The following is a 144,179-nucleotide window of genomic DNA, read 5'->3' as shown; positions in this document are numbered from 1 at the left end:
TGCCACTCCCATGTGCTTGACAGTGTCAACAAACACTGAATTTTGTGGCATGTAGCTGGGGTAAACTAGTGTCCGCACCTGCCACCCCATTATGCTCTTTCCCCCGAAGAAAATCTCTGGGATTTAAATATAAAACATTCATAACATTAGTTTTTGTTTTGGCAGCAGTACCGTTGCTCCCAGTTCATTGTGAAAAAGCAGGATTTACAAGGCTACATCTATGATCCCTCGCTTTCCTAAACCCATGTGTGTTTGCTCGCTTGTTGCTGGACACTTTGAGCTGGTTTTCTATATTGCTGTGGTCTCATTCCAGATCTGATTTAACATCAGCTTGATGTTCTGGCCCTTGTGTGCCATGATGGGATTGGACATATCAGAAATGTCCAGGCACTTTCACAAGCCGGGTAGAGTAGCTGTTACTGTTTTCCCTTTGTCGTTGTGTTTATTTAATCATGGGAAAATGTGGCTCTGACACACCCTCAGCTCTGAGCACAGTCAGAAAGGTAGTTTTAAGTACCTGGCTGGTGTTTATATGTCAGTCTGTGGAGGTTTTGGTTACAGAACACATGTTTTGAGACTTCATTTTGCACACATGTAAAGTTTTAAGAAAACTTTATAAATGTATTGTTGAAATCAAAATAATGGCCAAGACAATAGCAGGGTGGGGGTTCTACCTATGAGTAATGCAGTAATAAGTCATCAATACTCATTGGTAGTAACATGTTGATGGAAGTTGTGGCTAGTTCTACAATATCTTCTGCTTCTTGAACAACAAAAACAACAGCATTGTGGCAAAAATATCCAAACAAAAAATACCTGTGTCAAATCCATGTGAAACACATACAGAGTAACATTACAACAAATTAAACACCTGGGATATAAGTTACAAGCTTTAAGCCACTTTAAGAGAATTGAAACTGAGGGGACACGACTCAATATGCACAATTGGAGACACTGATCAATTGTATTTCATTGAGGTATGCGTTTGGGTGTGCAAGCAGCTTATCTGGTTTAGTGACACTCCCGAATGGCACACCGCCAACATTATGCTTATTTTCACTTCTTAGTGATCTCTCAACTCTTACTCAAGCACCAACATGAGGAGATTTTTTTTCTCTTCGCAACAACTCTAGATTGTAATAAAATCCAGCGCAGAATTTTGTGATATCCGGAGGAAGATTTCAAGTGAATTGCTTATCCCATCATTTTTCTGCTTTAAACAGGGTCAAATGTTTTCTCACTGAAAGGAATACCAGATGAACGTGCACAACAATATATATATATAGATTGTTTCCAATACAATCCTAAAGTAAGGTATACAACAAGTAAAGTTGACAACAGAATGATTTGCCACTAGCTTACTGTGGGAACAGATATTTATTAATTTGGTGATCCCTTGATGTCAAAGTCTATCTAGTCTCATCATCAGGTCAAAATATCAGTATTCAACACTACAAACCTGCAAAAAAAGACACTCACATTAGCTCAGAATAGCAAATGTCACAATGTTTATGCACTCAGACAGTGAACAAGCAACACATCATATCTGATAAGACCGCACCATGGAAGCATTGATCATGTTAGCAGCTGACTTCCTATTTCATCATGCTAAACAAAGGGCCTCTTTGCTTATGCATAATGTGGTATCTGAGTATAACAATGCCCTGTCAATATCTTGTCACATACATGCACAATTACATTCACAGTAAACAGCGCAAGTGGTCATAATTAGCATTAAAACACTCTCCAGAATAAGAGGATAATGTGTTCTGGCAGAGGTAATGATATAACCTACTGAGGAGAGACACTCAAACTGACATCTACACGAATATGTTACATCTCTCCCAGACAGTAAATGTCTTCTTGGCATCTCAGAGGCGCTGCTCCTCTCACCTCAGCTCAATGAATTTCTTCGCTTTCACCCACAAGTCCCCTCAACTCCCTTATGGCTCTGTTTTGCCTTTGATAGTCTTTTTTTTTCAGAAAGACTGGACACAGCCTGACGGTACCGTCTTCTGTTCCTTGTCTGAATGAAAAGCTAGCCTGCATGGTGTCTATTCTCTCAGTCTTGTCAATTATTAGCACAAGGGGGAGCTGTTGTAACCCAAAAAAATGACAGACCTGTCAACATTGTTACCAAAGAGAAGTAAGTGCGTCTCAGATTGACATGGCTGCGTCCATCTCGATCTCTTTCCAGATCCTTCTCGCAAAACAACTGTTCAGGTACTCTTGGTACTGGGAGCTTGGGGAGCAATTGTTTGTCTGGGGGTGTATTCTAACTGCCCAAAAAATCTCTGTGAAGTGGGTTGTAGAGGGAAGATTAACATTACGAACACACAAAGATTACAAAGCGTATCCTAAGATTACAAACCAGAGATGACAGAAAAGTTCAATTGAAAGGGAACTGGGAATAGTGTATGTTGAACATTTTCCTATGTTGTGCTGCACATGCCAAATTGAGCAATGCGCGTTCTCACAATAGACAAGTCTGACGCAAACTGTCTGTAATGTTTTAACAAGTTCCTGAATACAGTTGCAATAAGGAAATCCTGAGTCAAGCATAACACTTATGTCTCAACAGTATACAGAAGAACTGAACAATGGTTAATCATTTCACATTCAGATATACAGCAAGATTACCACCTGAGTTAGCAAATGCTAACAAGTGTCAAGCCCCATGGCAGAAAGATTTCGTAAACATGAATAATACTAATATTTAATATTTAATGGAAACGTTGCTGTAAAATGCTGTGTATTTGAGCAGGAATACAATCTATCCATCGCAGCTGCACACTCTGACAGAGATGCTTGAACTCGAGCGTTCATACTCCGTTCTGAAGCCATCGAGATGGTACATGCTTTCGTGTATACACCTGCATATGTATATTTATGTAGGGGAGGGTGAAAACAGACAACTAGTGAGTGGAGCTGAATCGAGAGAAGATCCTGAGTGTCTCAAACAAAATTTTGCCAGCTGTTCAACCCTCAAAGAAACATAACAATGGAAACAAATTCAATACACAAAACCGACGACTTAATGAAGCGATAGAGGCTTATGTGATTGACCTAAAAAAGAGAGCAAAAAACTGTAGATTTGGTGGGCTCAGAGACGAGCTAATCAGAGACAGAGTGGCGTATGGCATAATCAGTGACAAAATGGGAAAGCAGCTCCTGCGTGACAATGAATTAACATTAACCAAAGCCACTAAAATGTGTCATGTACATGAACATACTGAGCAAGACACAAACGCTCTTGCAGCTCCAAAGCAAACACTTGCAAAAGTGAACAGTTTACAACACAAAGTAAGAAAGAGACAGTCACAGAAATCAAAGACCAAGACAGACGCAGACCAACTTACGACACGTTCAATAACTAAAAGCAATATTTGTGGTCAACAATGTCACAAGTGAAAAAAGTGGAATCATTTTCAGAAACGCTGCAAATTATCACAAATACGTCACAAAAAGACATTAGAGTTCCAAACTACTGGTCGTGAGCACTTCGGTGCAATCGAAGAAGTCTGCAAGGAACCAAAGGTTGTACATGTTTATGCATTATGCAGATGCTTTTATCCAAAGTGACTTACACTCATATCCCAGGGAGGCAGGTAGTGTAAAGTAGTCTTGCCTAAGGACCCCTCCTGGAGCTGGTACCTTTCATGAAGGAGGGGGGGTCAGGATTCAAACCCACATAAAAGATGGCAATCTTACACCTACACTATCCACTACAGTACATTATCCAAACAGAAGGAAGAGAGTACAGATGGAACCGCAGGAATATTCTCACAGTCTTTGGACCACCACACAACAAAGAGATCCTCATGACTTCACTCCCGCAGTCCAGTCACCAGCCTCCATTACTGAACATGCTCATTGAAGAACAGACACTCAGCCATGCACAAAACATGAGCCGGGGCATTGTTCCATCTTCTCATGGCCCAGGGAACAGTACTTACACTACACACCCTGGAAGAGCATGCAACCCAAACCCTCAGTACATCCAGTAAGCATTAAGCTTATGGGATTGTTGCTTACAAATTTTTTTTTTTTTTTTAAGTTTTCTGAGATTTACCAAAACTAGGAGTGACATGCCAACACTACATTTACCTAACCTGTGACACAGTTTGAGTTTTGAATTAACAAATAAGTTTTAGACGTTAATTCAATTCAATTTTATTCATAAGGCACCATATGACAACAAATGTAATCTCAGGGCACTTCAAAGATACAATCCAATTAATTGTAATACAGTTATAATCCAATCAAATCCAATTGATTACATTTCTCATTAGCCCAATTCATACATACAAAGTCAAGTTTTTAAAAAAGTAGCCTCGCTAACGAAACAAACACATTGAAACTGAAACCTCTGACAGAACGAGACTCAAAAAGGGTGGCCATCCACTTTGACCTTGAGCTGAGGTTTGAAAGGACAGGAGAGAGGGGCAACAAACGCCATAACAACATACCAGAGATACCGGCTGAGAAAGAGAAACCCATATTGATGACAACAATAATGTCATATGTATACATCGAAAAAAAAGAACAGAGTGAGAAAAGGTATCATGGGAGATCCCCCAGCAATCTAGGCATATAGCTCTTGTTGCCTTTGGACCTGAGCTCTTCAGGGAGAAACTGTCTAATTATATACTTACTCTTGATGGCATTTCTCTGGCTTCTAGTACTACAATGAGGAACCCTGGATTATTTTTTAACAAGAATTTATCATTTGACGCACATGGTTTAATTACAGCAACCTTAAAGTCGGTGGAACATAGTCTGTATACAAAGACAGATTGATCAAATCCACTATGGAAGTATTGACTAAGAGGAAAATCACCTTGAACAGTCCTTGTTGGGATTGGGTCTAAAATACAATTTGATGGTTTAGAAGAGATTCTCAGAGAGTTCGACTGTACAAAAAATGTCAAAATACAAATCAGTTTCTAAGGATACTTCTTAAGCTGCTGCACTTGATGATGCATGATAATGGTGGGAAATATTCCATGAATCCTCTCTCTAATAGAAACAATTTTATTGGTGAAGAAGCTCATGAAACCATCACTACTGAGAGTTGAAGGAATACGTGCCTCAACAGAGCTCAGACTCTTTGTCAGCCTGGCGAACAGTGCTGAAAAGAAACCTGGGATTGTTCTTATTCTCTTCTATCAATGATGGATAACAAGCAGTTCTGGCTTTACGAAGGGCTTTCTCATATGTTATTGGACTATCTTTCCAGACAAATTGAGACTCTTCTAAATTAGAGGAACGCCATTTTCTTTGCAACTTTCTTACAGTCTGCTTTAAAGCACGCAGCTCTGAATTAAACCAAGGAGCCAGCTTCTTCCCACTGATGTCAGTGCTGTCAACAAGACAATCAAGTTCTGAGGGAGTAAAGTTTAGCTGTCCTCTGTTGTTGTACATGGCAGTGAAGAAAATGATAATGGAATTACTTCTTTAAATTTGGTCACAACGTGTTCTGATAGACACTAACTATAAAAAATTTCTTCTCAGATGCTGTCACGTAATGTAAACTCAAAAGTTATCAAAAAATGGTCAGATAAGACAGGGTTATGGGGAAATACTGATAATGGTTCACTCTCAGTGTCATAAGTCAGCACAAGGTCAAGGGTATTAACAGAGTGTCTGTGAACACTTTGAAAAAATCTAATTGAATCTAATATAGAAAGTAGAATATAGTCATTATAGTCATTTTTAAAATCTACATGAATATCAAAGTCACCCATTACAATGACTTTATCTCTACTAACAGCACTAACTGAGATAAAAACTTTGACAAACATTTAGACAGAAAATCAGAATTGGGGCCAGGTGGACAATACTAATATTAGTAGATGTTAAAGACAATGTAATCCTTTTGTAATGCATATGCATAGAAAATGTTAGCTTATTATTTCCACAGCTGTAAACTAATAAAGGGGGATGAAGGATATTTGTGTGTGTTGTACTGCACATGTGCAAGTCAGATGCAAGCTGTCTGTAATACTTTTACAAGTTCCCGAGTAAAGTTTCAATAAGCAATCCTGAGTCAAACACATCACTCAAGTCTCAACAGTGTAGAAAAGAACTGAACAATGGTTCATCATTTCACATTAAGTTGAATAGCAAGATTACCCATTCGCGATTGCTGTACACCAGAGTTCTAATTCAAAAAGGAAAAAAAGAGAGCTTGCTATTAAGTTTTACATGTGTATTCTTATAGAAATAATCACCATTATTAAATCAAAATAAAATACAAATTAAATTAGATGAAAACAGATATTATTTCAGAGGTTATTTCAAAACAACAATATCCATCCATATCCTATACCCGCTTATTCATATTTAGATTCTTGAGCCTATCCCAGCGGTCATTGGGTGAGAGGCAGGGTACACCCTGGACAGGTCGCCAGTCCATCACAGGGCAACATAGATACAAACGAGACTTAAAACCATGCACGTTCACTACTAAGGAAAATTTAGAGACAACAATTAACCTAACACGCATGTTTTTGGACGGTGGGAGGAAGAGAAGAGAGAACCCACGCATACACAGGGAGAACATGCAAACTCCCCAACAACAATATTCAAAGCAATAAAAATTCTAATGCTAATGCTGAAATTGGGTCAGACAGCTAGTCGAGCTGTGGAACTAAATATTATTGCTAGCTTTTAAGTGCTGTAATGCTACAGCCCACAGCAGCAGTAACACATATCCCTGGTGATTGGGTGACCGGAGTAATGCACAGCAAGAATGCTGTCTCTGATGATGAAGGGTGTTTCGAATGAAGAAAATTTGTTGTGGGAAGTTCCCTGAAATTTCCTGAGCAGGGGTGTAGAGGATTCCGTTAATGTACCCTGTGGATTGGAATACAGCTATTGATTTGAATAGCAACATTACCCATCAGTCATTGCTTGAGTTCCAAACTTAAGGGGGGGTAGTGCTTGCTATATAGTTAACTCATCTTGAGATTAAATTTACTCAGAATAACAAAGTTCAAAAGCTATAATAATCTCTTCTTAACATTAATACAAGCTTAAACTAAGTTAAAGTTGTTTTGGCTACCTTAGTTACTACTTCGGAACTATGAACTCTTTGTTGTTGAAATTACTCCATCAGCCGTAACAGACTTCTCAGGCGATTGGAAGACTAGCATAATGAGTTTGCTGTCTACACTTTTCACAGTGCAGGATGTTCTAAACAGAGAATGCCAAGTTGATGTCACATATTTGTTGGTTATACCATACTGTTCTTGCTCTGAAAGTGTATTTTGCATGCACAAACCCTGAATTTTAGCTTCGGGGTAATGTTTTATATGCTCAAACTGTAGGATCAGCCTCGAATATAATATCGCATCCCATGCTGCAAGTTAAGAAACACATTATCAATGTGTTTCAAAATTGAAGCACATTTTAATTATCTAGTGGTTTAGAAATCCTATTGCATATGAATACAGAAAATAAACACACCACTGAATGTATTTTGAAGTCTGAGAATGCATTTGATGAATTGGCTGAAAAAAGAGGGTTGGATTTGGCTGGAGGTCAGATTTTGACACAATACTGATTTGTTAATTAGCAGAATTGGCAATAGTGCAGTTCGGATTCTCCTGGTAAGGTCCATGTTCTCTCTCCTTTTTCTTTCTTCACCTCTTTCCATCAGCTTTTTCGTATTTTTAGCCAAAAAAAACCCCAGAAACTAACCAGGGAACAATGATATTTAGCATCCCATCCCTGCATGTGACATAATGTAACTGTAATGTACTTTCACAATACTCTACAGAGGAATTTTGTTCCCCAAGCTGAAATTCCCTCTGCCAGAAGCAAAAGTTGGGGGATGTTGTTTCTGTACACTGTGGAATGGATCTCGTCTGTGGAAAGTTAGATAGAGACATATAGATAGAAAGGTTTGAGGTCAGCATGCATTGTGAAGAGATCACTTTTAAGGCCATTTTTCTCCCTTTTGTTTTGGGCTATCCATGGCTACAGTCACATAACCCGCAGATTGACTGGGTGGCGGGTCATCTTATCAGTTCTTTTTGGGTTTTTTTAATGACCTGTTTGCTTTCCATTTGTCCCACTCGGGTTGCTGTTAGCAATAGATAACAACTGAGTTCCCTGATTTGTCATCCATGCTAGAGGATTATCATTATTTTGCAGAAGTGTTGAGTAAAGGCAAAGCCCTTTCATTATCACCTCAACAGCTCTACAACTGCACAACAGACTTGCGACTAGGGTCCCATCTCCCTGTTAGAAAGCTCTATAACCTTACACGTCCCGAGTGCACTTCCTGTGTCACTTCATCCAACCGGTCATCCGAGAGTGAACAGAGTGGATTGAATATACACACAACTACAAAACGCCCCTTTTTCCTTAAATGACTGCTGCAGGAAAATGTGGAGACAGACTTGGGTCTCTTTGCCCGTACAGTTGGACCTTAGTCAAAGAAGAACTAACCTTTACCTTTGCAGAGCCCCTAAATACCAGCCAGGTCAGAGGCTGACCTCCCAGAACCCAACTCTCACAACTCATCTAACTATCTCCTCACTACATTGGGTTGTTGTAGTAACATTTGTTGCTGTTTTAAAGGTTGATAAATGAGCAATGAAAGTGGTATTATTCAGTGCATCTCTGTTTCTGAAAATGTCTTTTAAAACAGCCGCATTTGGGAGAGCAGAGTGAGCGTGACTGACAGGTCTGTTCATGCAAACACACACACAGAATCACTTCATTTTTCCAACTTCACCACGGCGCACAAATTCACGGCCTCAAAAGTAACATACTCGTTAAACTGTTGAGAGTTGTCTGCCTTTTCTTGTCGAGGCCTGATTGTTATCCCCAGAGATTGCACCGCCTAGTAGAAGGAGCTGAAGAGTCCGAAATAAGAAACAGCTTAAATGGTGCAATATGAAGTAATAGCTTGTTCTTCTCCCTGTCAAGGGAGCTCTCAACAAACTTATGTTTTTTTTTTCCCAACTGTACCCTCACACACTGGAAGTGCATGAATGAATAAACCAAAGGTGCTTTATCTGTGTGCCTTCTGATGTGATAATGTAACTTGCACGAGTATGAGCATGTGTCTTTCACATTTGTGTGCCTATACCTGTCAATGTGCGAACCTGCATGTGCTGTCACTGGAACCTTTAATCATGTTTGCATTTCGCTATGCCTTCCCTGACAGAAAATACCAAAGCACAGATGATGACAAGATTTTAATAAAAGCACAGCATGAAGCATAAACAGATTCATGTGTGAAAATAAAATCAGACTTTCCTCTTTTTTGGATTATTTTCTTCTATTTCTTTGTTTGTTGTTGTTTAATTTTGTCAGTGGGTGGATGCATAAAGCAACAATTCCTAACTGATTCTTGATTGAGCATATTTCTTTTTTTTTCCACCCCATCTCGCCTTTTTCTCCAGAGGCCACTCTGCTTAACAAGACAGCAAAGAAATTTCTCATCCCGCCGACAAACAAGAAATAGATTTGTCATTTTTGGCATTAATGCGACATTATCTCCAGAGACGATGAGATAATAACACTAACCATCTCTGTGCTTCTTTCAGGGACTTTTACTATTAAATTGTTGCCATCCTGTGGTGCAAAGCCGTGCAGATACTATCTGTTGTCATTTACACATCCGAATCTCGCAGAAGTTATAAATTATCTGTAAAAAAGACCACTGACAACATTACAGTAGGAGTTACTTTGCAGTCTGAATCAAGCGTCACTAAAGAGACCAAAGTGACACGAAGCCTGAGATGTCAACCACGGCAGAACTTTTCAAATTAACTGTGACTTTTGACTGAGGCTGCTGATGTTAACTCTCCTGGGTAGAAAAATGGGAAAACAGCCTTTAAGCTGCTTCAACACTGTTTGTGCTCAGTTAGATATTATCTTATTTTGATACTGACAGAGCTGCTGTGGACAAGAGCCCTCTTAGCAGAGCGATGGAGCAGAGGAGAAAATGTCGGCTGCTTCCAAAACATTCGCTCACATCTCGGAGCAGGTCAACAAATACAGCTATCGGGGAACTGGATCAGCAGAGGCCATCCAAGCTGCTGATCGGCCAGTCCAGCTTTACTCATAACCACTTGCTATCAGGGTCTCATCTCATCATGTTTTCTTGATAGGTAACCAGAGGAGAAATGTCATTTTGGCTTAAACTACACCTTCATGTTACACATAGTGTCAGAGGGAAGAGTTTTCAGCTGCTTCTTGACATTTCTGTTGTCTAATTATCCTCTGTGCAGCTTCATATGATTGTATTTTAGACAGCCAGGGCAACTGTTTTCCTCAGCCCTTTATATTCATCATGTTCCATAAAGTACACCTTAACCACTGTGGAGAAGTGTGTTCTGTTTCCCAACTATACCTCTGCAATGGTGTTGATAATACAAGTAATACAAACACAATGAGAGAAACCTGAAATGAAGAATTAAGAATAAAAACTTTCAGCTGCCTTTGCTGCTTTAATCCACTCTATTCCAGTCTCTGTGGATAACGTTATTTGCCTGCGTAGCCGAATTATACAGGAAAGACTAAGATACATAAATCATCTCAAAGCTGAAATAGACAGATCCATCAATCAAGCACAGCCAATCTGGTAGTATTTGCTTGTTGCTTTTGAGTCAGCTTTGGATTTTTGACAAACTGTGCAGTGCCATAAGGACTCTGCCATCCCTACTGGAGTGAGACTGTGCATTCACAAGCACAAAAGGTTTTGTTCTCCTCACTGGTATGTGTGCGTCTGTTGATTCTGCTGTGTGCTCTGAGCAATTAATTCACGCCGCCAGGCCAGTTTTTGACGGACATCTTGCCTGTGACTAAGATGGCTGATGTCTTCATTAGCAGTGGTTTAAATGCTGCACCCCTCCTCCTCCTCCTCCTCCTCCTCCTCCTCCTCCTCCTCCTCCTCCTCCTCCTCCTCCTCCCAAGCCACCAGCAATGACGCTCTGCTGTGCCCATCAGCCTCTCTCTGCGTGTGATGCGCCATCCCAACTGCTGTATCACTAACTCATCTTGCTAATTAGCTGACAAACAGTCCTCAGTTCCACTAAGGAGCAGCCCATTTTACAGAGTTAATATTTGTATACCTGCTCAGCCACAAACAAATATGTCAAAATATGCACTTCTATATGATGCATATGCTCAGATGCATTCATAATCACGAAAAGTAGCATGAAATTTATATGTTTTTAAGTCAGATGAACAGTAACAGATAACAGATGAACTACAGTGATATTTGATGTATCGAAAACAAGCTGAGCTGGAAAATCTGCTTAAAAGCCACCTCCTTTATATGACCCTGTGGCTACCATGGCAACCAACTCCTTAAGAGTATTAGGACTACATGAGAAAAAAAAAAAGAGTTATCTCTATAATGTTGAACTCATGGTGCTTGTTAGTACATTGTCTGTGACATTTGTACTTTTTTCACCATGGCCGACTGGTTGACTCACATAAAAACAGTGTTTGTGGAAATGTGTCTCTGTCATTCTCCCTCATGCTGTTTCCCTGTTTTTTGAGCAGCTGGTTTGTGTGACACAGTGGTAGGCGGGCCTGTCACATATTTTGAGGACCATGCAGAGAGACTCAGTAGGCCCTGTGGTCAGAACCATGGTCTGGTCCAAGTCAACATGCAGGTATATCATCAATTCTGGTTTGAAGTACTGCCAAGCTCAAAGTCATAATGAAGCTAGTTAGAGGTGCCAAAATACAGAAGCCTTTTTTTTTTCTTAATTATTATTCATAATCAGCATGTATCTGCTAAATTTGTGAAAAAGAAATGTGGCCATAACAGTCATTGCACCTTTAGTCTAAATGTAGTCTGTTATCCCCAATTAGACTTGGAATAAGGCTGTTTAGTAGTTTTGATGCAACTAATTTAGTTCAACCAATATGGAATAAAGTATAATTATTTGCAATTACCAATAAAGTGCAATAGTTTGCCGTAAAGAACAATATAAATCAACCCTTTCGCTTTTATCTTGCTTTTTTATCAAAATTAAAATCACACAGATTTACACATAGTGGAAAACAGCTGAGACTGTGAAATTTTCAAAAAATTTCCAAATGAGACGTCCTCTGCTTAAATAACTCTGCAAGGGGCGTTTGTTTACGCCGTTGAAAAAGCCTATGATTATATATGTCGAAAATGCGACCCCTGGTGGTTGTGAGATAAACTGCATGTGAAAGAGTGTCCATGAGGGCAACCCTAACCCTGTATTTTTGAGTTGAAAACCATGGTCATTTTGCAACCCTACACAAGTAGTTCTGATTTCTAACCCTAACCAAGTGAAGTTATTGGCTAAACCTAACCAGGAAGTGGCAAAGTTTCATTGTAACATGTCATGTTACATGTAACCAGGGCAACCAGTAAAATGGCATCCAAGAGTGTGTCAGTCACATTGTAATAACAATGTATTTCAGCACTAACTAACTTTTGAGCATAGCGTGCCGTCCAGCTCCTACTCTTACCTCCTTATGAGGACACTGTGGTATTTTGAAAGAAAGAATGAAGTCTGCTCTGAAGGACGCTACTTTACAGGAAACCATTATGGGTTATATTGAAGGACACGACCAAACGATCTTGCTGATATGTAAATGGTTTCCCTTTTAGCTTAAAAAGGTTGCATTTACCACAACCATCCTTCTCTTCACTTGTAAGATCACACTATGCCATGGTCCACGCTTAATGTTTTTCTCTGAAATAATTCCCAACTTCTACCAAACAGTAAAAGCATCTCACAACTTTTGTGTTGCTGTGTATACCCACTGCATTTTAAACACTTGGTATAAACAGCAAAACACAATGTATTGTTTCCATTTAGAGATTTACTAATGTATCATTCGATTCAATTCAATTCAATTCAAGTCAATTAAACTTTTGCCCTTCAAAAGTATTTAGCTTTTAAAATTCTTAGTTTGTCTGCGTATGGAGTATACAGTATGTATTTATATCAGTGAACATGTCAGGGATATTCAAATGAGAACTACAGGTGCCCCTGCTTCATAATAAGAATGTCAAAATTATTTCTGTACAACTGTGTTTTCTCATGGGCTCTCTCTCTGTCTCTGTTTTAACTGCACACATTACTCTGTCTCAGAGAATAGTTGCAAGATATTGGACCAGACTCACATTTACACTTCATCGTTCTACCATAATTTGTGATCTGGCCGTATCTAAATAACCAAGAAAACGCTTGTTCTCCCACTTTTTGGGAATGTTCACTTCAAGCAGTGTCTCCCACAGCAAGAGATTGAAAAAAAGGGCCCACAATATCTGTGGCCCTCCAAAGTATTTTCTTGACCTCTTCCACTTCCTCCTTCCTACTTGTTTTGCTTCCCAATATACCTCCACCACAAAGCCTTCCTCCTCCTCTACTTCCTGAATGCTGATCTCATTTATTTCCTTGTTCCTCTTTCGCTTGAGTGTCCGGCCTGCATATGCTCAGAAGAACTCAGAAAGACTCAGAGAGAAGCACACGAATAAAGAACACATTCAAATGATATTCTAACAATAACAGTATCTCTACCAGATTATGACAACTGGTTAAGCTATTTTACATGTAATGATTACAGTTTTCCTCGATTGGTTTGGCTCATTTCTTGAAACTGAGATGACATTCTCAAAATGACATGGACAAATCCCCAAACTAACAGACGGTGTCCCAGAACAGAATGGCATTTCTCATTGCTTTCATCACATTTCAAATGCTTTGTACATGTCTCAAGCACTTAGTACATCTTTGCAAATGGTTATGTACAAGTGGCCTACATTTAACACAATCAGCCTACATTTAGAACATTTCCCAAAAAAGTGCATCTTGTTGACCTATCCCAATTGGTTGGTTCTCAGTGTAATGGTTGTTCTCTCCAAAACATGTCAGCACAATTTCATTGTATAAGTCATCATCTGCAGAATAGTCTGCTCAATTGTCAAAATTCTTTAAGAAATTGGAATACAATACAGTACACATATTTTGGAACGTTTCCTTGACCGTTTATATTTAGATTTAGTTCCAGAGAACGAGAGGGGTCTCGAAGGGCTCCACCTACCCCAGTTTGTTGTTGTGTGGGACAACGTCAGTTTTCACCGTGGCCAATGCATCAGGGCATGGTTCGAGACGCATTCAAGGATGCATAATGTCTCACTTCCTCCCTACTCTCCATTCCTTAACCCTATTGAGGAATTTTTCTCTGCTTGGAGATGGAGAGTGTATGAGCATCATGCTCAGAACCAGAGGTCCCTCCTCAATGCGATGGATGCTGCCTGTGAGGATATCACAGGCGATCAGTGTAGAGGATGACTAAGGCATTCAAGGCGCTTCTTCCCACATTGCATTGCTAGAGAAGACATCAGATGCGATGTTGACGAGAATTTATGGCCAAACAGACTGCAGCGGATGGATGGCCCGGAAGATGAGGAGGGTGACCAGGAGCAAGAGGGAAGTGACACAGAGTAGTCAGAATATTACTGTATTTCATTTGTGATGCTTGACTGGTTTTTTTTTTTTTTACTGTAACATAGGCTGCTGTAATGTATTTTGTTTTTGGTTTTGGTTCTTGCAGGTTTTTGTATTTTGTATACATAGGCCTATATTGTATACCTTTTCCTTTGTAGTTTTTTTCTTTCCTACCTACAGTAATGTGTAAAATTGTACTTGTGAATAAAAATAGTTACAATTTCCTCGGCAGAATGAGTGCAGTGTGTGTGGTGTGAAAATTGTATTCCTTTAGCTAGACCTTTTCCATAAAGACAAAACATCTAATCATTTTGACTTGCAGTGCTTACACAATGCCAAAGGGACAATGTATTTTGGAAGCACTGATGATTTGTGTGAGAAAGGAATTTAGTTTTGACATATGGGTAAACTATTTTTGGAGCGATATGAGCATGTGATGAGGATCCATGTAGTTGTGCTGCACTGTGCTGGTTATCTCAAGTGTTGCGAAGAACTGCAAGTCTGTTTGGCCAAGTGACCCTATAGTTATAGGAATGTCATCTCAGTTTCAAGAAATGAGCCAAACCAATCGAGAAAAACTGTAATAGGATAAAGTAGGTAAAACTAATCAGTACAGAACCGTTACTGTATACTTTGATCATTAGTAGTAATTTACAATGCTAAACAGAACATAACTTTTTGCTCAAGTATTTCCTTGAGCAAAAAGTTATGTTCTGTTTAGCATTGTAAATTGAGTTCAGGGTTAAAAAATTTTCATGGTTAGGGCTGAAATAGATGCTTTTTTACAATGACACCATCACCCTAATGGATGCCACAGGCACATGCAAACACAACATGCTACATTGAAATTCTGTCACGTCATGATTGGCTTTATCCAATATTTTCAGTTGGTTAAGATTAGAAACCAAAACTGCTTGGCCAGGGTTGCAAAATGACAATGGATAGAGGTAAAATACTTTTTTTTTTGCGACGTTACCATGTAGTCATGGTAATCTTTTTCACAATTCCCACGGTGCTCTCATGACCACCAGCAGTTACAAAACTGTAACATAACTTTTGCATTTAAAGCTGACTTCACAAGCACCCATACTGATTTTGAGACTTGAACGGATCATTTAGTGTATGATGGCTCAAACCGTGAGTGAATATCTAAAAGCTGTGAAGGCTGTGGCAATTTCATAGAGAATAAACTCATCATTTCTTATAAACAATCCATGTGAGCAGAGTTAAATTGCAAATCATTAGATATGTACTTATTCATTTGCACACATGTACCAAAACAAATGCAGTTTGCTTGAGTGTAAAATGAACTAATTGTTTGCAGATTTGAAATGGATTGACCAAAGTGAAGGAGAAAACTATTAAATGCTTGGACAACATGACTATTTTCTCATCTTTGAATAATCCGTTTACAGCAGAGACAGCCAAATCTGCCTCGAACACAACAAACATGAAAGGCTTACGGACAGCAAATCTCAAGCAGGAGATGTAGCCCCATAGCCCTCTCGTTACACTTTGCCTCACTATTCTGGGTAAAAGCTCACCGGCAATAAAGCTTATGTGAATGTAAATCCTTATTTACAGTCATTTAAGAGCAGATGTTGTCCTTTCGGGTTATATTTGAGCTTGAACAAAAGGTCATACAGTGATAAAGATTTATGATGACTTAGTCACCGTTACATCCTGAAAAACCGCAGTGCTCTTCAAACAAGCTGCAGAGGGCTGGATGCAGGTTTTACTGTAAGAGAACTTACAAGCCTTTCATCCTGTGCATCTCTCTGCCACAGCAGGCCCATTAGGCTTCATGATACTGTGTGCAGTAATTGGTATTTCTGTTGGTAAGCAGCCTCCTCCCAGAGCTGAGCCCCATGCTGTGCAGGAGACTGATACCAGAGCTGCAAAGAACTCATGGCTGAGCTTTTACAGTGAGAGACTTATCGCTCAGATAAACACCTCCCAGGATGAGAAAAAAAGGGAAAATCTCCAACAGAATTCAATACCACAGCTTTGTTGTGGGAGATTCTTTCTGAACGATGACGACCAGACAACTTTCCCTCCCTCCAAGGATAATAGCTGTTGCATTCTCGGGGGCATTTTCAATAAAATGACCCAAACACAGCTAAAGGGAGGTTCATAAATTAACAGTATTTTATGTGCTGTGTCTCATCAAAATTGGTTGCTTGGTTTACAGAAATGGCAAGAGGGTGGTTTGCCCCTTTGATGTGGTAATAGGCTGTTTTGGTTTCTGTGTGCCAAGCATGTTTTAACGGTGAGAGGCATTCCCAACAGCTACTACTTCAAAATCAATTAAAACTCTTTTGCTAACAGCCCTGCGTGGTTCAAAAGGAGGAAAACTAATTCTCTCTCTGAGACATGCACTCAGTCATTTGAAGAATGTGGACCAAGAAGAGAAGAGATATGGAGTCCTGAGGGAGGGAGAGAAAGTCCTGGATTCACACACTAATGCTGCAAAATTATCTTCGCTTCAAGTTTGCTGCACCCACTATGATTATAGTACGCTCTCTGTAATGCCGATCAATTGGACCAGTAAGGGCGTTTGGTTTTTATTTAGTTTTATTCTTATTGTCGCAGATGTACAGTGGTGCTTATAAGCTTTCAAACCCATTATAATGTACCCATTTTACTTAAGACTTCATTAGTACTCAGTTACACATTTAGACAAAGGTACTATAGTTATTCCTTTATATTTTAAGGAAAATGACCCAGGATTTCCTGATCGTGGCAAAAATATGTTTATATTATGATTAGCGCTTTATTTGAGGGTGAAATTAGTCATATGTTTTCAATAGATGGGATGACAGCTGGATGTGAGTGGACACTATGTTGTTTGAAAGAGTTTGTGGAAGTATATATATATATATATATATATATATATATATATATATAGATACATGGCATGCATGAAAGAGCTTGGGCACACAGACAAGCCAGAATGTTTCTTAAACCAAAATATAACTTTGTTCTTTATATAGGATCTGTCATATTTAGAGGAAGGAAAACACTTCATTCATGCCACTCGGTAGCATCAAAGTTTGCTGCATCTGGCCCAGGACGGTTCACCTTTACTGACATTGCTGGGGCAGTTGCAGGCACCTCTTTCTGCTTTTTGCTTTATTTGAATCACACTGAAGTTAAGTTTCATCGTTTCTCAATGACAATCAGATCAATTGCTTGAACATCTTGTAGTATTTGAACTAATCTTAAATGTTTTAGCGCTGTTGTGTTCAAATTCCCTGTCGGTTTAAATTCATGATGATAAAAGTAAAAAAGGAAAATGAACTGCATTGGCTTTATGTGAAATATTGAATTAACAAATCTATAAGGACCAACAAGACTCACATCTGGGTGCAGGCTGAAAGATGAGAAAGTCCAAACTTGCTAAATGTTGTATGTTATGATTCACTGGATGAAGGACATTTTGTTGCGCAAGAGCTGACATAACAGAGGCCCTGTAATCTGAGTTGTGTCAAAGTTTGTCTGGGCAAGATCACATTGAGTGCACAGTCAACATATTCTGGTACGCACTTCTGTGTGTGCAAGCGAGACTGTATGCAAGTCTACATGAGATGGTCACATGTAGAATTTTTCACCCCCCCCCTTTTCTGAACAGCACTTATCAAGAGAGACAGCCTGTCACCAGGCACAAAGGAATAATACTGTGTGCATGTTTCTCGTTGTTGAGGAACATGAAAGAAGGATAGGAGACTAAAGGGCAAGGCAGGGGAAAGTGTTTTGCATGGTAGTGATGGCAGGACGCAGTGTTTGCATCAGAGCCTGAGCTCTGCTCCTCATCGCAGATGCACAGTACGTGCACCCAAAATGGTGTGTGCGCACGTGTCTCTTTTGTGTGTCCACGCAGATGAATATGCAAGTGTGTTTGTGTGAGAGAGTGAAGTGCATGACTCAGCCCGAGGTAGGCAGGCGGCTCATGTTTCTTCTGTTTGGCAGGGAGCACAGATAAGATCGAAGTGACCTGGCCGTTTCAGGAGCCCCGAGCTTTACCTCTGCCGAACAACAAGCAGCTCAGAAATATTTATCTGCGAACTCGCAACTCATCCGACTTGTTTGATGAAGTATCAGAACACATTTCGCTTTGATGAATGAGTCATACAGTGGTCACAGCAACCTCCTCCAAGTTTGAACCTGTTGGCACAATGGATGGATGCAGTTGACTTGTGACTCAGTTTTGCCTAAGGTGGTTGTCTGTCTCCAGATATCAGCTCTTGGAGTGACAGGTGACCCATCACGGGTGCACCCTGGCTTTTGCCCAGTGTCAGCTGAGATCACGTCTATGGGTGGATGAACGATTCAGCCTTGTAGCTCTGGGACAAGCGCTGTTACTTAAAGGTGATAACACGTTGACAGTTTGAGAGAGGTTCCATTTTGCTGACGTGGAAACATTTGGGATTGATTATTAATTTCTTGTATGTAGGCGCAACATGAACTTAAGGAACCAGCTGGCAGTTTGCTTAGCTTAGCATTGCAACTAGAGGCAGGAAGAAACAGCTTGCTCAGCAAAGTTAACCAAATAGCACATTTTTAGGTTGTTTGTTTTCAGGGTCAAATCATGTGCAGGTTTGTCTGCTCTAGAAAGTTCTAGTTGAATCTTTTGGGACAGAGCCAGGCTTTCTCCTTAAATACAGTATTTAGTGCTAAGTTTGAATAAACTGCCTTTAGTACATGTGAAGCCACATCAGGTAGACATGTGCTTTCTCTAAACTATTCCATCAGAATTTAGAAAAAGATAGGGATTAGTTCTTAGCTTTATTCATGGTTATGAAAAACAGCGTTCATTGGGCTTGTAACAGATTAGTTTGAAGATGAAATATGATTGAGTTCAAACTTTGAACCCGGAGTACCCGGAGAGAACCTGTACATGCACGGGGAGAACATGCAAACTCCACACAGAAAGGACCCAGCCAAAATTTCAAAGCAAAAACCTCCTTGCTGTGAGGAAACAGTGCTGACCACCACATTACCTTTGCAGCTTAGATTTGATCTGATCTGATACAAATCAACACTGAATTTTTTACACTTTTGTACACACTCTCCTATTTTAAAAGTAAGTCAGTTTTCAAAAACTTTTTCTACTGACACCGCAGTGATATTTTCATCACAAATGTTTTTGAATATGATAATCTTTCATAATCTTTCATTCATCCAAAGTCAACATTTAAATCAAATCCAAGCCAAATAAAATCATGTTTGTTCAACGTTAACTCCTCCCCTGTTCCGCGAGCTACAACCTGGCAGTCCTTGGAGATCCGGGGCAAAGAAAAATCTGTGAGCGGTGGGATAGACGTCCCTTTTCTGACACTGACAACTATTGCGCAAGTGAAAAATACAGAAAGAGCTATTAAACCTACAGATAATTTAGAATCTCTGCTTAGAAAACATGGGAGAAACCCAGAAAAAACCCATGTGGGCACAAAATGAACATGCAAATTATACACAAATAGGCAGCAGCTAACCTTCTTGCTATGACACGATCGAGCTAACCGTTGCACCACCACGCTGCCCAATCTCCATTTCAGTCACCAATTATGTGCCAGCCTGCTAGGAAATAATTGCTACTTAATATCACTGCTGTCAAATTAAACCCATCTTTTCTCACTATAAACCACTTCTATGTGCAAACCCCATTTTTGACAGCATAACATGAAACACGACTGACCCATTAAGCAATTAGACTGCAGTCGATGGTTAATGACATTAGTCTAATGCCTACGGATGTTCCCAACAGACAACTACTAATTAGCAGATTTAAACCAGACCTTCTACAAAAGAACAGCAGACTGTCACTAAATTAACACCAGTTGCGAGTTTCAGTTACAATATTCAATAACCTCAGACACAAAATGTGAAGGGGTTTTTATCTTCATTGACTTAATTCCTTTCAAATGTCAGAGGAATGATTTTCTTTTGTTTAATTCGTGCCAAAACTAACAATAACTCCATATTGCCGTATAGTAAAATGTTACGTGAGAGTAAATGTTTACAGAAGTCGACACAGCTACTGTGAAGGTGAAATGAATCTGATCATGAGGGCATGCTGTTATCACCCTTTGGTACAAAGTCACCCAAAGTCAAGCAGCATCAAATGTGATCAGCACTGGTCAGGGGAGAGGCTGTAAAGCTGCAGCTTTGATAAAGATGCGACTGCGGAATATAAGAGACAGATATGTTGTTGGGGATCAAGCTTCACTCACCACTAATCAGTCTTATCGCTGTGTTTATTTGACGTTTTACAATATTAATTAAAAGTGGTGGAGTCACTGTAAAAGGCCATTTTAACACTCTCAGCAGGACACAAATGGTTGCATATCAGTTAAAACCAATAAAATTTTGCATGCAGTGGCCACTTTTTTTGTGGCCAGCTAAGGATGTGATGCAGTAATCTGGTGCTGTATTAGTTGAGCCTCCAACAGCTTATTTGCCCACATTCTCTTCCAGCCGTGAGTCATATCAGTTTAACACGTGCGAGTGTGTGTTTTTGCGTGAGTGGGTTTTCTTCTCTTGTAAAGCAAAAGCTTCATAAAGTGTTACCAAGAACAGAAATGTTTTTGTAGCCTGAAATTGGAAGATAGCATCTACTTTTTCTTGTTACCCAACAGCAAAAAAGGACAACTCCGTACCTGCGAGGGATGATGATGAAATGTGTTTGTCGTGAAACATGAGCGTTGTTTTTGGGACGTAAGGGCTTCTTCACAGTGTGTTCGAGCTAAGTCATGAGATCTTCCCTGAGAATATTGTGCCAATGTGTGTGTGCATTTGTGGGTGACCTGCGCACTGCAAATGAATAATGCATGACATTCAGCTGTGTTTGCATGTGGGACAACACCCACGTAATCAAGAAGAGAAAGATAGAGACAGACAGACAGACTGCGAGAAGAGGAAAGATGATTGCAGCATAGACCTTACTAAAATTGATTTTAATGAATATGCCAAAAAACAAATTCTGCTGCCTGTGCTTGAGAGTATACACAGCTGTCTGGGTGGATTTTTACCAACACTGCTGGCAGAAATGTGTCTGACTTGTTCTGTTCCTGACAATAAGTCCCTGTTAACATCTGGTAAAACACCTACAGTAAGCCTGACCAGGCTGAGTGAAAGAATCTAAATGTCACTCTGTTGTTCATGTATTTGTTCACTTCATTCAAAAGCCTTTAATTGCCATCAATTAGTGTAATAATTTCCTATGAAATATATGCAGCACATTTCTTGCAACCTAATGATTAGGCAAATTACATAGGGTTTATTCCATGTTGCACAGGTAGCTCTGCCATAATTTGACAACAAAGAGGGGATTCAAATAAACATATACTTGCATCCTTGAGACCATTCACAAAGGTAAGAGGTGGACCATCTCACTCTAGTGTAGTAATCAGCCTCCTGCAAAATCCCCGCATCACTGAAGGCAAGCATTCATGCGCGCGTAAAAAAAATGTATATTAATGTAAGAGTGCATTATGATTGTCAAGCAAATGTAAAGAAACACAAAGACACATGGTGCAACGATCAGTATGTAGCACAGAAGAAAGACAGGGAGTGAAATAGGCTATAAGAGCAAGGACAGGGATTGAAAAAACGAGCTACGGACAGATAGAGGGCCAAAAAAATTGGTGGCTTGACAGTCATGTCATATTAATACTCTACATTAGTAGCCATTGTGATGAATAATTAATATGCTGGAAAATGTGGTGATATATATATATATATATATATACATACATACATATATATTTAAGCCCTATGATGGACTGGCGACCTGTCCAGAATGTACTCTGCCTCTTGCCCAATGACAGCTGGGATAGGCTCCAGCCCCCCCGCGACCCTAAAATTAGATTAAGCAGGAATAGAAAATGGATGGATGGATGAATATATTCATATGTGTATACATATGTGTATACATATGTATACACATATGAATATATGTTGGAAGAGCTCTATAAGCTTAAAAAACGGAGCTTGATTTTCATCCAGAAAAAAATTCTTGCACGACAGAAAATTACATCTTTTGCTGCACCGGTTTCTGCAATGACAGGTTATCTGACAAAGTACTATGTAATCTTCCACGCTCATGTGAACTGAGGCATGAGAGGTTGGACAGCCTGACTCTGCTTACATTAGATCTTTAGTAGCACACTTGAATCTGTGTGATGGGGCCCAGCTGGAGTGTGAGAGAGAGAGAGAGAAAAAATTATTTCAACACAAAACCTCCCTTGTTCTCATTTAATTCTGAAGGTCATAATCTTGCAACATAACTTTTATTTGACAGTGAAAAACTCTCCAATATTTCCTTTGCTCTCTATTTATCCTCCCTCCATTGTTACCCATCTGGATTGTTTCTTAATTCTTACTTTGCCTCGATCTCTGTTTACGTCTCACTTTTCTGATGGAAGCCTCTTGGAGGAGTTTCGTTTTTTTTCTTTCTTTTTTGTTTATGCTTCCTGTCTCCGCCAGCACGGAAGCTTTTGTTTAGTTATTTATAGTTGTCTCATTTGTTCCAGAGATCATTTATGTTAGAAGACTCATCGTGTCCTCTTCAGTCGAGGTTGATCAGCAGAGTGGTCCTACATGGGGTTCCATGTTTGTGTGTAAAGCAGGTTTTCAAATGCAGGTTTGTAATCAGCGGGGACACTTGCATATGCATTTTTCTATGTAGTCCACACTGAATAGCATAAGTTTGTGTGGGACTGCCTCTACAGTATTCTCTGTGTAATACAGGAACAATAATGTGAGAAAGAAGAAAAATGCAATAAATCATTCATATACTTTGGGGAAGCACTAAGAAAATGTGTGCATGATGGCATAAGTGAACAAAACTCTTTTCGTTTACACTGTGCTTCTCTCACAGATTTAACCAACTCAACAAATAGTGCGACAGGATAGTAAATGATTAAGTTTCCAATCATACCACTAATAAGTGGGATTGGACAACTAAATGACACTCACAGGAAAGCTTTATCCGCAGTGGCGGGTCCCATTATGAGGCACATATGACACAGTCTTCAGTTTCCATGGAGACCTATTGTGATCCCTCACACATATCAAACGCTCCTTTTTTTCCCCCTTTTTCTGGGAGCATATATGTTTGAGGACAGTTTCCAGAATTGCTACGAAGGGGTCAAAGGTGATCTCATCTTCCGCGCAAACACTATTAAGAGCTCAAACAACGCTTTAGCTGCCTTTGAGCTGCCTGCTTGTGCAAACTGTGTCATCACTTGGCCATGCAGCAAGGAGTCTGTGGAGAACTGAGCTAATTATAGGAGCAGCAATATGTAGACCAGGTGTACCACACATGGCCTACCTAGCCAGCTTTGTTTGGTTGTGTATTGCTCCAACAGCACTGGACCTGGATATACTTTGGAGAAGCTGAACCACTATTCAACATGCTTCATAACAGGATCTCATTTCACTCTGACTTACGTTTTGTTGGCAGTAACGTCTGCAAAAGCTTTTGTTCATTTCTTGCTAAATAAAAAGGTTCAAATCTCCTTCTCAGTTCTGTTATTACGATGACACAGTTCTAGACAGATGGAGGGAGAAATACATCCTTCTCGTTTTGTTCTCCAAATCTATTTGGTGAACTGTTATGTAAGGAATGCGCTGTATTCTGTAAATATCCCCTCCTCTGTGCCTTAGGGTGCACACCCATCTCACCGTTTGCAAGCTGCAAGTGAGCTGAGTTCCGGGAAGCACAGGAAAGGGAGAATAATCATTTCTACTGCTTCCAAAAAGTAATGATAAGTTAAGAAAAAGAAAAAAAAGAAAAACAGAATTCAGTCTTATTCAGGCAATGGTTGAAACTCGGAATTCCCAGCTGATAAAGAGAACACAGATGGGTTCACTAAAATTACTCTTTGTGTGCACGTGCAAAAGGCCTGCTCATTTATTCATTACAAAGAAGCAAGCTTTCAGTTTTACGAAGTTGGAGCTTCTTGGATTCTGTCTGTTTCAGACAGCATCTCCGTTTTCACAGCCTCACACACCAAAGCAGTGTTGCTGTGTTTTTTTCTCTCCCCCGGCAAAACTCACATTCACCGTGTTTATTTTGAGAGCTAATAACGCAGCAGAGTAAGAAAAAACAATAAACATATATTGATGCCAAAGTGACTGGTTTCACTGCTTATAATCTAAATCACAGAGGGGATGGAATTCGTAGCTTGCAACCTCTGGAAGGTGTGGTATTTCCTGCAGTTTCCAAACAGAGTGGCAACTCATTATATGCAGACTGCCTGTTGTGTGTGTGGGACTGGGAAATAAAGTAGAGGAGGAAATTGAAAAAGTCTGTCACACAGGCTTCTTGGCAAATTATGGATGAGAAGGGGACCTTTTGGGAGGAGCCCAAGGAAAACACTTTCATAAAAAGGCTAATATTTTTAAGACCAGCCAAAAACCAAGCAGTTGATGCACCGTGCACTGCAAACAATCCATAGCACCCTCCAATTGGGATTTGCTCTGCAAAGAAGAAGCTGAGAAAACATTCCAGCTTTACAAATGAATTACCCCCTACTTCGGTTAACCTATTCAACCCATTAACGGCATGCCCTAGAATTTTTAATGCAGACATGCAAAGTTGGCCTCCTCATGGCAGCAGGCCCCACGCGGTTGGGGCGTGGTCTTCTTGAGTGGGTGGGTGGGAGCAGATAGCACGCTTTTAAGTTTTCAAACTGCCCAAGTGCTTTTGCCTTGAAGGAAATAACCTTGGAACAGGGAGCACGCGCGGCTGTGTCTCTGCGGGACTGTATCAGAGCGTTTCTTTATTTTATTACGGTTTTATTTAAGCGCTCGAATGGATTTTTCTGGCCGTTTAACGGTCTAGATTAGGACGCATTTATTAGAACACAGAAGCTCAGGTGTGTTGCTGGTTTAAACGAGTGTTTTGAGTTCGACTGCCATCTGATAAATCTGATCTGTTGTGTCAAGAGCACAAAGCTTTGTCTGCTTCATCTTGAGCGCCCGCCCATTGGGCTTTCCGCGGAGCGATAGTGGGAGATTGATATTGTCTCCGGGATTTGCCGTGGAATAAGCCACGAGCCTGCTCTGCTCCTCAATCAGCGAAGAGGAGGACAATTAGCAAGGACTTATCCCAGTCCGGTTCCGAACTCCAAAGCCTCTCGGATCTTCTATAGCCACACAATTAGTCCTTTGCCTTTGATAACCTGTGTCCAAAATACGAGCAACGCACCCTGGATTTTTTTTGTTTTTCTTCCTGACGAGGCTGCGTGCGGGTAACCTCCGCAGTCTTGGATGCGTAGTAAGCGGGGAGTGGGTGGGTTGGGTAGTCTTGGCGCCTGGCATACGCACAAGTCGTCAGCGATAAAGGCAGATAGGTGTGAGTGAAAGCGAGAGAAAGCGTCATCACAAGCTCGGGAGAGTCGCACACCGGAAAAACGCCGGGCTCACCGGCTCTGGATTTGACTCTCGAGGCAGCCCACTGGCAGATTTATTTATTTATTTTTCTTTTTCGATTTTTTTTTTCCCTTTTCTTTTTCCGCTGGGGATTCATACACCTTCCTCTCCTTCCCGATTCAGGACCGGCGGCTGGCCACTCTGCCAGACTATTGCAGAGATCTGCTCCCCATCTAAAGTGGGGGTTTTGAAAGTGAATCTGCGGAGCAACGCACACACACGATGGCAACCGGTGCGCTCCTTCTTGCCTGTGCGCTGCTTGGTAAGTCATCTGGGGGAGAAAAAAAAGAAGCTTTGAGCCTGTTTCTGCTCTGTGAATTTCCTTTCTCTGCGCAGGATTTACGGGGTACATCAGCAGCATCTGCAGTTTTCACTGTCACGGCACCTGTATGAGACATGGATATGGCTCATAGGTTGCAGAGCAACTATCATGAGTCAGGTGGACGTAGTCACCGATGATGATCTGCATAATAACAGATGTCCGTGAACAGATGTGTGTTTGTGTGTGTGGTGAAGTAGGTTAATGTGATGTGGACTTTACAGATTAACCCTACCGTCTGACCTCTGAGTTATGGCTGATAAACCGACTGTTGTCTGTAATAGACCCAGATATAAATATGTATTGCATACCCAATGTTTGTATAGATCCAAGCATTTTTGACACACCTGGTTCACACATCAGCAACGTGCTCCTGTGAGTATGAAATCACTCAGTGGGTGTGAACGGACCTTTGTTGTCCAGCCGTGCCTTGAGGTGAACTGTGTTCACTCCTCACACATTTGCCACATTATCTGTGATTTATGGGATTTCACAGACAAATGCAAGTTCAAGCGTGCACATCCGATGACACGCAGACATTGACACAAGGATGACTCCCGACAACACGCATGCATAGCCTGCAGTACATCCTGCATGTGGGCTGTCCCAAACAAACACCAGATGGCTTTTCTGTTCCTGGATGGGGTGGCTTGTCAGCGCTGCTGGGGGACAGAGGAGGGTGGTGGGAGTGGGAGTGGAAGTCGGCCCGCTTCAGGCCCCCGCTCGGCCAAGAGGATTACCAGTCTGTGCCTCGCCTCAAGTCCCCTTTTAACATGTAAAGTCACTTTCACTGGGGTGGGGGCTGTGGAACAAGTTTTCCCAGTGCACATGCAAAAGACGTATTGCTTCTTGTGTTGTGGAGATACTGTTTTACAAGGGAAGCTGGATGAGGGAGGGTTTTGGTATTGCATAATCTCGAGGCCATTGGAATCAGTTTGAGGTGGTGATGAACAAAGAAGGAGAAGGTTCGGTTAATTCTGATTATGTGAATATTGCAGGGTTTCCCATTACATTATTAGCCTGGCAACTGGGATATATTATAAAAAACAATCGGTATCAAAATAAGTCATCTGATAGGGCTTTTGGAGTCTGTATTCAAATCAGCAAGATGGCATCAACAGCACTGATGCTGATAATTTCCCCATGTCAATTATATCTATTTCACAATACATTTTATTCCTTGTTCTCTTCCCACCTGCAGTGTATCTGCACCGCCCCCCCGCCGCCCCCCCCTGTCTGAGTGCTGATTGTGGCAGGTACGCCACCTAATTGTAAATTGATGGAAATGGAAAACTATATGCATACACGAGAATCTGTGTTGAGAGACATGTTCTCGAGTGGGGTCTGCGTGTGATCAGCTGTGTGATTTATCTGTCATGTGTGAGGCAGCGCAACATGTCTGCACTCAAATTTGTTTGTTAAGAAACCAAATAAAATAAAGGTTCAGAGGGGCCACTTGTGCAGTTTTCAGGGCAGGCACATCTTATATCGGGGTTATTTATGCTGCTGAGTTTGCAGCCAGGTGTGAGCGGGTGTGCGTGCGTGTGTTTATTTGTGGCAGCAGGGTTTATGATATTAAGCTTATAAAAAGAGTCGCCTGAAGGAACGAATGGTTATTAGCTTTACAAACACAATGTCTTTCTTCTCCCCCACCGAGAGTGAGTGAGTGAGATGTCAGACTTTCAGTGTCGTGTAACAGTGTGGTTTTTTTTTCTTTTTTTTGTTGGAGTATGCTTGAAACAGGGAGCCAACCTAAAGTCTCTGCTTATATAACTAAATTGAAAATCTAATATGCGTGGGGCGGGGTAGTTTAACTGTTAACTGCATCAGTGCTTTCCATTGACTTCCATTGGCTGACAAGAGAGCAGCCAACAGTCTTCTAGGTTCTGATGAGCTGCCATTGGTCCTGTTTATATTCTGGTCCGAGAGCAGCTTCTCTTTCTACAAAGTCAGATGGTGAAAATGACATCTGACTAAATTCGCATTCTGCCACCTGCAGTTATTCATGCATTTGTAATGATGTGTCATTTTCTGTGTCTTGCTAACCTCTGCTTACATATAGCACAAGGCTTGTTCGCACAGGATCTGAACATGTATCTGAACATGTTATGAATGAATTTGCACCAACCCAAGATAGGTCGTGGTTATAGGAAGTGAATGATGCATTTTTCACGCACGGGGAGTCGCAGTTGGTGTGGCATCTTATTTGAAAGAAAAAAATTGTCAGTAGTATGCTTGTGCATCAATAAATCATGCTGACATCATATTTACATCTCAATTTTCAACAAGATGGATTGCATAAAAAAATATAGATGTAGCCAGGTGGCCTGAAATATCAAGTCAATGTGGATGTGAACTCAAATGCAGTCCTACTGATGACCACTATATGATGGCATGGTTTATTAGCCAGGTCAGTAAGGTGGATTGAGCCAAAGCGTATTGTGGAAGTAGCTGAATTTTAATCAACTGCCCGTTGCCAAGTAAACCTGCAAAGTGATGGAGCAGCAACTATGGATGCCGGAGTTTATCATAGCTCCTCTAGACGTGATGCCATGCTCCTCCTCCTCTATTTTTGGTGTAAGCTGCGCCAAGTTGCATTGGGCAGATGAGCCAAACAGGAAACCAGACACAGGAATGGCATAGATAATCTAGTTAATTTTCTAAGTACAACTCCCTGTCTCCAATCCCGATTATAGCAGCAGCTGGAAAAACACGAGGCGTTACAACGCCACCAGGACACGCCAGAGAAGCAAGCAAGCAAATTGATCTTTTTGGGAGCAGAGCGACTTAGTGATCACAAATATGTGTAATTTCATTTGAATGAATGCAACTTGTTTAACTGAGCTGACGCAATGTTCCGTTTCTGAAATGCTCCTGGTGGGGTTCTTTACGGAGGATGAGATTAAACGGCTCACTGATGACATTTTTCTCAGCTGCAATTGGTGGAATCCTGGGATAATGGCTGCCAAATTTGATTAGATTTTGGCCAGTTTAAATTAACAACCGGCACACTTAGCAAAAGTTTTATGAGCAGTGAAGTAAGTTTGTTGACAATAATTTGGTAAAGACTTGGTTCATTTTTAGCACCTGGACCTGTCAAACCAAGGTTGTTTTCCCACTACAAACAAGGCTCAGTTGTTTCTTTTATCCTCTTTATGCCTCAGTCATCCCATAAGGACTGTTATGTAGCAATAAAGGGCCCTAGCAATCTTTCATAATTCTGTCAACTTATCTCATGAAATACTAATTCAAGATTTTCTCTGCGTGTAATAATACTGTCATTATTTGATATAGTAAACCTGAATCTCTGATCCTCTTGGGACTCAAGCTAGCTTGTTAGCTGGCATTATCGGATACTTTAGCCCTCCTCTGTCTTGTCCATATATGGTTTATTTTGGCTTGAAGGAACTGAGATAGCCGGATGCCATTCTCAGTATCAGACATGGGAAAGCTGATATCAACGAAGTTTTCATTGCCTCATCTCAAGCATCCATAAACAGTATAACTTCTAACCTTGATTAAGCTGTTTTTCTTTTAACCACCTGTCCCCGGAAAGTAAATTAGAAAATCTGAAGCGATATGCTCGAGAAAAAGAGAACAGTGGTAACATGAAGCATACATTCTTTCAGTCAAGGGTGTAAAACATCCAAAAGCACAGTTTTGATCCTGATGTGTGTGGTAGCTGTTATCTTTGTTTCCGTCAAATAATCCTCTTTCTTTAATGAGATTTCTGATATAATTTTTGAAGTCAGACAACACGCTGGAACAGTGCCCTCTTATCTTGGCTCATTATAGGGCTATTGATTGAAAAGAGAAAAGTTTTGAGTGGCAGTAACACTATCAAACTTGGAGCTTATCGGCAGAGTTAAAAAAGCTGCCCTCCAAAGAACATGAAGGTAGTCAAAAGCTCATTTTCAGTTTAGATGTAATTACTTTGTCTTTATTTTCCTTCACATTTTTACCGTGTGAGATGGGAGACACTTAGAGCCACTCGAGCATTGATTTAATTGTTCTCTTTGAGCTGTGACAAATAATCATAAATGCTTGAAAGGGCTTACAGTTGGAACAATCTCCCTTTTTATATGACAGACTTATTAAAATGTGAGCACTTTTTTAATGTTAAGCAAGTTAACAATTAAAATGGTGAAAGAAATAAGAAATAGAGGAGAGAAATGTTGCTATGAGCAATAATATGTGGGTTTAGGGAGGGGTAGGATGGATGTTACCATCTTGGTTGTCTTCACTCAGGTTGAAAAGGGAAAGCAGGTGGCACCGAAAAGGAAATTTAATACATGTCGTGATTATTTCAAACCTTTGAGGGCCATGATTGTATGGTAATGTTGACACAGGCATTTCAAACGTTTTTCCTGACTCACATTTTGCTGTGCCACTCCCTGATGCATCCCAGCCTCTCCTCTGTCCCAAATGCAAATGACAGCTGGAGTCCCCAGCTGGAGTCCCCCCCCCCCCCACACACACACACACACACAAAAAAAATGACATAGATTTCAGCTTGCGTGGGGTCGGTCCAGCGCATCTTCTTTCCAAGCACCTTGAGTCAGCTGTTAAAGCGCTGGGAATGTATTTCTTGCGTTTTAAGCCTCAGCTGACACAAGAGAGTGCTGTCTAGACAGTGTGGCTAAACGAAATAACTCACCGTCTAGCTGTGTTTGGGTAGCTCTTCTCCGTCTGTGGCAGATTTTTTTTTGGCATGTGATTGCCCAAATATATGTCACTCGCTATTTTTTTTTATTTATTTCCAGTTGTTGTCACCAGAATCAGAGGCCCTTGCTTCTGCTTCTGCTTCTGCCTGTTAGGGGAAATACAGGCTCGTGCAGCTGTCTGATTGTTACTGTATGCTCCCCTTGTTATTTTCTTTGCCTGCCGTATTTTGTAGTTGCAGGCACGCTTGTTTACATCATAAGCACTAGACCTGCGTCTTTGTGTATACCCATGACAAGATCTCTTTTGTGCCGTTGTTTTTCTCATATAACATTGTTGGCTCAACTGACAAAAAGCAAAACAATAGAAAAGCAGAAGTGAGACTGACGGCTCGGCTATCATCCATCAGCGAAGTGCAGTCAATATTTATTATTATTAAAGTTGGAATACAACAGAACGCCACAAGACCTGTATAGGTCAGCGATGTTACTTTTTTTTATGCCACATCAGTGTGGGTCAAAATCTGTGGATGAGGTATGTGTGAATGTAGTGATGTGGATGTTGTTTTTTCTTAGCTTGTGGAATTTCTTGCTTCAGGCGCACCTAAAGGCAAATGCAGGTTAGTGTTCAACAGCTACAGGGCAAGTAATTGCCCTGTAATACAGACTTCACAGCCTGCTACAGAAAATCGCACCCTCCTACTAGTTTTATTGCAGCTACACTGGCTTCTGTTATCAGCCTCTATCCTCCTGCTGCCTCTTATCCAAGGTAAAAGCCTAGTTGGCAACTTTTCCTCCAGCGCTGCCTTCAGAAGAGATCAAGGAATTTTTTATTTATTTTTTTTAGATCGGACTGAACTTTGTTGGAACAGCGATAAATGGAAAAACTAAAGTTAGCTATGAGTGATCACAGCTCGTCTTCTCGTGCAGCGTTTGCTTTTAAAATGACTATCATCTCTTGTGACCCAGATTTGAGTTGTGATCTCTCTCTCTCTCCGCTTCACATGGGCAGATGATTGACTGAGGAGAGAAAAGTTTTTGAGGGAGACTTCCTGCCTGACACAGTGATTCAGGAGAGTGGCCGGAGCTGGAGACGGAGCAGAGGCAGCGTCTGCTTTGTGTCTGATTTCGACTCTGCTCCAGCACCCCTGGTTAACTGTCTGGCCTCTCCCACATTGTGAGTTCTCGCCATGATCTCGCAGTCAAGCCGGCACATCTCTACACGCCTCAGATTTTTATATAAAGTTTTTGTGATAACAACCCCTCTAGCTATTCAGTTTGTAAACCGGTTTGTTCTTTTGGGGGTGATTTGCATGGATCCCCGCCTCTCCTCACTTGCACTCTTAAAAGGCACTCCAGCTGCCTCCTCCTCCGTCTCATTTTCTAGTGAATAGCCCCTGATCTCCCTCCCCCACTCTTTTCTAAAACAATGCTCTGCCATGCCCACCTCCTCTTCAAAGAGCTCTAATTAGAAACTGACCATAAGTGTGATCAACACCAGATATTTTCAGCTTCCTTAAGGAAGTTGCTTTATGTGGAACACTCGCATTTATCTTTGACCGTTTACAAGCACCATCCCTACCAGGGTAAAAGACGAAGGCAACCCCCTCTTCCCCTTGGGATTTTGTCTGCTCCTCCCCTTTTGTCATTCTGTGGCGGGAGTCATGATGACTGGCAGGAGAGAGGATTCCACTTCACTCCTCCACACAGTAACACAAACTCCCACAGTGCTGCGAGCTGCTGTCCTTCCATGCAGCTACACTCTCCTTCTCCACCCAAGCTGATCCCACGCTGGTGGGATGTTCACAAGGCACTGTAACTATGGCGACCGCTCCCCACTCCACATGCAGTGACACACGATCGGCTCCGTGCTCCCGTTCAAAGATGCATGAGCACACCTGACTCTCTGTCGACATGCATGTTCGATATCATTTGTGCTTTAAAAATCTCCTTGCCCAAATGGAAGCGCTCAGCTTAATTTGCCATCATGTTTTGATAATGTCTTCTTTTCTGCTTTACACATATAACCTTTAAAAAGAATGCCCGTGTATATGTGGGTCTAATTACACTATGCATAAATTCATAAATTTACCCGCGCATGCCAATGACAGCCTAAGAGCAAAATGACTGACAATGACTGAAAAAGTCTGTTTGAAGTAGACTAATTAATACTTAATTAGTTTTCTTTCCAGTCTGCAGCTTAATGCGCAAACGTGGAGACTGATAGCAAGTTGCCAATCATACAAAAACTAACAACTGTAAATTAAGTAGATGCAGCTGTCAGGCATAATTGTACACAAGCTCAAGATGGATAATGACTGAAGATAGCTGAGTGCTATTATTGTCTCATTTTTCTTTTCGACGCAGTAAACGCTCAACTCTACTGCTCATGATAGGATATAACGGGTTAAGGTTTATGAAATTCTTTTGGCCTTACGAGCAATGTAAAGTTTTGTCCGGGAGTAGATTAGACACCGTGGTGCTTTGTCATTCAGAAACAGTGGGGGATGTGTGTGTTTGGAAAGAAGGGGTCAGGATGGTTATGACTGAGGGGGGTTGGGCAGAGGTTGTTAGTGGGGTAGCAGGTGTCCATATAGAGTTAATGGACTCAGGGAGGGGTGTAGCTTGAGGCACTTAATGCACTGGTGATGTGTGTGTGTGTGTCTTGGTGTGTGTATGTATGAGCTGATACAGTATGAAAGGACCAGTCTGAGTTTGTCTGTTGCCTGCCCCAATCATTGTTTCCCTCAAAGGTTTTAACACCAGATAGAAAAAAAAAATGCTCCGTTTTAACTCCCCGCATTAACACGTCTGTGTTGAACAGACTTTTTTGCTTCAAGTCTTGTTTATCACAGCCAGCAATAAGTGTGTGCATCTGTCATCTTGTTGAGGGTTTACCAATCTCCCAATAAGCCTGTGTACGTAACAGTCAATGTGGAGATTTCCAACATTAGCTTTTTCCACTGCGGTTATTGTGGCAAAGGAGACGGCTACAGTGTCTTATGGTCTCTCTCATTCTTTATGAATTATTCATTGACAGTATGGTTGGTAAGGAGCTGTCTTGACATGCTTTTTAGGTTTTAATTAAATTTATATGTCAAGATGTTTCTTTAGCTGTGCCATATTTGACTATGTTGCAGTAACTGAGTTTCAGTTCTGCACAGACTCTCCCTGTTGACTTCCACTGCAGTGCTGCAAAGCTGAATTGCAGAGTCGTGCAAGTGCTCTCTTAACAAACTTCCAAAGTAAACTTGTTTGTTTTTCCCCATTGTCACGCTAAATGGTGGCTTCTAAAGATGAACAGGAAAGAATACAATTTGTCCAGGATCACTAATGAGACTGGTGATCGGAATTGTGCACTGAATGCCATTCAAAAGGATCAGAGGAATCGTTGTTTGCTGATCAAAACTAGCTCAAAAGCTCTTTTTCATTCATGGTCAAACAGGAAGGCAAAGCAGCTGTAGGGTGTAGGAGGGAGGATGAAGAGGCAGCTGTTCTGCAGAGAAAGATAGATTATGATCTGCTCTGTGCTGTGGACACAATGGACAAATGTTACCAGTGGGAAAAATATTATTCAGCCCACAATGGGGTTAAAAAGTTATGTTCGAGTAAGTTTGCATATGACGTTAACTTATAGTGGCTACTCACACTTACAGTATTCAGTCACACATCAACGCAGGAGTATGAATGGGATTTGGAAACCCCCCACTGCTTCCATCCTGGTCTCACCAGCTGTTATGAGCAACAACGCAGGTGGGGTCAAGACTGCTGTTGCCCAGGGGAGCCATAAATTAGGACTAGTTAGCATAGTGAGAACAGAGAAAAGCATGACCCAGGTGGGATTCCCACCAGGAGTCCCAGTCTAACCAGATATTTTACATTTTAATTTAGTAACAAAGATGGAGTTACAGCTTGACATTAACTTGTTTGCAGGGAAGTCGACTTAGTTGGGGAAATATTCATATCGTGTCTTGTCTTCATCTCGTCTGAAACCGTGAGAGACAAGACAGATTTCTGCTGGTGTGTACTGTGTGCATCGCACTGTGGAAACAAGTGTGAGGAGCTCCGAGTACAAAAATTTCGGATGTCTTTTGGGAACTGTGTGGATCAGCTGACACCAAAAATGGGACATGTGTAAATCTGTGTTCTGTTAACAAGGCGCTCCATGATGTACATTCACTGATATGCAATAGGTGTGCATAGATTTGCAAACGATCTATGAGAATAAAGAGTGCCGTATTCATGATAAAATTGACATTTTTTAAAATAGTTTTTGAAGGAGGCTCCTTTTTGTGTGTGTCTGCACCATAGATTATATATAGAAAGAAAGAGAAATAGCCTACAAGACTGAAATGTAAGTTGAATGCAGAAGTGAAGAAGAAATGCAGTGGTGGGTGCTATGATCTGGTTCCAAAACATCTCTGGCTGCAACAGATTCTCATTCAAAAACTAATAACTCCTTTCACAGAATACTGTCAATAGATTGATCTTGTCAAGTCATCGGCTTAAGTCGCTCCTTCTCAGTGTGTTGATGGTCCTTTTGAAAATAACTGCATAATTATTCAATTATTAGGCCCCAAAGGATTTAAAGTATCACTCTTCAGCCAAACATCTTAGCCAAATACAGTCCATTCTGGTCCCCAAATTCAAAAAAGTAAATAATATGATAAAATATGTTGACTGGTGGTGGCTGAATGCTGAGCCCAAGGCGTCTAAAAAATTTGTTGTCAGTAAGTTGATTTAAAAACTCTATCCATGGTCCTTACCAAGGGGTATAAGATGATTGGACGCATGTTTTAGTCATTGGTAGTTCATACTTGCTCTCAGAGCACATGAGCAACCATTCATTTAGAACTGTTCTTTGGCCTAGCATCTGAATGCAGCACTGACAACCGCCATTTCAAAGATGCATGGAGACATCAGTAAAACAATGGATGTGTGGATCTCAGTTGCTAACTCTTTTAGAAAAAAAAAAAAAAAATACCAGCTTCTTTGAGACTATGTATAATGCAGGAAATGCAACATATTTTGACTCATAATGGCCATTGGGGGAGCTCTCCAGTGGACGGATTACCCTGACGGAATAGATATGATTGTTTGGTTTAAAAAAAGACATCCCACAAAAAAACCCAATAAACAGCAAGTAAAGTAAAGTTGAGCTGTACCATGCACTGAACGGAGGCTTCAGGCCATAGAAAACAGTTGATTTAGTGTGACATTGCATATTGACCGGGAACAGAAAAACAGATGCATTGTTACACTTAATCCGCATTGATTATATATCTTTTCGCTCGGAGTATTTTTTTTTTTTCCGAAATTTAATTGTCACAGTGAGTTTATCCAATACAAAATCTGCTTTAAACTGCAACTCATTGTTTGTATCTTCCATGATGAAATCTAACATATAAAGTAGTAATTGGTGGGCTTCAGGTGGATTTTGTCACAATGAATTGTCAGGCCCCTATGCTAAACCAGCTGACGGCTGCCATTTTTTTACAGTGTCTTCACCACATTTTGAGGGTAACAATAAGCAGAAAAAAGCAAAGTTGTGAGAAAGAGAGAAGCAGAAACTACTGTAGACGAGTAACCATTCAGATGAGAACTCCGAGCTTTCTCTCGAGCCAGAGATGGAGGGAGAACACAATCCTGCACCTTATGTGTGCATATGGCCCACCTCATGCCCTCTTGACTATGTGTCCTGCTTTCAAAGGCTGTGACGTGTATGGATGTGAGTCCTCTTTCCGCTGGCTCACGAAAACTCTCTCGGTGGACTTGTTCGCTATCTTATAATCGTTTAATTCACAGCCGACATTGCACATGCTTCTGTAAGACAGAGAAAGATTAAATAGTGACATACTCTCCACTTTGATAACTATTATTCTCACTCGCTGTACAGCTTGTACTCTGTCGTTCGTGGTCTGATTAGAGCTGCGTGGGTGTAATAGGCAGTTGTTGTAACTGTTTGTCAGCTATTAAAGTGACCAGCCGACCTTACTGTCCACTAATGGGAAAACGGCGTTTAGTCTCTTTCTCTCTGTATTTCACCATGTCACGCTGATCGCCACAACAGTTTCTTGGCCGACGGAGCTTTCAGCAACTTGTGTTTTCCTTAGAAAATCACTTAGCGCTCTCACCAACTCGGAAGAAATGCATCTGCCATATTTAGCTTTAAACGATTCTATTGAATGAATTAGACAGGCGGGGTGGGATTTGCTGAAGATTCTGAGGCTTGAAAAGGGGTCAGAGGTTGTTAATAACAGCCCTGCTACACTGATTTCTACATTCCGATCCAGATGGTGATTATCACTGCGGGAGGGACAAGGACTAGAAAAAGGAGAAGGAGGATGCAGCCTGAATTGCAATGTTTGATGCTATCTCGAACCCCTCAAAGAGCCAAAATACTGTGAGAACGCTGTGGGGATGAAAGAGTGGGGATTGACATAAATCCATTACATGGTTTACATTAGGATGACATGATTACCCAGTGCCATGTGTTAAGAGTGACAAGCTCGCTTTCTCCCTCAAAGACAATGTGAGAATTTTTAGCTTCTGAAACCTCTCCATTAGCTGAGCATCACTTGCCATTTCAAAATGGATAAAGCACATGAGCCGTCTTTTGATTTTATGAAACACCGCACATACAGGTTTATTTTGCTAGACATCATCAGAAAATGGGCACAGTTTGTATGGTATAATCATATCCTCGGTGAATATTAGCATCCCCCTTACATGAAGATCTCTCCACTTTGTACCACTCTCATCTTTCTCCCTCCAGTTTGTCTCATTCTCTAATCTCTCTGTCTCTTTTCGGACTCCATCATTTGGTAATGATGTTAACGGGGTCAAACACTTTTGGGGGCCTGGAGGGAGAAAGATGAAGGTTGGTTTTGGAGAATGGTTAACTAGTACTGAGAGGTGGTAGGAGGGAAATGCTCTGATATTTCCGTTAGTTCTTTCTGTAACTTGGATGTTAATCAGTAACTTGCTTGTATATTTCCTTAGTTCAGGGAATTTTAGTAGTAATCAGCACCCTGGAGGTAACTGGCTATTTCTTATTTCCATTTTTTTCTCTGCCTACCATGCAGCCCTTTACTCTCCTCATCGTTACTTTCCTTTCTGATCATCTTCACAGGATGTTGGATCAGGTGGATTAATTTGAATGTTTCTTTTGGGACTTAGGACGTGGATTTGGTCATTTTGTTACATGTCAAGTATGTTTATAGTTTCGATTCATACCGTATTTAGATGACATCTAGATGATTTTTGGTAACGGGTTGTTGCTGTTCATTCAGACCATTAGATATTAACCTCAGATGTGTTTTTCTATTTCTTAAGTATTCATGGCGAAGTAGGAGCAAGTTGATTTTTGAAAAACATTTTTCTGTTTTTGATAGTAAAGAATCGCAAAGCTTAACCAAGGCAGCAGAAACCTCTGTTTCCATAGCACCCATTCACACTCGGTAGGAAAATGATTGAGGAAAAAAGACAGAGGGCCTTTAAATATGTCATATTGCGTATGCAGTGGAACATGAGTCATTCTTATTCACGAGTTCATTCTTAACAGGCCACTTTGGGTCATAATCACAAATTACGTGCGTGTGACGGCAAGATGCAGTTATAAAGCTTCTGACGTATCGGTATTTTATTATTATTTTTTTTTAAAAGGGTTCTTTGGAAGAAGTACATCAAGTTTTTGTCTCGGCAAATATTTTCTGTGTTAGTTAGAACTTTGGTGGCATAATCATGAACACCTTGGTCTACTCTACTGGTTTAAATGATCAATTTCCTCCAAATTGTACTTAATTAGCATCAAAGAGTTTGTCCTGGCAATTCTCAAACACTGCATCAGGTGTTCAGTACAGGTTAAATCCAAATGGGAATTTAATATCAAAAGGTCTTGTTTGAAGGTGTTAACAGATTGAAAGGGGCCACAGGGCCCAGTGATGTTGAAAAGCTATTGTACTTTTTCGTAGCCTTTTTGTGTGTGTGTATATCCAATTTATGAATTTTTTTTGTACTTTGATGCTCCTTTTTTGTCCATTTTTGTGAGTATGTAATGCTATTGTATTTCTGTAATGTATCTACCTACCTTATCTACCTATCTTCATGTTATTCTGTTTGTGTGTGTGTGTTAAAGTGTGTTACTGTGCTCATTTAGTCTGAAAACATTAAATGCATTGGGTGTGCAACATCTTTTCGGGACCAAAACACTGGACCCCAGGAAAAAAAAAAAGACATTTAAATGATGGCCCGCTTTTGGTTTTTCACGGTTTGGGTTCGGGATTTCAGTTGTGATGGATAAGGCTGTGGTAACTGCTTCAGAATGCATTACTTTACTGAGAATCCATCAGACATTGTTGTGTATGTATGTGTGTCGAAATGGAAGAAAAGTGAGTTGAGTACAGTTGATGGATAGCTCAAATCTCTGCATTAGATCTCCACACTCCATACTGCTGTGACTGTGCTCTATATTATTCACACCCTGCAGCGTTTTTATTATACACCTTTCCAGGTGTATAATTATCATGTGCCATAGAGGAGTGATGATGTGAGAAGCAGGCATGAATGTGAGTGCCCTCACTGCTGTTTCCACTGAGAATAAGACACTGGCCACAAATGATTGGATTAGTGTTTCACCCCCCTTCCACTTAGCTTAATCCTCTTTGCAGATTTTATGTGTGTGTGTTTGTGTGTTTGAAATCATTTGCTCCCATTTCTCTGTATGCTTCAACTGATGAGCGGTAAGGACAGCTTGTTGGGGGTGAGTCTCCATCGTCCGACATTGGACACAGGCTTCCTGCATCCAGTGAAGTTGTGTGGGAAGGAACTTGCAGCTTAGATGAGAGATGAGACATAGAAGAGGAAAGCCAAAGAGAGTGAGGGCGGGTGGAAGAGAGGGGAAGCAAAGCGAGACATGTGCTGTGTGCAGAGATGGAGATGAGCGTTAATAATAGAAAATCTTGGGCCTTGTTGAGCAAATACTGGCACTTGCAGATCAAGGCAGCGCAGCCAGAGGTGAAAAAGTGGGGGAGGTTGTGGGCGCAGGCTTATGGTGGAATAGAGTGATCAGTTGAAGGTCTGTGGGGTTTGGTATGTCATTGTCAACCTTTCTAAACAGCCTGCAGAGCGATGGGCACTTTGAAGTTCGGCAGAGCTGCTTAAATCCTGCCTGAAAGGATGCAGAGAACCAAGAGGCAAAGGGAGGAGACGGTAATATGCAGAAAGAATGAAAGGGACTGGAGGGGCAGGATGGATGGAAGGATTGATGGGTGAAACATGGAGGAAGGGAGTGTGAGAGTAATCAGAAGTAAGGAAGTTTGTTTCAGGAGGATGATAAGAGACAGGCAAGCATAGGAACGCTCTTAGTGCACCAACACAGTTTGAGATATATATATATATATATGTATATATATAAATAAATATAGTTTTTTGGGATGTGTGAGTAATATATTTCCAGCAACTGTAGATGAGACGCTGAAACATGAGAAGCAGTGATACAGTTCTACAGTTATGAGGTGATCTGAATTGGAAGTGGGTAGACTGGGCGCCGCCAGATCAGCACGCTGACATCACAGGAAATCAGGAAAAGAGGCAGCTGAGGTCTGAGTCACTATTGAAGGCTCCCTCTTACCTTCTGAATCCTAAAACGCACTCGGACAGATTTTAATAGCATTCCTCACTTCAAAACACACCAAAAGAGATGTGCAAAAGATTAGCAAAGCTGCTGTCAAACCCAGCAGATTGCACACGGTTTGGATGAAAGCACAAAGGTGTGAAGTAAAATATTAGATAATACATGAAAATGTTGGCAAACTGAATTTCTAGTTGTGTACATGGTCTATTAATCAATTCACACAGATCCTAATTTTAGTATTTTCTTTCATCACATGACCCCCAGGGGGCTGTGTATATATTTTGTTTTCTTAAGTGCCTCGTTTATTCTGCTCAATTTTCACATGTAGCAGCAAAACAACTAGCCTGACTAGCAATTAAGCTTTAGGTTAAATGTTCGCACAAATATTAGAATACGTTAGGAGAACTAGTTTATTCAATTTATCAGTTTAAGCTCCGCAAGGTGTTTCTATAATATTCATGCATTTTATACAGATAAGTGTTCCACTTGACCAAAAAAAATATGCTACAAACCCAATGTTGCCGCATTTATGACTACACAATCCGGTTCTGCTTTAAGCAAAGGAATGATTACTTCAATCACAGTTTCCACTTGGATATGTTAGTGTAACTGAATAAAAATCATATTCAAATGAAGGGCTCTAAATTAAATCTAATTTATCTGATTGTGAATTAAATGTGCCCCAGAAAGAAAGCAGTGCACAAAACATCTGAGACTCAGGAAGCACAGGAAAGAAAACAAAGCTTATGACCTATAGAGGCGGATATGCACGTTTGCCCACGCAGTACAAAATCATAAATGTATGTACACACGCAACAAAATGTAATCATGTTTCTTCCTTGTTTTTTTTTTTACTGTGGTAGACTCGGTGAAAGCTGCATGCATTTGTTTAAAACCAAGACAACCCTCTATCTCCGCTCGCTCGCTCGCAAAGACTCATGCCTGTTCTCGCATGGACACACATACATGGGTGCAAATGGACTCAAGCTAATAACAACGAATGAAACAATGGGGACTCGGCGGAAGTGTGAGAAAGTTACAGTGAGAGGGGCGAGGATGTCAAAGTTAAAAAGCTGTCGTGGTGAATTATTAATGCTGAGCATTGTGCCCACAGACGCAGCTCTTACAGACTCTTACAGACTTTCTTTCTCTCACACACACATGCGCACACACGCAAACACAGCTGCAATCCCCAGTTGCTTGTGCAGACAGGAAACAGCGTACTTGTCACTCTGTCTGGATTTGGGGTATGTGTAAGTGCTCTGTTGTCTCCGGCCCCAATGAGAGGGATGTTTGTAGCTGTTCCCTGAATGGGGAATGTTCTGTGTGTGCTTAGTGTGTGTGTGTGTGTGTGTGTGTCTGTATGGGTATGTGTAAGGGGTTTAGGCAAGATTCACATGTGCCGTATGCCTAAATATAGGTTACAAAGACTAGTAATAATAATAATTACTCTTCACTAGGGATTTTACACTAGAGTCAGTTTGTTTCAATGCACAAAACATGCTCATGCATCTGTCCGTTAACAGTTTTAGGTGAAAACACTATAGGAACATGGAGGATTGCTTGTTTATGACACAAAAAAAAAAAGTTTTGAAGGTTTACCTTTTTAGTTTTCTACTGTCTTTGCTTATATTCCTTCAGTGTGCAAATGACAGACAGTTGAAAACTTTTATTGTTGATCAATTTAATTTCCGAAAGGCTCCAAACATGAATTGTGCAAGGGACTTCTAATCCGAGGTTTTCTTACCATGTTTCAGCCACCACACGTGTGTATTTTCAGCATGTTGGCAAAAACAAACGGCACGTGACTTTTGTCATCCTGGCTGATTTTTATCGGTTTAACTCAAATACATAGTTTATGCTCATCCCTGGTCGGGGATCATGGCGAGGACTAAAGATTAAGGATGCATCTGGAAAAACACAGTTTATTATCCATTTCAAAAGCACCTGTGCTCTTCATCTCGACACACTTAATGTCTTCCACAGACTCGTGTTTTACCAGCTCTCACCTGACTCCCAGAATGCCTCTAACCTCAGTGTAGTACAATTGCAGTGATGTCTGTAAGGTGAAGTGCTAATGTGTGAGTGCATATAATAGCAATACTGCTCAAGAGTCACAGCGATGTTTTTCGAGTGGTGTTTGTAAGTTGTGTTTGTGCGGACATGTCAACCTTAGTCAGAACTCCCCAGAAGACTTAGTTGCACATGTTTGGCTCTTTCTGTTTTTTCCTGGGACATGTTGTGTGCATAAACTTTACCAGTGCTAAATATTTAAACTGCAGTTTTGTAACCCATGTTTTTTCTCTCCCCCTCCATGCCCCTCTCTCCCTACCTTCATCTGCAGCCGGTGTTGCTGCGGCTAAGAGAGTGGTAACGGTGCAGAGCGGACCTCTGGTTCGGACGGAAGGCTCCCATGTGACCATCTGGTGCAACGTGACGGGCTACAAAGAAGGCTTGGAGCAGGACTTTGAGTGGTCCATGTACCTGCCATCAGTACCGGACCGGGAGATCCGCATTGTGAGCACGGCTCAGTCAAACTACGCTTTTGCTGTGTATGCCCAGAGGGTGAATAATAAAGAGATCTTTGTGGAGAGGCTGAGTCGTGACTCGGCTGTGCTCCACATTACCAAAGTGCAGGCCAAGGACCAGGGTCTGTTTGAGTGTTACACACCCAACACAGATGGGGAATACCTGGGATCTTATAGTGCACGCACTAACCTCACTGGTGAGTCTCTACACACGCATCCATACAGTTGATATAAAATCAGAATGTCAAATACAACAACGCCGATTATGAGCAGCCAATATTTCTACAGTTCAATACAGATATAAACCGATACTCATTCTCTGTTTATTTTTATTGGTTATTTAGTGTTGTATACACACAATGAACTACCTGCTCTGTTGTTATGGGCTCTTCAGCTTCAGCATGCAGCTAATGTGACACACATACACGTGACTTGAATTGTATGTATAGAACTGGCATCTAGCAGAGATAACAGCAACACTGTAGCTGTGTTGCCAAAGTGAATATTCAAAGATTGAATTCCTATTTCATAAAAGTGTTCACATTATTTTCAAGGTCACATTAAGCTTTTAGTAGACATGATTTCAATATGTTGCAGAGAATACCAAAACCCTGAATACAGTCTTGTCCCAAGTTTGTGTTACTTTGGTATAACTGCACTTAACTTGCAATGGTTTTGCTGTATTCACCATTTGAGCATAATCTAAAACGGATAAGAGCAGCCACAAAACTAGCCTTATAAATGGGGACCTTCTGATGATGTAATAATCAGCCTAGTCTTACCATTTTCCTACAAGAAAATGGGCAGTAGATAATTTGTCAAAAATATAGCAATGTCACCCTTTTTTTTTTTTTTTTTTTCTAACTACACAACTTTTTGCCGTTATTAGTAAAGTACATGTAACCCAAGCCATATATTTTGTAACATCTTCACTGAGCCATTTCCATACAGAAAAGTACAGAAACTCTAGTGGGAGGGAAAAAGAAAAGAGCAAATACTGTGGAAAAGGTTCAGGACCCATCTTGAACGAGTGACCTTTTGCATTCAGGTCCGTTGATAAGTGTCTTGTGCTCTCCCTTCCTTAAGTGTTTGTGGCCAAGATACGGTGAGATGTCCATCTTATAGTTTACATAACAAACAGATCACACAGAGTCGGAATTAAAACTAGAATGAAACGTGGGGAGTGAATCCTCTGCCAAAGCCAGAGCAACATTTGATCTTTCCTTTTTGGAATGCTTCACCTACCTATCAAATCTCATGGAATTCAGCATGGCAGTTTCTGTGTAATCTTGCTGACAGACAAACCACAGTCACATATTATGTGCCTTAACCTCAGCTCTCATCTTTGTAAAGCCATTGACAGCTAGATACTGTGTATTGTATCTGTTAATGTCAGTCTAGTTTCGCACAACCCCCAGCTCTTCTGACATGGGAAAACCAAGCGGATAATCTCACAAACTTCCACACACAGGCTCCCATCCCACCTATTCATTCCTTGCCTCGGGCTGTTTCTGCAACATGCCCAGTGTGTAGGCAGGATGAGTGAATCTTTCAAACAGTAGCGCAAGTTTCTCTCTTCCACTCCTTGATTTTCAGATGTACTCAAAAGGCAGCACTGAAACCACAGCTGTCAAAGTTGGGGATTCCATTCCAGCCATAACTTCATGCCTTTGTCCCACAAATGGCTGACCTTGCACTTAAGGCCAAGGCTCAAACCAAATGCTTATGGGCTGAAAATTGTAGCTGCAATTATTTGAGTCCTAGCGTTTCCAAGTCACAGTGTGTGTACAGCGAGTTTTGAAAAACAAACTTGTGTACGGTCTTTTGAGTCAGCTTCACATCATGCACAGCTGCAGGCTTTTCTTCCCAGAAGCAAAAGAGATTGGATGCTTATCAGATCAATAGGGTTGGCATTCAATGACTGAATGTTTCCAGGTCTTCTTAGGTTATGATTGCTGATCTGTGCAGTTCAATCTGAATGTGGGGCAGGGCTCAGTGGCAGGGCACTGTGAAACAGTGCTGCTGATAAAACACAGTATTTATAGATCTGGGTGTGAGAGTGCAAGACGGAGAGTGTGTGAGCAGAGGTGTTGAGGGACTGTTATCTGAGCTTCTCTCTGTGTCTCTAACCTCTTAACCCAGTTTCGAAGGTCAGGGTTGCACAGTGGGGTCTCTCCCATTTTTCTCTTTCTGCCATGACATGAGTCCTTGTGTGATCTGCACGCCTCCTTGGACAGTTATGAGCAAACAATACCATGTCCTCCGGCCTTTATGCCCCCTCTTCTATTCTTTTTTTTTTCTTCTGTCTTTCATTCTGTCATGCGTCTGCCTCTATTCATCAGCCATAGCCTCTCTCTCTCGTTTGCTTTCACTCTGCTGTATTAAAAAATCCCTTTGTTTATGCTGCCTTTGAGGATTTGTATTTCAAGGGTAATGTCAAAGGACAGCAATAGGCACTAAGTGTTATGAAGGAAATTACAGGAGGACGCATATGAGCTAGACAGGAAACGTCTGTGTGTCTGTGGGGTGGTTGGGGTATATGTAGGGGGAGTCTGTTCAGTAATTTGTGCCATGAGTACTGGGTTATATCTCACTCCCAGTGATGCACTGCATCCAGCATCACCTTTCTGTACAAAGAGCGTAGGATGGTTAGAACGTGACACTTAATACCTTCTGCCTGAGGACAAGAACCGTTTCAGGAGTGCACCGGGACACCATTCTGTCTGAAACAATGATTTTGTGTTTTCGTTGTTGTATTGTCTGTCACATTAAATCAGACTGCCTGAGTGTGATTTGTTATCTTGAAGGATGATACCGGTTTCTGTTTGTAAGTCAAAGATGCTTTTCCTTTTTTTCTGAGGAAGTGTGTAGTTAGAAACCATGCCTTTTTTTATTTATCTTTTTTTCATACCCTCCGTGGTGCTAAATGTAGATTATTCAAGTGAAAGTGTAGCTCGACTCGGCCTTTAAGTGGCAAAAAAGCCTCAGGGAATTGCTGAAATATTTCACACATGAACAGTATAATTGGCTATCACGGCACAAAATCTGGATTATGTCCACTAAGTTATAGAGCGGCACAGAGATGCAGGACATCATTTTTATGTAATATAGAAGATTTAATGTGACTTTTCAGTATTTTCATCCCAACATTTATCATGGAAATGTAGGAAGACTCACTGGTTTGTTTCCAGTTGCAGCAGGCCGTTGTTTGCTGCTAGTTGCTAAAGAAGTTAAAGTGTTTTACGAGCTAAGACACTATTTATTCCCTTCAAATAGATAGTAATTACAAAATGTAGCTACAAGTAAGATTATACTGGAGTTTTGATCATAAGGTGAAAAGTCGCATGACTTTAGTGTTAAAGTTTGCTCGACGTGTAAATGGGATGCAGGAAAGAAGGTTTCTGGCATCTGCTTCCAAGAGGCATGAAAGTGCATTTGTTGTATCAAGAGCCTGGAATAACAAGCCCGAAGCCAGCCGTATATATGTTTAACCCATCTCCTCAGGAGCTAAACTGATACTATGTAATTGACTAATACTTTATTTATCCCCAAAGGGAAATTATATTGTTGTGGTATAACGTGATGAAGAAAACTGACAAAATTTAATAAAAATTAAAATCAACTGACAAGCATGTCAAATTGGAAGTTTAGTAGAGAAGGCCACAAATGCACTGGTATGGGGTTTTGTGCTTGTAGCTTGGCAACAGCTGAACTGATGACTTCACGTGGATTTTTAACAACATGGATGGAAAGCTTTGTGGGGAGGCATTGGAATCTGTAATATTTTCATGCCACCATATCTGCGCTCCAAGCTGGTCAACTTGATTTGCCAGAGATTTGGCACATTCCCTGTGATGATTGAGTGAAGAAATAGACTTCCTCCTATTTGCTCTCCATTTTGTTCCTGCCCTACATCCATCACTTCTTCTATTCAACTTGTTAAGAAATGGGATCTCATTCCAAGCATTACTTGGGCTTTGGAAAATCCGATCAGCTGCTTTCACATGTAAACAACTCTCCTGTTGGCACGGTTATTCATTATAACCAATATTAAAAAAGTGCCAGAATTACCACCAGAAATCCCTGTAGCTGCATAGCATCTAAACCAGTGCAGAAAAATGTTCATGTAAAAATCTGTGTTTTCACTGGATGAAAAAAAGAAACGGATTGTTCTGTTTGACTATTTTATTTTTGTTAAGATTCGGTTAGTTTAATGTTTCTTGATGGCTTTGATGGAAGCCATGAGTGTGTTGCTTATGTTTTGACCCTTGATGTGGCAATAAAAAAAACTTTTGTCAATACATTTGCCATGCAGAATCAAAATTACAAGGTTCTGTCGGTGTGTTTCGATTGATCAGGGACGCATGTCTTCTAATATTACACATCTCTTGCTGTCATCTCTTTTAACCGCCATCTTTGCTGTTTGTGCTCCAATAGAGGCGGTTAAGAGCAACACAAGGTGCTATTTAACTAGCCACTTGTTGTTTTCTCAGTGTACACATTCATTCTCTTAAGCTCACTTAAGCTACTGCTGTTGCACTTGAGTATATGTCTCTATACGCCTATATTGTTTGGACATTTGTGTGTGTGTGTGTGTCCCGGTTTGACTTCCTCCTACACATCAGATTGCAGAATTAAAAAGGACAACAGCCTGACATAGCCATCACGGTTGTCCTTATCCTACGCACCAGCCTGTGTGTGAGCGTGTCCAACAGCTAGCAGAACAACAAGCCCTGGCTTATACTCACTGATCTTACTTATGATGCTCACATGTACCCTCACTGCAACAGAATGCACCAGAGAAGTCATTATGCTGGCAGATACATAGATTCTAGCCTCCGCGTTTGGCAGTAGTCTTCAATTCCCCTTACTGTCAGGATATAGTGATAATGCTGTAGAATCAAAGACTTTGTAAATTTTCTAACAGTGCTATTTGTGAGGCTTCACTTTATTCGCTGCCACACTGGTGACAGAAAGTCCATCTTCAGAGGTGTGACACAAAGAAAAAAGTTTGGCAGCAAGTGGTCTCGAGGAAAAGAAAGTGAGATGGATAGTATGGTGAGGCAGAGGTGTGGAAATTGGAAAAGAGAAAAATGGGGACAGAAGCGACAGGTTTGAAAGTAGGTAGTGGAGCGATGCGGAATAGAGTGTGTGACCAATAAATGATGAGCTCTTGCTCTCACTCCAGTGTGATTGGTTAAGCCCCCCACCCCCCCACCCGAGGCATTGCCCACAACACAACCAGCGTAATAAGGGTGCATTTTAAATAGTCTCTGCCTGATGTGATTCTTAAGGTTAATGTTGTTACCGACCGCCATACAAGTTCTAAAATGCAATTAGCCAGCACAAATTGAGGAGACGGAGAAAGAAAGAGACCGAGAGGAAAAAAAGGGTTGGAGATGAGACTGAGGAATTTCAATTAAAGAAAAAGAAATGTATTTCGCAAATCATTTTTAGAACAAGCCCCCGGATATTACCATATTCCTTCGGTCACGCTTCTCATTTTCATTGTATGTATGGCCTATTTTTTTTTTTGTTGTGCTCCATGTTCAGGGGAGAAACCTGATGAAACTGTGGGCCTATGGTGAGCTGGAAATTTGCCTGACGAAGATCAAAATGCAAATATCCTTTCTCTGTTTTTCCGTACTTGTGTGCTTTTATGAAGAGGTCAAAGAACCAGAGTGTTTTTGTAGCATAGCCAATATTGTGCACTCCTAAACATACAGTCAGAGTGGCTGAACCACTCATCTGCTGAGCTCAGCATTGTGTGTGCATGTCTGATTTGTGTTTCTCCCCTGCTTTTCTTCTCACAAGAGAGTCGAAGCAGCCAAGCTGCACTCCTCTACTTCACTTAATGAGATAGACCAAACAGGGAGATGTCATCTCACATTCTATCTGTTACACCGGGTGACATGGAGAGCTCGCCCCCCCATTTTTCCTGTTCTCAGTGCTGTCTCCTTATCTGAATGCTGCTCGCTCCATCACTCCAAAGCACCAGATTTGATTCCCGGTCCCAACCTTCAGCTCCCATGCTGGCATTGGTCATGCAGGTATATGGTTTTGTCAATAAAGCTGTTCATTAGGCTTTTATCACTGGAGAAAAAGCAGGACTGTGATTAAAGTACAAGACTGGGGAAAGAAAATTGTATTTGATTTAAGACCAACAAAGTAAAATGGTAGTAAAAATCAGCCAACACGATACCTCTTTAGAGAAGATGTAAAAATGAAATTTTGTGTTGACAAAACAGATGCACAAGATACTACTTGAGGCGGGGAAAGTAGAGAAAGTAAAGACGAATGGACAAGAAAGGTTGTATCTCTGTGTCTCTTGGTATTGATCGCTAGTACAGGCCTGTGTGCCACTGGGGCATTTTATCTGTTTCGTCTTCCCTTGCAGTGACACTTAAATTTTCTGGCTCCCCTTTCACTCTGGCCTTACCATTCCCTTTCAGTTTCTTTTATAATTACATTTCCTTTTCTGCCATTTGTGTGTGTGTGTGTGATTGCTCAAACTGGCTCTAAGCTGCGGACCAGGCAGGAGTCCAAATGGAGAGAGATTTTTATCACCACGTCTATCTTGCCATTTCCTTGCACATCTCATCTACTTTAGCGGACAGCCAATAACATTATTGCCACGCTTACCTAGCATACAGAGATGCACATGTATACATATGCACACTTGAAACAAACAGTCACAGTGGCTCAGTGTAGTGAGCTGTTAGTCCGGACTGGCGTCGCTTCCATAATTGGGTTTGAGAGGAATGGTGCTGTGACTCCCATTTCTACTGAACCGATGTGAACAGAAGTTTAACAACCCAGTGGCTCTGTGGTTGATAAAACTGCAAAAGAGAAATTGTAGCACTGCGATTAAAGAGCCGAAGAGGCCACGGTGGACTCCGTGAAACTGTACCCTTGGAGGATGAGCTGTACCAAAAATTTATTTTCATATGCAAGTTTGGTGAGACTTCAGAAATGAAAAGTTATTTGATAGTTTTACACCTATAATTAAATCATCGTTGGAGGGGCAACTACTCCTGAGGTGTGCAATCTTACCTCAAAAGACAAAATCACACAGGGCTTTCTGACATTTACCTTTCTCATTGGCCAATATCCAATTCAGTTCCTTTGTACTCCCCTCTGTGTTGCATGTTGTCACGTAGGGTAGGCCGTACACTTTTCTTTTGAGTGATCAAGGGTTCACGTAGCTCTCTAAAATGTTTGACGACGATGTCCTTGCATCCTCCAAAAGAATGGGACATTCTACATGGCAGCAAACAATATGGAGGTCTGAGAGTGAAAAATGGAGATAGAGCACAGGAAACTGAACAACTGTTAAAAAGGCAGTTTGGATGTTGGACAAATTACCTGTGTGGACTACCAAAATCACAAAGGACCACATTTGCAGCTAGAAATCTTAACACTTGAAGAATGAAGTCTTGCTCAAGGAGAGTCTCCCCAACTATACACTTCACACTCAAAAACTCAGATCAGGTCTTTCATAGGGTTACCCACCAGACCTGTGTTCACTTGTTGATAGGATTTGTGTAGGCTACTAGTTTTTTGGTCAAAGTATTGCTGCTGAGGGAATATGATGGGCAAGATATGAAGCAGTTTATGTTAAACGTGAATTGAAATGCTCCTGTAACCACAGACACTCTTTCAAGCATATGCTGCTTTGTAAATTTTATCTGTAACCCGTATGAAAACATAAATGATGTCAGTGGTGCTCATTAGCCCTGCTTCTGTTAGTCTAATGAGAAAGGATTTTCCAAGTTATTTTTTTTTTTTATAAAACAACAAAATGCATATTAGTGTGTGTGTGTGCTGAGTTTTACGCTGATGGGTTGTAGCTGTGCCGCTGTAGCTACCTCCAGTTGATTTGATTAGCTTAGCTAAGCGCTAACCCTTGGGGACCTGGTTCCTTGAATATGAATGTAGCATGAATATTGATACGAAGGAATGTGCTAATGAGTGTTTGTGTTGTTATAATATGTGTAAGTAAAGAGTGGAAATCGCAGGGTAATAACCTCAAGAAATTATACGTTTGAGAGTGTGATCCCGGACACTCGGGCTGCTTCTGTATCATTTGATGTTAGCGGCTGCTTTGAAGCCACATCTTGGCATGAAGAGGGAACAGATGATTTGTCCTGGTTCAAGCTATACATCTGATAATCCCATCTGACACAAACACACGTGGCCGTCACAATCCATTTGCACACATTCACATGAACAACAACAATCGTGCACAGATATTGGCACTCATGCCCCTTATTGTGACAGGTTTTTCAAGGACTTCAAGGGACATTAAAGATGGCAAAATCTACACTTTTTCAGTAATGGATCCTTTGCTTATAGGTAGAGTGCTGATATTGTTAAAGACTAACTGCACCTGCTGCCCAGGTTCCGTGCAGTGAAATTAAATAAAGTGGAAGCATTCCTTTGTCTCAAACCCACAGTGTGCAGTTGTGCAGCTACAACATACCTGACTACACAAAACTGTTATTATGCTACGTTTAGCGTTTGTGCTGTTTATTCCACACGACTCGGTTGTGCTTTATCACAAGAGAAAAGCATCAGTGTGAATAAACAAGGAAAAATCAGTAGCACTGATTTGATAAAGGAAAATCAGTATCACTGATTACTGACTTTCCTTTATCTGTGTAGTTCTCACATATGTATGTATGTATGTGTCTGCCAGCATGCAACAGTCCGCAAGGGTCTGTATGACATGTATTTTACAAGACGGTGTCTGTGAGGCTCTGTGTGCAGGCTCCTTCATTCCCACACATTTTTGTGGCTGTGGAGAGTTCTCTCCAGAGTACACGTGTACTGTCCTTCTTGACAGGCCTGTACAAAGAAAGACAAAAGAGAAAAGAGCTTCACCGATATGGTTTAAAGATCATCATCACACCCGCCTCATTAGGATGGTAACCACAGCCTCATTATTTGCAATATGAAACGATTGTTTTAAATGATTTAGTTAAAACATCTGATGTAAAGGATTGGAGTGTGGGTTGCAAAGCCAGCCGAAGGCATCTGAGTGAAAAGGAAAGTGGAGAAACCTTGGAGGTTAACCTTAATTTGGTGAGGCAGCATCAACAAAGCTGATGGCCCTCAAGTTCCATCTCAGGCACACATCATTATCTAAAATCCGTTGTATGAATTTGACTAATGCCAACACATACTCACGAATGTTTAAAAGCTTTTATAATAACTAACTGTATAATACTGCGCCCACATACAGATAGAGGCATGACTTGTCCCTTCTCCCAGTTGAATTAAAGGAAGACGACAGACATATGCTGCCACCTGTGCCTTGGTGCCAGGTGTACATCAGGATGTGGGCAAAAAGAGGTGTGCATGTGTGTATGAGTGGGGTGGGGCTAGGTTGGCATATGCCATAATTCCCCTTAGTGTTGACAGATCTGTCAGACAGTTGCTCCCTCATCTGCTGCCCTGCTGGATTGATGCCTGGTGATTGAGGACTGCCGCCCTCTCATAGTGGAGCTTTGCGCTCTCCCTCAGTGACACTGTTCCTCAAACACTGACACGACACATGTACAGCTGCTAAGCCTCTGCACCTCTGGCCAGCCTCACGTTGACCTCAGCCTTGTGCTTGCTCTAATGAAATGATACCCCAGATATTCTCACTGTGTGTTTATCCACAATGCAAAAGCATTTAGGCAACTGTTCATAAACCTGTATGGCAGTGCGCCCTTAATCGGGAAGCAGTGTGTCTACATGCCAAAAAGCAGGGCTTTGTACTCTGATTAAAACAGAGGGATATGCTTTAGAAGGTTTACGTGCACACACATGCTAGCAAATAGAAATGGTCAGATGGCTGGGGGTATAACTGGTTCTATCCTCAGGGAAGTCTTAATTGGTCACAGTGCTTTACCATCTGGGGTTGGAGCGTTGATGGAGGAGAGATGAAGGGAAACTGTGGGAGCTCCTGTAATGGGTATAGAAAAAAAGAGGGGGAAGAGGCAGTATGTGCTGTCCAGGGATGGAGTTTATTATATATTAATATTTACATCTCCAGAATTATTACTGTCCTTACATACTTTATAAATCTACTTTATAATGTACAAGTGTGAGGACGCAAGAATGACTGACTGCACATGTTGTGTTCCAAAACATGTTTGCCCCAAGGCACTCCAGGTATTGTATGGCAGCATCCGTGTGTATGTGTGTAGAAGTGGTAATGACTCTGGGATGTTTTCCTGCTGACGTTGGCAGTTGGAGCAAAACCCTGCACATGGGCTAACAACCTCCAGGACAGTAGCAGTGGGGAAAACAAACAGACCCACAGAGGGTTGGTGTCTGTTTATATTTCTGTCTTCTTGAGGACAGTGTGTTTGCAGAATTTCATGTTTTTAGAGTAAATAGGTGGATAGGAAATACAAGAAAAAAAAAAAAATGTTAAGTGGAAAGATGGATACAGTTGGCCTGGATATAAGGAACAGAAACGCAGAGAAGGAAGAAAAAGAGAACGGGAAGCTGAATTGAGGGTTAGGAGGAATATTTCATGTGTTTAGACGTGACAAGTAAATCTTTGATGCTTTAAAGAATTTCTGTCAACGATAGCTTTGCACACAGCTTTTCTCAAACGCTCTTAGGAAGATTTGTCTTTCATACTCCCACCTCTCTTCTGACTAGCCCTCCTCTCACGCCTTGCCTTTTTAATCTCTTGCATACTCTCCATCTTCCCAACATATTCACTCAGACTCCTTTCCTTGCTGGGTCTCAGTGAGAGGCAGTGTCATGTTGTGTATAAGCGTGTGTACCGGTGAATGTTGGTGTGCTTCTTATTGCCTGTTAAATCCTTCTCTTCTGCCAATGTGTAAATAGCGACCCATATTAGAAAGCGTCTCCTCGCCACGGATCCCTCTTATCACAAAATTCCGCCTTTTAACTCCACGTCACCATTCTCCTGCTACAATAACAAAGCCCACTCCTTCACTTCCTGCCCATCTTTCTTTTCTTCTCCTCTCCCACCTTCTTCTTTTGTTATGCTGTTCCCTTCCTGCCTGTGTTGTACAGTGAGAAAACCTGGGCACATGGAAATAAAAGCCGTTTAAATGAACTGGCCAAACATACTGTGAGTAAACTGTATTTATGTGCTTTAGATTTTTTTTTTTTATGATAGTATTTCTATTTACATTGGATATCACACCAAATTAGGTCTATAAGGGCATTTAATGTAGCGCTTTACAGGCTGGGGTTAAACAACGGTGTTTGTACATCTAAATGGCTGTAAAGCTGATCAATCATGAAATGTCTTGTGATAGCATCAAGGTTTTTTTTTCTGGTAAATATGTTACTAATAATTTCTCAAGTCCTGCATCACAAGCAGAAAGAGCCTAACCATTTTTTGATTAAGAAGTTTTAGGAGTGTTATTTGCTCACTTGGAAATCTCGACAGAAGGCAGTGACTTTACGTAATGTACTAAACAGTGAATGGAAAGTTTCAGCTGAGATTTTGAACGGCACAACACAATGGCTACTCATCATATGGTGGATTACATAGTGAACAAGTGGACAGTTCAAACACATCTAAGGTTTGCTGAAAGATATGAAAGAAACTGAAACACGCCATGATGTTCTGTAGGGTTGATATACATTTGTAACGTTTCTCTCTATAGACTTAATTTGATGCACCTGCAGGTAGCTCCTTCAAGGTTTGCTTGACAAGCTAATTTTTCAGCTTTTTTTGCTGAAGCGTGTATTACTTATAATTACAGACATTAACGCATCAGTGTCGGAATGTTGGATGGATTAAGTCCAGCAAACCATCTCTGCCACAAGTGTCCTCAAACAGCGAACCAGAGCAGCTGGAAAAATGTCACTGCCAGTAACAGGATTGACAGAGAAAGAGAGGGAAGAAATACCAGGCTAAGAGTTGAGGCAAAGTCAACTTTGGTCTGGGGTTGTTGCTCTACCTAGGCTACGCTGTCTGGTCACGGGAGAATGCAAAAGATAGAATGAAACTCAGAAATGGAAAAAAAAAAAGTGTCTGTGACCTGTCTCCATCACAACTTGACTGGCAAACCACATTGTACTAAAGCAACACTAGAGAAGTTTGTGAACTTTAAAACGATGTGCTTCTGACTTGTTTTGCAGTACATTGGTTTTTGTTATCCACATTCCTGGGCCCTAAACAGCCCTAGAGCGCCCGGGGGCTGAGATCCCGCCGTTCACGACTTTAGTTTCCAGCTCATCACCACACTGTTTGGCTTTATGGTAACTTGACATTCTTGGTGTCTTTGTGGCCTCCTCAACATGACAACAAATACATGTTTGGCTGTAGTGTGCGGGGTTTACACAGAGATTTGCTTTGATGATAGGGGTGTTACATCCCACCAATTTAGGGGGAGCTAAACAGCAAAGAATTAGCCTAATTCTATAGTTTTACTTTAACACAACATGCATCTCCAGCAGGCTGAAGGAAACACTCTGTTTTAATCTGTGATCTTTAGTGTCAACGAGGTGTATGGATGTTGTTAGCTAGAAGTTGTTGTTTTTTATTGACTGCGTTTTTGCCATAGTTCCAAAGCTTTTTTTTTTTTTTTTTTCATTTACATTCCTCCATTCACAGTTGTGAGTAGAGATCATCTTATATGGGGTTCACAATGGCCTGCGCCAATCATTCGTAATCTGGGAAGCCAACGGCTGAAATATGATGACGATTTTTATTTTTATTTCGCAAACCTAATTGTAGATATTTTGTATTTCCGTGAAAAGTAATAATTCACAAATCGCATTATTTCTGTCCAACTGCAACAAATGTATGCTGTAGATCAACAAGTATACATGTTATTACATTGAAGACTTCTGGCTCATATTGTGTATGTTAACTCTGTGCAGATAGAATAACTCTAACCCATTGGGACATGGAAATTGGACATCTGGACCTGCTGTGTCTGGCAACTGATCCTTTGTGATTTTTGTGGTGGTTCTTGTTCTGGTGCATCAAACGATCGGACTGGGATCTGGGGAGTGTAGTAAGACTGGGCTAACTCATTGGGATCTTTGTTCTGTTTCTTAAGCTGTGTACAGTTTTTGAAATGTGCTTTAATTAGTATTGAGGTTTGAGAGGCTGCTGCCATTGGGGAGTGACATTGCCATGAAGGGCTATGTGATTGGTCTGCACCCATGTTAACCGGGTGGATGGTGCGCGTCAAAGGAACATCCATTTGAATGCCAGGACCCGAGGTTTCCATGTAGAGCAGTGTATTGTAACAAGGAGATCAATGTTATTCACTTCATTTGCCAGTGGTTGTAATGTTGTCACTGATCAGAGCTTATCAGTGTCATTTTCCCCTTGAAATCCTTTGCTGCCATCAGTGAAAGCTCATCTTATGTTATTCAGAAAATTAATTGGAAAATAAGGGCTCATTAGGATGAGACACTTTCAAAACATGTGGTTGCAATATAATGGGATGCTGTGATCAACCTACTGTATGTTCCTCCAAAACTGAATGCTAATAAGCTGCACATCCCAAAGGACTGTGTGACCCCGTGTAGTTCTGGAGGGAATGTATAGGCGGGTAGAGGGGAACACCTCTGTCATTCATATTCATCTGTGTGTGTTGGATAGCTAGTATTCCTTCAGGCTTCACTGTCTGTCTGTTCGGGTGGTTTTTGTACCATGTATCTATGTGTTACTGTATATTTTAGTATAATGTCCAATAGCCATAGATGCTCAGTTTCTCTCTCCCTTCTGGACGCACTAAGATAAATGGGGAAAATGTTATTCCATTTACTGGTATTATGACAGCATTATGTAAATAAAAAAAAAAACTGTGTTCTGTGCCCAAGATGGGCTGAAAGAGAAAGGTGATAAAAACAGAATAAGTGATAATTAAGAGCTGTCCGCCAACTCCTCTAATGAGAAGGAAACTCACCAGATAGTGTGGTGAACTGGAGGGAGGGGGTGGGTGAGCTGCGGTGGTGCACGGATGGAGGAAAGCTCAAGTGAGGAGAAAGATGGGACAGAGCCTGAGCACGAATGACAGCGTAGGGAGAGAGAAAGAAATGCTTGAGAAGATCCCTTTATTAAATGAAGAGGGCCCTTCCCTCTCAGCCCTTGTGACCTTTGTGTTTTAGCACAGGACAGACGCCCACACTCACACACCCACTGAGAGTGATGTTCCGTTGGCAGGAGACCTCACAGCTCCGCACTGAAAATCTCATAACGGCATCTGTGAGCTCTCTCCAATCCTCCCCTCCCTTTCACCTACCTTCCCCCTCTCTGTTTCATCTCTCTTCATGTTTTTGGAAGATTGTATTTGGTGTGGTATGATGGTGCGACAGTCTTGGATCGGTTGAGATAGTGTGAGACTCATAGTTCCACATTTAAAAGGCTTATTCCTGACTAATTTCGGGGGTTTTTTGGGGTCAAATTTTACACTAAAGGGTTGTATGGCTGAAGTTTATTCTCAATCATTGCTTAGTGATCCCATTATAAACAAATATCAATGTATTCAAAACAAGTAATCTGCAGTAATTTGTATTTATGCACAAAACCGGCTCGGAAAAAAAAACACAGCTCTTTTGGCTGATTTTGTTGAGCAAAAGAGGCAATGATTAGCATGCAATGTGGGGCCAGAATGAAAAGTTCACCCTTCTAATTCAACTCTCTACTTGGCTGCATTCATGTTCAGAGAGAAAATAATATTTGATAAGAACCCTGGCATATTTTCCAGATGAGGCCTTCATTATTCAAAGAAGTTCTGAGTATGCCGATGAGCTAAGATTTTATGCCTAAGTGAGGTTCCTGCTGCTTTTATTGCACATGTGAATGTTTTGTTAATGAAACATCCACTTTTTAAGGCCATACTCAACTGTTTGAAATTATTCATGCCTCTGACAAAGAACTTATCTTGTATGCAAAAAGAAGGCTGTTGGTTGGTTACAAATATTTGCAAGTGAGTCAGCAGAACAGCCCAATTACAGGCAATCACGTGTCTCAGCAGATCAGATTTTCTTATATGCTAAAGATGTAGTTCATAATCATATAAGCACTAATCATTGACCATATAAGTTATCATATTGCATGTTTTTATGGTGGATTTGACATTATGGATTTATTAAGTGTATAGCTGCTTGTGGGGTAATTGTGACATCTTAATTATAGGAGACTAAATTAGGCAGTTGGCAACAGTAAAGTAGCATCTGTAGTCACGTAGGAGTTGCAGGAGTCGCAGGAGTTGTAGGATTGTAGGATTTTGGGGCCCGTTAGGCCCATTTTAGAAAGGGTGCACCATGTGTCTTTTCGCTGACCGGTAGAAAACTATGTTTTCATGGTGACATTTGAATAAAGAAATTGACCTCAAGGCCTGTTGTCTTGATTTTGTCATCATTATGCGTTTGTGAAAAAGTGTCTAAAATGTGGAGGGCCAGTGAGGAAAGCCCTACGCTCATTAACTTTGTCTTGAGGCATAAACAAAATCTTTACAATTGAAGCTTTGATATAAGGGTCACAGTTAAAACCTTTTGTAAATAAATTTGTAATCATTGATGTTCACAGTATTATGTTCTCATTCCAGTTCCTTTGTAGCCAAAGATATTCTACTCACCAACAGGTCAACTTTATGAGATTTTGTAGCCTTCTGGTCTCCAAAGTGAGGCATGAAGTGTTGTGAATGTATAAAAGTAAAGTTGAATGTGCATTATAAGGTTTTCATAAGTAGAGGCACTGTTATGAATGCTGCGATCCATTTAGCTGTTGCTTTGCTTTGGTCGCAATGCCAAATCTTGCAAGATTCAAGACTCATTCACCAGTCCACAAATGCCAGTTTAGTGTCTAAAGCATTTTTGAGTTACAAAATTGGTTAGAATATTCCCCTCAAAAATTGTGTGTCGAAAAGACTAGTCAGAATCTGTGTTTTTAGTTGTCTCCAGTTGATATTATGATTGGATCCAGGACCTGCTACAGATTTAGGCGAAAACCATGTGACTTTTTTTATGAAGGAGTATCACTAAAGTTGATTATTTTTTCTCATTCACATATAATTTTTCTGTTTCTTTTGTCAGACTGAGACTGAGTTAAGACTCAAAGCATTTCCAGTGGGTTGCTTGGCTCTTTAAAAAAGAAAAAAAAAATCCATATTGTATAACCGCTCCATCATCTGCCAAAATCACCATTCAAGCAACTTAAAGGCAGAGTTCGTGCAGTGAATTTGATTATACTTACATGCACACTAGGCACAATATGAAAGTTTGAAGCCGCAGACTCTCCTTAACGGACACCCTTAGGTTAGACAAGTGGATTCCGTTCTTGTGCATGCATACTGGGGCAAGCACGGTGCTCCAACCATATGGTCAAATCGAGCTATAACCATAGTTCAACTCAAATGTGCATGTAATCATGCGGACTGTTTCCTTGCTGTCAACTTCACAACATCTAAAAGTAAGCTACCCACTATGTTGATAGCTAATAATTGAGCAGTGCAATTCCACAAATCGCCTTTCATTTCACATGCGTCCTTATTTTTGTATTTGAACGCAAAGTGAATGAAAAGGGTCTTGATACTAAACAAAATCCAAATCCTTGAAACAGAAGCTTCAAAAGTGAAACTTTGCGTGAGTCCGGGAGCCGAGAGAGCACCAGATGAGCCTGTCAGTCACAGCTGTCACATGGCAGACAACAAAGCCTTTCAATAAGCTTTCCAATCTTACTAAAGAAGAAGTCATTTAGAACAGGGACCAAATATAGCAAAATCATGATGACTAAAAGGAAAAAAGCATTTTTGGAGATGAACTGACTCAGAAGTACAACACAGAGACGGGGACATATATATATATATATATATATTTTTTTTTTTCCATTCTAAGCCTGAACTGAGCGGTCAGTTGCATTGCTCCTAAAGGTACTTCTGCTCTGGATCAGCCCTTAAGCCTTGTTAGCTGCTGCTTGGCTGCAGCTGATAAAACCTGCCAGCGTCAGTTGCCATTTTAGCCGGCAAGTTGACAGTTGCTGGCTTGCAGTGAGAAAGAGTTTGTCTTCGTCCTTCCGCATAATTGTTACTCTGGCTCCCTACAAAGCTTAGCATCTTTCATGCCCATTTTAGACACAACTTGAAGCAGTTATTGAAGATTTGCTCTGCATCTTCAATTACAATAGGTGCAGGGTTTAAGTGATCATAGCGTATCCTGTATTATGGATGGACCCCCTGCTGTGGACACAGATTCCAAATGGCAGCCTTCAACTTGCCCTCTTTTTCTTTCCCTCTCAGGCCTTTGTTCTCTATTAAAGAGGGCTATCTCATGCCTTATCCTTGTGGCTCCAAGTCATTATCCTCACGTTGCCCTTTTGTCTTTTTCTTGTCTCACTCCATATCCTGTCCTTGTTATAAGTGGGGGGGCTCTTGGGAGTGGTGTGCAGAGCTGAGCTCGTCAGTTGCTCTCAGTCGTTTGAACCTGCTTTATTTCCTCATCTCCAGAGAAAGTGTTGGCTCTGTGTCTTGTTTGATAGAGTTTTGCTGGTGTGTGCATGAATTCAGTGACAACTACAATTTCTATATATAGGCTACAAACAGAATAATAATAATCTATCTGAAATAGTCATCACAAACAGTTGGTGTGTATGAGGATTGTTGGATGTGTAAAGAAAGATGTAAAAATGTATAAAATGGCAATGCCCCTTTTTTCACGTTTGTTTAATCCTTCCTGTTTGACTTCATCTTCAGTATCTTTCCTCCTCTTCTTACCAACCGCCCTTATTTCCCAGTTGAACCACTTCACCCCTCATTCTGACTCATCAACAGCTCTTACAGTGAGAACAAAGGAGTGGAGGGCATGAATGAGTATGATGTTGGGTAATAAGATTGCAGAAGACAGGTGTAGGCACGGTTTCTGTACTGATCTCTCTTTGTTTTACTTCCTGACCTAGTGCGCCTGCATATGTTACAAGCATCCCAGGTCAGTAAGTGGCGTCTGCTCGGAGACGAGGCTGAACTCGCACGAAGTGAGGCTGAGGATCGCCCACTTGCTCTGTTTTCCTCTCAGCAGTGCTCTTAGTTTCGCAGAGTAATTAACAGTAATTACCCTGCTGGCTTTGCCAAATGCCCATTTGCTTTGCAGCAACACGCACGCACACCAAAAAACAGACCCTCAAGAGCATTACCCACTGAAAAGCGGAAACCACTTCAGCTGTGGCTTAACAGCTGCAGTGCTTGTCAGTTGTAGGGGGGGGCAAAAGTATGTGGACATTCTTGTCTGTGGTTTGTGTGCCATGTTAGTTGTTTAATCTAAAACAAATCTGTTGGGAATTGGGATGTCCGTTTTTAGAGAACAAAAATCCGAGTGTTGCAACACGCCGTGATCTATGTGACAGTAACTTGTTCCCAAGGCAATGGTTGTGTGACAACCACTCATGACAGCACCAGAGTAAAGTCCAAGACTATAAGTGGCTTTTGCCAATCAATACTTTTTTCACAATTTGTATTGACAGCCGAGAGCCAGGTCTTATCACCCAATTTGGCTGATGCCGAACATTTGTAGCAGTGGTAACATCAAGGGGCAGTGTGAATCTCTGCAGTTCCTCCACTAATCATCCTCACTCATGAAAAGATGACGGAGATGAAAAGTCATCCTCTGCTGTTTTTTCTTTTAAAAAAACAAAACGAAAAACAGTCTCACAAACATAAAAAAAAAAGAAAGATTCCGCACATAAAAACACTGCTGTTTGATTTCTGATGGCTCTTTTTTCTTTTCTGCTTTTGGAACTTCGCACTGCGGAGAGATGCTAAAAAGCTGCACGCAAGCAGAGTCTACACATCAGACCCTCGTAAATGATCCTCTTTTTCTCCTCGTGTCATCTTTGCAAAATCCCCTCTTCTCCGTTGTTGTGTCCTTGTGTCCCTCGCACTTCAATCCCTATGTGCTTGGACTTAAAAGGCCAGCTTGAGGGATGGCAACTGTCACTCACTTCAGAGGGCTGGAAAAGTAGGGGAAGATCAGGAGTAGAGGGAGATGAAAGCAAAAAAATTGCAGATTAGGTAGAGCAGGAATGAGAGTTGTTTAAAAGACTTGACGACATCTGTTTCAGTCAAAAAAAAAGCAGAGAAACTGGGATGCTTTTCATCACATGCATGCAGGAGAACCTCCATCTAAAAAAACAAAAAGTGAAACATTATCTTATTCACCAAAGAAAAACAACTCTGTTTCCAGGATTAAGATTCCAGTCTCTGACATTATTCTACAAAAAAAAAGAAATCTTCATAAATGTCAGCAACCACGTGAATTTGAATTGTTCATTGTATGGTACGGCCTGAGCTACGCTCAATATGTGCACTAAATATAATGCTAAATGTTTTAAAGTTAATAAAGAGAGAAAAATGCCACCAACAGAGCAATCCTTGTTATCAGCTTCAGCATTCGATTTTTGCCAGGGTTATTTATAGCGAGGGATATTATCACATTTGTTTTGGCTTTCGAAGATATTGATGATAAATTTCTTGCCTGCTCGCTGTGTTTGTTTGTGTGAATCACACTGTAGGGATAATAGCCTCTCAACAGAAAAGACTGTCACGCTCTGCTATATTTAAAGGCATTACAATGAATCCACATTTTTTTTTGGACGAAGTCGAGCAATAAAAAGAAAGAGCTGAGGACATTCAGAACCTCTGGTATTGTTGAGAAATGCTTGTCTTGTTAGGCAGCTCGATTCTTCAGAGATTCATACGATCATGATGACGAGAGAACAAGAGAATCCATTGGGCTTGAAGCCATTTGTCAGAAGGGGTAGTTGTTTCACACTAGTGAGTGTCACATACGGGGTTAAATAATGATGGGTTTTAGCTGTGAGGAAGGACCAAAGGAAGGTCCAAAATAGGTTGGCATAGATGCTGCCGTTGCACCAACTGAAGAGTATTTCCTTATTGAAGGAACAGCAGCACACCAGACTAAGGTGCTGTTTACACATACCCGGGTATTTTGATAAACGAAGACCTTTCCCTTCGTTTGTGCCTTTCGTTTATACACAAACGGAGTTTTTTCCTCTGAAAACGAAGCTAAAAAAAAACTCCGGCAAAAGTGGAGATTTTTAAAAAATTCCGTTTAGCGTTTGTGTATAAACTGGTTGAAAGAGACAAAAACGGAGTTTTGGGCAATTGAGAAGGAGGAGTTGTCGTCATAGTACAGAGCGCCGCCCCTATCCGCCATGTTGGCAGGATGCTAGCGTGAAAACGCCATTCTCTCCGTCCATTGTTTATCTGGCAAGCATGGAGGTACTAGCAGCATTTCTGTTGTTGAGAGCTATACTCGCTTGTGTGATTTTGAAAATTACATTCATACAATGTATTGAACAACAAAGACATTTTTCACGGCTTTAGCAGTTTTATAGTCCAGCGCAACGTGTAAAAGTAGCTCAGTCTCGCTGTCAGTCCACACACATGAGCCTGGCGCCATACTTTCTTCTTGAAAAGGATCCGGAAGTTCTTCCTGTCAGCGGTTCTCTATTAGGCTTCTGATTGGCTTGTGTGGAATTCTCATTGTTCTAACACTGCCACTGTCAGACTTGGCGTAATTTAACAGCTCTTGATAGCGTATTTATGCGGATCAATGTAGACGTGGTTTTTTTTTAAAACGGGGCTGTGTGCACCTAGTTTTTTTTTGCAAACGAAGGTTAGAAAATATGCGTTTATCAAAATACCCGGGTATGTGTAAACAGCATCTAAAGGCCTTCCCCTGTTGAGAGGTGTTTTGCTCTTTCCCTCTTTCTTTGAAGACTACAAGTTTTCTTTGGACTACTGGATCTAATCGGTTGAAGCTAGTCTGTGATAGACGGTGACAGACGGATGGTTCATCCAATCACTTGCCAAATATTAATGTTTTGGTTTTTTTTAAATATCATTTTATTTCAAAGTGCCTTTCTCTTTTTTCCAAAGGAATTTAAGCTACAATTTCCCCAGATGGTACCGTGTGACAAACCATCTGGCACGTCATGTTAAACAAATCTCATGAGATGACCAAAGCTGTCAGAGCGTCAGTCTGTTTCCCCACAACTTTACAACTTTCTCCGTGGTTTACTGCGTACGTCACTCAGTTTTCAGCTCATACAGGCTGAAGAAAGTTGTTAGACTTTAGAAACCGGTAACAAATGTACAGTTTTACTTCCTGAATCATTTCCAAATGATGTCCTATAGTTTCTCCATAAATGTGACTCTGGGAACCAGTGTTGCTTTTGTAGCTTTTTGGAGATTGATGCAAACCAAACCTTGGAACCATTTCAAGAAAGACATTTTATCGGTCTATGGTATCCAGGGAAAAATAAGAGACAACGGCTTGACGTTTATCAACAATTTTTACCTGAATTTTCCCAAAATAGTATCTGTCCACCTGAAAAATCTGAAGTTGTGTAATATTTTCTTCTTAAGTTGCCCCTTCCTAATATTATAAAAGCCATAGCAGTTCAAGAACCAACCAGACACATGGTTTAATCCATATCTTTTTATGTAAGAAAATAGATATTGAGTGTAGATGTGTTGTCAGTTTTTATTCCCTCCATAGTAAATAAACCTGCTACCTAATGCAAAATATTGACTCATTGATGCATTTATAGATCACCCAGATACGTTTCTTTGCCGCAATTAAGGCCTTTTGCTGAACTTTGAACTGAAAAATAGAAAATATAATGTAACGAACTAGGTTATTGACCTACGTGTGTGCAGGCTTTGGCTCTTCTCTTGGGATTTGTTGAAAGAGGAAAAACAAAAAAAAGGGAACATATACTTTAATTTGTCTGTGGATGTTGATCCAATGGTTTTAATTCAGCACACTACAGGTAAAGAAAGTCGGTATGATGTCTTTAAAAGTGACGAGCTTGAATGTTTGTGCCTGAGAATGCCATCTCATCCTGCTCTTAATCCCTCCCAGATTGAGGTCAGTAGGGCTATTGGGGGATCTCTGTGTGTTTACAACCTCAGCCTGATCGTTGGAAAAGGGTAGGATTAGCTGGTGTTGTCTGTTTTATTTGTGTATAGAGATCTGATTGGATCAGGCGGCTTGGAATGAAGTCAAAGAGTTAAATATCTTTGTAACAAATGGGCCGAGGGAGAAGAGAGAGGAGCTTTTTGTTTTCCCCTCTGCAAAAGTGTATCTACAGAGGGGACATGACTCAGTTTCAAAGTTGGGTTGGTGTTGGTGGGTGTGGTTGTTATAGTAACTCCTGACTGTTCTCAAAGGCCTTAAGCATCATGTGGGAGGGTTGCTTTGGCAAAAGCAGGTTGTAGCGTAGGTGTGTTGTTGCGGCAACAGTAAGTCTATTCCAGGCTGCCATTCACTCATTCTTGACTGGAGTGGGAGAAGTTGGTAAAAAAAAATGGGTTCACAAAGACCAGAACCGGTCTTAAGTTATGTTGGTGAACTGAAAATGTGTTTTTCAGGGAGAACTTCGAGTGGTGCAGCAGAGATAGAGAGAATATTCTGCAAAGGACTTGGAAATATGCAATTTTTTTTCATCAGTGAACTATAACTTTATTCAATATGGAGAGACTTACTGTGGTTCACAAAATGGCAGATCTTAAATTCTCAAAATAAAGCTAAAATCACTGAATTTTAGACTTTAAAAAAAGTTGAGGCCCTGAAAGTGTGGGTGAGCAACTTCGTCTGCAGGTTTTTTTTTTGTGCTAGTGTTTGGCGGACCCAAAGCTGGATAAGCCTGAAGAGTGGGCATGGCTATGAGATGAGGTGCAGGGTTAGGATTGTTGTTGAAGATCTCTTATATTCAAAGAAGCAAGACAAGACACTGATGCTTGTTTAAAGAGGTGTGTGCTCATTTGGAGGATGTAAAAGAAAACAGAGCAGTCAGAAAGCAGAGGCACTGAGCCTAGATGGGATAATGTTTTGAAGAGGAAAGTCACCTCGACTAAGCTCTGGAAAGCTCAGTCCACTGGATAAGGCTCTACATTCAAGAAGTGTATAATGAGCTTCTAAGTCCTGCCGAATTGCACAGCTGCGGCAAATCTTCCCCCTTTGCTTTGAACAAGGAGCCCCGACAGCTCATAACCTTAGTGGCTGCTGAAAAAGTCCTGGCAGGTGGACGTTACCACTGACAGCCTAATCGAATCCCGAAGGAAAATGTCACAGAACATCCCAAAAGATATTGTAATGACTACCCTCAAACCAGATTAGTCCTGTGTCAGGCTCCACCAAACGCACATTCTTACTGGAGTTGACCGTACCTTGGAACATCTAAAACATCTCAAAATAAAGGCCATTGAAAGGAAGTGCTCCTAGTATAAAAAAGGTTGTCGGCCAATTAAGTTAATCTGTTTGGAGACCAAAATGGTTGTTAGTGGAGGTAAGATACAGAGACTTCAAGGCAAGATAATTCAACAGAGCCTTGGGCACAGAAGGACAAGCTGAAAGAAAAGCCATCAGCAAAACCACCAGCGGAACAGAGAGCCCCTCAGAAAAGCAGAACCATGGGGCTGGAATGTAGCTGTGCCAGCTCTGACACAAGCAGGGGCTATTTTTCGTTTAATTTTTAATTTGGACGGCTCGAGTTTTTTGAACAGTCACCTAATACCAGATATTACAGTGAACCCATTTGCAGTTGGTGAATGATTATATTGAACAATTGTCACCCAGCAGTCCTAACCATTACCATCAACTGCTCAACGTGTATCTCTTGAGAATAAAAAGCTTTTCAAATAACAGATATTCAAACCCAGTAAGATTCCCATATCAGTCATTTTCTGTTGCAACGTTGCGAATGAAAGCACCATAAAAGTGTTTTTTAGTTGGGTTTCTTTTTTTTGTCTTTGCTGCCCATGACTTTTATTTGCACTCCCTGTTGCTAGACAGTTTTCAAAGACTCAGTGAGCTTCAGAGATAATATTCAGTCAGACGTTGACAGTATTTTGAAGAATGCTGAAAACTAAATAAACTCGGTTTATTTAGCTCCAGACTGCAGGACCTTATCAGAGTGCCTCTGAATCTGAATCTGAATTTTTTTTTCTTAAAACCTTTATTTCATGACTCCTTTTTTTTTTTTTTTTTTTTTTTTATACCTTAGTTTCTTTCTGAGTGTCTTGTTAGACTCCAGTAAGCAGATGTCAAGCCTTTTCTCTGCATGCTCTTTATTTATCCCTGATTTTCCCTGTCTTTCCATGTGTCCCATTAGTAGGGTCTCTTTCTCTGGTTCTCTCTATCTTTAAATATTGCTTGTGTCTTTACACAGACACACATGAGCAAACACCCGAAGACAGGCTTAGGTGTAATATGCACTTACATACTGTACTTTTGAAATTAGGCGGGGTTTAAGCTTTTTCTTGCAAATGATTAGTCCAAACATGTGAACTAGGAAATGGTATTCTTCACAATGACACTCATTGGCTACTGAGTCTCAGTAGCCAAACATGTTGAAAAAACACTCCACTGGCAAAAATGAAACAAATACACTATTTTAAGAAGTGCTCACAGCAGTCACCTCATTGCAAGGCAATGCAAATATATATACATATATATATATATATATATATATGAAATACTACAAACATTTATTTAAAGAAGTGGTAGATATTTGTTAGCTTAGTTCCCTCAGACATCTTCACCTTATAACCGGTCTACCTTATATTTGTCAATATTGCATTTAGCTTAAATCCTATAGTGTCTCTCTTTTTGTCTTCCCTGCACACACACTTCATGATACTGCACAGTGATGCCCTGGTTCTCATCCAAAAATACTCCCTCAGTTAAACAGGTTCCTTTTAAAAAGCTGTACATGTTTATTTTTGTCGCTGTGCTCAGTGTTTCCAGCCTGCCTTCTGAAATGATCACATCTTGATGTCTCTTTTCCTTCCTTGCACCTGACTGTCCCCACTCTCTCATCTCTTGTGTTCTCAACCATCTGGCTTATATTCTTTTTTTTTTTTCTTCTTTTTTTCCCCAATGCAGATGGGACTGAACTGAGTTCATTTCAGTAATTTTAGCTTACTGTTTGTACGTGTGATCAAAAATGGTGGAGATGTTTCGAGATTGGATCTTGTGCTGTGTTTGCTATAGCAATCAATATGGGATATAATCAGTCGTAAAGCTGCGCCAGAGGCGTCTCTGGGGGCATCTGGTTGTGTGAGATAGAGGAAATTCCATCGACACATGGGGACACGTGAAAGTCATATATGGAGGAAATGGAGGGTAGCCACCTCAGAACAAAAAGCCTGGGTATATGAACGCCTTTTTCCCACACCTTCTTCAGGGAGTAAATCAGATTAGTAACCACTTACAGCAGCGTTACTGCTTTTTCTCACATCCGTAATGGTTGCATAAATACAAACGCAATGGGTTAGGGCTCGATATTTAATAGCATGAGATTGGAAGCTTTTTATATGGAGAAATAGAGGCTTCATAAATGGGATGGATTAGGCAACAAGTTCCTGACTTCTGTTTTTTTTTTTTTCTTTTTCTTTCAGTCATCGCTGACTCGTTGACAGTGACAGCTCCGGCCCAGACTCTCTCCAAAGTGGAGGGCGACACATTACAGCTTACGTGCGAGGTGTCCCGGACCACGGTGCATCATACTCACTTGTCGGTCGGATGGTACCTGAGGTCCCCAGAGGACGCAGTTGCCCCACCTCAGGAGCTGGTCACCTTGTCGAGAGACTTCGTTTTGCGCTCCGGAGGACCTTATCGGCAGAGGATGACGGCGGGGGACCTCAGGCTAGACAAAACAAGTGCTACAGCATACAGGCTGACCATTCACATGCTGCAGCCAGTGGACCAGGGATTGCTCTACTGCCAGGCAGCTGAGTGGATTCAGGACACAGATGGAAGCTGGTTCGCCATGACCCGAAAACAGAGCGACAAGACCCAACTCCGTATTCAGCCAACCGGTATGTGATTTTTGTAGATTTACTACACATTTACTAAATCAGAAATGCAAATCTTTGAACAAAGTGGTTCCTCTTCTGGTTGAGGGCTGGTGTTCAAGCCAGTTCTAAGTTGTCTCTATAAAGAACCAGCTAAGGAGTTGTTTGATTTTCTTCTGCCAGAGAGTTTCATTGTTACATCACTTTAACTGTCTCCTCCAATAGATGTCTGAGGCTCCCTCTTTTAATGATAATAGGCTATTCTGAATTCCTGTAGAGGACCACAGTGCAGGGAGACGGTTTATCTTCACACATCAGTGTTTGTCTTGTGTTTTCTGCAAACTTAATTAGGTTACTGTTATTAGTAATATTATCACAGCCCCATGTAACATTGCCTATACCACCAGCTACTGATGACACCACCTAGAGTTTTTGCTCGAGTCTAGTTAATGTAAATGTGCCTGAATGCTATTTTCTTCATAGTGGCATTTCAAAAATTCATTTCAATAATTAAAAAAACATGACCATAACTTTGAAGATTGAAGATTCTGATCCAGGCTTCAATGTACTTACTGATCCCCGAGTCGGGGCTCAAAGGGTAAGAGACACAAATGGATCTGAGAACAACTTGTTGTCCGTGTGTTGTGCATAGGCACTTTTAACCCATGAACAGGAGGAGCTGAGCATCAAACCGCCAACCCTGTAATCAGTGCACAGCCCTCTGCCCTCTTCTTTCTGATCCACAGCCCCAGAGTTCAAGAGAAGCGACTCTGTGGGAAAGAAGAGGGAGGGAGGTTATCACATTGGTCCCTCTGTCCTTTTGATAGGCATGCATGCCTCCATGTGGGCTGAGTTCCTCTGATTGCTGATCGGTATCTCACACTAAGCTCATTAGCTTACTAAAAAGGCTTAGCTAAACCTCCACAGATTCCCCACTTTTGTATTTGCGTCTGCTTGATGGGCAACATTACAATCAAACCCAAGAAAATAATTCAACCTGCTGAAAATAGCTTGGCTGTTTGACATGGACATGATTTCCACTTAAGCAACCTCCCCAGGCAGCCCGTAGTCCAGGGTTCAGAAGCCAAAAATGTGTTTTTCAATCACTCTACATCAACAGTTACACTAGGCTTTTTTTGTGCTGGAATGCATCAGTGGGAGAAACCATACTTATTGCCAAAACTGAAGGAAGACATTACATAAAAGGAGATGGTTACCAACTATGGGAACGAGGAAAAATTCAAGAGATGCATGATGGAGTAAAAAAAACTGTGACAGGATGGCTGATGGTGGGAGTATGTCTTCTATGATAATGATCTAATAAGCCATCACCCTCTACGCAGGCCAGAAGGACAAGTAACAAAAGCTGCTTTATGACTCCCCATTTGTTCTTATAGCTTCTCATCCGCCTTGACCCCATCCCGTCCACTCAGATGTGGTCCACATACATCAAGGATCTCCTTGTATGCTTCCAAGAAAGGGGCAAGGATATGGGTGATATCTCATGCCAGCAAATCACTTCAAAGTGGAATCTTTTTGCCACTCTCCATTAAGATTTCGATTGAAGGTGGACTGATCCGACCTGATGGTGCCCCAGATAGTACAGCGGGGATGAGAAGAGGAGTTGGAATTTGGATGTAAAGCAGGTTTTTTTCAGATGAGTTTCTGCTACTTCAAGATAGAGCAGACAAAAGGATCAACGAGCTCCCCTCTCAACACTCTTTGTCACTCTCTGTCTTTCTTGTAATCTATTATTGATGGAGTTGTTGTTGCATGACAAAGAGAATAAAGCAGTTGCAAGACAGCGTGCAGCTGTTCGGAGTGCTTTAAGTTGAGCGTCTGTGTGTATTAATTTCGACTTCTTTTTGTGCACTTTTTTTTTGTACGTTTTGAGGGCGCACCTTTAGGCACGCATGCTGTGCGTTTGATGTTTCACCTGTTTAAGCGCATATTTGACTGAGAGAGAGCGCAAGACAGGCATATATAGGAGAGGGAGCAGCTTCTAAATTAGATTTCTATTATAAAAGATGGAGAGGATCATCACTAGCTAATCACCCACAGCCGGCATCAGAGAAAGGAGCAACTGACAGAATCTTAATGCATCTGTCACGGGTTTTTCTTTTGCCATATCCCTCTTCTGTCTCTCGTCTCTCACCTCGTCGCTCGTTTCCTGCTCTCGTATCAGCTCATATTTTCGGCATCCATTTCTCATCACAGATTTCTTTTTTTCCCTGCTCCGTCACTCTTGCTCTTTTGCTTATTTTTTTTCTTGTAATTACGCCTAAACGAGCATGCCTGAGATGTGCAAGGCTACACCGTCTTCTATGGCATCTTAAGTTGTATCCCTGTAAAACTCTCTGATGCTGAGTGGTAACCACATGTGATCTTAGCAGGTCGTGACACGGATTCCATTCAATTGCCACAACTCGGCAACTTTTTGTCCTCGGAGTTGCGGCAGGCAATATGTCATTGATTTTGGCATCTGTCGGCTGTTCTCCTTCTTTCATTCCTGTTGAATTATGCGTTTATGCATGTGCGCTACTGCTGTAGGTTATGCTTGCTCTCATCATTGAGTCCAACATAAAAAGCTGAACACCCATGCGCATTAACCCTACCATCTTAACCCATCATGGAAGCCTATGGTCTTTGGAATGAAAATCGATGCAACTGGGACAAAAATGAAAATAACAAAAAAAAAAAAAAACATCAACACACAACAGATCAGATGCAATGATAATCATAGTTGCTATTATTCAAACTGAATACAATGATTTAACATAAGTTTTACAGAAAAAACACTTAATAATTTCATAATTATCTCTTTTAATTCCCATCTTTTAAGGTTCGACTGTCACTCTTTTATTGTTTTGATTACATTGTGATGCCTTCTGCTCCGTGTGGAAAGCTGTACCCACAAGCTAATGCTCATCGTTTTGCTTTTTAAGATCATCTATGAATCCACCCCCTCACCTTTTTCTCCTTCCATGTACATTTGTGTAACGTTAAACTATAATTACGACTTGTGCAATAATGGCATAAACAGGCCAGTTAAGCCATAATTAATAACTATAATAAAAATATTGTTAACATCATGAAATTTTTGCTAATCGTTTTGAGAGCGTGCAACTCCACAAAAACGAGCTTCAACCGAGGTTCGAACCCTGAACCTTCTGCGATGCGGCCAGAGCACTAATTTACGACCCACCACCTCACCCAGTATTCCAGAAATCATATTTCTGAGTTGATTGCATAATAGATATAATCACCAATGCTGAATGGTAGGGTTCTATATAGCACAGATGCAATCAGCTCAGCGAGTGAGGAGAATTCTAAATTGCCCATACGTGTGAATAAGAGTATGAATGGTTGTCTGCGTTAGCGTTAGTTTAGATAGACTCAAGCTGTGCGTGCAGTCATGTTTGTGTATATGTAAACACTATGCCCCCCTCCCATCGTAATATTCGCCTGCATAACTAGCACTGTAACAGTTGCAGGCTTTGAACTTTTCCACATGAGTTTGTTTTTCAGGGATCCTGTTTACAGTCTTTGTAATTGCAGCTCGGGGCTAAACCCCACAGAGATGCAAAGCAGCTGTCTCCGATACGTACACTGCTCATCCTCTGCAAATTGATATAACACAGAACACTGGACACACAGCCACATACGCACATATACAAATACAACAGCACACGGACAGACAACAAGTCTAATTTGGCCACGTGACAGTGTTCGAACGAGCAGTGTTTACCCTGTTGTCTTAGACAATGCTCAAGGCAGAGGGAGCGCTTGACTCAGATTCAGACGGCTGCAGAGAATTTTAATTAGATGTTTTTTTTTTCCTATTTGGTACAGAGGTGAAAACCAAGCAGGGAGAGAGGGCAAAGTTGTCTGAAATATCAGTTTTACAGGGGTGGTGCGCTGCGTGACCTCAACCTTCACGGGTTTCCACTGTTTTTCCCTTCAACACTAACATATTCTATACTGCCCCAGTTCTCTCTGGCCACCTCAAACCCATCCTGTACCACCTCTCATCCTTTTGTTTTCTAAAGTTGCTTGTCATTCATTTCAGTTTCAACCAACGTGCAGGCATTTCTTTTTTCAGACATCAGAAAGAAGTTCATTGGAAAGTGAAGGAGGCACACCGTGTCCTTTTTGCACAAGCCAATTGAGTTTCCTTATTGAAAGGTCATACATTGTGCGTCTTTTTTAGATCTTTTTAGAGCCTACTCTGAGCTGGTACTAGGAAACAACTCTGAATCGCTCATAGAATGAGATATTTTCAGACTTAGATGGCCCTAAACAAAGTGTTGGCACTGTTGTGTAGACGAAGCCAAAAATTGCGCATCTGGCATGTCTGGAGTGTCGGTGAACATCTGTCCCTCTTGTCTTTTCAGCGCGTGTGCCCACGTTACCGTTGTTGCACTGTTCAGCCTGTTCAAAATGTTGAATCACAGTTGCGTCTGAAACAGTGATAGCAGAAAGCTAACGGCTAACTTAACATGTCGCGCACAGTCTCTTTTCTCATCTTCATATCTCCAATGCAAGCAACACTTTCACAACAACCCGTCCATGTGGAGTGAAAAAAAACTGAATACGAGCTAATGATCAGGACTTGAGAGACCAGCTTTGTATGCCATTACTAGAAACGCACAAAGCACGTGCTGCTCTATTCATGCTTTTCTTTTTTTTTTTATCTACACCGTCTTCCAGTTTACCATATTTGATAACATATATAGTACTGCCCCCCTCTGCTCTGGCAAGCTATGTCTTCTTACACAGGCAGTGTACTCATGCTGTTTTGTTGGCGGATTCTCGTCGCTGCTTATTATTCAATTCAGTTTGGTGTAGAAAATCTTTTCTTCTACACCTTGACTTTTTGAAACCGCTTTAATTAAAGTTCATGTACATTTTCTGATGTTTGTAACGTTCTTTTTCCCCTCTGTTTTCCTTCCAGACCGGGACTTCAGCATTCAGGTGAGCACGGAGCGACGGTCCTTCACGGCCGGTGAACCGCTGGAGCTTCGCTGCACCATTGAGGCGCAGAATGTCCCAGAACGTTTCTTCTCGGTGTCATGGGTCTTCAGCAGCTCACCGGTGGCCGTGGTGGGCCCCAGTGCCGTGCCTGTTCTGGGCCCCGATTATATTGCCCGTGAGGCAGCTGGTCTCATGACGGTGCGTAAAGAGAGTCCCAACGTGCACCTGCTCAAGCTGCAAAACCTGCGCCAGGAGGATTCTGGGAAGTACATCTGTCGTGTTACGGAGCGTGAGAAGACGCCAACAGGAGACTTCATCGACCGCAGCAAGCGGTCCCGAAATGTCCAGATTTCAGTCCAGCCACTCAGTGAGTTTTGAGTCCACTTCCTGAGTTGTCCCTCCCCTCTACGCCCCCACCCCCACCCTTTCCAAGAATGGCCTATAACAGATAGCTGTGCTGCCTCTATTGTTAGCCTTGGGAGAGGAGAAAGAATAATGCTGCTCTTATTCCTGATGCATTTTCTGTTTGAGTAGATTGCTAAGGGTTAGTAATGCAGCATTGTGGTTGTTCCCATTTGCTTGCCTTGGTGGGAGGAGGGTAACACTATAGGAGGATAATGGAGAGCAGAGGAGTCCAGACTGAAGGAGGCTGAGCTAACAGCCATGAAATGAAAGTATGGAGAAAGAAAAGAAGCAGAGAAAAGGCGTCCAGCTCTCAAGGGGCCCTGTAAGTGGTTCCCTGGGCAAAATTAATGTGTTCTGCTGGGGCAGACCTCTTCAGCTGGCTTAAGCAGGACTGGCCAGTGGGGTTGTGTCAGGCTGGCAGCTGACTGATAAAAATCTACAGTCGAAACCTTTAAAACCTTGCTCACAATTCTGTCATCTGCCATCGAGTCTTTTCAATCTTGTCTGTCAAAAAGCAGCACTCCCTCTTCTCTCTGTACTTGTTTGTCTATTAAGGGCTGGACCAGTGTGAATGGAGCCAGCTGCTACCAGCATAATACAGCATATTAATGACAGAGCAGTATCTATTCTAAAGCAGCCAATGCTACCTCATTCTGACCACTGCACCTTCTGTTAAATTAGCTGAAAAACAATGTCCCTGAGCAAGACCTTGCCCTATAACGCGTGTTTATAGCATTTACACAAGATAATAGCCATAATGACAGGAGGAGGACCTTTTCTGGAATAAAAGCAGCTTTGTCATGCAGCATGTGTTTCATGCAAAAAACTGTCATGTCATGCTTGATTTCTCTCTCCGACATTCAGAACACACAATTTCTAGATTGTGTGATAATTGGTGGAATAGGGGTAGAGTCAGTAATAGGTTGCGACAGAGGTAAGAGCTGATGAGCCAGAGGCAGGCAGAGGTGACAGCAAAGGAGAAAAAACGGTAGTAAACACCTTTGACAAATGAATGTCGATTGATGAGTTTACCTTTGCGATGAGAAAGCAAGAGAGAACTCACTTGCCAAACTGAATCTGTATCATTCTGATAGAAAGGCCAAGTGCAAAGGTAGTTTAAAATCAGAGGGCCTGCACTGTTGTGGGGAGAAAATTCATTCTGCTCAGCAAAACCCAGAAGGAGCTTGTGAGGAGAATGTAAAAATATAAAGTTCAAAGGAAATGAAAAAAGGGAAAGTTGGAGGAACCTAAAGTTGTTTAGAAACTAGACAAAATTATGCAACAGTCAGTGGATCTAAATGTATGTCTCACTATCGGAAGAGTGGTCGCTGCAGGAACGAAAGAGTGATCGTACGTAATTATAAAGCTGTTCAAATGACAGACAAAGGGAAGGGTAGGGATAAAAGGTTTCCCTCTGTTCATTTGAATCTGATAGAAATAAGAAGCAAGTTTATTCCATTTTCACAGAGGGCTCACACTTATTAGGGGGCCGGTGATCTGGGAGGCAGCAGAGCTTGGCCCGAGGGGAGGAAAACAGTGAGAAATCTTAAGCCAAATACCTGAGAGACTGCAGCACTGGCCCCACAAGGGAAAGACATCTTATGGGTCATCTATGCTCCATGAAGTATGATGGACGTAGAAGTGATGTGAGTCTCAATAATGCAAAAAAAAAAAAAAAAGCTGAAGAGGAGACTTTTATCCTTCACCTCTGAAGTGACTCTGAGCCCTGTGTTATGAGCCTTCTTTCCTGTGCGTATGAGGAGTCAGTGAACAAGCTTCATGGGGATAAGAAGGAGAATCTCAACTCACTTCTCTTCTTTAGCTGTCTCTGCAAAGTACCAGAGGCCAGTTACCCTCTCATGCATGCTTCATATACAGCCACAAGCATGCAAAACACACATATGCACATCCCTATTACAGGCGAGTGTTGTACTCCTGGGAAGAGATGCAGGGATTTGTTTTGTTGCCTGGGCGCCATGTCCTCATTTCTTTCCTAAGAAAATGTTTTTCAGGTTCTCTTTAGGATTCAGTTAAGTGAGAACATTTTTGAGGAATTTTTTCCGAGCTCTCTCATCACTTGCCTTATTGTGTCCACGTGACCTTGTGTCAAATACACAGTGGATGCAGGAAGCATTTCATTTTGATTGCGTTGAAGTTCCCATGAAATAACTGGTGGTAGGCTAGTTGGCATTGCAAATTTCCAATTTGTGTACATAAAAGAAAAACTAGGGAGACCCCTCTCCATCAAATTCAGTTTCAATAGGACTTCAAATTTGACAAGGCCCATCATAATGATCCAAAATATGTTAACATGCATGAATTCTAAAAGTATAGCTCTTTTCACAGCAGATATTTTAGTATTTCGTAGCAGGAGAAGCACAAGTTCAATTGACAAAAAAACAAGCTACATTAGTTCCAAGTGAGCAAGTTACACAATCCATTTTGTGCAGTTTGTCTAACTCACTTAGACACTTGATTAAACAGAGTCATTGTTAATGGCTTACCCTGCCGCTCAAGCCAAAATGTCTGCCATGAAAAAGAGTCCCCGTGGACAGGTGGTTCCTGCTTGTTTTAATTATCTTTTAGATGTGACTAGAACTTGACTGGAGTCCATCTGTGACAAACTGAACTCACTAGATGTAGTTTAGAGAGACATACAGCTGTGTGTGTAAATGAGATTACACAATTAACCTTTTTCATGGCCAACATTTTGACTTGACTGTGAAGATAAAGCTCAGGCGTACTTGAGATGGCTGCATTCAATTTAGAGCCAGCAGGATGTCTGTCATATCTTTTTGGGAAATTGGCTATCATTAAGGCTTTGGGTGACCGGTATTTCTGCTTTCGGTGGGTATGCGCAGCATTTTTATCCTAAGTCCCTGATCCCACAAAATGGGATGATGTCCCACATTTTGATTGGCTCTATGTGTCGAAAGTTAACTCTGTATTGGAATACATTTTTCTACGATTTGGCTCATCCAAAGGCTGTGAAAAAAACAAGGGAAAGCTGGCATCACAGAGGCACAGATTAACCACGCAATCTTCGTTGTCTTGCTACACCCAATGGGTCAAATTTGGCGAGATCAAAAACTTGAACGATGCAGATTTTAAGGGAATATTCTGGAAAATGATACAAAGATGAGAAAATACAGCTAAAATCAAGGCTGGAAAATTATTTTAAACTATGGAAGCCAATTGTCAGAGTTATTTGGCACTTTGGCTGTGGAGCTTTTTTTGTTAGGTGTACACAGTGGAGAATGCAATACAAAGCAAACAGCACAAGAAACATGGCTCAAAAAGGGTTTCTGCTGAAACCCAAAGGCAGATGAGGAAAATGGTACAGTAACTGTAATCATTAAGTGCCACACTGTGCAGCGTCCCTGATCACACAGGCCAACTTGTGGAACTAAGCTTGCACCTGTCAGTTATGTCATGTGTTTATATCCAGCCATCACAGTCACATATGTACTGCCATTTTCCTTTGTGGGGACTCATATTTGTGCTTGTTTATTTCTAAGCTCAACTTTATTTTAGAATTTTCAACTAACATTCAGCATTGCTGACATGTCCCACATTGCCCACACAAACACACTCTTAGTCCCACATTTCATTGGTTGGAATCTGGTCAACCTTTTTAACACCACCTGTTCTTTCTGTGTGCTGTGAAAAATGTGGACGAAAACCAAGCCAGGCGGTACATAGAGCTCTCTGAGGACCTACGCAGTAAATCTATGAACAAGGTACATAGCCATTTCTAAAGTTTTAAGGGTTCTCAGGAGCACAGTAGACTCAATAACTTGGAAATGGAAGAAGTTTCTAACTATCAGGGGTCCATTTAATGTTGGCTATCTGGCCAAATAAGCATTAACAATTTTCTAAAGTTACACAACACAATAAAAAGTACGAGTATGCTGAGTACTTTTTAATTAAACTGTATCTGCATTTCTCACGACCAACTTCTCCTGTTGCTGTTCTGTTTTTCTTCTTTCCCACTCAGAGAGCAACATCACAGTGTCCTTGTCGAGTAACTCCTCAGAAGTCCAAGAGGGCAACGGGATCCAGTTGACCTGTTCAGTCCACTCCCTTACAGGCCCTGTGTCTGTTGTCTGGCAGTGGATAGACAAGCAAGTGACAGCACCAATCCAGGAAGTGGCCTCCGTGGATCGTGATGGCACCGTATGGCACAGCCCCTCCTACAGAGAGCGCTCCAGTTATGGGGAGATTCGTGTGGAGAAAGTGCGACCTGACACATTCTCTCTGTCCATTTACAACGCTTTACCTGGGGATGAGGGTCAGTACCGCTGCACAGCCACCGAGTGGCTTCACACTGGCACTGAACCAGAGCTAAACTGGGAGAAGATTGGAGAGAAATCAGCCACCAAGGCAGTCAGTGTCAAGACTGTTGGTAAGTTATATAACCCTAATGCTGCCTTAGTGTAGTCTGTATTCTAATATATTTAATTCAGTAAGGCATGTAAACATTCTAAAAAGCACCATGTGTCTGCACACTTAAATACTGAATCCAAGAGAGGCTTGTAGTTTGTGATGTGCTGAATGACTCAGGAAAGACATTCAGTACACATAGTTGAATATGCCATGGTTTATTCATGCAGCCGCTTTAGGCAAAGAGCTATTACGACAGACACACACTCTAACACCACCTGCCTCATGTCAAGAGCAGTACATCCATGAGAGACCCACACACACTCACATACACCCCTATGGATTAGTCAAAATTATTAGAATGGAAATGCAGAGGCAATGTGTTTTACAGTCTGTGGTCCCGGTCTCCTCTGTCACTGCTGAGTTAAGCTGAGCATCCGCCGTTCAGGCTGAGGAAGCCACTGGAGCGGAGCGGTGAAGAGCTGGCAGGCCCAAGAGCAGGGGGTGCAATACAGGCACACATACACACACAAGCAACGGATTACCTCCCTGCGGCAGCGCACAGTGGTGCTGCAGAGAAGAGATGTCAGTTTTTAAGTGGTCATTTGTCAAGTTGGGGCAACAAAAGGAACATTAGTTCGAGGAGTAAGAGACACATTATGCAGATCAAGAGAAAGAAGTCCGAGCTGCTCATCTCTCTACAGTCGGCATCACCTAATTTTCTCCTCCGCGCTTATTGATCAAAGCATTCTGTAAATGTGCACTGTTCTGTGACGGTCGGTGTTTTACTCTGACCCTCATTTTTCTCACTTCAGCCTCCAGCTGCAGTTTTATTGGACCTAAGCCTGCCATGTAAATGGAGCTGTAGTTTTTATTTCAGCCCCCTTCACTTTTACACTTCTCAGCTTTTTTGCTTTTTTCTCTGGTGCTCTGGTCTCGCATCGAAGCTCTGATCGAGTTTCACATTGACCTGTCCTCTGATTGAACCAGTCTACAAGCTGTACTTCGGCATATTATATTTGCCCACTGTGCCTTCATTTAGTTAACAGCCATCTTTTTTTATGGACTTCTTTTGACTGCTGACGAGACCCAGTGGGAATGGCAGAGGGATGTCCTCTGGAAGTCTTGTGTAGTTGTTGCCACAGTGAAGACAATGGTGCTGGGAAGGTAGAGGCTTTCTTCCAGCTGATTGGCTTAAGGGACCCTGAGGGTGTCTAGAGTGGAGTGTGTGTATGAATAATGAGCTTACATATACTCACAGACGCAATGTTCCAAAAAACAGCAAAAGAAACAAACGCATTCATGTTTATTCACATGCAAACAACACAGAGTTGAATGGGGGGGGGGAAAAGTGTGAAATCCTCTTTTCTGTCACTGGGGCACGCAGACAGTAAGGGAGATGGATGGATGGATGGTGCCAGGAGATGAGAGATGGAGCAAGAGGAGAGAGTTATTGTCTATTGGAGAATTACAGCCCCAGGCGGCTGTCCCAGCAGCAGCCAACTCTGGACAGAAAGCCATTGATTACACACCCTGAAGGACGCTGGGGATCATGGCTGTCAGAGGACAAGACAGGGCGAGGGACGGATTGAAAGCAGCGGGGCTGTTGACAAGAACATGATGGGGAATCTGGAAAGTCTCAAAGAAATTAATGATTTTATCTGGGAAATTTGAGGCTTCATCGGCGTGCCTTCACTTTCTTTTCTTTTTTTAAAACCTACGTCAGCTCATCTGTCTGACATTCAAGATTGAGGATTTGCACTTGTTGAAATGCCCCAAAACATGCAGGGCAATAGTATTAAACTGCTTGGGGGAGCAGTTATTTTTATCTATCTCTTAACTTTACCTTCCAATGCAGGTGTGTATTGGCAATGATATACACAGCTGGGTGAATGTTTTCAGCTTAATGAGGATAGTTTAGACTTGGCAAGGAGCTGGGCATAGATCGAACTTTGGCTTTAAAAGGAAATCTCTCCCCTGGGTTTTCTTTGTTGCATCACCATTCATTTTGAAGCACACTTCAGTCGAGCACAAAAGCTAGTTGCACACAACTGTTTTTAGACATGGGGAAATACTTGTGAAGATTTAGAGCTGCTTTACCTATAGGTCAATGTGCTTCTAGTTAATACTGTCTGTATTTGCTCCAGCAGAGGCCTTTGCTCCTTTTAGAATGCTTTACAGGATAGTTCCTTCCAGGGTGAGATTCAGACCCTTACCTTATGAGAGAGAAGACTCAATTAGATTTCAAAGCTAGTGTTGCTCCATTAAAGGCACTGAGGAGCACTAATAAAAAGACCATTTGACAATGTGTCATCCTAACCACTTCTCCCCTCTTCTCCCACCACCTAGAATCCTCCTTCATGGTGTCGGCCTCATCGCGAACCCCATCCATAACCTTCGGAGACTCCTTTGACCTCCTGTGCCTGGTCAAACCCCGTCACAACCCGCGAGTCCCCACGTCCGTCACGTGGCGCTTCCTGCCGGCCAGCACGAGAGCTGAAGGCGAAGATCAAGGAGAGTTCAAGGACCTGGTGACTTTCACCCGTGAAGGCACGCTTCAGTGGGGCGAGCAGTTGCTTGGTTTGGGCACCCGCACCACGGTGGACCGCTCCCACTCCAACACAAACTTCCGACTGTCGGTCACCCGCGCGGGGCGTCGAGAGGCGGGCAAATACCAGTGCACCGCTATCCTGTGGAGGAGGAACTACGACAACAGCTGGAGCAGAGTGGCCAACCGGACCTCCAACCTGCTTGGCATCAGTGTCCTTCAGCCAGGTAAAGCTGCATGACCGCTTGCCAAGTGGAAAAACACCTGATTGGAACGGACACAGACCAGCATGCAAACAGGAATAAATACAGACTTGCACACACACATCCACACACACACACACACACACACACACACACACACATACACACACACACACACATGGGGTGAATCCACCAGAGCTTAGAGGATTTCTGCTTGCTCTAATTGCGCTTAGACTCTGGTTTAGCCACTAATTGGAGTGTCTGTGTACTGGGTTTGTGCGTCTGAGTATGTCTGTGTGTGTTGGGCAGGGTGGAGTATCCTAATGGAGCGCAGTGAATGGGTTGCTAAATATCCCACAGGAAGAGAAAAGTGAGTGAAAGTATTACGTGAGAAGGAGAAAGACAAAAGGAAGGAGGAAGAGTGATAAAGAGAGTGAGCAATCTGTCCTTGAACCTTTTTACTCGGCGGAGGCATTAAACTGTCTACACCACCCCCATTGGCCCTTTGTGTGCCATACACACATGCGCACACACACAGAAAAAACCCATTCAGACAAATCCCAATTAGAAGAAGAACATAAAAAAACACACACGACACAAACTTTCACTTGCCCAATTTAGCCCGGCTTGTTGTGCCTCAACAGTATGATGCTTAATTTATTCAGGTGAATTTGCCTCTGGCAAATAGTAATTTTGCTGTTGAATAAAAAAAAAAAAATCCACTATTTCTTAATCTTTTAAAGCAGTCCAGTGAAGCATTCCACTGCTTGCAGTCCCAGTGGGGCTCAGATTGTTGGATTTTACAGAAGGAACATGTTATGTGGGTAGGATGAAAAGTAGTTTCTCGCGTTGTTGTAATAATATCCAGCAATCATGTAAAATCTCCTGAAAGAGTTGGTCTCCCACGTTATATTTTGACCATGGGGCCTCATCCATGTTTAGGTGTGGATATGTAAGATGCTGTACAGACTTAAAAGGCAGACCGCGGTGATCAATAACACTTTCAAAGTGAGCCACAGGCATGCAGTCACATCTGTTGCCTGGGTAGTCTTTCATTCCACAGTGCTATTGATTCAGGTACACACACAAATGCAAACAAATGAAAATAGACTCACATGTACTGTCTTAAGCACCGCTGAGTGTGGAGACGGTGCCTCACTGTTGACTGACTGCACTCTGACCTTATTCGTTCACGCAGAACACACAGCTTCCCTCGGCCCCTCCGGAGTTATTTGAAAATCGACTTATCATCTTGAAATGCTCATTTATGCCCCCCTCAGTTGCGCAGCTTAGTCTGTTTAACCCTAAACAGAAAAATCTTTGGAACAGACAATCACACACTCAGGCAGGCAGTCTCTTGTAGGGCACTTGGTCCTCCTTCCACTCGCTCGTCTCCATGACAAAGCGATCAGTTACCTTGGAAATGCCATCAATATCTGTGATGATGTGATCAGTTGCAGAATGAAATCCATCAATAACCGTAACGGTGCAATCATTCTGTGTGTTGGCACACTATCTCACAAGGGAACGGGGATTGGTGAGTAAATCCCTTATCTTGCTGGTTACCGAGGCACGGTTCAGCCACGCTACGTTAATCTCTTCTGTCTTCTGTGTTTTTCTTCTGTTTTGGTTGTGTAGTCAGACCTTCATTTAGACTGTCAATATAGGATGTCTCTTTCACATACATAGAGAAGGCTACCCTCACCCCTGAAACCCCGAGAAGCACAACAGCCTAACTGCTTGTCTCAGCTCTCTGCCTGTCTGTTACACCACCATCTTCTATCCAAATGCAGAATGACGCTGCTTGTTACATTTTCGGAGAACTTCAAAAGCAGAAAAGAGAAAACAAGAATCAGAAATTGCACCCGAGATCCAAGATCCATGCATCTTAAATCAGCAGGGGGGGGGTTGGATATAGATAAAAGCTGGACCAAACTCCCCACAGAAGCAGTCAGCTTGTCAGCATAATGTTTCATCAAAATGTTCCTCAGCTCAGGCCTACCTCCTTTTCAAGATTGCATTAGGAGATTGGGGCCTTGGTCCAAGTCCCATGGGTCATACCAAATGAGTTCACCACCAAGTCTGCACATACACATACAGTGTTTTATACTTATTGTGAATGCCCCTGTGCTGCAATTGGGTTTGAATTATCCACCAAAGGCTACATGCAGAAAACCACTGCACACACTGGAGATCAAACCCCATCTTCCGACACACACTTGGAATACATGTGCAAGCACTGTCGGGTTGCCTCCCGCAGCAAAAGTGTAATTATCTTATGATTGAACATGATTCAATATTAGCCCTCTCAGCAAAGGATATCCACAAACTCACAAAAGCCCTGTAACACAAACACTCCATATACAGCTTCACATACAATGGAAGAAATATTAGATTTCGCCTGATTGAGTTTTCTCTTTCTGTTTCTTTCTGAGATGCAATAATGGCAAACACATGTTCAGCATGGCAGATCACCAGGGAAGCCCCAGTCTCTGCTGCACAATCTAATATAATCTGCTCATAATGCAAACTACACACATCCCAGCACACACACTCAACTGGAAACGCACAAAACTAATTATGCAGAATCTTCCTTAATGGAACTGCAGTTTAGATTAATGATGATTTGGGGAGATCAATACATTTTTCTCATCGCTTCTGCCTGCGTGTCTGGCATTAGGAGCAGGATATTAAGACCGTCTGGTTATTGGCTGAGTGAGAATTATATTTATAATAGGAGGAGGTGTCCCAATTAGAGTTTTTCATCATCTCTCCTCTCGCACCTACGCTTTCCTGGCTACCCTTCATTCACACGATCAAACATCACAATGCAGGAACAGATGCCTTTTTTTTTTTTCTTCTTTTTTTTTTTTTTTGAGTTATTCTTATCCTCCTCTTTTTTTCTTATTTGGCTCTCCCTTAGGTGGTACTTTGAGTTGGAGGATATAATCCTCCTACTATCGTGTCCTGCTGTGTATGCTTGTTGAGATTGTCCTTCCATTTAATAAGGACCTACACCAGCAAAGGTGCTCTCTTTTTTAATGCCACTGATGTAGTTGCCACTAAGCCTTTATTGATGATGTTTCCACCACTGCAGTAATTGGAGATTCCCGCTTATCAGAGCACGGATAGGAGCTGTCTGTCTTCATTAAGGCCTGGCCCATCACCTACTTACCTGCTGCCACTCCTTACAGCCTTTTCATATTTTGTCCTTACTCTCCCCGTAATGTCTCTCATACCTTCTTTCGCTTTCACTCTCACTTAGCTGCATGTCCCCTTCCTCATGCCTCTAGCTTCTTTCTCACTCCTGTGATTTTTCAATATTTTATAATTCCCTACTTCCCTCCTCCTCCTCGTAATTCTCTCCATTATGTTTATATTTTCCTCAAATGGTCCCTTCATCCCTGTCATTATTCTATGAGTAATAAAGCTTTTGCGGTGCCATCTTTGCACAGTAGTGGTTTTATTGCCGTTTTATCGTTTTCTTTGGCGTGCTGGTAAACCTTTTCTATGGCTTAGGCTGTAGTTTGGGGTTGCCCCAAGCTCACCTCGGGCAGGACTATGTGCGTAGGATTGCATTTATGTCTTCAACACGTTGCTTGACTGTTTTGTTTCTACCTTTCATATTCAAAAAAAAAATCTGAGTGCACTTAATGTCTGTCTTTGCTGCGCACACATCAACACGGAAGGTCAAAATGTGTGATAAATACTTGGAGGGGTGCACTGAAACAGAAAATAATTTCATAAAAGGCTTTTGATTAATCACATCTGTTTCAGGGATTCAAGGTTAGGTTCCTCCTCTTTGTGTCTACTCCCTCACAAAAGAGAACCCCCATGTCCTCTCTTATGACCTCATCCAGGCACATTTTTCTGTCCAAGCTAATCCAATCTCAGTTTCATTTCCTTGTTCGGCCCAATCTGCCGACACAACGGTATCCTCTGTGTTCTCTCCCTCAATCTCCCTTAAGCACCTGTGTATATGTGTGGGCTTGCTTTACATGCGTGCACACAAGAGCTTGTGAGTCCTTCTGCTACTGTAATTGAAGTCGTAACTCAGAGCCAGATACAGTGCCGCTGTTCCTCATGTAAATCAGAGGCTAATGGTTGGAGCAAGGAGAGGCTCAGCAGCCCTGCCTTCTGAATACACACACACTCATTCACTATTCTACTTACACGGACTGAACGTCCACTGTTCTGTGTGGTTTAATGAGCATAATATGTTTTATGGTTATTGGCAGACCCCTCTCAAACACACTCCTGTATGCACGCTGGGCCATGGCTCAGTCTAATATGTCTATATGCTCTCCACTTCCTGCCAGTATCCTTTGGGTCATTAATCTAACAGAGTTCCCCTGCCTTGACCCGCTGTCTCACCCCACCCTCTGTGCTTCCACTCTCCAGCCTGCTTCCAACGTTCTCTTTCAGACAGGCAGACAAGATGGAAAACGCATTTAGTTTACCAGTGTCCTTCCATTATGCACATACACAGATACCCATATTTAGCACAGTTATAATGATATTTTGGTGAGTCACAGTGGACTGATGAGAAGTGGTTATATCCCCATGACACAATGGGATCATAGATACATCGGAGTCATTAGCAGAGAAATTAGGCTTCCATATCTGAAGAAGAGACACTTTTCAGTCAAGGGAACCCCATCTGTCATCACTTCGGCCAGGCAGCCTGCTCTGATCTGCTCTGATGCCCCCTGTGACAAAGGTCCAGTCAGGCTGGGTCTCAGCAGGATTTTGTGTAGTGCGCTTGCTTAAGAAGTGGCAGCAAAGTGAGCTGTCCTACAGCAGGGGACCTCACTGTGTCTAAGGCCTTCCGCTCTGCCATGCTAATGCTAAAGGCGGAGCAGGCCGCCATTAAGACTGTAAGTCCTCCAGTATACAGCTTGAGAGTTATGCCTGCTGCTTTCCAAAATCCCCTCGGGAGCATGTTCTCACTTTCTGTCTTTTACATCTCTCTCATCTTTTTCAGGCTCTGTCCCTCCCTATGCACATTAACTCTTACTCTTCTTGTGAATATCAGTTCAGTATGATGTTATATCCCTTAACTTTCCAATTTTTCTCTCATCCTGTCATCTTTAAAAATAAATATCATCCCTCTTCCTGTGGCTTTTATTCAAGCCTCTCCTGTCTCTTACCCACATCTTCCGTTTTCCTCCTTTTAATGTGGAAGCATCGCAGTGCATTTGTAGCCTGGTGCATGATTTGTCAGCTTATTGGTCTTCTTGTACACATTAATCTATATTTTAAAAAGAGCCAAAAAGACTCCAGCTGCACCTCTGATGTTCACACTTCATGTAGACCTCATTAATATTCATGAACCCGCAGGTTAGTCTGCTGAATATTCATGCAGGCTGATTAGATGAGAGTGACACAGATCATGGTGGCAGAGAGGAGAAGGAAGAGGTGAGGATTGTTTAAAATGAAGACTGTGACGAAGGGAAAGGATGAGAGGCTTGAGTGAGACATACGGTCGAGCCTGTCCAACATCAAAAGGCTCCACCAGAAGCAGCAGCACAGAACAGAAATGTAAAATGAAATCACATTTTCTCCCTGGAAAAAGACTGAAGAATAACAGGCTTCGTTTTACCACCGACTGTATTCTCCTCAGAACACTCGATCAGGCAGTTTTGTAGCTCTTTTAAGGTTAACCTGTGTGTGAGTGAAAGCTGTGGTTTGTGGGATTTCAAGCACAACGCTGGTATCCTTGGCTATGCACTTCTCCTCCGCCTCGACTCCAACTTGTTTTCATCCGCTATGATTCATAAACACCAGGTCTGAGGTTAAAGTTAGCTATCTTTCTTTCATAACAAAACAGGGATATTTTTTAAAGCCCTTATGCACCTCTTCTGATAAATAAGAGACCTTAGAGAGGTACTCAGAGAACACGTTCTCTGCCAAGACCAATGCCATGTTTTGCAGTATGAAAGAATGTTATCCAGATCAGTAGCACAATTCGATATATTGTCATTTTGGTCATGCTCCACGTCTCTGCCAAGTTTTGTTTAAATTAATCTGGGGAGTATTTAACAATCTTGCAGAGAAGCAGACAGACAAACCAACTGTAATGATCGCATATGTTTGCCTTGACTCTTGTCTTTGCGGAGGAATAAAGACAGTCTCAACTCTGCTGTTTCCTTTAGTTATTAAACCAGACAGTCTAGGAACATACGGAGAAGGGGTTAGAGCAGGGTTCAATGGGCCAATTAGACACTGTATTGTACTCTGAAGGTTTGTGTGGGGTTGTACGTGCCCAGAAAACTACTGAAACACAAGTGAAGCTGAGGCCGTCGTGGAATAAGAGACACAGTCTGTCTATTATTTCATCCACCCAGTAAAATATATGTTCCGGGCATTTTGCAGACCAGGAATTAGTCTAAAGATTAAATGTTTTTTAATCATGCTGCAGACAGAACAGAGCAAACTCAGTCAAACCAGTTCAGAGCTTCAGCTTATGTCTTGTCGGATAAGATCAGATCATCTTATTTTACCATGTTGATAATGGAGACAAGGTTGCCCTGGAAACAACAGTGGCAGGTGAAACTCATGAGAGGTTGTCAACATTTATGCACAAGGGTAGAATTAAAAAAAATTAGATTTTTCTGACATGAGAGAAAAGAAGTTGAGCGCAGGTAAATGTAAAATGTCATTAATTTCCTTCACACTCGACTGGTACATGAACTACTTCTGAGCAGTGAGAACGAGTGGTTCGAACAAAGGATTTGCCTTTCTTTGTAGGTGAACCCTAGAGTCTAATTAAAGACGCACAAAAAACGTATAAAGTAGGTATCGATAGACCTGCTGACACAAAAACACGGCAACATTTGCTCTTCAGGGAACACGCATGCATGATGAGCAGCCTGTTAACAGCATATGACTGAAGTGGATCTCAAAACATAAGAAATCCACCCTTATTAATACCACAGATAGAAAAACAACGCATGCATCCATACTACATGGGAATCTTTTTGAATTGTTGGCCTCTCTGCTGCTTGGGTCAGCAGATGCATTGATGTGACTTGTTAGCTCAGCCATACTGACAGCAGAACCCCTCACTCTCTGTGGGATGGGACACGTGTCGGAGGATATGACATGCTGGTCTCTGAAGTTGCTTTCACTGCAACAAGATTCAGCAGGGAGTAGAGACTAAAGTTGTTTTGGAACATAAAAGAGACAGCATTACAGTATTTCTCCTCTTTTTATTTTCCTCTCGCTTTTGGCCATTATTGCTCCATTTTATTTGTCCCTTCAATCTGTGATTTCTTAGTAATAACTTGCAATAGCTCACGACACTAGCTAATAAGGCTTAAGTAATTAGCCTATTTTAGATTTGAACAGGCGTTTCTGTAAACACTGGCGTATGGCAACAGGCTTTCAGCCCCCAGTTTTTCTCCGCCGCCTATTCAAACTTCAAATGGGAGCGACGGAGAAATGCTTTGTCCTGTGCCAATCCAATCCTGCATGGTTTCACTTCAGGAGGCTCAGAGGTAATTCTGTTGCAAAAAAAAAAAAAAAAAAAAAAAAAGAGTTCCCAGGATTCCACAGAGCTCTGCAGTAATTCCGGATAGAGATATTGTCAGGATTCCTCGCAAGTCTAGTAGGTAGAGAGGCAATGATGATGACTAATTTCAGACCCTTGCTTGAAATGCTGTGATACAACAGGGTGGTCTGGCAATGCTTTGAAGCCACAAATTGTCTATTGAATCTATTGAATGTACCAAAAGGCATGCATGCTGAATCTGTATTATTATGTAGATATGGAGAATTACAAACTGCTATCATTTGAGCATGCTTTCCAATCTGTGGATAAAGATGAGCGTTCTCTAGGCAGATGGCAGCAACCCTAGGCAGTCAGTCAGTCATAGCAGAACCTAGCATGAGTTACAGTAGAAGGCTGCTGAAGGGTTGTTTAACCTTGGGGAGGCATGAAAAGAAGAAAATGTAGTTTTATATAAGGTTGGATGCATTTTATTTAATAAAAAAAAGATGCAACAACAGCACAGTTTAATCCTGGTCAAGGATCTCTGTTTTATTTTTTTGTGCCTTTACCCACTGTTGATAAGTCTTTTTAAAGCCTTAAAGGTAACAATAGCAGCGATGAATGGCAAAAATGTAATTACATTGTGAAAAACGAAGTTTTCCTTTCGTATCCAATTGCCTTGCTGAAGGAATTGTTATGTTTTAGCTTAGAATGGACTGCTTACATCTATTAAGCGCAGGGTGCAGGTCCTTCTACCGAGGAGAACATACAACTATGATAACCAGAAGAAGAAGAAAATAACTGCTCTGGGGGTGACAAAGAAGATGAATGTGGGGGAAGCCGATGCCAGTGTTGCCAGGTCAGGGTAGTTTGGGTTGGTTTGTTAATTACTTAGAAATACTGGCAGTCGCAGGTTTGTTTTAGGGTGAGGGGGGTGCTTGTTGCTGAAGTGCCGTAGCTTGTTCCAAATAAGCATTCAGACTGTCTAAAGGAGCATAAATTGCATATCCTCCCAAAGCAGGATCTGTCACAGCTCCTTTAACCGTGCACACTGGTTACAATCAGAGAGACAACAGTGTTGACAGAGTTTCTGTTGCAGCTTTGATAACAATGCTGAGGGCTTTGTTTCCAAAATGCGAATGAAAGCGAGGAGTAGTAAAAGAGAGGACGCATCTAATGGTTTGTGTGCAGCAGGTTGCGTGCAGATACATTAAACGTGATATGCATGCACGTCATGTACACTGTGGAATATGAATTATTTGAGGATCTAAAGGCTGTTTCCACCGCTGACTGCTCCATGTTGCTAAAGCTTCTTTTTGGCTTGTTTTCATGTACTGTTGAATTTCCCAGAACATTACTTAAGTCTCACTCTCTCAACTTTTTTTTTTTTGCCTCTGCAAACTTTTCTAAGTTGTGTTGCTGGCATCACATTCAGAAAAGTTTAGCAATGGAATTTGTTAGTGCAGACACTGAAAATAATGAGAAACACTTTCAACTTCTCTGGATATGTGGTTTGTCAGAATACGTTCCTCTCTAACATTTTGCTTGAATATTGTATGTTTTTCTTCTATTTCTTTATTTTATCACCCTCCTTTATTTTCCTACATCTTGTCCTAAGTATATGTGTGTGATGTGTGTGTATGGATGCCTTTGTGTGTGTTCTGCATGCTTTGAACTAATCCTCCCCCCGAGCATTTGACAGTAGGTTTCTGGTCGCGGTCACACCTGATGTACCTGCAGCTAATCCCATCCTGCAGCCGATGTCACTGTAACCAATCCTGTCACAGCACCCAGGGAAGCTGCAGCTCCCGTCTGGCATCTTACTCACATCTCTCGGTTGTTTCCTTCCGCTCCTGCCTGCTCTTTTCCTTGCTTGCATGACTCTATAAAGGCATTCCTTCTTCTTTTTTCCTACTGGCAGACTGACAAGACCCCCTGTCCTGCTTTTGTCTTATATCGTACCTAATAATATCCTTGCCTACAATTTACTCCCCTCACAGTCACTATTTTCAATACACCTGTTCTGCATCTTATCTTGTATTCCTACCTTGATACCACCAGACCTCCCATCCCCTTTTCTTTGACTTTCCTGGTATTTCCTTTGACATTCTTCCTTCTTTCTGTCTTTCTTTCTTTTTGTTGGCTGCTGCACCAACCAAGAAGTCACTTTCATTTCCTGCCCTACCTACACCAGAAACAGACCTAGCTACAGGTTATTTTTCAAAAAACTTCATTGTGTGTGTCACTGTGTATCTGTCGCTTCTGTTCACATTTTCCTATTACCAAAGGATTTGACTATTTGTTCTTTCTCCCACTTTTCCTTATTTACTTGCAGAAAGTAAGCTGAAAGTGCAAAAGAACAACCAGTCTCAGGTGTACCTGGAGGACAGCCGTGTCAGGATCAATTGCTCAATCAACTCCCAGACCAGCCAGGACTCCCAACATGCTGTGCTGTGGTACGTGAGACGCGCGGCCGGCTCAGAAACCGATGAGCTCCTGCTGAGAATTGAACGTTCAGGGGCATTTGAATATGGTGCCTATGCAGATGAGGAGAGACTCAAACTACGCGTGCAGGCCGAGAGGCTTTCGCCTCGTCTGTACGTGCTGACGCTAAACAGAGCAGAGAGCAGTGATTCTGGGAGATACTACTGCTTGGTGGAGGAGTGGCTGAGTGACCCAGATGGAGCCTGGTATCGGCTCTCGAGGGATTCCTCAGGATACACGCAGGTTCTGGTCAGACAGCCAGGTAAGCAAGCAGAGAAAAGTGCTGTTCTCTTTGACAAGAGTATTTATTCCCACAGCATGGAAGTAGCAGCTGCCACTTTAGCACCAAAATGCTGTCGTGCTTTAGATCAGTGGAACATTGTCAGCCTTACCTCCCACCACCACATGTTCCGCTTAAATCCTCGAGGCCATCTCACATCGATGGCCTTACACCTGTCCCAGGCAGAGCTCAGGTGGGGAAAAAAAGAAATGAAGCCATGTCAGCGGACGGCAAATCTAATCCACTTGTCCTGCACTCAAAAACTTCAGCTTAAAGCGATGATGTACCTACTGCCACCCACATCCTGACACCCCAACGCATCAGAGTTATTTTAAGGACACTCCAACTCCTATCTCTTTCGCTCCTCCAGCAGAATTTTCCATTTCCCTTTTACCACAGCTCTCCAGCCTGTCTTATCCAGCGTTGGTCAGAAATTTTGGCACCGTAAGCACAAATATTTAGAATCGACATAAATCCAGACTTAAATGTAAATAAACAAGTTTTGTATGATCTAACAGATGTGTTCGAATTGGAAATACTGACCAACAAAAAAGAAGGTCTTTTTCAAGTGAAATAAAACAACAACAGTCTGTACCATACCCAGGCCTGGGTCTCCAGTGTTCACATGATCTGAATTTACCAGTGAACGATAAAACGCAGCTATAAAAAAAGATGCTTCTATGGAAAAAACACAGACAACACCACAGGCTTCAAGTGAGTCACAGACAATTTTGAAATCCCTTTTTCAACATGTTCTAATGTTATTCAGAAGCTCCACAATCATAAAACTGTTGAGATGCTTCCAAGATGGGATGCTCGGAAGAAATTCAATGAAAGAGATGGCTTTGGATTGTGGAACAGACACAGATAAACATATCAGATTGACCTGAAGCAATTTGTTGGTTGGTTTTGGCCCGCAAAAAGCACTGCTCACTGAATCACATAGATGAGATTCCATTGACAATAAAAGCGCAAAGTTGGTCTCTTAGGGAATGTGGTGCATCAGCTTGTGTAAGGGCAACAAATTGAATAAAATGTAGTGTCATGCTACTTTGCTGCCTCCGATGCTAGGGACTGAATGTATCAGAGGAATGATGAAATCAGATTATCCAGGCGCTTAGCGTAAAATATATTACTCAAAGTCTCAAAACCACGGTTTTTCAGAAGGACAAAATCACAAAGCGGACATTAAACAGCAGTAAAGAACAGCTGAAAAGGAAACGACAGAACTGCTTTTAACTGATCACCAGTGCGTCCTGACCTAAATCCGATTGGAAAACCTTTCAAGTGAGCTGAAATCTGTAATTGCAACAAAAAAAAAAGAAAAGCCTGTCAACTTAAGAGCTCACCTGAACAAAAAGTGGTGAAAGAGCGGCCGAGACTACAAGCAGACAGGTGCGAGAAGCTTCTAGATCTAAAGGAAACATTTAGAGGCCGTCATCGCTGTTGAAGTTTTCCCTGCCAAATATTAGCAAAGGTTTTCTTTGCAACGTTCTTTTTAAAAAAAAAAAATGTTATTAGTATATGAGGATATTCAAAAGTATTTGTTTATAGTCGATGGGTGCCAGTATGTCTGGCAAGCTGTGTGCAGTGAATCTTGATGCCCTTAAAAACACATGAATAATAAACCCACCCACACTCGCATCTTCTCTCTGACGTATCTGAACGCAGTGGTCCTCCGCCAGGTGTCCCATTTACAATTCAGAATGAAATCTCTGATATGAAATCTGTCTACCTACAATGTAAAGATCAAAGCAGATGCTCAACAGCCTGTAAGGAAAACGCTGATGTAGTAAAATGCTTGTAATATGCCACTGGTCTCATAATTGATGTGGCTGCAGCTCTGAGATCTGGAATTATCTGCACTTTTAAATGAGGATTTGGGGGAATGCCCTGATTCATGCTTTGGTTTAGAAGAGCTTCAATCTTATTGTGAGACTCGGTTGTTACTAAAAAACACAGCAACATTTTTAATACATGAAAATATAGATTCAAACTTTTAATGACGTATACATCATCATTATATATGTATATGAGGCATATAAAGAGCGTGGATATTCATTAAATTGTTAAAACATCTACAAAGGAAGTCATCCAGAAACCTGCCCAATGGCAGGAAATATGAGGGGAGACATGTGCCAGAACTCTTTTTTTTTTTCCCCTGCTCCCCTGCTGTTCATCAAGCTTCACTTTTTGTTTTAAGAAGACAACAGGTCCAAACTGTTCGTAAGAGGAAATCATGCAAGCCAAGTCTTATTGCCACTCTTTCTTAAACTGCAGTGGAAGTGGGTCATTGTAACGGCCCTGAAGGGCTGTAGCATACTCATGCAGACAGACGCACTAGCCTTGAGATAGGATCTAACCCTGCTGGGAACCTAAAAAACTGGTGATGGCTCCAGGCAGCGCAGCGGGATTTATTTTTTTTTGTCTTTTGTTTGAGGATCCGACGTCCCGTTTGCAGAGCCTGCTGTTTTTGAGTGTTGAAATGTGTTGAAGGGCATCAGATTAAGGCTTCGAGTAGTATTTTTCTTTATCATCTAATATTGTGATGAAATATGCCAAGTTGACGAGAAAAACCTTTTTTAAAAAATTCTACAGTGGTAATGGACAATTTAACTGTTTCAGGTCAGAATGAAGGTTTCTTGAAAAAACACTGTTTACTGTAAATTGGCATAAAAAACTATCACTTGTTCTATAACTTGCATTTCAATACATATTTAGTTTTTTTTTATCAATCTTTTTTTGTCTCTTCATTTTCTTTTTGGACCCGCAGAGGCTCGACTGCAAGTTGAAGAAACCGAGTCAAATGTGACGGTGGAGGAGTCCGGCTCGATCCGACTGGGGTGCAGCATTCCCTCGCAGTCGTCCCAGGACTCACGCTTGTCTGTGTCCTGGTACGTGGAGCGCCCCGAGGAAGAAAACGTCGAGGACCAGCTGAGCGAGGACGAGAATAAGCGGGAGTGCGTGTTTACCATCGCCCATGATTTTGTTTTCAGAAATGAAAACTGCAGCCCTCGGGATGAAGCGGGGCCAAATTCCCGCTTGCAGTTTGAGAGGACAAACTCTGACATGTACAGCCTGACCATCCATGGAGTCCGGCCAACAGACGCTGGCCGATACTACTGCCATGTGGAGGAGTGGCTACTCAACCCCCGCAAGATATGGTATCGCCTAGCAGCCAACAATTCTGGGTTCACTATCGTCAATATATTGCAGCAAGGTAAGCCCTGAATAAACAAACCCTCTGAGTGTAGGTGAACAGTGACAAAACGCCATTTATTTCTGACTAGATCGGATCCACTGCTACTTATCTGGATGTTTCATCAAAGGGTACATATTGACATAGTGCTGTGAAATGGCCCATTCACCTAATCCATAGAGATAAAAAATAAAAAAGGGATAATAAAGATTATGAAAGACTATTCATTAACTCTATTTTGATCCAGCTGGGATTGTGATTCAATTCAATATAATACAAGAACCAGGTGGGACTTTAAAGTTCAAGCTCCAGAATTACCCGGGAAATAACATCCCACATGACGTAAAGTATTTCATTCACTTCATAGAGCGAAATAGCAAGGAATAGAAGTGCAAAATACGTTATTCGTAGTTCCTGAGTAGATAATTATTCATCATTATTCATCCCTTTTATTAGCCTGGGTGCCAGCCGAACTTAGCCCCGCCCATAAAAGATTTGGTCGGGAAGTTCGGTCTGGCTCTGCTCAGTTGGGAAATCATTATGCCTGACCAAGAATTGGTCGGACCAATCAGATTGCCAGGGCGGGCTTTATACGATGATGGACAGATGATCAACAGGGACATTATCGACTACGTCACTAAAGAGCTGAACATGGCTGCCGCTGGAGAGCTAGGGTGTGTAGATTCTGCCATCGAGTCTGTTCTACAGGATCTCCATATTTCATTCATTTTGAAAGACAAACAGAGGAATGCGATAAAGGCTTTTATCGATAGAAAAGATGTTTTTGCCGTCCTTCCTACAACAAGTCTGTGTTGCTTAATCTACGTCACATACTACGTTGCTCTGATTGGTTGTAGGTCTATCCAATTGAGCGAAGAGGCACTTTTTCTCCTGGTTCGGTTGAAACGCCCCATACCCAAATCTCTATTGAGCGGTATCAGACTCACATTCTGACTAGAATCGTGAGTATGACGTAGTCAGGCTACCCTTTTATAGCTTTGTACCTAGTTCTATGTATTGGCCCATTCTTACAATCGCAGTGCAGATAACTTGAGAATATTATAGGTTCTTGTCCACGTGTTCACTGGTGTTTTATTGAAACCTTAAAAGTGTTTTGGCCTTTTGTCTACATGAAAATACACCGTCAGTTCACTGAAAAGGATCTCTTGGAAAACTCCTTGCAATGTGAAAATACTGAGAAACTGTTCAGAGTGTTGTAAATGACACATTTACTACATGTTTACTGTATTGATTGCATCTTATCAGTGTCCTTCCATGGGTTGTTGTGCCGCCATCAAGTGCCTATAATTATAAACAGTCCCATCGTGTTACAAGGTTCGCACTGGTGCTACACACGGCTCTGCAGGCACATGTCTATTTGTTGTAGCGTTCTACTGCCACTTGAAGACTGTGTAAAAAAAAATATGTGAAAGAATGACAATATTAAATTTTTTTTTTCTATTTATCTGCTTTTTGGTCCATTGCTTTTCCCAGTTGGTAAAAGACAACAGTCATGGTAACAAAAAAAACTGCTTTAGAGTGAAGGATTGAAGATCATTGAGAGTCCAATACAGCCATTGGCTTTATCTTCTCCTTGATTCTTCTTACTCTTTGTGGTCTCCCCCTCACTGGTTCAAGCTAGTTTTCAGCCCATCAACAGTCACCTGACATGTGACATCACGAGAGCTCATAGAAATGAAAGAGCAACCCTATATCAAGCATAAATAACCAAACCTCTGTTTAAACAGGGAAGTGCATGCCTGGTGCATGTCAATGATTGATTTATTGTTAAGGTTGTTATTAAAGAGCAGGCACGGTGCCAGCCAGGGATAGTAATCCACTTTAGAATTAAAGCTGAGGTGATTGTGTCAAAAGTAGTGCTTGGATCTGTGGCGAGGGAGTGGGATTCATTTACAAGCGTCAACAAACAGATGAACATTTTTGGGGAAAATAAACAGATAAAATTAATTTCATTGTGTGCTTGCAAATGTTTCAGCTATTTTTTTTTCCTTCCCGAGGGCTATAAAAGACTAAATCTGTAACAATTCTCTGTCTACAGTGTCTACTATCCAGTCTGTGGTGTGCTCCATCGACTCCCTCTTTTACTTCGTCTTCTTTTACCCCTTCCCCATCTTTGGCATCCTCCTAATCGCCTTGCTCTTAGTGCGCTACAAGAGTCGCAACAACAGCAAGAGCCAAGAGGGAAAGAACGGCGCCCCTCTCCTTTGGATTAAGGAACCTCACCTCAGTTACTCGCCCACCTGTCTGGACCCACCTGCGCTCAGCCTGCACCCCGGCTCGGTTGACTAAGCAAGGGCGGACCCAGCCCCGCCTGCCTCACGCACATTGCAGTCCCAGCAAACACAATGCCGGGGAGCAGATCTGGATACCACCTTCAGACCTTACTGTTGTTTAATGCTGTGCTGAATTAGTCAATCAGTTTAAAAGTTTCGACCCTGGTGGCTGTTTGTTTTATGTTAAGAGCTGAATGTGTGTGTGTGTGTGTGTGTGTCTGTCTGTGTATGGATGAGACTGGATGTGCCATTTCAGCACGATTAAGAGAGAGTGTACGAACTGAGAGCATATCATGAGCCTCTCCCATAGTTTTTGTGAAACTTAATCGAATAGCAGCGTTTTGATTCTTAATCCAAATATTAGTCTATTTTTCAAAAGTGGAAAAAAAAAAACAACAAAAAAAACCCCCGGCGCCTATGAGATCGCAGGCCAATCTGGGAGGAACATTTAAGAGAAGCAACTCTACAATCGACTCCGGCACTAAGTGGATGCCAAAAAAAAGTCTCTGAACTGATCCAAGAGCAGCCACGGCCTTGCCCACTTTGTTGGTTGCCATAGCAATGCTCTGCACCCACTAATATGGTAGCTGCTGACTTGGTTGCCAGGCTGCATAGAGACAAAGGCTGGGACACACAAGTCTGTGTCCTGAGTGAGGATGTGTGTTGGCCCACCTGCCTTCACAATGAATTAGCCTTGGCAGAATGAAACAAGTCCTGGTGTGCCACTTCAACACTGCCAGACACTCTGGCTGAGTGAGAGACGGTCCCGCTCTTCTCCTCTACCCTCCTCCTATCTAAAAACTATCTGACCGAGTGAAAGAAAAGGAGGATGGAAATTACGGAGAATAAATGAACAGCTCTCTCCTACTTCAGATATATGTATTTTAACATAAGTAGTTTTTTGTTTTTTTTCTTTTTGCAGTGCCAAGTTTTTCTCATTTTCATGGTGTCCTCTGCAGCTGATGCTTGACGTTTTAAAAGGAGTGTGGAAGCTGATTCATTCAGAGACAGATTGTTAATGTCTGCTTACCGCCTGTGGATTTATGGGTCTTTTTTGGCAGTTAAAAGTTAAATTAGTCCATCTGTCCTTGGTTAAATTATAGATTTACTGAAGGAGATTCAACTTCTTGCACATTTCTCTAATCTGCCTGGTATGACCACTCTCTCCTGTCTTTAGAATATATCAGATGCATATTAGTTTAGAGAAAAGAAACAAAAACTTAGGTTTTTTTTGTTTCTAAGGGCCCTAATGATTTCTGCTTCTGTGTAGATGTGTCATAAAACACTGAAAATATTATCTGCACAGACCGAGAAAACAGATGAAGACAAATGTTTACTTTGCGTTTATTTTAAAAGGTTTTCTATTTATTGTTTTATACCATTTTGCATAGCCTTGTAAGATTTTTCCTTTTCGCTTTGAAATTCTCTTAAAACTGTGCTGCTTGTGTTGCCAGGCAACTGCACCAAGCACATTATGTCAATAGCCTGTGTGTTGACAAAGTGGTAGAAGTAGAAATGCTAGATCTGTCCTGCGCATTGCAGTCTGTAGCATTTCATACGAGGCTGTCAGGTTTGGTCAGTGTAAAAACACTGTATATCTATACATATAATGAAATTTACCGTGGCTTTAAATGTACAATAGTTGAACAGACGAGTCACAAAAATGGAGTCACTTAATGCTTTTTGCTTGTTTTAGTGAAATGTGATGTAACACCTAAGTAGGATTTTTCTGATCTGAGACGACTGAATCTGAACTGTTAAAGTGTCTTTTAATCGCGGCCGAAAGGTGTTTTCCAATGACACAAGGCAGAAGGGTTGAAAACCTGTGTCGCCTTCTCAGCCAGGAGAGGTGTCGCATCCTCTCTCCGACGTGGGCTTAACCCAATCACTGCCAAACTGGACATGAGAACTCTTGGAAAAACTTGACATTGTTGTCTCAGTCGTGTCAACGTGTATATTGCATGACAATATTGCAGGAGGAATTTTGATGTTTTGTAAACTTTGAACTCTTTTGAGCATTGTGTTTGTGTGACAGCGCCGATGAACCCCCCCCCCCCCCCCCCCACCTACCTTCCTGAGCCATGAGTCGGCACAAAAGCCCAGTGTCCCTCGTCACCTCCAAATATGTGACTGCCAGTTCCAGATGCCCTTCGAAACCTGTGAAGTAGTTAATTTCAAGAATGGGTGTTGTGGAGATTGTATTTGATATTATTGCTCATACTTGTCTTTTTAATGCTTTGCTTTTATGCAGCACTTCATTAAACAGATTTATGTCACAAAGAGCCAAAAGTATGTTGCCAATTCTGAGACAAGCCACCAGATTTCAGCTTACTATTTCACGTTAGGGAGTTAGTAGACGGCTCTTTAATGGGTTTGAGTGAAGCTAGTGCAGTTTAGTCATGGGAGTTTGGAAAAGTGACGCATGTGCAACAGATACAGCTGCAACTACACAGATCAGCGTCGTCAAACAAGATATTCACTGACTTATTGCCCTATTCACTATTACCAGGTGTTCACAAGTCTTTTTACAAAAGATATCGATGTTTTGTTTTTGTTTGTTTGTTTTTTTTCTCCCAAAGATCTTCAGCAGTTAATGTCATTAGTCTGCAAAACGATGAAGCTGGAAACGATTCTATGCAGCATACAACTGAAAGGCAGAGGCACTCCACACCCTGAAAACTGCAAGGGCATTTGAATGAGGCAACATTTTGATTTATTTGGATCCTTGTCAGACAAACAACTATATAAGGGGAAAGAAAAACACTGCAACAAAATCCAACCAGAATTATAGCTTCAAGCTGTGCTGACTGGGCCAAGCAGTTCAGTACATAGACTGTATATAAAAGATGGATGAAGGATGAAGCCTCTGCAGGTGACCTCTCATTTAAAAAAAAAAAAAGTCTCTGAAACCAATTAATTTCCCTAAAGATTTTCCAAATGTTCTCTTTTTTTTGTATGAGACTAGTTTTAAGACTTAGATGCATTTAGTAAGTTATAGTTACAATTAGTCAAATAGATGAAAAAGCTAGTGCACTTTTGGATGATGTTATCTTGTGACATTGCTAGTGTCTGGATGCCCATAGTGTCCTTCGGCTCTCGGTCAAATCCACAGTTTGTTTATGTGTGGCTTTGTTAAGCCAAAAAATAAGAAAAAAAATGTACACCACAAACTGGTCGGTGACGTCACAGTGGCTTTGCACATCTTTTATTCACAGGTAGCTGAGAGCAGATCACAATGGGAGCAGTAACACATATGATGATGCTATTTTTATGGCTGCCGGGACTGGGAAGACAATCGCATCTTGCATGTTGCAGCATCCCACAGTTGCTTGCCCAAAACGGGGTTGGGACATCGAGTGTGAGTTTGATAAACATTTTGGTAGTGTTTGACAGCTGATGCTGTAAAAAAATAAAAATAATAATAAAATCAAAAATAACATGAAAATCAAAAATCCACATTACTCTTGTGAAGCCAGCTCTGCACACAATCTGTAACAGTTTTAGATAGACTGGAAATTGAAAAAAAAAAAAAAAGAATTAATTCTGTGAATATTCTTACTGTAAAATGTCAGTAAAATCCAAAATGGCAGAGAGGAACATCATAGTTGGCCCACTTTTCAAGACTTTTTAAACCTTCCAGGGATGTTCACACATTCCAACAGCAGGTAAAGGTTGAAGATGTAAGCCCCATTTTCCAAAAAGCTTGGATGTCATGTAAAAATGTAAACGAAAGCAGAATGTGATGAATTGCAAATCGTGTGAACCAGATTTTCAATTTGAAGGATAATTCATAAACATATGGAATGAAAACATTTCTCTCAATATAAAACTTGGTTCTGAACTGAGCTGCTGAAATCACATCTCAAGGAAGAAGGGGAAAAATATTTCCCCCTCGAAACTACAGCAGTTTCCGTCCGTACCCAAACCCTTGGAGATTATCAGCTGCTCAGATAAACCTGACCCTGTCCCAAACCAGTGTTCCTGGTTCAAATTCAGAATGACCATATTCTGTTTTTAATCAATAAACCTTTCTCAGATTTCACATTTGACATGTTGTATTTGTACTATTTTGAGGTAAATATAGAGTTTAAGTTATTTGTAAAAAGAAACAATACTTTTTTTTGTATGTAAAAGAGAAGAAGCAGAAACACAATGGGTGCCTGCTGCCTATACAGCTTCTCTGCTTGGCCACCAGTGAGGGGAACGCATCATAACAAAAACTTTTATTAGCCAAATGATAATCCACTTTGATATAACTCTGTGTACTGGATTATCCAAGGTGCACATAGTGAGTAATATACATTTTCAACAAATGTACAGTGCAAGAACAAACATTTACAAATCGTGTTTTCTATTGATTGTCCCAAATGCCTGCTTATTCGGTCAATTCTGACACTCATTAGGCTCTCCTGTTAGTGGTCAAAATATTGCCCCATGAAATTGCTATATTCTGTGTTTTATGCTTGACTACTCTTTCTTTCTTTCTTTCTTTCTTTCTTTCTTTAAAAAAAAAAGCCACTTGTTAAAATCAAATAATCTCCAGGAATAGCTGCTCCAATCGTTCTTAGTCTGGTTTGACAGAAATAGTTTTAGAACTCTTATTGAATTGCATCGGCAGTGAAAGCTTATAGAATTCTGGTGGGGTGAAAAAAACAAGTACGTGAGCTTATTTACTTATTTGTTGAGTTGAATGATTGGCTTTCATGAATCTTAAACATTTCCAGAGAAGCAGGATGGGTAAATGGTGGCATGGAACAGCTGCTTCAGCTGTGGCGTGCAAATCACATATCCTTAGACTTAATTCATGCAAAATCCCCCTCTCCCCCCAGACTTGTGCTAGGAGGAGAAGAACGCGGTTGAGGTGTGATACCACTATCACTGGCTCTGTACTGTCAAACTGGTGTTTTTGTGGTAATGATAAAAAATACCATTCACAGCTGCCTCCCCAACATCCCACCGCACATTCTTGACAGTGCTGTCGCTGTGTTTGGAAGGCTGCAATGAGTTGGCTGGCTCCAGATTTTCCTGTTAAAGAGTTTGTGCTGATGTGATCAGTTGAGCCAGCGTTGCTTTGTTTTCACTCATGTATTTTTATACAATCACGGTTTGTTCATTTTTTTCCCCTTTATTCTATCTGATATTTTCCATTGTGGCCATTTAAAAATGCACTTACAGTAGCTTCATTGCAATAAAACACACTAAGTGCATCTTCCTGTTTTCCTTCCTAACATATACATTTTGCAGTTGTGGAAAGCTTATTAAAACTACAGATTGAGGCATTTTTCTCGCAGTGACCATGATTTATTAAGGAGCTACCGGCACTTTTTCCAACCAGCGAGTTCTGCTTTAACCGTAAAATCACGGTTATTGCTGTGCAGATGGCAGGGTCTTGTTTAGTATGTGTAGAATTTTGACCTCAAACAGCACTTGGGTTTATTTACCCTGCATGCCTGATGTGCCTCTGTGACTTTTGGAGAACAAAGGCTTGGGTCAGCATGTCAAAGGATGAGTGATGGTTAGAGACATGAACTTGTTTGACAGCCGCAGAAATCCCATCTCACCATTCCTACGTCATCCAATGCACACACATGCACGCACTCCTAAACCGTAAACTGCAGTCATCCACCAGTCCATGCCTCCTGTACCTCTCTCCGACTCCTCCTTTGGATTTATGTTTACTCAGTCTGATGCGCACATGCCCAATGAGTCCGAGAACAAACGTTTCCACCCATTCCATAAATCACAGTGACACGAGGGGAAACGGCACGAAAAACGACAAGAAAAATCATAGCTCATGGATCTTTTACTGGCTTCTGTGATGCATGCAGGTTTCCCTTGCAAGTGTTTTAGGTCGACTCAACGCGCTGCCGAGACTGAAAGAGCCCACACGCAAAGATGGCAAGCACACTGCTAACATCTTACTGATGTTTTTGTCAGCAGGCTCCATCACATCTTCACAGAATGGAAAAACGCCAAATCCTCCCTCGGTGAGCGCTTTCTCTTCAGGTTTTTGTTTTTTTTGGTTCCGTCTCTCCATTTTCCTGAAGCAGACCCTCTGTGAGGCATGGTATTTTGCATAAAAGTAAGCAACACTCATAAAACTCGTGGTACTTGCTGAGGGCTCAGGCACCAGAGGGCACACTTGGGCAGACAGTTTTTAAGCAATCCAGAGCAGCAGGGAAGCAGCCAAGCAATGCATTCTAATTTAGTACCGACGTGAGGGAAAACGCTGAAGGCAATGTAAAGACACGACTTGTCCTCTCCTGCTTATACTGTGGTGAGCGTGGATGTGGATCAGTAACAAGGACTGAAATGAAAATCCATCTATAGATCAAGAGTGAATTTCTGCAGGAAACGTTTCTGTGCACAAAATCATGTGGACTTCCTCACACTGTACATAAGCACAGCAGATGGGTTGTTTTGCTTTTAGAGATGAAGATATACCGGAAGCAGAACTACATGATTAACAGCAAGTGAACTGTGACTGGCAGCTCAGGACCCGTGCACGACTTGTAGGCCTCACCACTGAGTCACGTAAAGAAGAGTCAGACAGAAGACCCAGAAATGTAAATAAATCAACTGTAATATTCACTTTTCAAGCGGCACACGGGGTTCTCTCTGAATGATTGAAGTGGAGGAGAAAGATGAGTGAGAATTAAAGGAGGGGAACAGATGCAGCACCTGTGCTGCTGGAACTAGCAGTACAATTTGCTAGTGCTTGTGTGCTGGAAAAAAAAAAAAAAAAACGTGAGGCGTTTGCTTATGATTTTCATGTAACCAGCAGGCAAAACACATATCAGAAAACTGACGCACCAACAATAAAAACGCCAACAGTCGCATCTAATTTATTATGGATTAATACTATGCACGAATTTACAAACATCCGCTCTGAAATATTCTGAACCCATCCATAATGGATCAACGCTAAAGTCATGCGTGTGCCTCCACTGCCTAAGACACCATGAACTGATTCGTGAAAGCCTGCAGCGTCACATGTAGAGCTAATTAACTGTCCCAGGCATTTGTTGTTTTCTTATGGCTGTGTCCTGGCGACAGCCATGTCAAGAGCCGTAAGGTTTTTCCGGAGCCTCTCCCAGCTACCGTTGGGTGAAAGGTTCCCTACACCCTGGACAGGTTGCAGGTCGTTGTCAACCGTGCGCACTCACACTGGGACATCAACATTTCCTGCAAAAACACTGGTTAATGCCGTTTGATCTATTTTGAGCCATACATTTATGAGATGGAAATTCATATTGAGAATTAAGAGGGATGGATTATAGAACTGACGGGTGAACAGGTTATGCAAAATGAATCTAAATCATATCATGTGTTGAGGCCATTTTGTGAGAGACTATTCCACAGTTTTTCTCCCGTGTTTAGTTCAGCTTTACATCTCCAACTGGGAAAAAAATCCCCAATATTTACTCTTCTTCAGCTATCCTTTTTTTCTGGTTTCCAGTCTCATAAATGCTAAAGTACAGCTGAAGCGACGTAAATGTGTGTTGATGAATAAAAGTAGATGGGGTTGTAAGTTGTACAAATTCATTGGGAACGGTAAGTGGGCTAATTAGTAAGTTTTGTAGATTTACATGCATCTATGGTCATAATTTAATGCTTTTCTTTCCTGAAAAATATGTCGTGAGAGAGTTCTGCTGACTCATATGTCCCACACAAAGTTAACTTTTTCCTGATTTGCTGGACTGAAAAAATGCCAAATGAAATATAAGAATGTTTGGAGGATGTGTAACTCATTCAAAATGGGTCCAATATTTACTTCGAGAAAGAATCTGGGGGAATTCAGGCTCGCACATGACACACATACAGAACTCTTTAGAGGTCTTTGGTCTCTTGTAGTTTCCAAACAGTCTCTGGCTTCATCCTCAACTACACATCTTCTTCTCCTGTTGTATTGAGGGCAGACTTGAAGTACAAAATGGTGCTGGTAAGAGTGGACCTGCAGTACGTCTTAAGCCCCTTCCAGATATTCACTGCTTTTCTTTAATCAGATGTAATCCGCCTGTGCTTTTCTGTACCCTTTCGAGACGGCAGTCTGACTAGACTGGACTTAATAACATATGGAGGATGTGCACTTATGTCAATGTTCTAGAGCCACTCTTAGAGAGCTTGAATTGACGACCCCGGAGTGGCAAAAACAATGGACAACAACAGAAGTACACGTTGATATTTGGCAGGTGGACTGTTTGCTAAATGCTAAAATAGTTTAGGAAGCTTATAAGTCAACAAAAAGTGACAAATACATTGTGAATCTGAAGCTAGTACACTTTGCTTGTACTTGGTCCAATTAATGACAAATTAATCCTTGTGGTTGTTGGAGGAAAAGTCAAGGGATTACTTTGCTTGGGTCATTCACATTCATTCTCCTGTGTTCTTAATTCCAACAGTTTTTGGACAACTGATCAATCTAGTATACCCGTCGCTGTAAAAAATGATCAGGGAATCAGCAGATGCAGCATATTGCTGGGCGACAGTATAGTGGCAGACCAGCCAGCCAACGCGGCTTTTAAAATTCCTGTTTTTGATATGTTGTACATCTTAAAAGATTGTCTTCTTAGTTTTTTCCGTCTTAATCCATCCAAGACCAGCCAGAGTCTGCAGTGGTTATATATTAAGAGTTCTACACATGCAAATCCTCATGAAATGACACAGTAAGCTCATGATATAAGCAGCACAGTAGCTTGACTTTCGTCTTTCTTATATCAGTTTCATAAGCAAAAAAAAAATAAATCAGCTGCTCAGTTATCCATCATACAGTTTTTACACACTACTTATAGTCGCCCACCTTGCTGTGGGGCAAAGAAAAGAGGGTTTTTTGTAATATAATCTAAAGCAAGTTATTGTCAATTGCTAATAAGACAATGCACACTTTCAGATAAGCCTTTCTGCATAAATAAAGTTGGCAACAACAGCCAGCTAATCAACAACGTGCGTTTCGTTCTCCTGGGGGCCGTCTCGTAATTAGGCAGGAGCAGGCAGAGGAAGCTCTCTAATATGCCTTTAGTGCCGAAGATGAGGATATAGACAGAACGATAAAATTCGGCTGTGTAACAATCCCAGAAAGGGGAGCGGGGTGAGTCACAAAGGCAAAGAGAAAGCAACGGGGAATAGACTGAACAACATAAATGGAAGCAGAGGATGAAGGAGGAGAACAAGAGAGAACAAATAAAAGACAAACAAAGAATAAGTGATTATTTAAATGAAAAAACTTTCCTGTGACAAGCAGCTGCTTTTGATTTGGAATTTGAGTTACTGTGACAGAAGGCATAAAGTGAAAGTGACTCTTTTTTTTTTAAATAGTTAATAGATTTGTTTTTAGATTTCCTTACTTTACTGTTTCGAAATAACAAAAAGAAAAGGAGCCTAAACCAGTTTGATTATTTAGTCAGTGCCCATGCAGATGGTACGTGGATCATACGTATGATGGATAGGAAGATGAAGTTTAGTACCAAACTTCATCTTCCAATCCATGGTAACAGCTTAAATGTGTGACGCATGTTGGTCAGAAAATACTGTGTGTCAACTCACATCTAATTTTATTTCAAAGGCCATGTGAGCAATATTTACTTTTCCAATTTCAAACATATCACATGAAAAAGCTTAAATTACAGACTGCAGTGATGCTAAACACCTATTTTTATACCACAAAGACAAATAAAACATCAGCAAAGTTATATTTTTACTGATTTCATCATTTTTCACTTTAATAACTCTCTAAGTTTATTTATCTTGAAAAGGTATTACATATCAAAACAAACAGCAGATAGGCTACATATAAAGATAGCTGTTATTCTACATAACAAAGCAAAGACATTTTCAGCCAATAAAACATTGTAATTCATTTCTTCTTCGGTAAACAGTACAGTGTTCTGCTGGAGTCACAGTTTGGTTTTAAAATATTTATCACCTGGCTTTCCTTTATAATGAGCAGTGGATAAGCAATAACTCTGAGCAGCTAAGTTATCGGAGAACTAAAATGTGTTTTGTTGGCTCTTGTGGTCTTTATTTGAAAGAAGCTCGACAGTAAAACAGGGCAGGGGGGGGAGGGGGGTGCAGCAAAGGGCCACGGGCAGGAATCGACCCTGGGGCAAATTCAGACTTTAAAATGTAATAAACGATTCTTACAATGTTGGAAGGGTTGTTTAAAGGTTGTTTCACATATAACTTAATGCCTTTTGGAAACTAGTTAATCTTGTCGTCAACTAACCATCCATTTCCAGTGCGTTTCATCCTTGTACAGACCAGCTGGAATGCAGCTCCCGGCGATGGTGAGTCACCAGCGCAGTGCACTAACCTGTTTGGTGACACGACCACTTTCACCGTGTGGTTGTTTGCCCTCTGGCGCTCTTTTAAAGTCTGCCAAGAACTGAGTAAGTCCCCCAAGGCAGTTCTCTGAAGATCAGAAGCCCTACATGATGGCTGTCTGACACGTTAGATATTTTTGTGATTTTTCAATAAACCTTTTTCAGTATGCTTGTGTTTGCCAAAAGTTTATTTCTACACGTAGCCACGCAGAGAAAGACAGATTTGATTCCCAAGGGACAAATGGTGTAAAATCCAAGCACTGACTCATATTGTGACTGTTCTCCTCCGTGCCCCGATTATTACGGCTTTTAACAACAGATGACGGCACGTTTGGATGTAGTTGTCTCTCATGACTTGACTTTGACGTATGAGTTAGGACTTGGCATGTGGCTGTTTGAGCATCTCCAAATCTTTCACGGCCGCCATTACAGCTAGGCTACTTAACATTCCTCTAACTGCATTTCTGATTTCAATTTTCATCGACGAATGGCATGTGAACAGCACAAGACAATGTGGAGCGAGAAACGACGACCGTCGTTGAAGAGATAATGAGACTGCAACATGGCTCAAAGAGAATGGAGCACGTGTAGGTGCTGACAGCTCCCGCGCATGAATCGTCTTTCTCTCCGCGGGGCGGCAGGGACACTGGCATACAAAACGCCTGTCATGATCTATTAGAGAGGAAAACTGTCACAGGAGACTTCCCCCCCTAATAATGTACAAATCCGTGTATCACACCCTAACTCTGATGTCAAACGCACGCGCCCGTTTTCAAACTTTTATGTACCGATAGGCCTACGCAATGATCCAGCGAGCAAAGACGACAACATTATCTGCCATTATGTGCGACTTTGAAATGAAAATACAGATTTTAGGCATCAATTTTTCAGCAGGTCTGCGAATTGCCTCCGAGAAACGCACTGCATTATTGAGAGAGAGAGCTGCTTGCAGTTTGAAGTATGTTATGGGTGATTTTCATTGACAAGAGGGAGTCTTACAGCATACAACAGAGACATACAATGTGACACGTCTTTGGTCTTTCTGGGTGTCTTCAGCAAAACGAGTCCACATTCAAGTCAGACTACGAATGTCATATCAAACCCTGTAAATACACACTGCTGGCAAACTTGATTTTCCAAATTCCCTGTTGGTGGCGACTGGCACCACTATTGCGTACTGTTCAATTGTTTGTAAAAGTTTCCAAGTGAAAGCAGGTCAAAGGTTTAAGAGCGCCGTCAGCACACACACACACACACAAATATAAACGCACGTTTTCAGCAGCGAGCCCGAAATGCTCTGCTAAATTCAAAGTGGTGTTGTTCAAAGGAGAAAGTCTGAGTACATTAGAAATTACAGAAGCGTGTCTTTAATTTCACTGGGGTAAAAGACTCGTTCATCATATCCACAAATTAGTAACACACGCTCACGTTCTCACACCAAGTCTGTGTCAGTGGGTTTTTGCCCAATGTCGCCACCTAGTGTCTGAACAAAGAAAAGGCAGTAAAAGTAAGTCACTTTTATATTAAGTCTTTATTTAACCCATTCGGACATAATGCAACATAAGGGTGGTTTTACCAATCAAGCCAGAACATTGTTTTTACATTTCACAATTCTTTAGGGAGAAAAAAAGTCAAAACAAAGTCAATCATTTACAATAAAAGCCAAAAGGTTTACGCTTTCAAACTGCTTTTATTTCACATTTTCATTGTAAATAGATTTTCCTTTCTTTAACTCAGCAGGAGTTCTGAATGAGTCCATCTGTCAAAGTACCATTATAATATCTCCGGCTTGAATAAAAGTAGTTGGAAAAAAACCAAAACAGTTTGACAAGTAAAAGTCCAAAGTGCAAAACCTGAGAGCAGATAAACAAAGAAGTACACAGACTCAAAGTGAAAATACGTAGGCCCAGAATCAGCCCCTGTGAATCACATACGGTTGTACAGCCTGGTCCGTCGGCCTTTGAAAAGTTTCCCTCATGCTGCCATGACAAAGTGAAACAAAGCAATCAAGACGTGATTGAAAAGTTCATTTTTTAGCTTTAATGCAAGGGGTGAAAAATAAGTAATTAATAATGCACAAACTTTTAAACGGTTAGTTTTTACATAGATATGACACCTCCTGAATGTATTTATTAGATAAAATACTTGGATGTAGTGCACAGTTCTCTCTCGCTCTCGAGACGCTTTGATGCCTTCTGTTGTCGCCCGTTTGTGGGTCATCGTGTCTTCAGCAAGTTAAAAGCAGGCTGTTTAGTTGAGATCATGCCACTGGCTCAGCCGCCGCCACCGTACATTTCTTTTGTTTGAATATAGAAGCACAGCGTTGCCACTCCTGGATGTTTGTGTCATCATTCATCTGTGCTGCAAATCCCCGTTTCATCAGCTGCGCAGCACTTGCCCAAGTCTGAGCAGAATGTGTAGCTCAGTGCATGTCAGACTGAACCTGCTCCTATCAGCGATTACATCAATAAGCAACAGTTCCAGCTGGAGTAGTTGATGGCAGATTTTTACAATGACACACCTTAGAGTCTTCTTTACCTTTAAGTTTACCATCTTACTGCTGAGCTTGTCCTGGAATTGTTAAGATTTGAACACTGCTAAAGTCCCCGGCATCTTTCTGATGGATCCATTACACCCCAAAGATTGCTTCCCTCACCTTTTTCTGACTATATGTTGAGAGCTCCCAGGTACAACCCAGTTGCCTGAAAACCAATGATGCAAAAATAATGTTTCATGAGGGCGATTCCAATTTCATTTCTTAAAACTGCCAAAATGCTTTCCAAGTTCTTTGTACTCTACGCGATATTTTTCAAAAACACCTACTTAGGATGCATCATAAAAATCAAGACTGACAGGACCACGACACAGACAAAGTATGCAGACATAAAGAGAGTTTTCCCTAAATTCATTTGTTCCCTGTGTGGATTTTGAGTGACTGAACACAAGTTGTTGCAGCATGAACCCCACTGAAGACCCAACTGCGCAGAACACACAAACTTCACTTGAATCTCTTTAATCTGCAAAAATCAGATCTTATGGAAGTCAGTGGTGCACAATGGACTTTCTCAGTAGTACAGTAAGTAGAATTTAATAAAACAGTGACCGAGTTTGGTTTGTTTTTATCTTTGAAGCATAATTTCAGATGGAAAGGGGGGGAAAACAAACAAAAACAAACTTGTGGTACACTAAAACAAACAGCTTCCTGGGCTACTTTTATTTCCAGAAACAATTTATACTCAAGACGATGCTCTGGAATGTTTACGGAGATTATCAGCGTAAAGTTGCTCCAGTCCTGAAAAATTCTCCAATGCTGAGATGAGATTGGGGTTAAGCTGACTGCTCAGAAAGGAGACGATGGCAGGAGAGGACCAAGTTTAGACGGGCATGGTGCCGCTTCACTCATGTCAAACTGATTTGTTATTTGACTGTCAGCAACTGTTATTTGCACCCCCCCCCCCCCCCCCCTCTTCCACAGATGTGACCCTCTACTTCAACCCCAGAAATGTCCATACATCCCCTCTGGTTGCTGTTGAGTTTTGCTGAGACCGGCAGGTGGAACCTCACTGTGGGGCTTTTCAGAAACGAGGACATGATCAGCGGTCCAGTGACCGTTTCTGGATTGCTTCAGCTACCGCGGTGCGCAGGAGAGCGATGACGGAACGAGGGTCGTCACTGCCAACCACGGCACTGCCCGACACAATCATGTTAGCGCCAGCCTGGAGGAAATGCAAGCACACACGGAAAATCCAAAAAAAAAACTTTTAACCTTTCTTTTTTAGGTGGTTACTGGAGAAGTTGTAATGTTTAAGTTTTGTTTTTACCTCCGCACACTTGTGAATAGAGTCGGGGCCGACCCCTCCGTCTACTTCAATATCAAGTGATGGGAACTGACTCCGCAGCCAGCTCACCTGGGTCACATGGACAGAAAGAAAACAGAGCTCTTTTACATAATTTTCATGAATAAAGATAAAGACCGCAAAGAGACAGACTGCTTTGGCTAAAATCGCCAGTTTGCCCGAAGGGTGCGACAGGATTAAGAGCATGTCTGGACGACAAATCAACCTCAAAAGTTAGGTCGACAATCAAATTTGTGTCTATCGCTGTGATAAGCGGGAGAGATGTCCCTCGGCACAAACAGATGTGACAGCAGGAGACGCGTCAGGCTGTCACGTCAAAGCAGATCATCATTGCAAAACAATGTTTGAGCTACCCAGCAGGGAAGAGTACTGAATACATGTCGGGGTAATGAGGAGAAACTGAGACTGAAACTCCAGTTATCCTCCCACACTGTTGAGGTGATTTATCTTTTTGTCATTTCTTAAAAAAAAAAGATAAATAAATAAAAAGAAGCAATGTCTTCTTTCAGTGTAGATAATGAGAACTTCCATTTTTTTTTGTACGATTTCAGTCAGTGTAACGAATTTACATCCGTTTCAAATGTACGGTTTTAGTCGGTTTGACTAAGAAACTGAGGCTCTCGCATGCTGCCCTTCAGGAATGCATCTGAATAACTTGAGGGATTGTAGGAGTGGAAGAAAAAAAAAAAAACTCAACTTAGCCCTCTTGTGTTAAAATGAGCAACAGGACCAGAGAGACAAGAAAATGAAAGACTACTTTTACATTTTTTTTTTCTTTTGTCTTATGAATTAGAATATCTTTGTGGTTCAGCAGAAACTTCTGTTGGCTCATAGTAACACAAAAGTAAAACTGTGGCACTTATGTCAAGTGAGTTTGTAATTCTAGAGCTTAAATGAGAGTTAAGATGTTAGCTGCACATCTGTGAGATGGAGATTTTTCCTTCAGCAGCTTACAGATCCCTCATTAGTCTGACATCTGGCAAATTCAGATGCAGAAGTCAGTGCTTTATCTTGCTTAAAGAGAGCACTGCCATTAGAACATCTTTGCCACAAAAGGCGTATGTGGTCCCGATTTTATATATTGTTTTTCTTCTTTTCCCCCAGATATTGGCAGTGCTCAACGTTTCTGCTTTCTGTGGTTGGCTCTTACCTTGGGCATCATGTCCTCCATGAACTTCTGTCCTCCAAAACCCGGCTCAACGGTCATGACGAGAGCCATGTCGACGTGATTAGCCCATGGAGCCAGCTCTTCCACAGTGGTACCGGGCTTTATGGCCAGACCCACCTATGACAACAACAAAACAGTTATTTTTCTCCTCTTCACAAAAGTCCCATTAAGATGTGGTTTCATAAAGGCATGTCAAGATCCATTGTGATTTAAATAATGGGAAAGCGATGGGTACTGAAACTCGTGTTAAATGAGCTCCGGGGTTAATTTTTTTTTTTTTTTAAAGACCGTACTATCAAAAAGCTCCAATGTAATTGCCTCCTCTTTTCTTTTTCCAACTTGATTGTGAGCTTCTTTTTCTGAATGAAGGCATCGGTCTATCTTTCACATATTGCTGCTCTCTGTGTCACAGAACACCCTGCAGTGCGCATCCATGCAAGCGCACCCACACACACAAACTTGTGCGGTTACACTTCGCAACAAGTGTTGCCACAATCAACTGTCTACGGTTTCCACAAGTGCAACAAGTCTTTGGCACGTAAAACAGAACAAACACAAGCAATCTGTCGAAATATTAGGCAAAAAAAAACCCACTCGCATTCCGGTGAGGAAATGCACGCCCAGACTAAATCGTACCGAAAAGGGCTCATAACTAAAGGTGAATGTCAATCAGTCGATAGTTTTGCAACAAGTTCTTTCTTGAATCTTGCAATTTTGAGCTTTCATCCTGTCATGTTTTATTTGCACCCTTTATTTAACTTTTGGATAACTGAACGTGGTGTTGTAAGGCAGAAGAGGTAAAACAAACTTTTAATCACATGAAAATCCCAAAGGAAAATACTGCCAAAGAGAAAGCGCTGCGTTATTTACTCAAAAGCGAGGAATGACAGATTCCTCATCAGATCACATGAGAAAACACAGCTGTATCCATCATTTTCCAGACCTGTGTTATTACTTTATTTCCTTTTAAATATACAGCACTTATCCCTAGAGCCGTTATATGCACACAAGGGCTAAAATGTGATTTCATTACTTGGGGTGGGACATTTCAAACCTTCATGCCGCTCTCTTTTATCTCCTTGATGAGATTTCCGGGGTTGGTGGTGGCTTCCAAGTGGAAAGTGTACTGGCTGGCTCCTGCTGCAGCCATGGGCTTCACCCATTGTTCCGGCCGAGACACCATCATGTGCATATCTGCAACATCAATACAGCTCTGTATACACACAGCGGGGCAGGCATCACTCAGCTCATGGGGATTATTGGTCGACCAAAGGTTGGACTGTCTCACCAAAGAAAGGGTCTTGGCCTACTGCTTTCCTCAGGCACTCCACCATTGGGTGACCAAACGTGATGTTGGGGACAAAGTGCCTGTAAAAGGAAAGCAAAATCAGCAATTTAGGAACATCTTTAATCTCGCTTAAAGAACTCCAAAGTAATGTTTTGTAGCAACTGCAGAGGAAGAAAAGACGCGTCTTAGCTACAGGGAAGAAGGAAGAGATTTAAAAAGAAAGTTTTATGTTTGATTTATGGAGGCTTTAAATGCTTTAAAATGCTCGTTAATAAACCCCTCCCCAAAAAACTAAAATTACATAAATATCGCCTCAACAGATTAACTTTTGGCAGGCTAACTTAGCGTGTTGATGTTAGCCAACTTTGGTTCACAACCACTGAGCTTTGTAATTGGCTTGCTAGCTGTTAGCGCACTAGCTACTTTGAGGCGTGATAAACTGACCCGTCCATGACGTCCAGGTGCAGGTAATCTGCTCCGCACTCCATCATCCGCACACACTCACTGCCCAGACAGGACAGGTCGCTGCTCAGGATGGACGGACCGATTTTCGCGCTGTAAGCCATGCTGCCACCTCCTCGGTCTGCACACAGACTGACAGGCTAACAACACGTCAAGTTTAAGCGGAGCGCGTGGCACAACTTCCGGTTATGACCTTTCAAAATATAGCTGAAAATTTGTGAACCAGCAGCGTCCATCAACTTCAGTCAGAAAGCATGTTTCATTCCTGATTTTATGCTTTATAAAAACACTACGTGTCACGTTTCCTAGCTTAAAGATAAAAAAAACATTTAAGAATAATTAGATTATTTATTTTTTCTATGATCTATATCCTGTCCAATCAATGATCATTATGGCCAAATCACATAAATAATGTTCATAATCAGGCGCTCTGATCTGTTGATTCCTGGTCTTAAAGGTTTTATTTTGTGGGGTCAAATTGAAATTTTCGGTTTTACCGTTGGTGTGTAATAAGTTTTTCTTTTTACCCGTCTTCACTCCAAGTACCCCTGACTGCAGAAATCCGTCTTCAAGTAGTAGGACAATACTTAATTTTTAACACTAGATGGCGCAAAACTCACATTGCAAGGGATACTCGTTGAAGTCACTCAGCGGGTTGAATAGTGGAACGTGAATTAAGATAATTATCACAACAAAGACCCCTCCCAGACTGAACTGCACGTAAAAAAAAGCATTCAGAAAGGACAAAAAAACAAACAAAAAATAAATAATCATGGTTTTAATCGCCCTCCTCCCTTCTTCTCTCTCTTGTATCTACATTCAGCTCTCCTGCATTTGCACTACTCTGATTGAGATTTTAGGAACATGAAAATATAAATTCTAACAGATATTCTTTTAAACTGAAAATCAAAGCCAGATTTCTTGTTGCTTGTTTAAGTTGCAGAACACTTAGTTGTGTTGAGTGGGACACTTTTTGAGTGCGAAAGAAGCAATAAGTCTCCCTTGGCTTATTTTTCCTCTAAAATAAGACATTTACAGTATATACTAAATGCCTTGTATCATTGCCTAATACATCCCATTGGATAAGGACTCATTGTGACATCTTATCAACATCCACTTTTTTTTTCTAATCAGGGGAAATTTTCAGTTAAGAATGTGCAAACCTATCCCAGTCCAATAATTTATGCTATTTTACCTCCTATATTCTGGTGCCCTGATAACCCCTCTTTGTGTGATTTGTATGTCACCTTCCTCATCGTGGATAAATTCTGCTGGAATGGTTTGAATGTTTCTCGGATGGGTGTGTAAGCTGTAGTGATTTAAGGAGCAGAAGGCTAAGGTTTCAGTAAGCCTCTGCAGCTCTCTGCTGGGGCCCAGCCCACAAAGAGCAACACTCATAGACCCAAATAGGCCAAACTGAAATGGACATTTATGAGTTTTGCCCCACGTCTTGCATTACTGCAGCAATGATGGAAACACTGGTAGCACGGTAGACATGCAGACATGATATATGCGGTTCCTGAGTGGGGCTGAGGCAGAGTAAGTTGGCGCCACAGAAAATTGGGGCCTCAAGAGGCTCTGAGGAAGGTTGTAAAAAAAAAAGCTTTGGGCTTCGACGGCCATATTGTTGAGTGGGGCAATAACTGAGAGGGGGAGTTTTATGGGTCTGTCCATACTAAAGTCCTTCATCTTCACAAAGTGTCTCTGATTCTATGGAGCGGGGCAGAGGAGAGATGATTCACTGGAGCTCATTAAGTGAATTTGAGGAAAATGAAAATAAAGGAGTGCTTGAACTATCAGGGTCACTCTCAAGGTTGGTGCCCCCTCCGGCCTGGTTGAGTCTTTTATCTGCCGCTCACATTAAGATACATTCTTCCCATTAATATAAACACCTTGCACATAATTTCTGATAAACACTGGCTTCTGTTTATCAAGAGGTCTCAAGTAAAAACATAAATATATATTTTTCTTTGCTTTAGCGGAGGAGGAACAGCTCAGGAATGTGTCTTATTTTAAGGATGTTTTCAAGCTGTTCTCATGTTGTTCTTGGTTGGCAGCAACATTTTCATAACTAGTTCTCTACAAGTGTTGTAATGCCCCCTGTGTTTCCACAGTCCTCTTGTGACATCATACACGTCGTCAATGAGACACTCTTGACAACATCACAATGAGAAATACATGGGCTACAAATCAAACTTGAAATATTCCCAAAACACACCGAGTACATCCAAGTTGAGGAGAAATATGTAAAAATGTTTTATTCAACGCTTTAGATAAACTCTCAAATGAATCCCTCAGTAGAGTAAAACTTATTTACCAGCCTTTAACTATCGATTGCATTGGCAGATTGGTACCCTTTGCAGTTGAAGAATAAAGCCTATTTTTTTTTAGATCTTTCTATTTGATCAAAATCTTCAGATGTATGTGCTGTACTCTCTCTGTCGTCATGGTTGGCTAGATACATACGATGTGATCCTAATGAGCCGGGGGATGAAAGTTTTCTCGTTCTGCGTCTCAATCGTCTGTGGAGACAGTTAAAAAGGTCTTTTCATCAGCACGTTGGGGAAAGTTATGAACTGATGGTGAAAAAGACTAAAAGACTAATCAATCCCATTTCAACCTCAACTAAATGAGTGTGCGTCTGATAATCGTTGCTATTTTTAGAAGCCTCAAGTGATGGGCTTGTTTATTTTTCCGACAGCATTTCATTTAAATGAGTATTTGGGGGTTTTTTCACCTCAAAGTGATCCAAGAAGGTAGCTGCTCTTTATTTTGGCATTGGGTTTCACAAGCACTTTCAATTATTTCCTTGGAGGTTTTCATTTATGGTTTTCCAGGATGCTAATAAACAGCTAGGCACAGTGGGGGCACTGACCATGTTAAAACATGTTTACAGTCTTTTAAAGAGCAGCATTTACTGGCTATTAATGAATTATTTAGTAATGCGAATCACAAGCTCTAATCTAATGAAGATAACACTGGACACATTGCATAGTTTCCCTCATTTAACAGTTACTTATCTGCAGGGGAAACTGTGGGTTGTGACAAAATTCCTGCAACCTTGGGTTATTTGTCTTTATGTGACCCTTAACCTCTCGAATAAAAGGCAGGAACACTTGTTCCTGTGCAGAGGCTGATTATTAATAAGTTGATCCAAACTTCTTGTGTATTATCTTGATGAAACCTTCCTCTGTCTTCACGTTGGCTGTTGATTCTGAAGGCCTGAGCAAACAAAAAGCGATAAGCCGGTTTGTGACAGTCAGATGGAGAATGCGTCTTTGTAGACTCTCCCTTCCTTGACTTTATGTCATCTTGGTCGGGGTCCATAAGTGGAAGGGTGGGATGGGATGGGCACTACGTCCTTGTGCAAGGTTAATGCTAATGATCAAGTTTGTTTTTCTGCCATGGGGGATCACAGCATGATTGTGTTTGCACCTTGAGTATGAACACTCCAAACAGAAACTTTCTTCAGGTTAGAGTTTGATGGGGGACCTCCGTGATTAGGAGCAATCACGTCAGGAGTGTCTCTGCATCCTTAAACTGCAGTTTTATAGTTTGACTAGATGGCAAGCCAATCAGGCAGAGGAAGAAAGGAAGGGAGGCCGAAAATAAATAATTCGATCTTATGGATTTAGATGCAATTGTGTCGTCATTTAATTCAATATGTGTTCATCTCTGCCAATATCACTTATTAGTGCTCACTGGATGTAAAAAACTTTCACCACGAGTGAAGGACGATGCACCCACAGAGAATGCAGAAGCAATACAAAGTCATTGTAGCTTTCTTATCTGGAATCATTAACCTCGTAAAACTTTACAACTGACGCAGTGGTCTTTTAACGTAACGTCTGTTTGCATCATACGATTATAGATAAGGAAAAAAATGTTCAAATCATAGAAAGACAGATATTTAAGATATGTCAGTTACAACTTTTTAAAAACTCAGGTAGTGTACCCTTTCCTCATTTCTCCAGTCTCCAGGAAAATAAATTGAAATGTACGTTGTACTGAACATTTTTACAGAATGTTTTATCTTTAACTTTATGCCTTTCGGCGCTCAGTCCATCTTTGGTATTTACAGTAACAGAAATCAGGGTTCCCAAACTTATGAACACTAATATTGTCTTGTTTCATGTCCAAATCTGTGTCGGCAGCATAATTTGCTTTCTGTTAGTTATCTAAACAACATAAATCATATTTTATGTCATGCTTTGTATTGACACGACCTCAACTTTTCAACTCCAACCGCAGCGCCGAAACATTAGTGGCCAGAGTGTAACTATAACTGCCTGTGAAACACACTCCAGGGAGAAATGGATCGCCCCTCATGATTTAGTGCTAAATGGGGGACAATGTGTAATGTGTCACTTTAAAAGGCCAGAAATCGGAGCACAAGGTGGGAACTAGGAAATTATATAATGGAGTTATGAAAGATCCCCTCCCGACTTCATAAAAGATCTGAATCCCAAGATTTACTCTTTAATATATAAAGATTTTAGATGCAAGTGCTGAAAAAAAAAAAACTGCCAAGTTTAATATTTGCTCACGGCATGTGTTCACAGCGTGAAAGGGTTTGGTTTATGAAACCCGGAAATCCACTTCTGATAAAATAGCCCTCTGTGATCAGAGAGAGTCATTTTTATTCCTTCCTCCGAAATGTTCTGACTGTATAGTTAATATATTGTTGTGTGAGCCTTAAAATGAACCTACAGACAATCCAGTTAATCTCTGTGATGTCTTTCAAAAACTAAGCTAGATCCGCCAGTAAATCTGGAGGCAATGACACTTTTTGTTCCTTAGAGAGGAACCTTGTCCTCATCCATATGCAGACTGGAAGCATGACAGTTTTCTTCTCTGGTGGGAAGAAAATTCAAATGCATGTAGTGCTAAGAATACAACAGGAACATCAGCTGCTGTGTGTATCTCAGCTGTGGAAATAATGCATTTGGCACTTAGCACACATCTCCTTTGGAAAAGATAAATTTGCTGTGAAAAATAGCGAGAACTATCACTATCACACGATCCAAGTGGGAGCATTGATCCTGACCCCATCTGGTGTTTCCAACAGCTGCCGAGCCCACTGTGGAGAGTGCTAAAGACTCTGGCAGTTTCAACGAATTCTCCAAAATCCTCTTTCCTCGGCGAGGAGCAATCTGGGTATTTCAATTATTGCAAGATAAAGGTGAGTAAGTGGGTTGGATGCAGACACTGTTATGTGCATGCATGTTGAAAGACACGCACTTGCTCAGATCTTGAATGAACAAACAGTGACGACATGCTTTGTTTTCTCTTCCTGTCGCTGAGGTCTCGAGGGAGAAAAGCTGTGAGTGAAGCGCAGTATGCCAAAACGTTTTTTAAAGTCCTTCTTCCTGGGTACCATTCAAAAGATTCTTTTAGATACCAAAAGTAATTGTTGTGTATTCATTAGGAGGAAAACGGAACTGGTGAACAGCGACTAACAACCGTGTCAGTGCTCTCTGTGAGCAGATGTGCAAAATTGAACAACATTTTAGAAAATAAGAATTGTACAGAAAACGTGACAAAACAGGAAACACGAGGATGAAAACACAGGAATAAAAGTGCTTCAAAAAGTGCTTTAAAGAAAAAGTATAAAAGAGTATGAACTGCAGTATTTCAAAATATATCTCTGATGTACGAACACTGGTCATGTGGACTCCAACTGAAATGACTCATTAATATCTTATATAAGCAAACATTGTTAGAAAAATACAACTTATCCATCTGCAGAAGTGGGCAAGAAAAGAAGGGAGAGCACAGCAACAAAAAAAGGGAAAACTATGAGGAAAGTCCCAAAAATAAGCCATTTAAGTCGAGGATACTCTACTTTACCCCAATAATATGGCTTTTTTTTTTTATACATGGACAAATGAGTCACCAAACACCGAAAATGCCACTTAATATCCAATTATTACTGATGTATCTCATGCTCACTCACTTCAGTCATCAACACAAGAAATCGGGTTTTGAAAATAAAATGGGAGTTGCTTTCTCTCCAGGTTCGCTTTTGTTTAATTAAACCTTTATTTAGTCACGTAATCCCAATGCGATCAAGAAGTATTTAGCAGTAGAGACTGTGGTTTAACAACTACACAGGGTGGATTTGAGCAAAGAATAGGCACATGCCTCCTCAAATCCTCAAAGTATTTATATTTCATGGTGCAGTTGGGACATGAGACATGACAGACCAAGACACGTTGTTTGCAAAGTAAAAAATTATACTTCAGTCCATACAGCTCAGCACACAGAAGGGAAAGTCCAAAATCATTCTATGGAATGGAAGAAAATAAAACCTTGGTTGCACTTAAAACACGTTCACTGTAAGAGTATCACACACACACACTTGGATTTCTGTTCTCTTTGCTCTTTCTGAATCTTCCGTCTTGGCAGTGAAACACGCGAGCACCATCAACAAGGGAATTCACTTGTTTCACCACAAAAGAAAAAAAAAAAAGGCCCGTGTCCATGACTCCAAAGGCTTACACATACATCCTGACAACGTGTTGTCCCACCGTCCAATTAACCTCACACAGAGAACGGATGGAAGTGAGCGCAGGGTTGTGCTGTGTTACGGCCCCCCAGGGACACGCAAACCTGTGAGAGCACTTCACCAACACTCCTTCAATCCGAATGTTTTCATTCCACTCGAAGGTATCCTATCAGGTATTTTCACTTCTTTTATCCCGATTTCCTTGCTGCTGGTTGGCAGCATGAAAGGCTAATATTGACTTTACTGACGTGGTTTTGTTTGACATGAGAACGCTTGAGGCTTTGGCTTTTGCAGGCCTCTTTGAGTGGCTTACCAGAGAGGCCTGGAAGATGGCCAGCAAGTATAGCAGCTCATAATGGACTCTCCTACACTGCTATTCTCATCAGATGAGAGAAGAGGGAGTGAAAAGAAGCTGCTTAAGAAACAGCGCTTTTGGTGTATTTGGATTGGTGAACCCATTAAAATAGTGTTTTCAGTTCTTTCATAGATTAGTAGGGATTTTTACCTGACCCATGTTTGGCTTCCTGAAGTTAGACCTGAGGAAAAACACTTGACAGCGACTCCATAGAGGAAATCACTAAAGTTGAAACATCCCATAGCTTTTAGAGAGCACTTTAAAGTTATAATATTGATCACAGTTGAGGAAGAAGGACTTTGCCAGCAGATAACACAAGTTGTTCCATCAGCAGAAATAGATGAAAACATGGGAGTTCCACAAATCTGCACAAGCCTCGACAAATATTTTTTTGTCGTGCAGAAACTATCTGAGAGACAGATGGAAGCACTGACAGGGTCTGAAGGAGATCCACCCAGCCGTGAACTTCAGTAATGTAACAAATCAGTGCTGTTATGCAGGATGTGAAAAGGGAGTTCCTTCACTGGGTTACATAAGGTTAAGTTATAGAGAATGAAAGCTTGTCATTAGGTTTGTTAGGGTGGATATCCCTTGAGTAAAATAACCAGTCCTGTGGGTAACTGACTAATTAGCAACTCTGCTTTATATTTTATCTTTCCCACAGGAGTTTGTGTCATTACAGTTGCTTTCCAGAGTAATCTTTTCAATTACATCTGCAAATAAAGAAAGTGATGAAAGAAAATAAACAAAACTATTGGACAATTAGAGAATTTTGCCTTCTGTTGAGTGCTGAGGAGAGTGAACACACTCATACCAATAAGTCTGCATGGTAACTTAATCTCACTACTAACTACTGATGTGGTGCTCTTTCAGGATTTATTGGCATCACACTGCAACACACTGGGATTAACATTATGAAGAGGTTGTTTAAAGCCTCAAGCTTCTTTTTTTAAATTTTTTTTATACCAAACCATGTAATTTCAGTGCATAAACTAATCAAACAGCAAGTGGGTACAAACCTGAATAAATAACTGGCCAATATGATACTCAAAGAAGACAATAACCTCTACCTCAAGTACACAAGTCCCAAGACTGATTCCACAACCACCTCTTTGCACCTCCTTACATGGACGTTTGGCATTTTGTTCAGAAACCCAACCTTCTAGCATGTTGTGGAGGGATTTTTTTTTAACCCAGAGTCAAGTACTGACATGTCGGTTTGGCGTTGGTGTTTAACAACACCATCCCCAAGTAACACCTTGTGTATATATGTAAGAGACTCATCCATCTTTGACAAAACAGCCATAGTTAATATCCTGCTAATGAGAACCTACTATTACAGAAAAGCTGAAGCATGACAAAAAAATGAAAATAATAATAATCACAAGCGACAGGGCATGCTGACAGAGAGGAAAGACAGCAGGAGCAAGGGGGATCTCCTTGCCTGGACCCTGGATTAAAGATAACTTGTCATATGGAGTTACAGCACAGAGTGTGAACTGGTGGCTGAGGTATAGGTTGAAGTAGCCCAGCTTGAAGAACATGAGCTGTGCTGAGCCAAAGTGTCCAGCCAGCAGAAATATTACGGTTTGGGGTCTGGTCGAATAGTCTTTTCTGTTTTTAGTAAGGCTCCTGGATGAATGAAATGACCCAAAAGTATCTGAGCTGCAGCTATGATAAGAGTTTTTTCAATTCACCTTTGGCCCCTTTTCTTTGCCATATTGCAATCCTTGATAAATAAGTAATATCATCCATCCATCCATCCATTTTTCTATACCTGCTTCATCCAACAGGGTGGCGGGGAGGGGGCTGGGACCTATCCCAGCTGTCATTGGGTGAGAGGCAGATTACACCCTGGACAGGTCGCCAGTCCATCACAGGGCCACACAGAGACAAACAACCGTGCACACTCACACTCATTCCTAGGGTCAATTTTAGAATAATCAATTACATGCATGTTTTTGGGCAAGTAATATCATATCTTATCATAATAACAGCTGTGGTTTCAGTGTTGTAAACTCACATAACAGCTTATTGGAAATTTGGTCATCTTTCCTTAACCCCATGACATTTTCCAACCAGGTCAATTGTTTTCATTGTTTGACTGCTGTGAGTCATCACTGCTCAGGAAGGTTGTGAGCAATTTTGTGTTTTTGTGAAACGGGCACATATGTGAGGGACTGAAACTGCATGTATCCAAAATAAATAGGAAATATGTAAATTGACTCGATAAACAAAATCAATATGCCAATAAATGTCTCTAAAGCAAAGCAAAAAGAATTGCAACATGCAATAGTTAATGTAAAGAATGTGAAATAATTTGATATTTCTCCTTTAATTTCCAAATTTATACATTTTCTTTGCATTGATCTTCCTTTTTTTTCAATTTCCTTTGTGAACTATTTTTTTCTAATTCATTTATTTATCATGTAATCCCTTTATGATTTTCTGAACTTATCTATTTGTGTGTATTTAATGTCATTTTACTATGCATTCTGTAATAAAATAATTGCACACTTTTTAATTCATAGTTTAACTAATTTCTCTATTATTTTTCCATTGCATTTTCACCTACCATTTGTTTACCCAAGCCTATTTAGCCAAAAGAAAATCAGTTTTTCATCTGTTACAAAATAAAAAGATTGCACGACAGGGACTGTCAGTATATTATTTTATAGTGTTCAATCATGACAGTGTTAATTATTGAACTGTAGGTCGTACATTTATCTCAAAGTTAGCAGAAAATCAATGAATTGGGCGGGTACACCCTGGACAGGTCGCCAGGCAAACAACCACTCACACTCCCTCCTAGCTACAATTTTAGAATAACCAATTAGCTTAACATGCATGTTTGTTTTTTTTTTCAACAGCGTGAGAGAGCCAGAGTTCTTGGTAAGGACCCACGCATGCATGGGGAGAACATGCAAACTCCACACAGAAAGGCCCCAGCCAGGACTCAAACCAGCAACCTTCGTGCTGTGAGGCGACAGTTCTAACCACCACACCCAACCAGCCCTCAAAGCATTCCTTCAGTCTAATATTAGAATGAAAGTAAATATGCCGAAATTGTGTGTTGGATATGTTCTTTAGATGACTGGATCGAAAACGTTTTTGGTTTCTTTAATGAAAAGAATTAATTTGTTTTTGGGAACATGCGTTTTTGCTACTTTATGTAGAATTTGATGTTAAGATTCAAATGATTAATTAGTTCATTCATTCACTCCGACAGTCCTTTGTTTACCTGCTTAATCAGCGTTGCAGGGTGTGGGCGGGGGATGAGGGGAGCAAAGCCAAAATTGGATGCACCAGGCGAGAGGCGGGGTGAGGCACGAAACAGGTTGCCAATCCATCAAAGAGTCACACAAGACAAACAGCCGTGCGCACTAGTATTTTAATTAGTTTCTCTTTTTCTATTTCTGTCAACACAATCTAACTGCCGTCACGAGACCACATGCATTTTGTGGTGATTTTCTTAAAGCCTTATTCACTGTAAACAAACAACATACACATGCAAATCTAAGTCTTTAAGTAACAGTATGATGACAACTATGCCGGCTGTTCACCAACAAATGCTGCAAGAACAAACAGTAACAGCAGAAATAACAACCGCAGCGCTGGCGGGGACAGCCTGTGTTTCTCTGGCTCTATATCTGCTGCTGTCTGTCAAGACAGTCAAGTAAATTTAAATTTAGCATTCCTGTGGTATTAAGACACTCATGGATCCCTGGCAGGAATTTCCCCCAGCCCTCTCTTTTGTTTTTTCTGCTGTGTCCCTGCCCTGCCTCTGGAGGTGAAGGAAAGTTCAACCACACAAAATCTGGAATCTGAAATAGCATCTTTATTTTTCACTCTCATGGTGTTCTCCTGCACCTCCGTGGACGTTTGAACTTGGCAGAAAAAGAGGAGGACGACTCGAGAACTTTACACAATTTTGGCTTGTTACTGATGTAAACTGAAATGGTGTGTGGATGTCTGTGGACGTGTCAGAAAGGCAGGGATGTATTGCTTAATAAAACTTTGAATACATAGAGGAAAATAATAACTTTACTATGACAGTGACCAGAGGGACAATGCTTTTCCACATGATAAGAGAAACCCGTGAAGAGTATATCAATAAAAGACAAGATGTGACTCGTGCGGCGACCTTGTCGGCATCTTTCTGTTTAATATTGGAATTTTTCAAGCAAAGGACATCTTTTTTTCAATAAGGGTCCAGTTTTCATCGCTCAGTCACAAGCTATCTGACAGCTGTTTTTCCCAGGGTGATTTACGGGTAGATGTGGACTATAATCGATGTCACCTTGACTCCATAAGGTTGTGTGCAATCTCCCTTAAACATCTGATATTGTCAGTGATGGCAGCCTTCAGTACAATAGAGATAAAGGTTGCAACAGTGGGACTCAGAGAAGTGGTGATCAACATCATGTCCAGATGTTGGACATTGTGATATCTTCCATCCACGCCCCAAACTTCCTTGCTATCTGCACTGCAAAGCACGGCACCACAGACTAATTTAATCATTTGATAATTGATTTAGATTTCTCTTTACAAAATATTGACTTTTTTAGGCTCCTATAGGAAAGGCTTTACAATAACAGTGATCAAATTATCATGTGTAATACAAAAGGCGTTGCTCACAATGATAAACTCAAAATGAAATTCCCTTCAGCTCAGAGGGACTATACTTCTTTGGCCCAAACATTACCTGGAAAAAGAAGTTATAGAAATCTGCTGGGCACTTATAACAAGTTAGCAACCAGCTTGTGGACACGGTGGGGGCGTTTTTAAGCTTGAAAGACTATTATGACGAAAGTCATATATGTCCAAAGGTGGTGAAGAGCAATACAAGTAACAGGAGAGCCAACTCTGAAGGGACTTACACTTGACGGCCAGCCAGAGTCACAAATGAATTTCAAAAGTTGCTCTTTTGTCTTTTGGATGTATAACTTGAGAACATTTAGCTAACATCTCAGACATCTTGAAATTTACGAGGTGATAAAATGTTGGAATGCGTTAAAATGGGTTTTCATTCGGGGGGTTCAGCACAGCTCAAGCAGGTGGAACACACACAAAGGAGAAGCTTTAAATACATGAAAGGTACAGTCTAATCTTCTCAGCTGTGTCTTGACAAATAATGAAGATTTTCAAGAATGTTAAAGACCGTACGAGGCTCTGTTCGTGCACGAGCAGGTTGATTGTGCTGCTCTTTGGTTTAAGAATCTCTACTGCAATCAGCAGAGCAAAACAAAATATCTAAATAAACCAAAACATGAGGATTGGAAGGATTGGAGCACTGGAAAAAAAAGTAAGGGGGATTCACACGAGCAAAAATACTGAACTCAGGCACAAAATTGCACTTTAATACTGATTTGAGCTGTTTTGAGTAACTCCCATAACTTTCATGACAGACTTTACAGCCAGAGCAAATTTGCCAGTTTGTTAATGTTTGAACACTGCATTTCAGGTATTTAGGTATAAAAAAAATGACGACATTGCTGTCATGAGTGGGCATGTACTGTGAAAACAAACAATCTGCCTGAGTGAAAAGTATGCATTCGTTTTTATGTCAATATCAGTACTCAGCCAAGTCAAACTGCAGTTTATCCACAGCAGAGCAACTTAGTGTCCCAACTAAGGCTCAAAATTTGCAAGATTGTGGTGTGTTTGTTCTTTTTTAAGTCGGGGGGGTTGTTTCAGCAGCAGCATTTTTTTTGCTTCTGTATCTTTTGTGTCTTTTCGTGGACTGCATGAGTAGGAACATGCCTTGAAGGGAATGAGTCAAGTCAAGTCAAGTCGCCTTTATTTATAAAGCACATTAAAAAAAAAAACAAGGGCAACCGAAGTGCTTCACAGCACAACAACCGTTAAAAAGTAAACAAATAACGCATTAAACAAAATTACAGTAAAATCTGCCGAGAAAGCTAAAATGACTCTTCTTGAAAGGAAGGCTGAGAAAAAGAGGTGGGTCTTTGGCAATGATTTGAATTGCTCAGCAGTGGAATTGAATCTAAAACAAAGAGGTAAGCTGCTCCACAATTTAGAGACAGCCACTGCAAAAGCCAGTCCCGATCACCTTTTGCTTTATCATGGTTCTGGGCAGGGTCAGGGTTTAGGAGATCTACAGCTGGGGTATGTGCAGTCTTCCAGTTGTAGCCATTTTACAAAGTTTTTTTTTTTTCCCCAATCTACAGTAGAAGCTCTGGAGTGATACTGTGTTGCCATATGACATAAAAGGCCAGAAGCAAATGTTATACACATGCTCAATGCGATAGTTCTAAATGTATCCACATTTTGTACTCGGAGGCTGGGAGTGTCTGCACAGCATCAGATCTTAATGATTCATATGTTTTTGTCCTTCCATTCATCTCCTCCAGGTAATACTGAAAAACTTCTGAGCTGGAGCACATATGTGAAAGGGGATTTAAACTGTCCAAAACCAGCTTTTGCACTCCTGCCTCGGGACAAGGATTCTTATTCATGTGCAGGAGAAGCAGAAACGTCTTTGTTTCCTGTGCAATGACCTCGCTCAAATTTAACAAACAAATTTACCACTTAATTCTTTAGTTGCGCTATTGTGCTCTGTGTTTATACATACAGGAAACATGTTGTTGTTTTTGTTCTTAAGCATTTGTTTTTGTTTGTACTCCTACTTTTTGTTTTGTTTTTATCCACCTCTTACTGCAAGCCAAGATTCCCATCTGAAATAATAACGGGTGAACCGCAGCCTAACCGAGCAGCGTTTAGATAACCGCTTGCGTATACTTTCACCTCACCAACCCCATCACTGCCTTCAAGTGGCCAAAAAAAATAAATTAGACACGAAATTGTCTGTGATTGTCTGTGGGACCTGCGTGCGAGAGCAAAATCATGACTTCCCATGGACTGCAGTAGTGTCTGTAAAATGTTGACTTTATCCTAGTCCGCATGCTGATTTGGTTCATTTTGCACACTCGTGCTCACAGTTTACAAGTAAGTTGTGTGTCCCAGCAGGGCCGCCACACCATGACACTGCTTTCATCACCACAGAATTCAAGACATTTATAGCTGCAATTGTCACCTCCTGGCTTGACTCCTGGGTGATGCTGGAAAATGAGACATGAGCTAAATCACAAAACATGTTGTAACCAGGAAAAATGGTGACATTTATGTGATATGTTCTCATTTGCAGGGTCATGATACTCCACTGTTTTTCCTGCAGTAAAAGCAACAAGATAATCTTGCCACAGTTTCTGAATCCACACTTTTACCACAGCCTGAACACCAGTCATATCACACCATGTGTTTGAGTCTTTTAGAAGCCCTGGAGGTAAAATCTTAGAGAGTACAAAATGGTGAGAGCTGAATGTGTTTTTTGATGACCAGTCTTCACCACTGCTGTGGACAAATGAAAAATGAAAAGAAAAGCAAGTAAGTGAATAAACTGCACTCTAAGCCTCTAAGGGCCATTTAATGATGAGTGACATGTTCAAATTGGCGAAGAAAAAAAAAACAATTTTATGACAACACTGTGTGTATACAAGGCAGCTCTCTCAAAAAGATAAGATCCCAAACTATTTGCCATTTGAGAAGAAGCAGGTCGTGGGACTTTACTCATGGAAGAGGGGCCAGATGTACCCTAAAATACACTAAGATTCTTTTGAATGAAAAAAGACAAAGTTGTCATATGGAAGCACAAATCCTTGTGCTGATTGAGCTGTACACATAAACACCCTCAATCCCAAGGTAGACCTTTTACTCCGTCTATTCCTGTAAGAATACATAAACTGCGCTGCCATCTGTTCTCACCTGGTGCATGACATGCACACGCGTACATTTCCAGACGGGCACGCCTGGGCGCCCATAATGCACATTTACCACTTCAAATACACAGACACACATGTGCTCAGAAACATCTGCGAAACACACAAGTCCTGATTAATGTGTGCAGAATCTGAATGAAGGAGGCTAAGCCTTTGATATCTGTGCATCTGTGTTTCCATTACTGGGCCACCTACTCAGCACTATTTACACACCATACTGCAAACATAATCCGCATAGCAGGAGAGGTACAAGGAGGGAAAGAGTCTAGCGAGAACGGGTGGAAAATGTGCACGAATTTAATTAAGAACGGGGATTAAAGACTGAAAATAATCACACAGCATAAAGTCAGGGAGGGTAGTGAATGTTTTTTTTCGGGGCCGGGGCTTGTATTTTCCTGTAAGTGACCTGTATTTTACGTGTGTTCGTGTTTGGACACCCGCAGGGGTAAGAGTACGTGTGTGTCCAGTCTGCGGCACGGTGCAGTTCTGGTCAACTGATTGTGCGACCCATCCATAGAAACCCTCTGGTGGGCCAAGGTGATGGATGATGCCTGGAAGCTGTGCAACCGCAGGCTGTCTGAGTAGCCACTGGACAGATGATGAGTGACGGATGATTTGAGTTTGTGTGCATGTTTGGATAAGTTTGGGTGTAAAAGAGCGACAGGTTACTGATGGCTGCCGTGTTTCAGGTGTTATTCTAATGTTATTGATTACAGGGTGACAGGCATGTGAAGAGAGGCTATTTAATAGTGTAGCAGAGAGTAGTGAAACTCACACCTCCCTGGCCTACTCCCTGAAACTTGTGTTTGTTCAAACCCCCACTTCTCCTATAGAATTACAAACCATATACTAAGTGTAAGATCAGGATAGAAAGCCCAGTTTGGGTTGTAGGCTTTAGTTGTAGCATTTCGACCTCAGTGCAAATATTCATCCATCAATCTACAATATGAGACAGACAGGAATAAGTTCACTGACATGAGGAAAAAAATAGATTTTACAGCTTGTACACTGGGTTTAATGTATGAAGGCCATGGGGGCAAAAATGTGATTATTGTCTAAACCATACCCAATGAGAATATTTTGGCACAGTGTTGTAAAGAGCAAATATTACTATCATCATATTTTTACTCATATTCTTCGTTATTCCTCTGACTTTTTTTCCCCTTTGAAACATATTTAGCAACTTTTCAGCTCGGATATCAAAAACAAGTCTACATGTTGATCTCTTTTCATTGTACTTAAGGATTTCAATGCTTACACTAACTTGAATACCCCTCTAATGAAATGTCTAATGATTGTCACGAAGGTGGCATAATTCTACCATGTTCGTGTAAGTGAGCAAACATTTGCAGAGAGGGAATGTTTTTATGTTTTTCCATTACACGGTATGGTACAGTGTAAATTGGTCTGAGTAACAGACATTCAGTTTTTCCAACATCATCATAGTGGTGTCAGCTGCAACTTCTGACTCATCCTCTTAATGTGTCTTAAACATGTGTCTTAAAAGAGAGCAATAGAGCCTTTCCGAGTAATGCTGTACTTGATTCTCAGTATGTGCTTCTTTTCCAACAACGAGGAGCTAAACTTAGTCATAAAGACAGGTGACGTAGCAAAAAAAAAAAAAAAGTATCAGTGCTCCACAGTCTCTTTACGTCAGAGTTTAGTATCAGTTCAGATTTATTGGAACGGTACCAAAAAAATGTTTGTCGCAATCTGCCATGTAAAAAACAAAACAAAAAAGAAATGCTCACAGTACTGTACGAGTCAACAAAAAACACCATTTGTCCTCAAGGTCCTAGATTCCCAAGCTTATACATTCCTGAGCTCCCCATGTTCCAAGCAACTTGTATCCCCGAGGAACATTTATAAACACTGCAGTCGCCTTATGCGGTAAGCCTTATGAGGTGTGTAATGTGTCAGAGTCTCTTCCCCGCATGAAGGGAAGCCACAGCTTCACCTTCACCTTCATTGACTGTATACTGTCAGGACGTCATGCTCATTTCACATCTGTCTGTCAGACCAGCCTGTCTGCTTAACAGATTGAGGTACCCCTTCTCAGGTTGCAGTAAAAACAAAACTACCTCGGTGAAAAAGCTGAAGATTCATTCATTCGAAGGAAAGCAGGCAATAGCCCTTTGCACACAGCAGTTGTCTTCTATCCTGGCAAAAAATGTTACCTTGTCAAGGTATATAAGTGACAGAACAGAGTCATGGTCTGCCATTCTGGCAGTCCCTAATCTAGTCCAACTCTCATTGTGACCTTACAAACAGGATGGTGCAACAAAAGTACCAGACCCACCTTGAATATATAACCTAATCAAGTATTTATGATCCTAGAATGGACTCTGGTAGCCATGTTTAGGCACATAAACCCAATGACAATGAAACAATGACAGAAAGTTTCCGTGATAGTCCATGTCTCATGAATCAGATGAGTTAAGTGACATACTTAACTCTTATCCCCACGTTTAGACATGGGGAAAATATTTTTTAGGTTCCCCTATAACAGCAGGCTCACCCAATGCAACAGAGCTGGAGAATCACGGGCCTTGGAAACTTTCATTTGCAATTCAGCACAACAAAGTACAACTGAAGCTAAGGGGAGTACCTTTAGTTTTCTGTCCATCCAGTACCAAAACAGAGACAAATGAGTAAAAAAAAAAACACATGTACACTAACACTGATGTCTATTGTCAATTTACAATCACCAATTAGCGTGCATGTTTTCAGTGGGAGGAGGCCAGAGTACCTGGAGAGAACCCACACATGAACCGGGAGAACATGCAAACTCTACCATTAGTTTTGATGGTCATAAATAATCAAGTATTGGACTAAATTTAATTTTAACCAAATTACAGAAATAAAAAAAAAAAGAAACAGTAAAGTGGAAGCAAATCAAAGAGCCTCCAAATGAAACTTCACTCAAATGAGCTACAGTAATTTTTTCCCTTTCATGTTTTTCTTGAAAGGGTCTCTATTTTCATCAAGGGGCTTTCCGCTAAAATTAGGATATCAGACACAAAAGACTTTTCCCTGTTCATAGTCTCCATCTTTCCTATCATCTCTGGTATGTTTGACTCCAAGCCCTAAATTATGGCGCTTTGATGCTCTGTGTTACCATAGCAACGATGCAGGAAATTATCAAGATCACATTTTTTGAGTCAGACTTGAAACGAAAGCACCAGGGCCGTATATCCACATCTTCATGTAGCGTGAATCTCGATAAAAGAACGCGTCTTTGTTGATCTGCTGCTCTGTTCACCCAGAGCAAAATAAACTAAAAGGGTGAAAGGTTGCTTTGTGACTTTTAAACTCTGGAGGCAGGTCTTTGACAAAGGTTCGTGACACTGATGCGTGATGGTGCTAATTACTCCATTAGCTCTTCTAATGTTTCTCCAGCAGCTCTCCTGTTCAGAATCTTTGTTTTTGAACAATAAAATAGCTGCAGCTGTGACAACAATGATGGGTTGCAGCAAATAAAACCAGCAAATGATACATGGGGCGACTTAAAACCACTGCAGGGGTGAAAGGGGGCAGAAGAGGGCAAACCCCTCAGTTCAGCTTGTGAAAATCTTCTATTCATAACTGAATGCCAAAGAGGGAAATACAATCCACGGTGTGTTTTCATTTGGTCAATTGTGTGGATGAATGCTGAGATTTGGTGTCACACTGGGCGTGTCAGCTCTCAGTTTCCCCCTTCTATACCGCCCTCGCCCCCCACCCGGAAACTACAACTTCCTCCCCCATTCATCTCACTCTGATTTTGTTTTATTTCTCATGAGCTCTCTCACAAACTCATTTGTCAAGCCACATAAAAGTTTACTGAGCCCTGTGAAACCAAGCTAAGGAAAACAGTGGTGATGTAAGCCTCCTTTTTTTATACAAAGAGAAGAATTACAAAAACAGCGTCAAGTTTGGTATCGAAGTTACTGTATTTAGGTCAAGTGTAACAATCCTGGGCCATCAATAAAAGTTTCAGTTTAAAGGAACAGATTTTTTTTCCTCCAATAAAAACAGCCAAATAAGGTTAGTCTTGTTTGCGTGGTTGTGTGTATAAATACCCATTATAAATTCCTTCTTATCACAGCAGGGTGCATGACATAAATCACAGGTTGTTTGAGCTAAAGGGAACCTGTAACCAAAACAACGATGATGGAGGAAGAGTTGAGTGAGCTCCAGGGTAGCTGTGGAAGTTTCTCTCCTTCGGGGGCAGTTACTGCGGTGTCTTGGAGTATGACAGGTAGCTCTCGATTCAGCCAAGACGCTCCAAGGTGGTTGTTGAATGACATGGAGACATTCGTTTTCACCTCAGGGCGTAAATTCTGTGTGTGCATGCTGTGTCAGTTATGGTGGGAGAAACTCCCTGTAAACTGACACCGCGCAGCGTCTATCTGTCCTGCTATCCAGACGAGAAGAAAAGTGGAGCAGATAGGGGAAGAGACAGAGGTGTTTTTCTTCCCTTCTTGGTGCTAGACAGACCTAAATACATCATCAGGGACAATCGCTGTTTAACTAACATTCTTTATATATAATGGCATGTCTGCAATGAAGAATATGGCTAAGTTGAGATGGGGAAAATAACTCCAACAGCAGCCATCAGACCCACAAAAAACCCCAAAACATTTCAGCAGAGTACAATCCAGTCAGCAATCAGGGTCCCCTTACAAAACATAGCTGAGATAACAAATGAAGGGAATTCATTTTGAGGAGAATGTTGGCAGGAGGTTTGACTCTTCATCCTCGTTTTTATGTGTCAGCTTAAGATTTGTCAAATTCTCGTGCAATGTGTTTTACAAGACTGGAGTATGATCTACTCATGACCCTGTAATGCAAAGAGCAGGTATGTAGAATGAGCATACAGTCAAATTACATCTAATTTTCCTCCCATTGATTGTGCAGAGAGAGGGCCAACTTGGGGATATTACTTTACATGTAGAATGCGTAAGAATTCAGGTGTTCTAATGATATTTAATAATTCCAAGGCAAAAGTCAAATAAGCAGAATTACTGCTTGGGTAACACATACAGAGTACACGTTGTGTGGTTCTCTGTTGAATGGCTGGGGCGCTGGCAGGTGCTCAAACAATACATTTCATTTGCGGTTAGAATGTTGTAATGAGAATATCAGAGTGCAGACAAACAAAGATGCTATTGTGTGCGCTGCATTAATGTGTGAGGGCAAAAGTTTGGAAGCTACAGTTTTCGGGGAATTTTTCTTTGTTTTATCTTAGGTGTAAAATAATATGTTCCAGCATTTTCATATGGTGACCTGAAGGTGCAGAACGCAACAAAGGGGGACAAATTACAACAGCAAAACTCAACACCCCAAAAAATTGTGTCTTGTTGGGTGACAAAAAAAAGTGTTTTTGGCCTTGTGTTCTGGGAAATTTAATATGTATGTATTTAAATGTTAAATGTACCATAGAAATAAAGTTGCCATTGCTATTATCCCTATTAAAAAAAGTCCAACATGGCATTTTACTCATATAACAAAGTTTTACTGTCTGACAAGGCCTGTTTTTCTGGAAAGTTAAGATGAATGTGTGGTGACTTACAGCTCAGACAGAAAGAGGAGGCAGCTGCAGGTTTATGAAGCTTATTAAAGTGGGCCTTGGTGCAGTGATGTTATGTTGACTTGACTGGGACTCACGCTTTTGTCTGAAAAAACAGGCGTGTTTATTCAGTGGAATGCCAGAGTCTGACCCCAGACAGGAACCAAAGGAGGACATTTGGCTGCTCAAACATCATCACAGACAAAACATCCCACACTGCCAAAGGTTCGCAGTGTTTTTGTCACATCAGAGAAGCACATAAATCCCGCTTTTGAATGTAGCTGTCTCTCTTAACACACTCTGACAGCCGAGATAAAGGTATGTCAACACCTTTATTCTCTTTCAGGAATTAAAATAAGCTTTCATTATCTGCAGTCAGTCTCAAAGTGCTGTTGGCAAATCATTCATTATCCATCTAGGAAAAAGAGGTGATTCTACCATGAAAAACTTTGATAAACATTACCAAACTCTGTTCAAAAGCAAGATTTTTGAGCTTAGCATATTGCATGACTCTACACAGGAGAGAAATAAAGCATTTGATATGAAGTGATGGGAAAACAGATTAGTTGAATAAACAGGTTGATAAGAATAACATAATACATTCAGATGAAGTTCTAATCATACTCCTCTTCACTCCAACCACACAACTGGGTCCTTATGAAATAGCTGACAAATATGAATTTAATAACACCAAATGGTTTGTAGGGGCTTGTGTGCCTCCAAAAGCCGTAAAGCAGCTGCCTCCTCTTTCCTGTCACATCTCTGAAGTTTCATTATCTGCTTTGAAGCAAGCATGCTGCTCGGTTGATCGATTGGAGACTGAACTTTAAGTCGCACTTCAGGCAGAGCTCTTGAAGCTGACAGGTTGGTGGATGAATTAGGTGACGTCTAAACACCGGATCCATGGCTTGGGCATAAAGTATGGTATAAATCAGCCCCCTCAAAATCAAGCCTTCACAGTTATGTGCGTCCTGTCTATACAGTTACATATAGATCTGGAAGAGATTAGAGCTTTCACACAAACAGTAAGCCACAAGATGGTTTATGAGGGGTTGAACAACAGGCATGAAGTGGTGGGCAGCGGCACATAATATCACATCCCATAATTCAGGGTACATGTGAGGCTTATTTTAAAACACTCTATGTCTAATCTATTTGGCTCATAAATTAGATTCAAAGCTTCAGTCTGGTAATCTGTTGATCTGGACCTAAAGGAACCACCGTGCTACTGACTTAACTCGAGTCCCAACATCTACAGAACATCATAAGTTTTTCAGCTCATAGTTTTTCAGATTCAGATTCTTTATATTTTTTTTTTCCCATTTGAACCTTTATTACTTTATAAGTTAAAATGAATGATTTTAAGTCTTCTCCGACCAGCTCCGTTTTGTTTGGAAAATGTAAATAAATCGAGAATTTTATGTCAGCAACGTTCCGCTGTGAGAGGGACATGTTTACCACTGTGATACATCACCCTTTCTTTGAATTACACTTTCTTGTCCACGCTTGGCCAATTTTAGAAAACTTTCCAAGTCTTCTGGAAACAGACTTTGTAAGGTAAAGAACAGTGTTACTCTTCTGGATATCACTGTTTGAAAGCCATCATACTCCTAAAACAATTAGGAGCATTTATTGAACTGATCCCGTTTGACCTGAGATGTCTTTCAATCGGAAGGTATTGCTTCAAACTCAAACTTAGACGTATTCTTACTGAACCCTCATTGCCCCTAATATGTTATTCTCACAGCTTTTGGATAAAAATTTCTGCCTTCAAAAGTGTAATAATTATCACTATTCTCAGCAGCTGTCTTCAACTCTTTTAACCTTTTCAATTTGTTTAAGAATTACTAGGATTCAGTCCAAAGTGCTGATATCAGCAGTCTTACCTAAATAACAGAACAGATTCCCTGCCTTTGACCTTAAATTGTACTTATATTTCATTTCATTGTGTCATTGCAGTTTTATGAAGTCAGCTTTATCAAAACTACTTGGATAGGTCTAAGAAATGTTCATGTTTTGGACTGAACTACACCCTTTCACAATGTTAACCACATCAAACTTCATCTGCAAAAGGTCTCTACACCCCTCGCTTCACCACTGTGACAAATACAATGACACAAACCACTAGAAAACTTCAGACATAAACAGTGGTCGTAACCATTGATCATTTAACTATCCTAAACAATGCAGTCAGCATGCTGGTGGGATTAGACCATCGTTAGACAGGTTACTTTTAGTGGTGATGTGTTTTGGCAACAGAAGAGTAAAAAAAAAAAGAAATTCTCTGTCAGCTGCCCAACAAACAGACAGGCAGCAGGTGAACATGGAGAAACAATTAGTGGTTATAGAGCCAGCTGTACCTATAATGAAGAGTTGAAGGAAAACTAAAAAGAGAAAAAAGGAGAGTCCTCTCTAAATGATTGCTTGATTTACTTACTTTTTTTACTTTACATATATTCTGACTGAATTCTTCTAGAAAGTTTTTAGCTATTCAGATTTTTTTTTCTTTTCAGAAGTGTCACTATCCCTGCACAGCCACAAAAAGGAAACAAAAAGAATATTGTTTGTGCCCCAGTTTACTCTGGATAATCTATACAACCCATTGTGTTCACACTGAAATGTGATTAAGTTCCATTGTGCTGGGCAATTGTGTTGTGGAGGCAGAGATCTTTGCCTCAGATTTCTCAAATCCTGGACAAATTAAAAACCAAACTGTGCATTACTAGATACCTATCAAGGTTAGGCTTGCCTTTTTATTTATCTGTTGTTTGTTTTCTTCTGTAATTTTGATTAAACTGACCAAAATACATGGTGTACGAGTAGCCTCTTGAGGTTTTCAGCCAGAGGAGTTTCCAAACCATCCCTCAAGGTCTGAAACCGAAACGATCAGGCAAACAGAACATATGCTCTTAAAGACCCTTGCAGTATCATCATTAATCCTGAACCAAGCCAAATAAACTCTAACTTTGGTAATCCCTCAGTTTCTACTGATGAAGTCCAGCTCACTCAAACAATCTGCCTTCATAGTGTTATCAGGACGGGTTAAGTAAGCCATGACTTTACAAATTACTGCATACCACTGGTGTCTGATCCCAAAAAAATCAGGTCCAGTTGTCTGCAAACTCCTTTTTTAATTGCCTTTCTCTTTTCAAAGAACATCTGTCCAACATCTGGACAGAGAACATGTTTTCCTCACCTGGCAGCATGGAGTGCTAAACTAATCCAATCCTCCAACTTTCCTCATGTCCGCCCCAAAAACTCCTTCTGAGCACAAACAGCTGCAGCTCTCCTGTTGTACTTCATTAATAATTCAAGACTCTTTATTCAGCATAAGTCCTCATGTTAAATCCCTGCCACATTGAACAAAGCAAGCTCAGGCTTCGCTGGGAATCGAACCTTCTCTAAATGCCTGGAAATCATCCAGAAACAATATAACAGCTTCATTTAGCACGCAGGCTTTTGTTGTTTGTCTGACAATAATATGATGAATGCATGTACTTTTTAAAAGTGTGCTCCTCTTGTGGACAGCACTGAAGAATGCTCCTGCTTTAAATTAATCTCCACCTCTGCACCTCCTCTTTGTTTCATAATTCATTAATGTTATCTCTTCTCAACATAACACAGACGAAAAAAACTCTCCGTTAACAGACTGTCTGGCCCATTACTTCTGCTTATTAAATCAAACTAAAGAAGAGAGCCCCCATTAATAACCCTCTGCTAACTTGTGAATTAAGCTGCTGTAAGGAAAAAAGGACTGAACTGAAAGGAAACTGAAAATAGTCTCTCATACGTTTTGCTGTAAATCTTTTTTGTGTGTTTTGGAGAGGATCACACAAATTAACAGGACTGCACATGTTCCACATAGTGACAGAAAACCGTGCTGAAAACTAAGCACCAAAAGGGGAGTTTTTCAGTTTGCTCCTCTTAGACGAGTTTAACATTTAACTCAGTGTTTTGGTTTAGACAGAGCATGGTCTCAGTCACATTTTTGACACATTGTGCATTCGGAATTTATGGCAAACCCGTGACAGACAGCACAGCAGTTTACCGCTTAAGTGCATTCCAGTTGAAATATTAGCTGTTCAATTGTGGAGCAGCAGAAATACACAATACAAACTGTTCCCCCTGCACAAACCCGTTTGCCAGACGTACATATTTATTTAGATTAATCTGCAACATGAAATGTGTTTTAAGGAGATGGCAACCCACCAAATTACATTTCGAGTGAACATTTAAGCATTCAGCAAGTCACGATTGCATTAATCATGAATCAGAAAGTTGTCAATAGCCAACATTCTTTTCTATCAAAATATCTGATCAACTAAACAAAAGACAAGATCACAGATGTAAAACCTTCTCTGCTCCTCACTAGTTCAGTGCAAAACTGTTGCAGTGTAATCATTCAAATATGTTGTTGACAAAATCCAGCCAGCGAGTATGACTCCAACTGAGCACTACAGCAGCTGATCTGAAATATATTACAAACCTCAGCTGGAAAAATACATACTTATCCTGCTTATATGTAAGCATAAATCCTCAGTGTGTGTATGTATGGCATGGATATAATGTTGCTGTAATACCTATAGTAAATTATATATACATCAATATCCCAGTGCAGAAGATTAATTTAGTCCCTATCCTGTTAAGGATTTCAGTCTCTCTTCTAATTTTAATTGTATTTAGATTGCAGTTGATAATCCAAAACATGTTTGCATTTAATCAAGTTAAAGCCCTCCGAAGTTTTTTGAGCACCAGGGCTTAATTAGGGCTCATAATTCTTTCTCTAGGAACTGCTTGCAGGGTGATTGTCAAAAGCAAATGAACCAGCATTCCAGTGAGAACAAAGCCTATGCATTCACTACATAGGAGCTAGTTAGTGGAGGCTCACTGACCTGTAAAGAACCATTGGAAGGTATTGACAGGGTCAAAAGAAAAAGTCTTGTGTCAGGAAAATCATTCACACAAGAAAGGAGAAGGAGACCAGCACCCACCAGGAGTGCTGCAAGATCAAGGCTGTGTCTAAGTTAGAGAGGAAGCCAGGAGGGTATCATTAGCAGGTCACTCACTTAGTTTGACCTTCGAAATTCCCTGCACAGCTTCCTTATCGGAGTACATGCAACAGTGGGGTCTGACTGTGCCAGTGATTCAGCAAGGAACACTGTTGAGCTGCTCCTCATTTGCCAATTCCAACCTTTAGCACAGCTTTTCAGTCATCTGTCTCAAGGGTACTGGTGATGTCACTAAAGGCCTCAAAAGGAGGCTAAAAGTCTGAATATATGTAGGCAAGAGATAAGGAGCTAGGGAAAAAAAGGCGATGTATGTACAGTAGTAGTTCATATTTCTGGACATAATAAAAAATGTGGTCATATAGACCATATGACCACATTTTTGCGTTTTTTTAATTAGGGAAAAACAGCCACAACACCTGAGCACCTTACACTCATTGAGTCGTACATTACTTCACAAAGTTTGAGAGCTGTGCCTAAATGACTGGGTAAAACCTCAATTATATGAAAAACCCTTGAAAAGGGTATATATATATATATATATATATATATATATATATATATAACCTCAGACCTGAAAGAGGGCGTACCTTCTTTTTTATATGTATTTTAAAGAAGGAGATATAGAAATATGGAAGAAAAATAGAAACAAAGATTGAGAAAGCTGTGTCAACATATTGGTTGAACTTGGCAGGGATATCTCCCTGAGAGCTCACCACATCCGTCTGCCCAGATGTGTTTTTTGGCCATTGTGATGGTTTCCTTTATTGCGCTCATCATCTCACAGGAGGGGAAGGTATAGATGCTGGTTATGAGCAGAGGAAACAGAAGTGTCGACAACTGACAGCTGAGTGGAGTTTCATCATGTATCATAAGGGTAAAAGACAGGGTTTGGTTCCTCCTACAAGAATAATTAGTTAAACCATACTGAGTTTTCATCTTCAGAAGATAATCATATAGTTAGAGACGATTGGAATACCGGGCACGTGTATTATTCTGAATTGTTTGAGGTTTGTTTATTTCTTGATGACAAAAAATATGAGAAACTTGATACCAGTCTTCTCACTGAACTTTCAGGAAACAACGACTGTTGTTTTTGTCTTGAAAGAGACAGGAACTACATCCTTTGTTGTCTTAGTGTGTCAGTGATTGGAAAATGTCCTCTTTTAAGATTTGAACAAAGTTTAGTCCAAATCCCACATGATGGCTGTAATGAAACCACAGAGAACCACTTTTTATTTTTGTTCAGTTGAGGCTTGATGTTTTTGTTTTGTATGAACTCAACAACCTAACACCAAAAGCTTTACTAAAACACAACTCTTTAAGATGAGATGGTGCGATGTCTTCTCAATGTAAATAAGGGTACGATCGAATGACGCATCAGGTCTGAATGAGTTAATAGCTGTATTTTAGGGATCTCAATTCCTGGAGGGTATAAAGTTATGAGATCTTTTTTTTTTTTTACAAAAACCAAAGAGGCAAAACATTTTCTATGTATTTAATATATAACAAAACACATGTTACACATTACAATGTCAGAGGAATGCCTCGATTCTTGTAGAGACATGTTTGTCTCCACTCTCTTCTAATCGCAACATGGAATCTTTTCAGAGTACAAGCATGTGTAACCAATCATGTGACCAATCACGCTCCGTGTCAGCAACACAAAATATTAAAGTGAGCAAAGTGTTGGACTCAAAGTTTATGACACATAAAAACTCCATCTCTTTCTGTCAAGCTTTGGTTTGTCCACACATGCGCATACAACTCGCAGGAAATGCATTGATGTTTTTGTAATTTGGTCTCTAACACTGTTGCATACTCCAGCTGCTGCCTGCATTAGAGAAGTAAAGCTATTCTGTTATTTGCTCGTAAAGTTTGAGCTGTCTGTGGCCTGCGTGCTGATAGCAAGATTTGCAATACATGAGCATGTGTAGGCTATCTCTTTGACTATGGCACTAATAAATCACAGACACGGCAGACTTTAATGCTTTATCCAATAAAATAGCCATCAGGAAAGTCAGGAAGTTCGTGTATTTCCTCTGTAAGATCAGTAGTCATAGCTGTGGCCTCCAGACAATCTCAAGAAAAGTGAAGGATAATGAAGGAGAGATCCCAGTAGGCTAAGCTAAGCTAAACTAATTAACAACTTCCTGCAGCATTCTGTTGAGTTTATAAAGATGAGAGTCATACCAAATACCATTTAAGCGGGAAGCAAAACAGCAATAAAGTATATTCTTTAGAAAAAGTGTAACTATTCTTCTTGACTTTAAAAAAACACTCACTTTTCCGAAGGCTTCAGCTGATGCAACATGAGGTTATGATTCATAATGAGACAGCAGGACTAAAGCACAGAGTCAGTCAGTGGCTCAGCTATAAATGATGAGGCAGTGTCGTGCGATGTGGAGCACTGAGCAAACATCAGTGTGTGAAGACTTTGCATTACAACATGAAGGAGGCAAAAAAAAAAAAAATCTATATAAATACAACTAGATACAAAGATATTACTCTGCTGATACTATTAATATACATTACAAATCTCATACATACACACACACACAAACTCACACACAGTGCATTCACACTTACATAGTAAAAAGCAATGATTTCATTAAATTTGCAGTCTTTGTTTTCTCTTTACAACTAATGACTACATCTATATGATTTGAATATCAGCTGTTTTTGCAAACTGTTTTAAGTGCTTCTCAGTCAGAGATGACCACTCCAATCTTCAAGTTTTTTTCTATAACTAAAGCAGATTACTATAAAAATGTTGCTGGATTGGCTTTGGACAGTGGACAGAACAAATCAGCTGTAACATAACTTTACACTGCATTAGAGTCATTTGGATTTTGTCTTTTAGATCTGAGGTGGGTTCTCTACAGCTACAGCAGAGTATTCAGTTTCAGACATGTTAGAAGCTTCAATGAGACGTGCCAAGCCCGTCCGAGTGGAGTATTTGAAAATGAAGGCCTTCATGAGGTCGTAGCGGTAGTTTCTGTTGATGAAGTTGTAGAGGATGGGGTTGAAGCAGCAGTGGAGCAGGGACAGGCACTGCGTGAGGTGTAAGGCCACGTAGAGCACATTCTCCAGGCCACAAGACAGAGGCACCACGCCCAGCTGCGCCAGGGCATCGGCCAGGAGGACAGCATGGTAGGGCCCCCAGCAAGCCAGAAAAACAACAATATAGGCCAGAATCACCCTGCGGCTTACGCGACGCTCCTGCTCTACTGGGGAAGATGATGATGAAGGGGAGCGGGTGAAAGCTCTGGCCAGCAGGGCGTAAAACACTGCAATGACCGGAAAGGGGAGCACAAAACCCAAGAGGATAAAGGTCAGCTGCACTCCCACCATCCACTCCCTGGAGTTCTCTTCTGGGTACAGTGTCCTGCACAGCATGGTGTCCCCATGTGTTGACTTCACAACGTGCAGGAAGTAGGTGTCTGGCAAGGAGGCCACCAGAGCTAGAAGCCACACCCCTACACATACACCACGGCGAATCAACTTCCTGTGTGAAGCTCCCTCATCTCTGGGCTGCGTCACACTTACGTAGCGGTCCACACTCATGCAAGCCAAGAAGAAGATGCTGCCAAAGAGGTTGACAGAGAGCAGCAGGTGTGTGAGTTTGCACGCCGCTTCACCAAATGGCCAGTGGCCATGCTGGGCCAGGGAACTCACCCATACAGGAAGAGTTGCGCACACACACAGATCTGCAACTGCCAGGTGAGCGATGTACATGTGAGTCTCATGGCGAGGGGTGGAGTCGCTTTGAGCACGGACGTTTACCCAGAGGACCAGAGCGTTGGCAGCCAGGCCAACGATGAAGATGAAAGTGTAGAGGACACACATGGAGTACAGCAGAGCGCTGCGGTTGAATGCTGTGGCACACACCGTTGCGTCCACACTTGTAATGTTGCTAAAGGTTTCAGAGAAGTTCAGGTCCCCAAATGACTCCCACAAGTCCTGCAGCTCACTCTGGCTTAGACTCATTTTTCAGCTCTGGGAGAAGACCACAGACCACTGGGACGTAACACACACCACCTCTGACTGGGACAGATCCTGCAGAAACATGACAGTCATTTATTATTTCTTGTAACATACATTCATCTTAAGAACCTCTTAATGTTAGCAGTGTTTCCTGTAACCTTCTTATTTAAGAAGACATTTTCTGTAGCATAAAGCATGGCTTATTTTACTCGTGTGGACCCCCAGAACTAATAAAACATAAACCCACTTATGGTATGCTACCTGATCCTGGCGAATCTCAATGCGGTTAACTTGTTAAAACACTGCTTTCTCGAGCTAATAACAGCTCTCTCTTATTGTGTCACAAGTGGTGGACTTTTTCTGTGATTGATGTGCGGTCCGGGGGCAGCACAATAAATGTTTACATTAGCTCCACTGGCACAGAGTGCAGCTTGGACATGAGGAAGTGGGACTGAGAAACCCAAACAGGGTGTATTTCCGGAGCGTTCTGGGCGTTCCAAGATAAAGCACTGGTCAGTGTGGGAAACATGATACCTCTTGAAAGAGATTTTCCCCCTAACATACTTGTTTTTGAAAAACACAACAAATCCCATGTCTCTTCTCTGCTCTTGAAGAAGGAAAATAGAGGGTGAGAGATCAGCTGTCACCACCCAGATGATCAAAGAAAATCCCTGAACACGTCATTTTACAACATATGATTCCTATAACCCAAGAACACTGACATAAATTCAAATGCAATGTGCTTATAACTGCAAAC

The 144,179-nt window shown here is 41.2% G+C and overlaps 3 protein-coding genes across 3 annotated transcripts in view; 1 reads left to right on the top strand and 2 right to left on the bottom strand.

Annotated features, from left to right (window-relative positions):
- The first annotated feature begins 25,193 nt into the window (after nt 1-25,193).
- igsf3 (immunoglobulin superfamily, member 3) lies at nt 25,194-102,394 on the top strand. Its single transcript, XM_075479515.1, has 9 exons — nt 25,194-26,163; nt 42,860-43,240; nt 68,465-68,884; nt 73,815-74,201; nt 78,237-78,644; nt 80,972-81,397; nt 91,201-91,611; nt 94,403-94,849; nt 96,888-102,394. Exons 1-9 carry the CDS (start codon nt 26,124-26,126, stop codon nt 97,136-97,138), a joined length of 3,171 nt encoding a protein of 1,056 aa, XP_075335630.1. The 5' UTR covers nt 25,194-26,123; the 3' UTR covers nt 97,139-102,394.
- An 8,501-nt stretch (nt 102,395-110,895) lies between these two features.
- Nucleotides 110,896-114,373, bottom strand: rpe (ribulose-5-phosphate-3-epimerase). Its single transcript, XM_075479514.1, has 6 exons — nt 114,199-114,373; nt 113,755-113,834; nt 113,521-113,660; nt 112,449-112,583; nt 111,263-111,349; nt 110,896-111,157 (listed from the first exon to the last, which is right to left on the bottom strand). Exons 1-6 carry the CDS (start codon nt 114,318-114,320, stop codon nt 111,035-111,037), a joined length of 687 nt encoding a protein of 228 aa, XP_075335629.1. The 5' UTR covers nt 114,321-114,373; the 3' UTR covers nt 110,896-111,034.
- A 26,546-nt stretch (nt 114,374-140,919) lies between these two features.
- The window catches only part of LOC142396601 (atypical chemokine receptor 3-like), a 5,666-nt gene continuing 2,406 nt past the window's right edge, over nt 140,920-144,179 (bottom strand). The window contains exon 2 of the mRNA XM_075479513.1: nt 140,920-143,494. Coding sequence (XP_075335628.1) covers nt 142,295-143,425 — 1,131 coding nt within the window. The 5' untranslated portion in view covers nt 143,426-143,494 and the 3' untranslated portion in view covers nt 140,920-142,294. The remainder of the gene's footprint in view (nt 143,495-144,179) is intronic.

The sequence above is a fragment of the Odontesthes bonariensis genome, chromosome 12 (assembly GCF_027942865.1).
Source record: "Odontesthes bonariensis isolate fOdoBon6 chromosome 12, fOdoBon6.hap1, whole genome shotgun sequence".
Classification (NCBI taxonomy): Eukaryota; Metazoa; Chordata; class Actinopteri; order Atheriniformes; family Atherinopsidae; genus Odontesthes; species Odontesthes bonariensis.
This window is presented reverse-complemented; position numbering and strand designations above follow the sequence as displayed.

What these genes read in the sequence shown, in the direction of transcription:
- igsf3 (XM_075479515.1), top strand. Translation starts at nt 26,124, where the DNA reads ATGGCAACCGGTGCGCTCCTTCTTGCCTGTGCGCTGCTTG. An exon ending in ACTCCGTATTCAGCCAACCG is followed by an intron (nt 68,885 to 73,814) that starts GTATGTGATTTT and finishes TTTTCCTTCCAG; the next exon opens with ACCGGGACTTCAGCATTCAG. An exon ending in GATTTCAGTCCAGCCACTCA is followed by an intron (nt 74,202 to 78,236) that starts GTGAGTTTTGAG and finishes TTTCCCACTCAG; the next exon opens with AGAGCAACATCACAGTGTCC.
- rpe (XM_075479514.1), bottom strand. Translation starts at nt 114,320, where the DNA reads ATGGCTTACAGCGCGAAAATCGGTCCGTCCATCCTGAGCAGCGACCTG. An exon ending in AGGCCAAGACCCTTTCTTTG is followed by an intron (nt 113,661 to 113,754) that starts GTGAGACAGTCC and finishes TTGATGTTGCAG; the next exon opens with ATATGCACATGATGGTGTCT. An exon ending in CTATTCACAAGTGTGCGGAG is followed by an intron (nt 111,158 to 111,262) that starts GTAAAAACAAAA and finishes CATTTCCTCCAG; the next exon opens with GCTGGCGCTAACATGATTGT.